The sequence below is a fragment of the Haemorhous mexicanus genome, chromosome 5, assembly GCF_027477595.1.
Source record: "Haemorhous mexicanus isolate bHaeMex1 chromosome 5, bHaeMex1.pri, whole genome shotgun sequence".
In the NCBI taxonomy this organism is placed as follows: domain Eukaryota; kingdom Metazoa; phylum Chordata; class Aves; order Passeriformes; family Fringillidae; genus Haemorhous; species Haemorhous mexicanus.
The window spans coordinates 10,207,876-10,352,054 of record NC_082345.1 but is presented as its reverse complement, the minus strand read 5'-3'; the positions used below and the strand labels follow the sequence as shown (position 1 = coordinate 10,352,054).

Genomic DNA, 144,179 nt, shown 5'->3' with positions numbered 1-144,179 from the left:
TTAATTTTATTTACTTACAATGTACCAGCTGTTACAGTGAGAGACCACGCCTAAAATTGTCATTGAGGCTGTGCTAATGTCCCATCAAGTAAACCATATAAATACAATTCTTGGTAGATAAAATGAATATGATTTTGTGTTTTCTAGCAGCTGAATCTTAAAAGATTATGAGGTTGTGCCAAAATTAGTGCTGTTACTCACACTGCTCAAAATCCAAACCAATTTGGATGTGCTGGGATAGCTGTTTGCTTGTTTGAATTCTCAGTGAAAGAGTAAAGGAAATTTTCCTGAAAGTATTTGCTACCAGTTGGTACCTCTGGAGAAATCAGAATCTCTGTAGGTGGAATAGAATCTTCCTGTTTTAAAAATCTGGGACTTCAGTTTGAAGAGAAATAGTTTATGATGGCTCTGAAGAAAATTCAATAATGATGAGTATTTTGGCCCTAAAATATTCATTCCTTGTCTCCTTCACCTTCTTGTCTTTCCACTCTTCAGAAGACTGTTCATTTTCAAAATTCTTCTGTATGAGATGGTGGCACAAATGCTGTCATTTTCATACAGGCTTTCTCATCTTTTCCATGGTGGTTGAGCTCACCTATGCACCAGCTCAAATGAGTGTGCACATTTTTGTTTCAAATATGCTATTTCCTTTTTTCTTTGTCATAAAAAGGAGGGGACTCTCACCAATACTTTTTTTTGCTAATCTTTTTTTTCAAAGCAGCAGATTTAAAGAAATTGCAAAGTATAGCATTAAGAAGTTTGTGTCCTTAAAAGTCCAGTGCAGTACTTTGTAAATGGATTGTGACATAATATTCCTGGTATGAATTTTCTTTACAACATAATCTAAGATTGTTGAGTTTAAAAATCCCCAACAGCAAAAATCACTTATAAACCTTTAGCTTGAGAAAATACTTTGTTAAAAAATGGTGTTCAGTGCAATTTCAGGTTATTTGGTTTGCTCCTACAATGTGTTCCAAGAACTTCAAATGGCTTTCTATGTGTGTGCCAATTCCATTCTCTTCTCACCTAAAGCCCTTCAAAATCTTTGAAGTGATTACAGTCCTGTACTTACCACAGAGTGGTTTCTGATTTGAAAAAGTCCTTGAAGATTGTCACAAGTGGCCCACATTTTAAATGGACTCCTTTGTCGAGTTAATGAAAACACTCCAGAAACAAAAGGAAAAGATGAAGTTCAAGGTTAAAAAATGGGCTAAATGAAACACAAATTAGAATGATTTTCAGGTGTGTCAAACAAACAAACAAAAAGACTTAGTTTACTGTTTTCATAAATTCCACTGTCATAGAGAAACAAGAATAATACAGACTACCAGCTGGAACATGTCTTCAGAAAGCATTACAACAAGAAAATTCAGGTGAATAAAGATTCCCAATGCCTGACAAGTTGTAAGAACTTGTCTAAAACTTGGTCCAAAGTTTTGTTGTCTGATAATCTGGAACCAATCTAATAAAAATAAATATATGAATTTTGTCTATGTTTTTTCCATCAGCTTTTCGTAGAAAAAGATCATACCTTTATCCTAAACTTCCTCCTGTTGCTGATAAGTCATCTTAGCAACTTTTGTTAAACAAATCCTTCTATAACATAGAAGGGGTTGGAAAGCAAATATGAATTTCTAAAATAATCAAGTCATTTGAGATGGTCATACTCTTCTGTCCTGAACTTCACCAAATTGCCAGAATCCTTGAGAGTGATTGCTAAAGTAGAGAGTACTTTCTCTTTTGCATGTGGAGAGCAGTCATGCTGAGGTCATTTTGACTGTACTCAGTGGTAGCTTCAGAATCTTAGCACTGAAACCTAATCCAGCCTCACTGCTGGAATGAAGAGTATTCATCTTCTTGCATGACATAAAAACATAATCCCTAGCTAGTACCCACTTGTCCCATTATACAGAATCAACACAGGTTGGAAAATACCTCTGAGGTTACTGAGTCTAACCTGTGAGTGAGCTCCACCAGGTCAACCAGACCATGGCACTCAGTTCAGGCTTTCCTTTAGCATTTCCAGGGATGGTGACTCCACCACCTCTCTGGGCAGTCCATTCCAATGTCTAACCACGCTTTCTGTGGGGAAATTTTTTCCTAACATCCAATTTAAATCTCCCCTGGCACAACTTGAAGCCATTTCCTCTTGTCCTATTGCTAAGAGGCCCCCACGTGGCTATAGCCTCCTTTCAGGTGGTTGTAGAGAGTGATAATGTCACCTCTGACCCTCCTCTTGTCCAGGCTAAACACCCTCATCTCCCTCAACTGCTCCTTATCAGACTTGTGCTCCAGACCCTTCCCCAGCTCTGCTGCCTTTCTCTGGACACATTCCAGCCCCTCAATATCTTCCTTGCAGTGAGGAGCCCAAACTCGCAGCAGCACTCGAGGTGTGGCCTCACCAGAGTCAAGAACAGGGGAACAGTCACTGCCCTGGTCCTGCTGGCCACCCAGCTGCTGATACAAGCCAGGATGCCACTGGCCTTCTTGGCCACCTGGGCACACACTGGCTCATTGTCAGCTGCTGCCAACCAGCACCACCAGGTTCTTTTCTTCTGGACATCTCTCCAGCCGCTGCTCTCCAGCCTGCAGCACTGCCTGGGGCTGTTGTGGCCAAAGCGTAGTGCTGAACCTCCTGCCACTCATCTTGGCCCATCAATCCAGCCTGTCCAGATCCCTCTGCAGAGCCTTCCTACCCTCCAGCAGATTGACATTCCCACTCCAGGAGAAAGGTTTGTTCTCAGAATCTTTGCTCAGTGTCCACTAAGCTTTGGCATTAGCTAAAACCCTCATGTGTTCATACCTGATAGTAGAGTTTTTGGGTGTCTCTGTTCACACACACTGTCTTGCCTCTTGGTACTGCCCAGCAACTGAAATCTTAGCCCACACTCAAATTATGTAAAGATTGAAGAACTAGATGTTTTCAATTGGCTGGACCAACAGAACCTGATCAAATACGTATCAACTGGTTGTATGGTAAACAAGAAAAAAATGGACATCAGAGAAGAAAAAATAGTAAAAAGAGGTGGCAAGATCATAGTACTGCTCTTTCAACAGAGCACTCACCTTCCGCAGAAGGGTTCTGCTTGAGGGGGTTTGAGCTCACATTCTCCCAGGAGTATGTTCATTCTGTGAGGGAAGGGCATTCTCTGGGGTGGGTGTTTGCACTTATGTAGGGAAAAGAGGGGAAAGGACTCTATGGTGAAGGTGTTCCATTTTCTACAAAACAAATGTTTTGTGTACATTATGTCTTTCATATATATAGATGTGCATGTAGATATGTATATAAATTCTGTAGATATTCTCACACTCATGCTCCCTCTCTCTGTCCCAGTGAACTTCCAAGTATTCCCTGTAAGGCTGAAGTGTTTCATCAGAAGAGACTTACAACACCTTGGAGATAGGGTACTCTTAAACTGTATCTACATTAGTAAATTAAACAGTTCCTAGGAACATTCCTGGGCATGGAACACAATTTCTCTCATAGGGTTAAGTCCTTTTAAAGAAATTAAACCAAATTCTCTCACATCTTAAGATATTGACTGCCATTAGGTACATTTTACTCTACCACAGTGTTAATTCAACAGATAAAAGAAACATTAACTCTGAAAAGTCATTTATGTAATCATGCCATTCATGAGGAAAGTACAGGTCTGTCACATCTTTGCATATTGCATACAAAAAAAGAAGAAATACAGTTCAAAGAGTATGTTCTTAAAATATGCTTCCTTTTTGAAAAGAGGGATTCTCTACTACAAATGGTGCAGCAGAAGATGAATTGCCTTACACACACAGCAGCAGCTCACACAAGTTATATTTCTCATGGGATTTCAGTTGTCTCATTTATGTTTCACAGGTCTCAATTAACTTTCAATTTGTCTCTCTTCCTGCTTTAGCGACACTGGAACTAAACCTCCGGAGAGTGGTGTCTTTGGTTTTATGAGTAATATTTCAGCACTTCTAGGTAGGTATAAGGTATTTGGGTTGACCAGAATGAAGAAATGAGAATTAGTGAAAAATGTCTGCTTTAATTACAGAAATGTATTCAGTATTCTGCAGAAAAAACTTCTCCACAGTCAAATGGCAGTATCAGGTAGATGTAAGTAATACCTGGAGAGTTGGGTCCTTAGGAGCAGTCAGTGCAGGCTCAGAGGCACTTGTGTTTCTTCAGAGCACCTCATCAGTGCAAAGTAGTCAGCACACTGGAAATAAAAGTGGGGCAAAGATGGCATAATTACTCTGCAAAAACTCTGCTGTAGGGAAACTTTAGGCTCTAAGATGCTGCAGTAAAGGGAAGAACCGTGTTGAAGCAACACCTGGTTTTCTCCACAATGTGCCTACTTCTCTACAAAATAACTGATGTGAATCAGGAAGTTTGGCATTTTCTATTATCTTTTAGAGGATGGAGGATCAAGAGCTGTGTATCTCTGGATGATGGCCCTAAGGCAAAGTAAATATATTTTACCTTTTATGAGAGCCTCACTCAGTCGCAATCTTGGAGTGCTTCATGTAACCTCACAGTGCCTGGGCAAAGTTACCTGATTTCTTTTTCCAACTGTAGATAAGCTGAAGCTGTGTTCTGGTTATGGAATTGTGGAATTCAGTCTAAGACTTATTATATCCTGAAGAACCATGATTTCCTAATTCAGTACAGGTGTTTGCCAGGAGTGAACTGCATATTAGGGCCAGACATGCAGTGACTCTACAAAAAGGAATTAATTCTTCAGACCATCCATCAGAAGGAGATGTAGTTCTGGCACAAGACTGCATCTCAGAGCAGAATAAGGCCTCCCACTTGCAGCTTATGGTCCTTATCTCCCTGTAACATCTGTTCCTAATGTGGAATGGCAATGCCTCTGTGCCCAAACACCCAGGAGAATGGGATTCAAATTAGTGCTTTTCTTGAACTGATGTGCATTTAGTTCTAGACAGCAATAATATGCAATTTTAAGACAAAGATAATGCTGAAGTTCCATCTGAAAGTTCATCTGAATTAACTTCTTCATTCCAGCAGAGTTAAAGATGGTGTTATTTATTGTATCATGTTTATAATTTTGTTCTGCATGTCATGCGTTACAGGAAAAGGTTGTTAAAATGTAATCATTATGTGATCATAGAACAAAACACTTTTTTTTTATTTTTCAGCTTCAATTACAATGTACATCAGATATTTATTAATAGAGAAGCAAAATGAATCATCTCACTTTGTTAGGTCTTCATGCAATATGTTTACATTATGTGTGGGACTGATGGGCTGCACTGGAATGGGCATAGTTGCAACTTTTCAGGTATGACCATAAATTTCATAACAAAAATGAAAATAAAATAAGATTGCTTTACCATTAAAAATTTCAACTAGATAACAGTGATTAACATTATCCCCATGTGGACCCTTGGAAAATGGGTAAGAATGCCTTTCTTGCTCTTGCCTTTTTTCAGCTGCTTTTCAGCTACAGACTTGTTTCCTCCCTATACTATAGAATTTTTGCTTGTGCAGTTATGCCATTAAGGAGCTTTCTGTGTCCTTGTCTTGTAACAGGTCTGTCCTATATGGATTTTTTTTCTGTAAATTTTTTTCTGTGAAAACTTGAATGTAAAAACTTTGCTATTTCAAGTTTAGTTTGCTTATAATCAGGTAGGGCAGAATAAGCCAGACTAACCAAAGCATCTGCATTTTTGGCTGAATGATGGCACACTCACCAGGAGAATTTTCTATAAAATGAACTAATCTTATCTGACAGATTAGAAAATTGAGCACAATATCAGCCTGTTAAACTTTTAAGCCTGTAGGAAATGGCATAACAACATGTTTTATCTTTTGATAGAGACATGTAGAACTACTGCTTACTTTGCCAGAAGTAAGTATCTCATTACAAACCAAAGTTCCCCCACTCAATGTCTGGAAGAAAATTCAATAGGGAGAAAAAATACTTAAACAAAAATATTCATTTCACCTTTTCTAGTGAGGAAGTGTATAATAAGGTAGATTCTGACACAAATATTAGGACAATTGAAAGCTTCAGCCTAGAATCAAGTTAAATTTAATTGGCAGGCGGCTGAAGATACTGCCTTAAAATCTGTGGAAACAGCTGCATTAATTCTTTTAAAGGATGGTCTACCTTGGAACATTTTGTTAAATACCATTGTGTTCATATAGTGACATGATGACATACTCAGAAATTGAAAATAAAGATTGTTGGGCCTTCAACTGCAGTACAATTTTACATGTAATGAAAATGGTATTTTCAGACAAAAAACCCATCTGCCTTAGGATGATAGCTTGCCCTTTTTAGCTTTGCATCTAGGCAGTGTGTGTGGATTGCAAACACCACAGGTACTGTAGTCTATTCTATTAATATTTTACTTTAAAATATCCCTGTTCTTATTGATAAGATTTATATGTGCCACAAAAAAAAATATTGGATGATGTCGGACTGAAATAGAAACCAAACTTGGCTTCAATATGGAAAAGACAAATAAGGAATGTGAAATAATTTGTGAGAGTCAGGGATGCAGAAGCTTTGATCCTAATGTTTCCAAAGGGATTCCTTGAGAGTTATAACACTGTTTCTTATCTAATCTCTGTTGTGTCTCATTGCCAGTCCATAAATTCTGTCCTCACTCAAGTTCTATTTCCTCTGCTTTGACCCTGCTTTCCATGTTAAGTGCAGTTCATAGAAAGGGTTCTGAGCATAATAAGGATCTAATCTAGCTAAGCATCTGATCTAGCAGATTTTCAATCATCCTTAATTGCCTAAGAAGCTGGAAATGGTGGCTTGCAAGCCTTCAATCTTTTCACTGTATATGTACAACTAGTGAACAGTACATTTTGATCCCTATTTGACAATAGAATAACTGAAACATGGAGAGGATGTGAGATTTGCTCAAGGTCAGGTGATGTTTCAAGTCAGGAGATCAAAGCAAAGCTGCAATTAGAAATTATTCTCTTAGTATTCAGCCTAGTTCCTCTAATCAGTATGAGAGATGCAGAAAATTTACATTCATGTGCACTACCTGCTAGTTTCTTCAGGTAACAGCAGCTAACCATTGTGCTGATTCCCTTTCCAGGAGCTGGCTGTTCCCAGTGTCCATGACATAGGAGCTTTGGTGGCCTTTGGCTCGGGTGTTGTATACATCACACTTCAGTCTATAATCTCCTACAAGTCGTGCCCACGATGGAACACTTACTTTGTGTGTCACATAAGGATGGCCATATCTGTCATATCATGCATTGCTTTCATTCCCAGTATCCTTTAAGGTGTATCCCATGTTTTTCCCTTTATGTGTTAATGGTTTTCCTTTTAAGTTAAATCATTGCTGATAAAAAATAAAAATGAGGTCACACTCTTTACTTAGGGCTCTCTAATGTGTATAATACAGCATGTTGAGACACCATCAACAGGATAAAGATGAGTTTTGGGAGCTTCTAAAAAGCTTTCTCTCTTATTTCAGTGGTATATTTAAAAACAATGTCCCAGTGTTTTTCACAGAATTATTCTCTGGTGAAGCTAGAGCAGCTTTCCAACTTCCTTCACTTGAAGGAGAGTAGGGAGGAAGGTTTGAAAAAGTGAGCCACTGCTTCTACAATGAACCAAACACACAGAACCTAAAAACAGGTGGCATAGAAGCCTAAGCAGATGATTTTGATCATGCTACTTGGTTCTTCACCTCAGTAGTCACCTCTCTTAAAGCCACCCTGCACAACTTCCTGGCTTTTCTTTTGGCATGCTATAATTAGTCATCTCACTGATTTTATTTGCCTTGGGTAATCTGCCAGTGTTGAAAAGTGATTGCAGCAGCTCATCACATGAGCCAGCCAGCTACAGCCTGCTTTTGGTTCCAGCAGCTGTGGAAGGGCTTTGGAAGAGGGACTCAGTCCCAAAAGGAAGTTGTACAAACAGATCAAGGCACTTATTGTGCATCACTGGAAACCAACATTGTTCCACTTCCAGCAGTACAGGACTCTGCTTCCATAGTTCTTGATCACAAATGGCACCTATGTTTGGAGTGTCTCCCTTGCTGTCTATACATTGAAAAAACCTACAGAAACCTTCATTTGTGCAGAAATGTGTTTTGATTGCTTTTACCACCTGCCTTGTAATAAAATGTTTCATTTACTTGTATTCTTAATACATTGATTTGATGTTTTGGCTGTTCAGGGTCTCCTGTGCTACAGAAGGGGAAGATGGTCTGTGGGTTTTTTTTTTTTTTTTTGTAAGCAGACATTTTCATTTTCACTCACTGATATTGTATAGTTTCCTTTACACTGTCTTTCCCAGTGATTGTGTTTGCTTCAAAAATTTCCATGACAAAAATTGATTGGACTCCAGGTGAAAAGGTAAATCTTACTAGGTAGCCAACTTACCTTGTGTGATATTATTTGGGGAATGCTGTTATATTTGTCTTAAAGCACTACAGACATGTCAGAGACTTCAAATAGCACATTATCATGAACAGATCTGTGCAATGCTGGTTTCCAGTCACTTCTTCATTAGAAAGATGTCTGCGGTGTGGGTAAGAAAATTTGTCATGGGTGATCAATCTTGAAAGAGTTACACTTTCATTTTGACCAAGAATTTGAGAGTTTCCCATAGAAAAAGACTACAAAAAATCTGGTAATTACTTATTCTACTTCCTTTTATAGTCAATTTTCTTGAAAATGAACTTTTCACATGAAACAAAAAGTGGATCAATTTAATTCTGTAGTTTTTGAGTTTTTTTACAAAATTGGTTTTCTCAGCTTTTTTATCTTTCTTTATTAAATAGTCTTTGATACTGTCATAAATATTTGGAACCTGATCTAAAACATCCTGAAGTTAATTTTAAGTATTTGAATTGATTTCAGTGTTTCCAGAATGACAACTAGGAAAACTAATTTTTCTTTTTGGGCAAATTTTGCTAAAAGGAGGTATTAAAAAAAAAAAAGGTTAAATAATTCAGAGAGTATATCCTACTTGAAGGGCTTAATAAGAGCACACTTGGCAGATGTACCACAACAAAACAGTGGCAAGGCAGCTGTGAGATAAATCTTTGGAAATCTGACAATCTTAGTAATATCTTTGGGGGTTTTGTGGGTTTTTATGTGATGCAAAGATGAAAAAATGGTTTTACTGAAACAGATGGCATATTTGGTGATGGCATGTTAAGAAACACTTTGCATTCTGTGTCATGTGACATAGGTTTTCAATGACAGTCCTAAAAACAAAAGTCTTGTCAGGAACTGTCATTGAGGGTAGCCCTCCATTTCAAAATATGGTAAATAAGGGTTTGCTCAGAATTACTGAGCTCAGTGGCTCTGAGTGAAAGCTTGGAACATGGGCACATCAGCAATCTTAACATAACAACTGAGTGTTTTCAGGTTTTTTTTACATTCAACCTTTGTTTTGATGCTGTGCTAATTGTATTTTTCTTCTACTGCCTTTGATGGTACCGCACAAGACTTAATGTAGCACATGCACCTTGATAAATTTATTCACCCTTTTGTAAAAACAAAATGTGAATTGACTTTTATACAACAGGGATGACAAGTCATAAATCTTATTTGTGGAATTTACAGAAGGAAATGTCTATATCATTTCACCCATATTTTATTTAGCTGTTTAATCTGAAAATGTGTTTTATATCTCATTCCATCAGGATTATACTTACCATTTTATGAGTGCAATCTGTGAATGGACAGTGGCCTTTGGTTTCATCTTCTTCTTTTTAACATTCATTAGAGATTTTCAGGTTGGTATCTACATATTTTAGCAGTGACTAAGTGCTATGAATTATATAACAATGCAATAGAAAATTACCATTCTTTACCTAGATAGATGCATCACAGCTATACAGAAACAAACGTTATCAGGCACAGAACTGATTTCTGTCCACATAATGAATATTCTCCCCCTCGATTATAATACATTAAATTCAGTTTTATAGTTCAATGTGTCTGTTCTTGAAAATCAAGACCAGTCAATTATTTACCACTCTTTTTGTAGAAAGAGGCCCTCTAAAGGTGACATAATAGCAAAATAAATGATGCAGCTAAAACTTAATTTCTTTCTGCCCTAAGGATTTTATATAATAATCCAAAGCATTTCAATCATTGATGTTTTACACCTTTTGCTATATGTTTCCTCAAATATGAATATGAAATATTCAGAATATGAAATAATTTTTGGAAAAATAGTGACACAAAAGCCTTCTGGTTTGGGAAGCTGGATTCTGAGTTAGCATATATTTTGCTAACCAATAGCAAACATTTCCATGTCTATTTAGTTTTGACTTAGTACTAAATAGAACATGGCTATAGGGCTTTTCCTTAATTAAAAACAAAAATTAAAAATTATTAAAATAAAATAAGCAAGGTTCAGCAGAAAAAAACACTTCTTTCAGAAAAAAAAAAAAATCCAAATTACACAACACATGATCTTATAAAGGTTTATAATTTCCTTCTTCTGATAGAATTATTGAAGAACCATTGCAAAATGTCTGTATCATTTAATCCATGATTTTTTGGGGGAGGAATTTATTGCCAGTCCATCACTCTCTGATATCTGTGTATATGATGGCATCTCTTTCATCAAAGGTCAGACTCTTCCCTTGGAGAAAGAGATTTTCAGGACAATGCAGTAATTCTCAGAATATTTATCAACAATCCTTAGTTAACAATTCTGCTTCAGATACATAAAAACTTCTACTAAATATAAATATTATGAAAATAAGAGAAAGTGATGAAATTAAACAAAATGGAATTGTGGCCATTTTAAATTACAGGCTATGAAATAGCATGGATCCAATGTTAGTGTTTGACAATAACAGAAAGATTTTTTAGATTTTAGTCTTCTTGCCATAACCAATGCTCAGAGAAAACTGAATAATTAATTCAGTAAAAAAGTCCTGCCACAGTCAAAAAAAAAAAAAAAGATTTTTTTCTAATTTCCCCCAGTATTTATTTCACTTTAACACTTTTTTCTTTTGTTTTGTTTCATCTCCTTGTACTTTATATCATAGAACTGTAAAATTAAATTATCTTAAGCTGATCTTGCTTTATTTTTCTCTTAGAGATTTTCTGTAAGGATATCAACAGAAATACATGAAGAATCCTGATAATGCAAGAACAATATTTTATCTCTATGGATATTCTAATTTTCTTTTTCTTAGGAAAAATGGCAGAGGCACAAGGATTGATGAGGTTGTACTAAGAACCCATGCCATTTACTCTGCACCAGCAACCACAAAAAGATTTTAAAAACTCAGAGCAAAGTTCCTCCTGCCTTTTTGCAATATTTTGTAGTTTTTATATGGTTTGGTATATTAAAAATACTGTAATAAAAGCAATATCTAGAAGCACCATAAAATCAGTCAAGGACTTGATCTCCTCAGCTCTTCCATTTTGAACATATCTGTACTTTTTAATTTGCTGTAGTGTGATCAGTAGCATTAGCATTTAAACTTGAGGAAGCACATTTTGCAAAGAGGGAAGTGTAAAGGCAATGGAAATCACTGGGACTGAATTCCTACTCTGTTAAGTTGCAAGGGCTGGAGAAGATGGTGAGAGCAAGAGTGGGCATCTTTGTTTGAAGAAATTTTAGTAGATGGCAACACTATGCTACATATTTCTGATACTGGGCACTGCAATGCAAATGCAAATCCTAAGAGAAATTTAAACTATATTGCTTGAAAAATGTTTTCTAATCATCACTGCAGTACATGTTGTAAAAATTCACCCCTTTTTCCCTTTTGTGCACTGATGGCCACAGGAAACAAAATAGGGAAGTGGGAATAGAAAGTAAATTTACATTTAGCATGATGTAATAAAGAGAACTCTTACTGCTATTTTGTTAATATAAAGCAGAATTTTCCAGCCTGTGTTTTAATCTACAATGGAGTGAAGAAGGTCTCAAAGTATTGGGAATGAATGGAAGATAAGAAGAGGCAGTAGTTTTCAGGTACTTAGAAGTAAATGTATTAGTATTATATACATAAAACTGAATTAAAAAAACAAACCTGGAGAGCATCTGTAATGAAGATATTTGCTGCTATAGACTTCCTTCTTTAATGAAAGACTTGGAAAAGAGCTAATTGAGAAGTCAGATGTTACAAGTATTTGCAGGTGAAAGGTTCTCTCGTGGGCTGGTTCACCACCTCCATTCAGTGCATTAATCACTTGGTTGTGAATTACATTCTCTGAAAATGACATTTTCCACACTATATCACAGTTTATGCAGAAATATTGATGATTTTCAGTTGCTAATATCCACTAACTAATGTGTGTTTGGAGAGTGATGTCTTAAAATTAGTCATCTGCTAATATTTCTTTTAATGTGTATTTTAAACTATTAAATTCAGCTGTTTCACAACTTAAAGAGTTGATGTTTTGTTTATAAGTTCTTCCAGATAAAAACAGTAAAGGTGTTTGTTCTTCACTGGAAGATTTGCTTTCCATAGTATTCAGGTTATCTTGCAAAGGTTTATAGCTACAACCGAGTTAAAAATCAAATCTAGTACTGACTAAAGGAAGGACCTTGTCTTGCTGATTTAGTATCCTGTAAGGGACACACATTCCTTCAAGTGAAGATCATAAAGGAAACGTGTATCAACCACAAAAAGTGACATCATGTTATTTTCAAGGCTCTGTTAAGACCATATTTCCTAGTGCATTGTGTATTGATTCTTTTATTACTTTTTATTCTTAGCTTTCATAAAGTATAAGAAGCAATTTGAAATTGAGAAGTTATTTGAAATGATAGCCAACCTTTACAGTGTTTACAATATCCTAAAGGGAAGAAAAAAAATTTCAGAGAAAGTGGCTGAATCAAGATCACCTTAGTCCCTGAAGTCAAGAGGTAAATTCAAGTACTGAATTAAATCCTTCCCATTTTCCTGAGCTTTATTGTGATACATTTTAATATGAGTTATATTCATGACCGAAAGAATGCACCAATAGTACACCTTTTATTAAATCTGTTAGGCCTAAGACCTCAACTTGCATTGACATGCAGATAGAGGCAATGTATTATTATTTTTTTATTTGTGCAGCGAACAACTGTTGAAAACACTTTGATTATTCTCTGGTTCCAAGCAGATTTTCAATCAACAGCTTAACTATTTTTTTCAGCTGAAATGTGGGTTGACAAGTTGCAAGCAATTGCCAAAATAATATTCTAGCAAGATATAATTTAGCTATGTCTGACTCTTGTTAAATACTGCCCTTTAATTTTTACAGGCAAGTGATCTCAAGAGGTTAGCACAGATAATGTCACAGCACATTTCTGTTGCTTTGCTATGGGTCCTTTTTTTCTATATTTTCATATTTCTTAGCAACAAGAAATAGCTTTTTTTTTTTGTTGGAAGCTAAGCTAGAAATATTTTCATCATCTACTCTGCATGATGTTCTCTATTTGTCAGCCCATCAAGAGTGATTGAGAAATTCCTTTTGCATAAACTCCAGTAAATCACATGATACTTGCTGTTATTTTTAGTGGTTGTGCTAAATCATTCTGCTGCTTCCAGAAGTGCAAAAGCTGATTTTTCTAGGTTGTGCAGCTTGATCTCCTGATCAAATACCACTGTTGTGGTCTCTGTCACAGTTCCAGATCATGTAAGGACGAAACTCTGCCAACTCAAAATACCTAAAAGCCCCTTTGTCTTAGGACACTGTTACTTGCTCTGCTTTGCCTTCCAGTGTGCACTAAGCTAGTGATGACCTTATCACTGGCTTTTCTCATAAGGCAAACTAAACTTTAATTTCTGGCCTGCTCAGTTTGCACACTGCCTTACCTGTGACAGCAACATATGTTTGACAGTAGTACAATAACCTTGATGACAAGGCATCAAGGTTATTGTACTACTGTCAAGGCATATTGTACTACATCAAGGCATTTCTTGCTCTTAATACTGGTAGCAAATCTTCCAAGCAGATTAGAGGGATTGTGGCAACACGTCAGTGAATTTTGGACATTCCAGCATTGAATGTCAATGGACATTGAATTTTGTAAAGAGGTTCAAGAGCTTGGTGTTTTAAACTCCTCTGTAAATACAGTCTTAGTCTCAATATTGACCACATTTTCACAAGCCTTCAGGCTTTAGAGCACCTGTTTGAAGGCTGCAGAGGGTGTCAAGTTGGTTCCTAGTGGTTTACAATGTCCACTGGAAATATTGTCTCTGGAAGAGGCTGGAAGAGCTGTTCTCCTCCAAGAAACAGTGAAAGGCAGCATGGTGCATGTATTTTAAGAAGGGATAATGTTTGTTTCCTTGGAAGATGAGTTAATGTCCATTTATTGGGGAGAAATGTGGGCAAGCAGCAATAGGCTTTAATATAAAAATTCTCTGTAGCTTTGAGTAAAACCTGTCAGAGCTGGGTCTGTCTTTCACTGCATCTGTGTGTGTGCTAGTGCCCACACAGTCACACCTGCAGTACTGGCAGTGGTCAGAGTCCTGCATGTTGCTGCAATAGACAGAAATAAAAATACATGCTGTATTTTATAAACCACCACAGTGATTTAATGAGCTTTGGCTATATCTTGGATTGGTAATGTAATTCAGAAAGAGCGTTTCTCCCATCTTAAGGAGAAAATAGGCAAGTCCTACATGTGGTATCTGTATTTTTCCCTGCACACAATAGATGGCACTAGCAGCCCACATGATTTGGGTTTATTTCCCACATTCAGGCAAGCAAGTGCAGTAGTGTTGTAGGTAGCTTTAGCTGATTTTAATAGTCCTCTGGAGGCCCAGTTAAATGAGTTTTGTATTGTGCCTTTGTGGAAAACAAGTAAGATCTAAGTTTCTTTGTCATCCCTTCCTGCCTTCATCTAAGTAAATATGTTTTGCTGCTGCCAGGTGTAGTCTCATAGCAACTTCAAATTAATTGTTCTAAGTCAAAGGAGCCACTTGCTGCAGTTATCACTGGCACAGGCTGACATCCAGCTCTCATTACTACACCACTTCTCCTGGGAAGCTTTTCCTACCCTATCACAAAGAAGGTACATTTCACTCAGTTGCTTCAGGAGACTTCTGTCAGTTTGCAGTAGGGCTTTAGAAAACAATACAGACCTTGTTTTCATGAGACAACAATCTAGAAAGAACAATTTCAAAATTGCAGCCAGTCTGCACCCAGAAAAAAATGCCTGGTTGTAAAAAAAATTCAAAGGTAGCTGCTGTGTCTATTTAAAAATGCACTTTGCATGTAAAATGTCTTTTCTCCAGTTATTTCCTTGCCTAACAAAACAGTTAGCATTGTCTTCTATGAAGTGTAGCAATAATGCAGGCTTTCAAACATTATCTTACCTGGAATGATAACAAGTTTAGCATTCACAGTCTTAAATAAACTAAGCTGAGCAGCATGGATGCTTCTCTAGAAACTCCCACCATATGTTATATGGATTTTTAAAAAAATATATCTAGAAAGTACTCTGACAAAGTGAGTGATTCATTATTGATAGACATCTTTAACAAAGTAGAACTTTCTTACTCCACAAGCACTCTCCCAACACACACTCATAAAACTCATTATAGGTACTTTTCAAAGAAGATTTCTCTGATGAACATTTAGACTTCCATCTTGAGACCTGCAGGAACATTCTCTGCAGCTCTGCTTCTATTAGAGATACCAGCAGCTGATGGATCTCCATGCAAAGAGGTGTCTTTCCTTCCTCTCACACTGCATCAGGTGGCTGAAACATATTAGATGGTTTGCAGGGAGGTTTTTCTTTTGGTTTGAATCATTCAAGAGGATTTTTTGATAATAAAATAATTTGTGGGGTTTTTTCCCTTTAAAAAATTACAAATAGAACTTTGTGCTCATTTGAAATTTCAACGGGATTACACATAAAATCTTGTCTACTACTTAGAAAGGATTTTGACATAGGTCTTGCTCTTCAGGCAAAAATGTAATGTTCAGAAGTTCCAACAGATGAAATATCCCTCTTTTCTTATCTATTAGCCTTTTAGATCTATTTAGCCTTTGATGATACAAATTCAAGGAAAAGTGATCTTGACTTTAACCAACTAAAATAAAATTAAAAGACTTCTACTGACTTTAAATGTTAGTATTTCTTCCTCTGCTGAGCAAATGCATATGTTGTTCACAGAGCCTGGGGATGTTTCCTGGGTAGATTCTGGTGTCAGCAGAATAATCTCAGGGATGAATTTGGAAAACAGGTTATCTCCCTGTAAGCAGTTTGAAGGAGCCATCAAGCTCCAAGACTCTGCTTGTTCTGCCTCTGCTCCTTAAACCCAGCTTGTTTTTCTACTGACGAAACACAAATGGAGAGTTCAAAGTGAAGTATTTAGACCTGAGTTCTCAGAACCAATATCACAAGTACAACAGGATATAGTTTTGATTAAGCCGCCAGTGACATTTAATTTGAAATTCAGTGCAACTATGTGAAGATGGCACTGTGACAAGATCTGAGACATCCCCAACTAGCTGTAAGTGTCAGAAGCAACTGAGGAAGCAGGATCCAAGCTTCAGCAAGCACTTGTTTTCTCAGGATTGTGGAAGCTTTCCACTGGCTTGGCTTCCTCTGGGTTTTGGGGGCACGGAGATGGCGCCATTTCTCATTTCTCCCTTTGTCCTCTGTCCTTCTGTGTTACCTAATACTCAATTCACACAAATTGTGTTGGCAAACAGCTCTCCCAGTATGTTAGTATTAGGATGTGGTTTCTGTGATTCTGTTCCAGAAATCATCTTTCTTCATGACAGTCAACAAATTAGCCTTACTTTCCTCCATTTTGTGGTCTCAATCTGGTGTCTGGGGAATTTGAACGTATGCAGGTAGTAAGTCATGGGTGCTCTCTGACCTGACTGCAGACCAAAATCAACTCTCAGCTGAGATCCTGCCTACAGCTGGCATGGCTGCTTAGCTTAAAAGTGTTTAAACCAAATATTTGGGGTAATTATAGTATTATAGCAGATTTGAAAGGGTGATTGCCAGTGCTGTCAAAGGGTGAAGCTGACATTTTTTCAGTACCCCTCCTTGCCAAGCAGCTTTAAAATTTGAAGGTTATTATTGTATTAGCATAGTTCTTTAGTCTTGAACTGAATTTAAAACATGCTTACTGTTTAGGATAGGCAATACAAAATCCTGATCGCTACTTTCCTGGAATTTCAACCAAAAGGAATGGTACAACATTATATAATCATGTTTTTTAAAAATCAACTTGCAGTTTTACATGGCATCTTGTGTCTGCTCGTGGCAGCCAGAACTGAGCGTTGCCATTGAAAACAGAGAGTCATGGCAGTATATTCACTCCAAAAATACCTTCTGGTTGCAAAAATATTTAACAATGTTAAGACTAAAAAAGAGTGAGAGGAAACTAAAGAAAGACAGGATTGGAAACTGTTCATTGCACTGTCAGATAAAAATTCACCGTGGAAAAATGCACAAACAGACAAACAAAAAACAATCTCTGGAGTAAAAATGCAATCCAGCAGATGACTGAGTCTTCTTGAGTGGGGTTGAAGGATGAAAGGGGGTCGACCCTCAAACCACCCAGTTGAATTCAGTGAGCAGAAAGCACTGGGCATCAGGCATTCAGCTCGGGACTGGGGACAGATAAGTCTCTCATGGATTTCTAGGAAGAGCAGAAACTGCCTTTGCGCGTAACTCTTTTGGAAAAGAGGTTTAGGAAAAACCAGAAGTCTCAGAAACCAAAATCCTCTCAATACCGTGGATGGGTTATTGAAACTATCCCATAAATCACAGTAGCAGTTAGGCAGCAAGGCAAAATGGGAATTAATGATTCTTTTCCTTCAAGGGCAGCTGGAGATGGGTCTTCATCTGGATTGTGTAACCATGCTGCAGAAGCAGCAGTTCCTGTGTGTGTGGGGCAGTTTTGTCAGTTACTCTCAAGGCACACAGACTCAGAAACAGGGCAAAAGTTTGGAAGCTGAGAGAAAGGGTAAGAAAGAGAGGAGTCCCTGCATAAGGAAAAAGGGGAAGGAAAAGGCAGGATTTTGTCTCAAAGTCTGTGGAACATGACACTTATCTTTGGCCTCAGTGGAAATAAAGGAACACAGAGAGACCTCCTTAGTCTTAACATTGTTAAATATTACTCCGTAAAGAATTACATTAAATGACATCAAATTACAAAGAGGAATCAGGAAGCACTTTTCTGCCATTTTCTGGACACTAAGGATCAATACTTTGATAGGTTTCTTGGGAGGCAAGTTATACTGAAACCACAGTCCCAGGACCTGGAGAAGAGGCTCCTGCTCACAGACTGCAACAGGAGGAGTTCCCTTTTCTGTGGATTTTCAGTGTAGAATTTGGAATAGCAGGAGGTTGCTCTTAATTGCAAAGGTCCCCACATAGCTTCTGGTGGGAAGACACCAGATTGTTTGGCAGTCCCACAGGGAACACAGGGGAGATTTTTGCCAGCAAAATCACAGACTAGAAGAGGAACAGAGTTTCTGTAATGAAACAGTGAGGGGTAAGCTACACAAGATGGTTGTGGTTATTTGCTTTTGTCCCCAGTGCCATGTAGAAGACTCTAAATAGGGTGTCACTGTGGGTGCAAGGAGGGTTTGCTTGAGTGAGATGGGTTCTCCATTCCCAGCAGCTAAGTGATGGCTGAAATACATCTCAAAGAAGCATGGAAAGACTGAAACCTAAATGAGGAGCCCCATGCTTGTCACTGAGATTAAAAAAAAAAAAGAAAACCAGTTTGGAAATTGGAAACTGGAAATACAACAGATGCAGATTTTCAAACCTCTGGTCAGTCTAATGGACAGGTACTGGTCTGGGGACACATAAAGGGAAGAGGACTAGGCTGATGCAACTGGAAGAGCCTCAAGCTAAATGATCACCACCAAATTAAGTAATGAAGTCTTAAAACATCTGTTGATGATCAGGACAGAGATTTCAGCAGAAAAGGGTGAAGATGGCTCTTCTTACCAGTGTTTATACTGGCCTGCATTAGGATCAATCAAATGTGCAGTGATACTTCACCCAACCAAGCCTATAGATTTAATGCTCATCTATGAATATTCCACACAGGAGACTGTTCTGTTGGTCTACTGCTAAACCACTGTTTAACAGAAAATATTGCTTATCTCAACCCACTCCCTAGCATATGTTTGTTGCTGCCCTTATAATTTCTTTTTGGGTTGTTGTGAATTTTCAGTATCATTTTCTTTAAACAAGAGAACACATTATTCAGAAAGTGCCAAACAACATCTTTATAATGATTATGAAATCTCCTACAGAGCGTTTTCTGTTAATTTTCATTGTGTTTTGAAGAAAATTCTTTTGAAGGCTTTTATAGGCTCTTGTCCAACATATCTGGGGAGTCTGTTTTTCAACATCTAGTTTTACTCTTTAACATTTATTTATGGCCACTTCAGTGCCTTTAACTTCCTAGGATTGTAAAATATTTTTTTAACCACCTTACTGACCTTAGATTTGCACAAATTTGGACAAAGGCCAGCTGATTCACTAGTAATTAAGGTATTACTTCGTTTACTGCTGGTGTTCTGCTTTGCAATGCTGTGTGTGAAGAGGCACACAGAGCTGGCTTTGTTTGGGCTGCCTACAGATACTCTTTGTGCAGGGTACAGGCAGGAAGCTATAGAGGCTGAAGTTCACAGCAGAGATTGCAAACAGGACATGAATTCCAGTGCAAGTTCCTTTCAGAAACTTAGTCATTTTTGTCACCTTTTTCCTCACTGTTTTTTTTTTTTCTTTTTACTTTGTTTTCATACCTGCTTATTTTTAAAGAATTCCAGTTGGTGTCATCTTTTTCCCCACCCCCTTAGCTGTGAGTGCTCATTAGGGCTGTAATGTAAGATTTAGAACAAACTGGAATGATTTAGGCTTCTGGTACTTCCTGGCTGCTTATAAAAGTCAAAGTAGCTGGGAACTGCTTCTATTAGTATTTACAGTGCTGGGAGCAACTGTTTTTATAATGGATCCTCTTAAACTTGAAATATAAATGGAAGTGTCTATTCCCTTGAGATCATGTCCTGTCTGCTGCTGCTTTTTATTCTACATACTATTAATTCTTCTGCTGGTGCAGTAAAAACTGGTTCTCCTTTGCCTTTTAACTCTGCCTATAACACACTGCTTTGTACACAGCTCACTATTTCTTCACATCTACTTCTACAAAGGGCCAGTGCTGTTTCAAATAGGGCAGGAATGGTTAAGCCCATCATTCTACTGCCCAGGTATCTTCAAGACAGTGTGTCCTTCTGCAGGTCATAGTGCAGCTGACATCTGGCATTCACATAGAAAGAGATGATTCTTTGGGTGAAATGTTCTCAAGCAGTAAATACTTTAAGGTAGATGGAAATTGGAAGAATATGAGGGGTGTCCTGCTAAGTAGGACATCTGTCTGTAGGATATTCTGAAAGAAGGCCCTAAGAAAGAAAATTATGAAGTGAGAAACTGTTTGTGCAAAGGATAAATTTTTCAAAAATTAGGTACTGTTATTAGTTCTGAATTAGCTCCTCTGATGTTACATCAAGCCTTATTAGCCTTCTTTTAGCAAAAAACTGAGGCTGTTGCTTAACTTTCTGGAACAAGACATGAATTCCTGAATTCCATTGTTTTTCAGAGGCTGTGGTTTGATTCCCAGAACCAAAATGAATCTGATTCTTGAGCTGGCATATACCCTTAAAGCATTCCTAGATCAGGGTTCTGAAAAGAGAGGCTTTGGTTTCAAAACCTCTTCCACATTAATGGGTTCCTTATGCATGATAATGGTGCAGCTATGAGAGATGGAGAACCAGAGTGAGCAGTTGCCCTTTTCGTGTTTGTTGGAGGGGAAGGAGTAGACACTGGGGGTCATGGGGGAGGAAACTTGGCCTAAGGAGGAAAACAAAATCTTCTAACCATGTTACATGGCATCTACCACATTAAGAAGGTTGTTTACAAGAAGACTCCTTCAACAACATCAAAATCTTGTGGAATCTTCCCATGCTGCTTGAATTTAAATCACATTCTGTTCCTGTCATGCTCATCTGCTCAATGCCTTCGAGGGAAATTTGCAGAAAAAGCCCTATTGCTTACTGGTTTTGGTTGACAGCATCTTGTGAGGCAGGTAATCAGTGGTTACCAACAGTACTTCTATCTACTGAGGGCTGGAGTACTCAGTGCACTCTTGTTACTGAGCTGGGCTGTGTCATTTCTGTTTTCTCTTCATCAGCACCTGTCAAGCAGTTGAATGCATCAAGAAAAATTTGGCTCCAGTTGTACAAATTTATATGGGCTTATCATTGCCCCTACATGTGTTTGAATGACTGGCCATGAGTTCTGTACTTGGCTGTGAAACACAAATAAACATGAACTTCTCCTGGAAAGAATAAACTACCTGTACTATACAATGACATAACAGTAAGGGTATCACAGAGATCAGCTTGTTTGGCACCATGTTCCTGAGCTATTCACCCTGACACACTGGGTTAATTAGCAAATTACAACTGGCACTTCATTTATCATTGTATCCAACCTCTTATCTAGAAATGGTGCTCCATGTACAGCAAGACCAATGACAAATATTCATGTATTCATTCAGCAAGAAGACCCAGAGCCAAAGTCAAAAAATGTTTTGTGTCCATTTACACTCTGCCAAAAACTACTGGCTTCCCTAAAGAGCTTGCTGATACCTTCATGGTAACAGTGTGGAAATGCCCAGCAAAGCTGGCAGGCCAAGGGTTTAGCATTCATAAGGCTGCAGGTGTGTAAGTCTGGGACAGATCTCTCTGTCACTCCAGCCTGCACACGTGACTCCTTATTTGACTTGGCTGTTGGAGCAGTGCCAAAACACATATCTTACCTCATGGGTGCCTAACAGAACCATGTAAATATGTGCTGGACCATGTATCCAGATTCAACAGTAAGGACTCCTGGATGGAAAATTTCAAAGCTATTCTTTTTGTGACTGATACTGCTCCATCAGATGTAATCTAATTAGTAGAAGCTTGTCTTGGTTTCATGAAATGAAATCTCCAAATGGCTCTTTTCTCCCTTTATAATTTTTTTTTTTAAAAAATCAGTCCTGTGTTTAAAATTATACTGGATGGAGGCAGAAAACTAGAGAACAGAGCCATAATCCAGTGTATGTCAGCCTTGATGGCATACCCAAACTCCACAGACCAACACTGTGATTTTATTAGATTGGGAAAATTCTTTTATCTGCTGGGATGAAAACTTCCAAGTTCCTGTCTTCTGAAGCTATTTGGGGCAGCAAGTCTTCAATATTCTTGCAGAAGAAGCCCTGGAAGGCTGCTAAGCAGGTGGGCTTCAAATCTTGCATTTTTTTAGGGGGCATCCTGAAAAGTAGAGCTGCCTTTTTCCTTTACCCAGCACTTAAGCTCTCTTGCAGTCTCAGAACAGGGTCATGAGGCACAGGTATCCTGGGCTTTTTGAGGAACAAGTGACATCAATCTGGGCAGAAAAGTCCATTAATTCTGAGTGAATACAACTAAACCCAAGAATTTTTCTGGAGACAGGCCAGCCAAATGAAGAAAATCAAACTATAAACTCTGTGAACTTTGTATGATGCTGAGATTTTTTTATTTATAACAAAATGGAGAAAAAAGAGGCAAGATCACCTATCTGGTAACATGAACTTCAAAGTGCAAAATAAATATAAAGCTAAGAATCAGTCAAGCCCAGGAATCCAAAACAAAGTTTGTTCAAAACGTGAGCAGAGGCACAGCTGTCACAATGCTGACTTAGCATTTTTCAGGTTTCAAAGAAAAGTCAAGCCCATCAATATTTCCATATCCAAGCAAATCCATACCTAGTCTTAGCTGCAGACACTGCTCTCATTCACCAGAGAAAAACACAGATTGTCAGTTGTCCTTAGAGATAACAAAACCCCAACAAAACCAAATCAACCAAACAACATGTGAATAATTGCACAGTGATATCATATTTCTACCTGCTAAATAGAAACCAAACTGGACTTAAAAGTTGTCATAATTTTAGTTAAGATTGGAAAAGTGATTCCCAAGGAAAGTTTGTGAACCACCAGTCATCACAGCAATCTTTATAAACACTGATAGTCCAGGCTCCTGACAAAATCTGCAGTTTGGCAATGATTCATTGCTTTATTTTTTAAATTATTACTGACTTGGAATATTTTTTTGTCTCAATTATTTTTTATAAGAACAAATTTTTTTTCTGCAGTCAGTTAAGTATTTCACTGAGTTTGATCCACAGCATGCACTTCAGGGATCACATTCTTTTGTCCTTGCTGCCTAATTGACTACTGCAAATTACCGGGAGGAAACTTCTAGAAATAAGACAGGTTTTTTCATAGGTGAGTAATGCTTTACCTGGAGAAAACAGGCTTTTTTTTGCACTGTGTATGTAATTTCTTTTAAAAATGGGTGAAAGTCTACAGAGTGTATTCCCAAAATGTTAATATGCTGGCAGATCAGCAAATACAAGAGTTGAGAAATGAGAATTTGAGCGATTCACTCCATTTAACTGGAAAGAGAATTTGCTCCCTGAGTCTGTTTGAAGATACAGGTCAGTGGGGTTATTTTCCACAGGCTTGCTGACACATGAAGGAGGACAGGTGTTTCCATGGCTGGCCAGGCTAACAGTGGCAGGAAGGATGGAACCACGCTACATTGACTTTATCTTAGCTCACCAAAACAAGGTTTCAGCTGCGGTTTTGAAGAAGCAGAAAACTTGAATGGCCAGTGGCAGCAGCAGCTAATGAGAAGCAGAGCAGAGAGCAGCCTGCTGTTAGATGGATGGAGGCAGGGAGGGATGGATGGATGGATGGATGGATGGATGGATGGATGGATGGATGGATGGATGGATGGATACATGGATGGATGGATACATGGATACATGGATATGTGGGGTTGTCTCCAGTGGAATCTCATAAAACTGTGGCTGGGACAGACACCTGTGGGCACCCAGCTGTCAGGAAGGTTCATGCCACTTGTAAAAGCTGAGCACAGGAAGGACGAAACCCCAAAAGAGGAGCCACTCTTGGGCACCATGAAAAAAAAGCCAGTCTTGCTCACTGCTGCCTTCATCATTACTTCAGTTCACCACTATGGCAGTCTTGGCATGGGAGGCTGTTACAGTGCAAGACTTGGCATTAATTCCCCTCTCAGCTCCCATTCTTGCCCCTTGTTGCTGTTTCCAGTGTCTTCCTGACAACACTTAGCTTAGTAAAGTAGCAGAACTGCTCTATAAATCTCAGGTACAGCTCTGCTGTCTGCAAGTTAGACCAAATGGCAGCTCAAAATCTGGCAATTCCTTGCAGCCTGCTTGCAGGAGGACTCCAACTTCTCCTGCCTTTGGTGGATTAAAATCAGTGGGAGGTAATTATTGTTATTTTTAGCAGAAGGCTAAAGTACAGGAACCATAAACTGGCTGGAAAAGTCTGAAATGTGGAAAATCTGAAATTATTCAAAGGCTTGTTTCCAGTCTCCAGTTATTGTCATAAAGCAGCAAAATCTGATTCTCTATCACTAAAGTTTCCTTACTGACTTGTCTGCCACATTTCTGCTGGCACCTCTCAGCACACGTGTCCTTGATCCAGCATTTGTATCTCTGATTCAAACAGTAACAAAGGAATGCAAGTATTTCAAATTTGAATTAGTTTGGATTGAATGTGAATTTTTTAATACTTTTGGACAGATTGCCCTCTAGAAGAAGCAACATAGAAACAAGGAGAAAAAAATAAAAAGAACACCCACCACCTTTTAAGTTCAGTTTTCTGCACTGAGGTGGTTGTCTATCTTCCATCCCACTCTCCCCAGCCACCCTGTGTATTCACTCTAGCATTTGTAGCACCACTTTGAGAGTAAGTTCCTTATGACTTTGCTTTGTGGAAAACTACATGCCAGCTTTAAACCTTCTACAGTAAGTTTTTATTTATGAGTCATTTGTACCAAAACCAGACGCTTTTGGAACTGAATGCTGCCCAGTTAGGACATTTAAAGAAAACAAAAATGAAAATTTAATATTATAACTTTTTAAAGTTCCTTATAAAGATCTGACAGCAGGAAAGCCCCTGCCTCACATGACATCTAGAATTTCATATTTTGTCATATACTCACCTAACTATATTAAAACTGCCAGACATGGTAATTTCTATTTAGGCAGCATATCTGCACTTCTGCAACAGCTCAGGCATTATTATTCTTGCTATTTTAAAACAGGTGATACCAAGAACATTTTTGGAGCAGTCACCCTTTGGCCACACATCCACACATGCTGGTGTAGGACAAAGGTCTGGTCAGCTGGAGCTCACACTTTCTGCTCTACCCTTGCTGCTGGGGACCTCAAAGAACTTTTATCCTGCTGGTCTGGGTTGCTCTCTCTCCTTCTCTCTTGCCATGATGGGTATATGACCAGAGCAAGAGATGGAAAGGATGAAAAAGTTCATACCTGCATCACACACTTTTTCCTCAAGCCTTTCTCCCCACATGACAAACCATCTTCTACGTAGATGAGAAAAAGAATGACCGCGAATATTGGCAGAACTTTGTCAGTCAGAAATGCCTTCCATGTGCAATCCAAGCCATCCTTTGGCAAGTACAAACCTTTTCTTTTACTGTAAGGGTGCTGGGGGGGGAAGTTAATAAGCAGATGTTGCAGATCTTAGGCTGGTGGTGTTAACAAAGGCTAGAAAGACTGGCAGCTTTTAAAATAGGGAAAATCACATTACATTAATGGCACAACACTTCCATCTCTGGCAGAGTTCTAGGCCAGGTTGGATGGGGCTCTCAGCAACCTGGTCTAGTGAAAGGTATCCCTGCCCACAGCAGGGCAGTGGAACTGGGTGATCTTAAAGATTCCTTGCAACACAAACCATTCTTTGATTCTATGATTTGCTATTTCCTATAAGCATGTTTTAAATACGAGACATGGGCTCTCTTGATCATTCAGTTCCTCTTTGGTAATAAGAAGCTTCTGGATTAAATGTGAATTATTCTAAAAAGCTACATATGTAGAACAAATATGAGTGTCTCTACTCCTATTTTTGAATTTAAGACAGGATTGGGATGAAAAAGAAACCCAAACCAACTCACAGTATAGCATAAAGAGAATAAAACACATAATATCTTCATGAAAGTGATATTAACACCTTTACACAAATATTTCTGACTGACCATAAAGATTTACTAAAGGGAATGTGACAAAAATACTCTAAAGGGAATATGACAAAAATAATTGCTTTAAAGTTTCATACATTTCAATTACACCTCCTTGCAAGTAGCTGTAAGTCTTTCAAACCCAGAAAACTGGTTAAAAAGTGGGGTTTTTCCAGAGCTTTTAATTAAATTTTTCCATCAAATCTTTGAAACTCACTGAACACAAAATAGCTGCGCAGACATAGATGAACATCTTCACAGTTGTGGAACTCAAGCTATTGCCCCCATAGTGCTCAGACAAATGATGCAGAGTCATGCTGACAGTCATTTTGATAGACTTCTTGTTTGTTTGTTGGTGTTTTGTTATAAGGGAAACACTAATTTCTCACATCTCTATGGTTCCACCTAACCAATTAGAGAAAACTTCCTACCATACAGGGCATATGTCACCACTTCTGTGTTTAATTAGTTGCTACTATCTCTTTTTCCTCATCAGGAATCCAAGTTACTAACCATGTCAGATGGAAAAGTACAAGTTTACTGACAGCTGCAACTGAGTTTTGCCTCTGAGGAAATGCAGTTCTAACACATTGCCTCAAATGCCTGCCTATATATTTGGAGATGGCCAAGATACACAATTTATACCATTCAGGCACTCTCCAGACATTCAAAGTGGAATAGAATTTTCTTTAATCCTAAATTTGCCCATTTTTCCACTTCACCAGCCAAAAAAATGTGTTTAGAGGATGCACTGTAGGTGCTTGTGGTAACTGGGTATATTTATCAGGGCATCAGATGTTGCACCTTTTTACTGCTCTGTCAGAAAAAATATTTCCTTTTATTACAACTGAAGCTTTCAGTTTTCTGTCAAGAAACCCCTCCAATATTCAGACAGCCTTTCAGGGTGTACTACTGGTGCCAGAAAATTAAGTTTTACCAGACCTTTTCCCAACATCTAGTTTATATGCATCACTGCCTATTTTTTATTAGGTGTTATTTGGTGTCTTTTCCACACTATCCCTCCTCACACAAGAAGAGTGAGTCAACCCTTTTCTCTCAGTCTCTGCTGCATATGCATATTACAGTTTCAAGCCAAAACTGGGCTTTGAGACCATTATGCATTTTTTCCCCTAAAAATGCAAGCTGGAAATTTTCAGTTTTAAAGCTACCTGTGCAACAGTATAATCTGAGATTCCTCTGCAAGTGCAGTGCCATTTGTGTTTTGATTTTGCAGATATGCTCTATATTCCCATCAGGAAGCTCCAATTTTGTTATCTTTCCTGGGTGGTGGTGCAGGGCAGCCATGACTTCCACGATTCTTGGACATGGCATTTTGATGCTTTTAACCTGAAGGGAGCTCAGCAGGAAATGTTGTACCAGAAATGGACAGGGAAATCCCTGCTGTGGGCTGCTGCACAGGTCCTGTCCCCCTCTCTCTCTTGCTGCTGTGGTGCCAGGCTGGGGGCTACCAGGGGCACCATTCCCACTGCACAAAGGGAAAAGTGGAGCTTACAAAGATTTTACTGAAGGTTGTCAAGTTCTGGTGGGGCTGGACCTCTCTGGGAGGAGAGATACAACTGAGGAGGCCAATCACCAGTCTTGAAATTCTTTAGGAAAACCCTCTGGTCTGATTTTCTAGCTTGGCTCCCTCCACACGACAAGCATGCTTGGTGGTCAATGTGCAGTGGCTTGGTGTTCTCTGGACTGGAATGTGAAGTGCAAAGTCAAGCTCACTCCAAACCTACCTCACCACTATGGATCTGGACTTTTGGCTCAACTTGGGCTCAGTGTCCAGACCTGCTCTCCTCCTGCATGGTCTGTGGGACTGTGCTGTGGTGCTGACCAGCTCTGCTCCTGCCTTGCCACCAGCCTCAGTTCCTGTCTTGCCCTCCCTCAGGGGAAGAGAACCTGCCCTTGGTGCTGCCTGGCAAGGGCTTTCCCTCTGATCTAAATGCGAGAACACTGAAACTTTCAAAAATTAGTATTTTAAAAATACAGGGGGAAAATTGATTTTCTTTTTTCCCCCTAACTTTCTCAAGAAAGAATTTTGAATCAGAAGTTTCAGAAACAAATCATCCCAAGGAGACCTGGTCTGGAATATTTCATCCCACTAATTAGAACATGGCAGATCTAAAAATTTGCATTAAGTGAGTCTGAAATTTTTATAAATACATTTCTGACCTTTTGCAGGAAATGGATGCAGGGGATGAGGAGAAGCATAGAAAGAGGGGACTAGGCAAGTCAGTGAGGCATCAAGAAGGAGCTGGAAGAAGCAAAAGGAGCAGGTCAGTCTTTCCTCTCCAGGGGCTCCAGTCATTCCTGGGAAAGAAAAAATAATTGAAAACTGAGTCAAGCTGCTGCAACCAGCTCAGATTCACCACCACAGTGTAAGAGCTGGCAGGAACTTCAAGGGGCATCTTGACTAGCTGTGCTCAGAGCTGACATACTTTTGGGAGTATGGATATAAGCTCCGGTTTAGAGACCTAAATATTATTCCTGCTATTGCCATGGGACTGTTTATGCAAATTAATGTCATGCTGAAAGGGTTTAGAAGGAATGAAAAACATGACAGCCTGTAAGACAAAACACTGGGGGTAGTAGAAATGAAAGGGTCAGACCCCTGAACTTTAGCCTTTATTTTTTCTCAGTGACTCATTTAACTATGGGGGAAAGGAAGCATTTGCTCGTGCTGTATTCTTTATCTTTTACTGAAAAAGCTTCTACATGTAAGACACAAAAACCACAGAGAAACACTGAAAAATAGTAGCACTGGTGTTTCTCATATTTGCAGTCAACTATAAAGTCAATTTGTAAATATGACATCTTGGGAGTAAAATGGAGCTGACAGTGGTTGAAGCAGCTGTTAACTTTCCCTCCTCATAGACTAGAGGACCAAGAACTGGCGATGTCCCTCCTTGAAAATCAAACATTTTCAAAAATACTGACTTTATTGGGTCTTGTTCAACAAAATTTTTTGTGATTTTTGTTGTTGCTTTGGTTTTTTCCCCCTGTTTCTTGCTTCCTTGTTTCACATGCAGCACAGACAATTTACAAAGAGAATTACAGGTGGCTTCTTGAGAATAATGATCCAGGAGAAGAAGAAAGGGACAGCAGCCCTAGGATGCTTTATATTTACAAATCCTAATCAAGAAGCTTCTGTTCCCTCTCATGCAACTTTACAAAGCTGTCTTGTCTTGAAAACAACCAAACCACAAAATTATTCTGCTACTGCTTTCCCAACACTGCCATGAAATAATTCAGATATTAAACACCCTAGTGCTTTTGGGTCTTGTTTTTTTCTTTTTACTTGTGTTTTGTTAAAGAACAATTTTTGTAAGGCTGACCTAACATATCTGTGATTTCTTCTGGGAATCTTTAATGGAGGAGAAAAGCTTTTATGTGGTTTTGCCTTCCCCATTTCTTCTTTCCTGATCTAGAACCATCTAATCTTGGCTTGTGCCTTAAGGCAAATAGACCAAAGCTGTAACTGCAGTGTGATGGTGTCAGTGATTTTACGGAAGGTTTCATCACCATGTACCCCCTTCTTCCCAAATCTTGAGTAAAAAAAACCACTGTAAACCAAAGGAAAAACCACTTCAGAACAAGGTGAGGAGAAGCCAGAAAATGGTTTGTGATGGCAGGAATTATGGAGAATTGTAATGTGTATTGCCATCACTCCCCGACTTAATGAAGTTCAACTGAGTATTGTTAAAGACCTTTGGGACAGGAACAAGAGATTTTCTGATCTCTGAAAACACCAAAGTTTACTGGGGATGGTTTCCATTAAAAAAAAATTACCAGCTGCTATAGTTAAAAACCAAACCTGCCATAATCTATTTTGTTAATTCTTTGTTTTTAAAGAAAAAGGAGTAGTCCTTGTAGACAAAAACCTCATGTAGGTCACTAAGGTTGCAAAAAATACTGTGTAAATGCTGTCATAAAACCAAAAAAAGCAAAATTATTCTGCCGTGAATAACATGCGGTTACCATTTGTTTACAATTTAGTCCAGCTATCAAAACAAGCTAAACATTTTGCTAAACAGTTCACAGTCATTTTACAAAGAACACAGATTAGGGGAGGTAAATGCAAAGTTTGCTCTGCTGGTGTCAGCAGAGCTTCTGAAGCTCTGGTCCCTTGTCGGAACCCAGGACATTCCTCTGACTGCCCTGGAGGGCTCAAGACCCTGGCAGGGGGCTCAGAGACTTTGGCACGGAGTCAAAGACACCTGTGCCCCGGATTTTAAGCCATAGAAACAATTACCAACTTTGTGTGAGGAGTTACAAGCCACAAGGGTTTGAGAAGAATAATACTGAATTTATCACAGGGTGAAAAAGTAGAATTTTGGGGTTTTTAGAATGAGGATTCAAGAGGCAAGATGGAGGAATCTGGGTGTGTCCAGTCTTTCTCCTTCTCCTTCTTGTCCTCCATCCTCTGCTGTGATGGTGGCACTTCTGGATTGGTTTAGGGTAGAGACAGACTGTCTAACATAGGTGATAGGTATTGGAAAATTATTGCAAATAAAGTACACGTAGTTTTTAGTATAAAAATATAACACCGCCCTGAGGGTGGTCAGTGTGCCTCAAACAGACCTCTGCAGGTCTGAAAAAGCATGTATTAGATAAGAGAAAATAAACAACCTCGACAACCAGAGCTGAGGAATCCCAACTTCTTTGAGTGTGGGGCTGTAAAAAGAGACTTTCCAACTCCTCGGGGTCATCTCAACACCAGAGACCTCGTCAGTCCCTGAGCCTGGGCATCAGACAAGGCACACAGGCTGATTGTGTTTGCTGCTCACTGCGCTGTCCACTGCGCAGCTGACCCCACTGCAGCCACCCCGGCATCTTAAAGGAAAAGAAAGAAGTGCAATGAATTAATTCCTTCTTCTTTTCATTTCATTCTCTACGAAAGAGAGGATTTAGAAAGAGGAGTGGGGTCTGGGGTTGGCAACACATCATTTTTCTTAGCACACAGATGACTTAAGACCAGCAATTGTAATTTGTCTGGAGGATAAACAGGGAAATGTTTTGCACGAAAGAGCTGTTGGAAGTGATGTGCAGAAGGGGAATGTCTGGTTGCCTGTGGAGGCTGAAGGGAGGCTTGCTTCAAAGCGAAGTTTCAAATATCATCTGTTTTCATTATAACACTATGTAACAAAACAAGCTTTAGTAAAATTTTCATACAAATGGGGGAGAATTTAATTGTTTTGCTTTTTTTCACTGTCATTTCTTCTCTGATTCAGAAAGATGTTTGAAGGAATTTTGTTTGCTTGTATCTTGAACATAAAGAATGTGCACTGCTCAGGAACAGATGAAGTGTTACAAATTGGAACTGAAAATATAAACATGTTGGGAAGTTAGGAGTGTGCATGTGAGAATGTGCATGTGTGGATGTGTTTTCTTTGTGACGTGGAAGAACTCATGTAATAAAAACATTCAAAATCTGACTATAAATATTCTGTCCATAATGAAGTTAAGCATCAATTAATGTTTTTTTCTCCCCAGTTCACTCTGTTTGCTTATGTAAGCTAGAGAGAAAAAGATCAAGCAAAACTAATAAGTGGAGACTGCCACTAAAGTGAACTTGCTGTGTAAATCTAAAATCAGAAATGCTGTTATCCTCTAGCTAAGCTGAGGTGCATTGAAGAAAGGAGATGAAATGCACTGGTGACAATTGCTTGCAACTGATAGATACAAAACCTGGAACAGATAAGCAAATGACTGCTGATCCTAAATTTCTCTTGTATGACAGGGCATTCCTCTCAGCAGATGATTCCTGTGTGATAAAAGAGTTTCCCACAGTGAAGATACCTGCTGGAAAATGGCCAAAGTATGGCATCCAAAATGGCATGGCTCAGCTGATTGTGTGACATTAATTGTGGTTCTAGCTGGACTGTGTGCCCAGTGTGTGAATGAAATGGTAGGTGAGCTGCCCAGCAGAGACATACTGAAAGCTAACACACACACAAAAACACACACACACACACACAAACTATAACCTCTTTTCAGAAAGGAAGCCCTTTCAGGGGAAGGTGGGGCTCACAGCTCCTGAAGTCAAGTTTTTGGGTCAGCAGAGCCCCATTGTGTGTCATCTGGCAAAGCCTGCTCCTGACAGCCTGTCCATTCATTACTTATCACACTGTCCCAGCAAAGGCATCTGACAAAAGAATCCAGTGTCAAATACTTGGGCAAGATTGAGCAATTCAGCCCCCAGGAGAGGTGAGATTAGCAACACAGGGAGCAGCAGCCAGCTGGGGCCTGCCAGGGTAGCTGTGCTTGGTGTTGCTGGTGGCTGAGGCTCGTTGCAATGCCGAAACATCCTGTGGAGAGTCACAGCATGTGATGGAGCGAAGGGATGGATGCCCAAGAGGGACAGGTCCTGGAAAAAACAGCTAGTGCATGGTGGGCTGCTATGTCTGATGATATTGACACATAACTGAAATGGAAAAAACCATCCCTAACAGCAGAAAGACAAGTTCAGTTATGCAACACACTCTGTTTATACGGCAGAAGGGAAGTTTGTACTCCCACCTGATTTCCTGAGGATTGCCTTACACAACACCAGCACAACATGGTCCACTTGTGAGCACAATATAAATAATTCCCAAAGAGAACTGTCCTATTGTTCCTGTCCTCTCTGCCAAGGCTTCAGTCACCACAAAAGCATGGCATCTCTCCTGATCCAAGCCGGTCACATTTTGAAATGTTTTCCGGTAACTGTGTACTTAGAGCAAGAAGTTCAGGGAAATGAACAGAATTTGACTTCCTAGGAAGCTTGAGCATGTGCCTGACTGGCTTTGGTTTCTGAGATGCAAGTTCACCTGTGCATTTCCTAGAGCAGGTCTACAGTGCACACAGCCTTATGCTCAGAAAACATGACAGGAGACCCTGGTAAAAAGGAAGCTCTGTTTACTGCACCTCGGGTTCTACCTGCTACTCAGACCTCACTGACGATGAATCAGTGTTGTGGTGTCCTGCTGATTGGCACATGGCTTGAATAAAGAAAATCCATGTGACCATCCTACAGTTGGGTTTAGGGCTGTAACCAGAGAGGGTTAAAGGCCCAGCCTCAGGGGAAAAGCATGAATGGGGTACTGGGTAACACCTCTTTGTGGCATGGACCACTTAGGGTATCAGAAGGCTTCAGCTAGGGATGCTTCAGCTCAAATGCTGTTACACCATCTCTCCTTTTAATTTGGTTATATCAAATCCATAAGAACCCCACTCTTTGGGATGCCTTCCTCTCGTCCCTACCCAAATGTGACTGAAACTAGCCAAAAGGTTCTGAAAGTTGAGGGAAACTAAGGACAGATGTGTAAAAAGTGATGGTTTTTCCACAGTAAATCAAGCTAAACACTTTTCACAATTAAAATATGCAGAAAGCATCACATTTTATCACATTTATTTTGAGCTCTTCCATTTTATCTTGTAAAATGGAAGATCTCAAAAGACAGCTTGGTTACAAATAGGGTAATAGGCCAGCTCAACAGTGATTGAAGAGCAAGGATTCCAGGAGGCTGAAAGAACAGCAACAAAGCCTCACATTTACAGCAGAAGAGGAAGCAAATACAAAAGCCAAATAAGAGGCAGGGAGAAGCTACAGTAACAAAAATACTACTAATAAACTCCCACCCATGATATTCTAACTGAATTCAGCTGTTTTGAAATTATCTTCTTGCCATATGCTTTTGTGTAGGCAGGCAAGCTTCTAACATCAGTTTCCTAAACCACAACAAACACATGATAAAGCATTATGAACCATTTTTCACCTAATCCATCTTTTACAAAAATACTGTCTGTCCCCTGAGGGAAAAGCAAATGATGAAACAGCTGAGAAAAAGACAACTCATTTTCTCTGTTCATTTCCCTCCCTACTTCTGATCTACTTTAAAAATAGGTGAACTGGGTCCAGAAGACCAAAGGATCGTCTCAGCATGCAGAATTGTTCTTTTTCAAAGAGTTGTTGGGTAGTAAAGAGAAATCAATACTTTGTGATGTTAATTGTGAATAGTTTGGCTCTCACTGAGGAAGGATTCCCCAGGTCCTGGATTGTGATATAGGAAGTCACACCAGGCTTATGCAATCTGCTGGGAGTATGGACCGAACACTAGAGATAGTTTGCTCAAAAGCAAAAAGGATCATCACAGTTCTTAGGAGAGCTATTATTTAAAACAGGCCTTGGAAGTTTATTTCCACTGTCCAATTCTTCACAGCAGTTTGGTTCACATGTACTTCTCACCACTACAAGTGACTTTAAGGATAAGGTTTACCAAACAGTTGATGGTAATCACCTATAAAAAGAACTGTTCATATAAATGTAAAAAATGACTCTCAGATCCCTTTGTTCTGCCTTGTATTTTCAAGACTTGGATACATTCTCCTTCCAGTGAAAGACGGGGCTAGCATTTTACTACAACTTCTGATTCTACAGACCAGGGCACAAGGCCATAATGAAAACCAGGAAGGGATTTCTGGTTCATATTCTAGAATATACAAGAGCTTGAGAGGCAAAGGGTGTACTACCCAAATCAGAGAATACTATTATTTACCATTTCATTCCTTCAGGGAGAGGGCACCAGAAGCAGAGAAAACCAACTGTCTGCAAAGTGAATGTTTATTCAGAATTTTCCATTCCACCCATTAACCTGAAAATGGGAAATTTAATGAATGAGAAAATAATCCATTAGTTTAAGGTCAAGACACAGACCTAACTTTTTTTTTTTTTTAAGCAAATAAAACAGAGTACTTTGTGCTGCATCTGTCCTCGCCCAATGACATGCATTTTAATTCAAACTATTCAGACTTGTTTCTTCAGAAGGTGACCTATCCAATGCTAAGCTTGTTTTTGTCACTCATTTTTTATATGGCATGAGGAATATTACTTTAATTTTCTGCTTCGTTACCCTGACAATGAACAAGCCCATGGAACTCCCTTAAAAAAATATTGTATTAGCAAAGTTAGTGAGTCAAACACTAGGCAGGAATATCCACAGCTTCCCAAATTAATGAAATTATTTTTGGAAACAGCAACAAACTTGCAGTTTCATACTGAACATCAATCTCTGCTTGTGGCTGGAGCGAAGTCTTGGTGGCAGGAAAAGGGACTGCAGGAACACTGTGGTGCTCCTCACATCTTCCCTTAAGGCACTCAGTACTGACCTGTAGCACAGACAGAACTGCACAATTAGGCAAGCCACGGGCCCCCAGTTAATGTGACAGCTCCTGTCTGGCCTGTGCTTTGCAAAGTGCCCTGAATGGAGACACCATCACATCAGGAGAGTAACACTTTGGACACCAGTGCAGGCATTTCAGACAGCAGGATGCCAAACTTTCAGAAGAATAAGAAAATACATGTCCCGTCTGCAGACAAACCCACTGTAAGACAATTAGCTCTGTTTGGCTTTTCAGAGAGAACACTGGATCTCCAGACAGATTGAGCCCATGATGAATTCAAGTTTCTTGCTATGTATGGAAAGCAAGACTGACCTGATCACACACAGCTCAAAGTGCTGATCTTAGTGATACTCTCTTTTTCCAAGTAGAGGCTATAGTTTGTTATTTTTTTTTTTTTCACAGAATGTCAAACTATACACTTACTCACTGGTGTAAATAACACACACTGGAAAGAAAAACAAGAGAGAGGAAGAGACTCAGCTTGGAAAAAGAACCACCAATTTTCATTTCAAATGTAGCTGAACAGAAGACTTGAGAGGGAACAGATTAATGATTACAACTGCTAAATCAGGACTTCACTATAAAGTTATCATGTCCAGATGTTGTTTTTGCCTTTGACAGGTTCTGAGGTTTTAGTTAAAAAAATACAGACATGCATCTAGTCTGAGGGCATCTACATGCATTTAAAATGCCTGTAATACCATTAAGAAACTGACCTTTATGTATTCTGCACTCTCATTCACAAGCAAAATGAGGAATATGGTGATGGGGTTAAAAATCTTTGTTTAAACAAAGAACATGTAGTTTACTAGTAGTACATAATCGGTATTAACAGATGCATTCAGTGGTTATTCCAGCAACACTTTGCAGTAGTTTTTATGCCTACAAATTTTAATAGTGCCCCAGATGATGAGTTCAAATCCATGCAAAATTTGTGTGTATTAGATGTGTACTACTGACACTTCTTAATGTATACCGTATCTTTTAAAAGTTCATTGCTGTGGGAAGCTTTTAAAAACAAAAGTCTCTTAAAAATTGACTTTTTCCCTTGAAAGTATCACATATATCTGATTACTGTGCTGCCAAGCTGAAATACTCCCTCCATCTTCCATTCCAAAACAGATGGCAAATAACGAGCACCTTGGAATATTCTCCGCTTACAGTATTTAGCTTGCGGTTAAGGACTTTCCAGCTTTCTGGGTTAACACCACATCTCTAGAAAACTGCTGCAGATCAAGGAGCACCAGCACAGCTGACAGAATTCAGCCACAAACCAACCTTCCCATACTTAATAGCTCCTCGTTTCAGCTGAAACATCTCAGACTGAATTTGGATTAAGAGCAAAGCGATGTATTTAGGAGCAGAAGAGCCTAAAGCAGTCAGGGGTTCCAAAGGCAGTGGAAGCACTATGGCTGCTGAGACACTGAATGTAAAAAGGGATGGTCTCATCTTTTTTCCCCCCAGTTCCTCACAATTCAGACATTTAGATTTAGTTACCACTCAACTGGGAGAGAAGATAATGTGGCAAGATTTTTCTTAATGTTTCTGCAAGTTTACCAACGTTGCGGTACTCCACAGTAAACGTCTACCCTGAAAAGATCATCCAAATCCTAAGCAGTTAAATTCACAATTCCTATTAATGAAACTGTTATTCTGTGACATACGTAATTACTGATTAATTATCCCTTATTTTAACAAGTGTCTGTAGGCCAGACGCTTTCTTTTTCATTCCACATAAAAGCATATCTGCAGTGGCGTAAAAGACAATTGATGTTAGGGTTTTTTTCAAACTAAAATTATTTTACAGAAATAAAAAGTTTCTTCAGAATATTAAACAACTGAAGCTATACCTTCTTTAATGTCTTTTGTTAACCTTGCTTGTTTCTTTAGAAAAATAATAAACTACTATGTCTCAATTCAACTCTTTTAAATCATGCTACTTCCTTACATGGGTCCATGTCAGTTCAAAGGTATCAAACATATAATACACAATACATTTCAGCCTTCCTTGAATTTCTTCTTCTCAGAACAGTGGCTATGGGATATTCAGTTCTCCTGTAGTCAGAGTGCCACCATGGGTTAACTTTAACTCCAAACCCCAACTTCCAAAACTCTCCCCTTAGTCTAGCAGGTTGATACAACTTCAGCAAAGTTCTGAAGAAAAAATGAATTGCAGAGGCTCTGGAAGAATTTTCAGTTTTGTTTAGAACAAAATATAGGAATAAAATGAAACCATAACTTTGGTTTACAAAGTATAGCTTTTATTTTACAGACTGCTTAAATGAGTTTTCAAATATAGATTTTAAAAAGTCATGAGTGTTTCAATATATACATTTGAAATACTTATTGCTAATATGTTAATATTTTTTGTGTTTTACCAAGTGTTACCTATTAAGAACATTTTTAAGTGTTCAATAGTAATTAACCCATCATTGAAATACCATCTCTCAACATTCTCTAGTGCATATATGCTTTTGTAGGGATTCAGGCAGGCATTACTCTGATTTACAGGTTATGGAGATCATAAATATGTCTGCTAGGCTGAAATGGGAGCCATGCTTAAGTTACAGGGGGAAAAAAAGCAGGTAACTTACTGAAGTGGCACAAATAACTAAGAGAGAAGTATTGATTCAGTCATAAAGGCTAACAAAGTTATACACTTGGAACTTCAGTTTTAGTCTTCTCTTGGTCACAGCAAGAATGTGAAATACCAGAAAGTTAATGACTGCATGGCACACAGCATTCTGGTATAATCTCAACAATCTGGGGAATTCAAACGGATTACAAAGGATTTCATGTGGAACAAACTGTATTAAAGAAGATTCTTTAATGAAATACAATTTTTGAGTCACGGAATACATCAAGTAATTCTGAGGGGAATCTTCAGGGCACATCAGGCATTTCTTTATATTGTTCCTCAATGAGTGCCTCAAGATGTGCCAAGGTAGTTTTATCCTTATACAACCTGAATTTTAGTTTCTTTACTGAAATTATCAGCAAAGGCACCAACTTGGAGGTGATTTCTCATCCTAAGCAAACTGTTCAGCCACAGCTTCTCTGAAGTAAGACTAATGAAGTCAGAAAATTGTTTCAACTGACCCACACAGCAGAATCTCACAAGTAGTGAGATTCCATTAATGATCTCCCAGTCCCTTGCTCTTTTCAAACCAACCTTGCCACGTCTGTACCTTTCTACAACACCGCAACCTGAACTTGATAAATCAACCCTTCAAGAGTAGGAGTTCCTTTAATAGCTTCATACAGACTCTAATGTGGTACTGAATAGCAGCATATGCTTTGAAAATAGATTCATAACGGGTTTTAATATATTTTTCACTTGTATTTTAGTTCTTCTCAAATCTGAGTATCACTGATTTGCAATCACCATAAGAAAGCTGACTTATATGTAATTCTTGTTGCATCACTGCAAACAAAGGATATTGCCAAAAAGGTACAGTTAATCAATGAAGCACTTTCATTTTCCAAAGTTAATTTACCTTTAAGTTATGAGGAAGAAAGAAGGCAACGTAGGTTAAATGTGTTACACAGAAAATCCAACAATGACCAGAATGCAGTTTGAGAGACATGGAGGTTTAGAGGTGTGGAATTCTTAGAGCCCTACGAAGTAATTTCAGCAGAACCAGAAATGAATCTGATATGATGCAGCATAAAAACTGCAAAGATCTCATGATTCATTTTCACGGGGGAAGGGCTCAGGTTGAAACATGCTGCCTGTTCAAACTTTCCAGAACAGAACACCGAGGATATTAGTTCTTAAAAACGCCATCAGACAAACCATGTCATCCGTGTGATCCACGCAAAACCAGTCTGCCAAAGCTCCAAACACATGAGCACTTAACAAAGGTTTCCAAAAGCTGGAATCAGTCTCTTCAGTCACTGAATGAAGATTCACTATCAGAACTGTCTTCTGCTTTGCCATCATCTCCCCAGGCAGGCACAGGGGCATCTGGGGTCCTGCAGGCAACAAAAACATTCTGTGCTGTAAATCCAGCTGAGAGCACAAGCAGCTCAGCACGTAACACCACTGTCCTTGCATGACAACTGCAGGCACTCTATTGCCACAGCATTTAACACATTAACTGTTTATGGTTCACAAACTCACACCTTTGTGGTATTGCTTCACCTACAACTGGAAGGCAAACACTAGAAACTGTAACTCACTGGACATCAAAACTCTGTAGACACCAGTGTGAAGGCAGGCCTTTGATGCCATCAGAAATGATGACAGATCGTTAAGAAGTGGCAAACACTTGTAGAAAGAGTTGAAAGCAGGCAATAATGATTAATTCAATTTTTTTTCAATCTTCAGAGGTTGTTGGGCTGAAAGGAACATTCTGTACACCATTGGGCAGTGTAAATAGTACATGAAAAAAATAAGACAGGAAATGAACAATATTGTATCCAACTAAAACTGCAGGGATAATTTAGTGAAGCAAAAAAGAATTACTCAGAGTGGAATTTGGCTAGAACATTGGGTTAAATTTGACATGCAAGAGCAGCCATGGGATTTTTGTTGACTACAAATGATCAGACCTCTTGTATTTAGTTTTACAGAGAATATTTAGGATGGATCTTAACACTGTGGCAAAATGTTTGCTTGGGGAATCTACTGGAAATGAAGGTGAGAGAAGCAAGCCATCTAAAGACTAACTAATATTACTGCCTGAAGATGCTGGCTCTCTGTGGACTCTTCCTCTTAAGTACGTAATGAATTTGACATACAAGCAATACAGAGCCTGATAAAGGCTGAAAGTGAGGTAGAAAATACAAACATAATTATACTTGGGGGAAAATGACATTCAGAGAACCTCACTTCCTGTATGACAGTTAACATCTCTTGGATAAAATATTGCATTTTAAACTAAGCTGACAGTTGTATTAATCATCCTGTTCTTATTTATCTTGGGAGTACAGAATTTCTTTTCCAACATTAGTTCTGTTTAGTATAATTTCTCTGTTGGGAATCCCTTAGGTAACTTTAAAGTGTTCCTAAACATTTTTGGTGCAAAGACGAGAAGTGTGTGAAAGAACTGCAGAAGAGCCCTCTCCCTCCACCCTGCACACCTCTAAAACAAATGAAGAAAGCATTTGCTTTCTCATGCAAATACCACTTCACAATATTATTCCTTGTTGCCATGGTAATGACAAAACACAAGAGCTGTGCAAAGACATGATCTGCAGAGATGAGTGCAAAACCTCTCATTTATCAAGAAGAGGAAGATGATGCTGAATTCATGAGAGCAGGACAAACTCTTCTGGAACTGAAGACAGGCAAGAGAGGAAGGATAAGAAACAAAAGTTAAAGGTAGCTAAATTGGGAGCTTGATAGAACAGGCAGTTACAAAACACTGTAAAAAGCTGAGGAAGGAGCATTAACAGAGGTGGAAAAGCCAAGAGGAGAGTGTAGGAACAATACTGTATCATCAGAATCAGCACTCCTACAGCCACAAATAACCCATGCTCAGTCAATGGCAAGCAGCTGGGGGAGTCTGCATTAAGGGACAGAGCACACAGCCATGTGTACATTTTCCTCATTTTCTCTGGGACTGAGTGAGCAGACCTTAGGAAGCTGAAGACCCAAGAAAGGCAGTGTGAATGGCAAGACACATATGAAAGAAGAAGCCTATAGTATCATGAGAAGCAAGAAAATTGAAAAGTCATCCCTGATACCTTAACATGCTCCACATCATGCACCCTGCCAAATAATTAGCTTTCTTTAACCAGTTTTCAAACCAATAACACTTTAAAGAAAATCTGAATAAGCATTACTGTTGCACAGATCTTTGAAGATGGATTTTGAGATCTAACCCCAAAAATATTCTGTGAACCTCAATCCACAGTAATAACATTTCTGTCTCAATGCAAAATAGGCAATCAAAAAGCAAACACTTTTTAAAAAATAGCTTTTGAAATTTTAACCTATTATTGTTTTGTTTTATCTACTATAAAAATCCCCCCAAGCATGAAGAAATAGCAGCATTTATAGAAAGGTATGGACTTGAAAGCACAGCAAAAAGTACAATACATTTAACACACATATAGAAAACCCACGTTTGCTAAACCTACCTCCAACTTGCACAAGGTCTTTTTTTATTTCTCATTTAATCAGTAAAGAAAACAACAGAGGAATAACTACTTTAGGCTTATCTAGACCAGGAAGTAACTGGGAGCTAAAGTGACTCATCATATGATGATACTTCAGGTTTATTTTATTTAACAAGTAGCTAGTTTTAAATAAGCCTTTACAAAATGTAAAAGGACTTCATTGGAAATTAAAAATTGACTTTTTAATACCCTGACAGTTTCTGAAAAGAATGTAAAAATACCTCAAACATTTTGGTGTCTATAATGTAAGAATGAAAGTTAATACTTTAATCACTTTAACAAATTCTGTGAAATTATACAGTAGAACTAAATTAAATGTCAACTGTAAAGTAAGTCTGAAATTAACGTTTATGGCCAGACAAGAAGCTTTGAAAGTTACTATCTATTCTTAGGAGAGTATTCTTCACATCAGATTAACTCAATCAACAGCCAAAATTCTGAACTGCTGACTTCAATTTATCTGTCAATTTTGAAGTCTAGGTGTACACTACATCTACTGAGGGAATCTGGAAACAACTATGTTGTTCCTCAAGCATTCAACAAAATAAGACTGAGTTTGTTCTTACTACTCCACAATAATGACATTTTCTTATTGGAGTGTTGAAAGCAAGTATCTGGGAAAAACCTCACAGTCTACACAGGGCACTGAAAATGGCTACTGACCTTTTATTCGAGCCCTCATTGCTAAATGCACATTGCCAGATGCTAGCTTGCCACTGCTATAGCTCAGAACACCTTGAACAACCTTTTCTAAGCACATGTTTTTCCAAGTTTTTTAAACACAAAGTTGCACTGCAGCCCTACTGGGAGCCACAAATTACTTACTCGAGAAGATCTGGATTTAGCCCCTCGGAAATCATTTTGTTTCGTATTGCCATTACAGGAACACCCTGTGTAGCAGGAGGAAGAATAATATAAAACTACTGGACACAAACAGGCGAGTTAAATAACACAGGTACTTTTAAACCACACTTTCATATAAATTTATGCATGTCACTTGTCAAACAACAGCATGGAACATTAATCTCAGTTCCCATCAATATGAACCTAGAAGCAAAAAATGATTGAGATTAAAGGCCTTTTAATCCATCTTGTATTTATGGCAAAACATCTAGAGAAAGTTGCAAGGAGAGAATCAAGACTGGATAGATATACTTGCAATCTGTGCACACAAAATGATGAAGCTGATGTTCTCTGTATGGGTAAGAACGTGGAGAAAGCACAAAGTAGCACAAAGACAGCAGAGAAGTTGTGCTAGGAAAGACTTGGGCATGCTGAAGGAATACCCAAGAGAAGGAGAAAACCAGGGAAGTGCATCTGCTACCACTCCAGAAGGATCTCATAAGGCAGTGCTAAAAGCTGGAGAAGTCTATAAAGCATGGAGAAAAAGGCATTTGAACATGAGAACAGAAGCACAATTTAAAAGTGAATTCTCTGAATGCAACTGCTTGTGCAGTCAGACTTTAATCTCCTGTGACTTGTGGACAGATTTCAGCCAAATATGTACATGTTAAAAAAATTCCTTCCCTTCACTGCAAGTCCTTCCACAGCTTCTGCACTTCATTTTATTCATCAACACCTAAACATCCTCTCATCTTGGATCATATATCCAAGACCCACGTCCTCTCATGAGATACATTCCAACAAACTGCTCCTATGTTTCCACTATAGTTGCTCAAAGGCAACTTGTTGCTTTGCCATCTCCTGCTGGAAAACATCAGAAATACCATCTGGATCACTCCATGCCAATATATGATATGAGAAAAAACCCCAAACCAAACGAGGATACAATTTCTGATTTGAAAGGGACAAAGTTACTGGTGATCTACGAAATTCTAAATGAAAAGTGGTGTAGGACTAGTATCTTTTCTCCAAAAGCAAGTAAAATAGTGGCAAAATAAAGGGCAGGCATGACTAATGTTCCAGAGAAAGATGTGATTCTAGTGACAGCTCCAAGGTAAGAATCACAATCAAGGCTTGTGCACGAGCACTGTGGAACAGCACACGCACAGGTACACAGGTGCAGCAACCTATCAGGCATGTCAAAAAAGGCCACTCAAGTATTGCTGCAATGTAATACCTTGAAATAAAAGAGTATCTCAGTACTTCACAACTAATGTGCATTGCAAAGGTGAATATTTTGAATATTTATTTGAGCATTTCACGACAGTTTAAAAATTCAGTTATTCTAGTATAGATTTGGACACGAGGGATTGTGTGTCTACACATCATCTTGTACTAATGCTCTTCCCCTGCATCACTGCTCTTAGGGTACTTTTCCCCACCTCAGAAGTCATTGATGAGCTGTTTACGCATCAATTCAAACCAGGTGAAAACAGAATTGAGTCAAATCAGGCAAGGCAGAATTCATATTTGATTTCAATCAAAGGGAATTTGGTATAGGACTGCTAAGAATGGGTTGTTCTTATGTTCACACTTGGTGTAAGTTTTATTCCAACACTGTGTGCATTAATATCTGTGAGAAAAAAATCCTCCCAGTACCCTTATATACCACAGATTGACAAAAACTAATCTGAAGTTTAATCAAAATGCTCTTTTAGACTTCTTATCTGAAGAAAAACAATTAAGATTGTACCTATATCTGTTTATAATACAACCAGGGCATTACAATTACTTTACCTTTCATGCTTCCTAAATTTTAATCTGCAAATATGGTACTGCTTTTGTGTGATTTCTTGGAATATTGTTGTAAATTTTAAAAAGTAAGAATCCAGTATCCTCAATTGCACTTCACCAAAATGAGTTTGTCACAATTTCATGGAAGAGCTACTTTTAGTTTAGAATGGTGCTCTTTTATACCACAAACATTGTGAGTAATAAATAAATTATCAGTTCAAACAAATCTTCAGCTAGAAACTTAATTTGGGCAAATAAACAACACTAACTGAAATACTTGACCAGACAAGGAGACAAGTTTGGCAAATACAAAAACACACATTAATTTGTAGTATGTTAGTTTGACTTTCCTACCACACTGTTTACAACTGGCAGAGGAGTCATCAGGAACTGCCAGTACACAGGAGAAATGTGGAAAGTGAGATCTCACTCCTCTAGCAGTCACCAAAAAAAAAAAAAAAAAAAAAAAAAATTCAAAGTAATTAGACCATCCACCACTTTCAAATCCACTTTGAAGTCTGGCATTAAATCAATACAGTAACATAGTGTTCTACTCTCTGCTACTATCCCACTGCTAGGTTTTCCAAATGATTTGTAATGAGCTACCCATAAAGTTCCAATTTGTGATTCAAGTGAAAAATAAGGTTTGGAACACCATTCAAGGGATAAAGCAGACCAATTGTAATAATTTCTCAGAAGACTGAGTGAAACCATGAAGTTAGTTTTAATATAAGCAACAGTTTATTAATACTATGACATAGTCATACTTTCCAGAATTATAATATGTATTTTAGAGGAAAATTTCCACTGACAAATTGAAAATAAATTGAAATAAACTCGTTGTTTCCAATCTAATTTTTAAGTTTGTGGATGTGAAATGACCTCTTAAAAATATCACAAATAGTCTCCTGTTCACCTTCTCATGCCTTCATTAGATTTCACACGTTAATATTGAGATTACAATCATTTATTTCCTATTTACCTGTAGCACAGACCACAGATAAAGACGTAAACAAAACCTGCACCATGAATTACAGGAAACCGGAGTGGAACCAGACAGTGAAGCAATCCTTGTATCTCTATTTTGGTCCTTACAGAAATATCAAGTGCTCCTGTTCTGGACTATACTTGCAAAGCTGTATTTTGTACCCTACAGTAAAATCAGGCTGTAATCAGTCTGTATGCAGGGAATGACTCCAGTTTGCCAGGACAACTCCACTTTCAGTGGCATCTTCTGTGCCTCTGGCTAGTATCACTTTGCATTTACACATTTCACACCTTCAGTTCACAAGTCTACCAGCAGAATTTTGTAGAAAGATCTTGCCAGAAGCTGTCTGAGGGAATATATTACATTAATTCATTTATTAGAGAAGATGTGCTAGAATATTATGATGTTATCCTACCTTAAAGATTACTGTTGCAATATATGTTTTCAGACATTTAAGGTTTACTTACAGCTGCGTGGTACATTCCAACAAAAAATAACATGCTAGCCAAAAAATGACATGAGAACTGACTTACCACTTGTACCATTTTGAGGTATCTGGCATATCTCGGATCCTTGGCCACAGTTGTGACATTTTCTGTTACTACCTCTGTTTTCTGTGACCCTTCTTCTTGTGTATTGTTCTGCTGTATGTGAAGAACAAACCCTTTGATGGTTAGGTGCACACACCACAGCCATGGAGAGATTCCAAACAATGAAACTGGGTATTTCAGGGTAAAGTGCAACTCTTCTTCATCAAGATTATTCTCACCCACACTCACAAAATTAGAGGTTTCCTAGATGTATGAAATCACAAATCCAGCTCTTTTGTTGTTCACTGTTACAAGAGTGTCTTTCTACTTTCAGATACAATTTAAAGTTATTGAACAACACATAAAAAACCAAAAAGGCCCTAATAACCCTGTTAAGTTGCATTTAATAAATATCACAGTGTTAAATGTAAATGGTCTTTTTATAAAAAATATTTATAAGAAGTATATCTATAAATCTCCCCCAGTAGTCCAATGCCTTTTTTCCTCAAAGTATTTGATTCCCTGACAAAGGTTTCATACATATCATGTAACTTCTAAACTATACTTTTGAGTATAAATCATTACTCAAAGGCTAATTTAATGAAATCAAAGATTCCTTGAAAATATTCAATTTAAATGAAATGAAAAATGACAAGAAGTTCTAGTACTTTTAAAAGAACACAGAAAACTGTATTTTTTTCTACAAAACTGACCACCTGAAAGTGTGGAAATATATGAACTTTATATACTTAAATATACTTTATATACTTCCATATCTGAGAGGAGGAACATTTTAAAGAAAATGAACTTGTGGGGAATCATTCTCTAACACGGCTGGAACATGCTGTCCAGTGTCTCCCCTGCTGCTGCCTGCAAGTCAGAGTTACAATCTTTGACAGGCAGGCAAAAGCAGCAGAGTGCTCCAGCTACTGCTTTTCCACAGCAACTTCCACCAAATAAGAGAATGAGCAGAGATCAGAATTGAGGGTTCCATCAGAAGAAACTGTAAGGGGAAACCGGGAAAAGAGCTCCATCTACAAATGGGCCTGAAAGCCTCACTTAGTTAAGTGGTGATCATGGGACTCAAATGTCTGGGTTAAAAACCAACTAACCACACAAATTAAATTCCCAAAAATGACAAAAAGTTAGTTGCAGGGGTAGTATTTTAATGCTGATTGCTAGTAATAAATTGGCCTTTACTGTATGTGGAGGATAATCTACAGAAAACCTTCAATATAAGAAACTCTTTAGAATTAAGCATGCTAGAAATTCCAATTTGAGCTAAAAGTTCACATTCTGAAGAAAGGAGAAAAGAGTTGCAATGATGTGATTTGAATTGTTTTCTTCCTTCATGACATTTCCAGCACCCTGATGTAATTCATGTCTTAGTGTGATTGAAGAAAAGAAGGAGAAATTTAGCATTAGGTTTGCGTTAGTTCTAATTATTTAAGTCACATAGTTAATAAAGGGTACAGCCTTTTTTGTTTTAAGTCACTTTTTAAAACAGTGCCAGTAGAGAAAAGCCTAGTCTTAGACTTTTATAGTTGATTGCTCACTTCCAATAGAATTGCTTCTTCTATCTACTGCAAATGACATTAAAAACTTGACCTGGAGAGCTCCATTCCTTCAAGGTATGCTGCATTACTTACTCCAGGCTGAGGTGATCCACCTGTCTGTTGATCTGTAGCAGTCTGTGCCACGGGACCATTTGTAACACTGTTCACATTTGCACTGGACACTTCAAATTTGACATCTTCTAGGCCAGGAATTGAGGATAACTGAATGCAAAAACCATCATCAAATAAGCAATGAGCACTTCATAAGACTGACTACATGTACAGCATGCTGCTTACCACTTATTATCCAGGTAGGTTGTAGGTTTTACATCAGTAAAATTGCAACTTTCTGCCCTGAGTTTTGGTATTTTGATTGGGGAAAAAAAAAAATCTTTCTATCCAGCTGCCTTCTACAATAAAAACTTTCACTGTTAACACAGGGCTGCAGAGCAGAAAAGGCTTCCACACCTTCCCAGCATTTTGCTACTGCATTTATCAATTACACCATGCAATCTCTGCTACTTCCCCTACAGTGAAAGAAATCATGGCAAGAACAGCTATATCACCTAACAGATGGGAGACTGGTTACAAATTTTTCGATTTTCTACATCTTTCACTTTTTTTAAGGAAATGATGTGAATGGATATTAAACACACCACAAATCTATTTAAAGGAAATTCTATTTAACATGATTATGAAGAATTCTGCAAAAATCATCAATTCAGATAATTCCTAAATATTTTGAAATAAATAAGAGTTAGTAAGCTCTGTTTGTATTATTACAATATTTTTTCCCCACAAAGATCTTAATGAATGCCTTCAAAATATCCCACCCTTGCTCCCAGAAAAGCCAAGTGAAATTGCCTCGATCATTATTGAAGAAGAACTTGTTAATATAGTGGGTGATTGATTGACTTTGGGATCTTGTTGGGTTTTTTTCCTAGTAAATGATATACTATATTTCCTATCTAGGACCACAGATTATTTCTTTTTGTCGTTTCAGCTAAAGAAGATAAATCAAACTTATTTACAGTAGCTTAGATCCAGTCCAGGTCACATTTCAATATCAAAAGGACTTACAAGGCTTCTCTCTAGTTACTTTTATCAGCTGAAGTCCTTACAGTCCAGTAACATACAAAGATACTTTTGTTTTACAAAGGGGGAAAGAATTTCCTTATTAGCGTTTGTATGGCAAAAAGTGTTCCTATCCTGTTCCACATGCTTAACAAACTCAAATTTTCCACTAGGTACTGCTCTTTCCTTTCTTCTGTATCAACTACATATTCAATGTTACACAGTAGAAGTAGTAAGGCATTAACTAGGGAAGAGAGTTAAAGAGAGAATTTTTGATATCAGGATTTTATATTAGCACCTTCAAATCATTATGAAAACTTATTTGCTCAAGTCAGACTCTAAAAAGGAAGCTAGTTCACACAATCTAGAAGGCTGTCACTGTTAGAAGATGAAGTCTATATCCATACAAACCTTTGCATCCAGAATATTGAGTGTGGTTTCAATTTGTTGGATACGGAGAGAGAGTGCTGACAATTTCTACAACAGAAAACAATGAGGATGTGAAAACACTCCCCTGTGCACTTGGACATATAAAAGAGTTTGCAGCTACTTAAAAAAAAAAATCACTTTTTTTAGCTTCTTCCTGCTGAAGGCAGAATACAGCATAAATGAGATTATCATGTTATGAAATGAATGAAGCAATGACAATGCTTTTTAGAACAGTAGCTACAGTGGTACAAATTTTAAACAATTTTACTCTGCAGTTGGTTTTCCCATATAATGACAGAAATGAAGACAGACTATTTACCAAAGGAAGCCAAAGTAAATAGGGTATTACTTTGGGCAACTGGAGAATAATGGTAGACACATTGTACTCTCCCAGTTACTGAAAGATCTTTCTTCAAAGCTTTTTCCAAATGTGGAACATGAAAAGAGATGATGTGTGTGTATGTAACTGAGAACATACAAAGAGAAAATCTGATAATTAATACAGCAGGTGATTCAAAGTCCTATACAGTCAAAACCCCAATTAATCAGAACTAACCAGACACTTTATAAGCTCCAGGTGCACCTCAATCAAATTTTGACTTTTTTTTTAAAAAATACAACTTAAGTTTTTCTAAATTACTCCATAAGAACTGCCAGTCTTTTAACTAATCACTACCATACTCCACCAGACCTGTCCAAGTGAAGTTGGCTGGAGTGCTGGCTGGCAGATACGTACCATTCTGACAGCTTTCTGGCACCTTGGCAAGATTCTGCCTGGCTCTGAAGCAGAACTTTAACACCCTAAGAAAATGGCAGTACTGCCAATATGCTAGAAAAAGTAGGAGACTGACAGGAGTTAGTCTTTTTGGATAGAGCACTGACTTGTTTACAGATGGTCCTTTGTTCACGAAGAGCAGTCAGTTCCTATTGGAAGGAACTATGTGTCCTACATTTAACTGGATAAGGGGGAGGAAAGATGTACAAAAGACAATTATGCAATTTTATGGGTCTATTTGACTAGACAAGAGCCAAGAAATTTAGAGTTAAGGATGGTGTCAGCCCTGATTTTGAGTTTCTTGGCTTCTGTTGACTTACACAGCGACCTTTCACACTAAAAACACTTCTGTACTTCATGAATATGAAAAAAACTTCTCAAGGAGTATATAATGCAACTATTTAGTCTCTTGATTAACAGCACATTTTGGTTAACTAATAACTGTTTTATTAGGCAGACTTCACAGTGCTGCTGTGTGCTCAAGGTGGCTTTAAATATAGGGGTTTTGATTTCCACAGGGCTCGTGGAAGAGGGAATACTGATACCAGGTGACAACAGACTCTTGGACAAATGACAACAGCATCATCAGGTGGTTCCACTGTCCCACCTATCAAGTTACAAAAAGTTTAAAAACCTAGGAAAAGTGACTTTTTTTCCTCTGAAGCTTCATATATTCATGTAATAGCCAAATCTTATATTTGTCACGCGTTTGGCTCTAAACTTCACCAACAAATAACAGAATTTCTCAGATTACATGTCTTAGTCTAATTGGATTTGACTGCTGCCCTGGCTCAGCTGGATAGAGCTGTATAGCATTCTTTGTTGAATAAACTAATGAAAAAGTATAAAAAACCTCTAAAGACAAAAAGGTTACCCTCAAAGCCACATTAGAAAACACCCTTTTTACAAGGAGGACTCTTGTCCTGTTCAGTGGACAATTCTAATCTTGTTGGTCTGGTGTATTTTCACTTACTCTAAAGTCATCACATAAACTTACTAATCCTAAATATTTTTATTTTTCTCTCTTTTTGCAGGAAGCTGAAGTGAAAGGCTTCATGTTCTATACTTATCACTTGCCAAAAATGAACTTTTTGCAACATCAAAACTTTTAACATTCAGCACTTAGCGTATGACTCTCTTAAATTAAAGGTGATAAAATCTGAAAGTAAGTTTTGATGGACCACAAGAACATGGCATCCTTCTTTCATAACAACATAAGAGCCAGAGATGAAACTGCTCAGAATAAATTCCCTGTATCAAAAAGTTCAAAGACTGTTCCAAATGCAAAAGTTCAAGAAAACAGGACGGAGTGTGGTACAATCAGGAGCTTGTGTGGATCCCTTGGGGAAAAATTCTGTCTTAAGCACTTACTAAAGAGAAACCTTCAACAGAAAGCAGACTACAGTTTTGGTTTAAGCTACCAGTATTACTACATCAAAAATGTTTAAATGAATGGTTCCCATTTCTTGAATTTCCTTTAATTGTATCAAGGGCCAGCTGGGAAAATAATAAACATACCTCCTCACAAACAGTAGAAAAGCGGTTGAGAAACTGCACTGTGTGAACCACAAACTGGTTTAGAAATGCTACAGTTCTTTTCTGCTGAATAGCAGGAACCTGCATTAAAAAAGGTAAGAAAATTAGGTTACACATCAATGTCAAGTTTCATATTTGGACTGAAATATCTGTTAAAAATGCACATTTTTTAGAAGAAATTATTTGGAAATCGGTCTTAAGTGTGCCTGCTATGAATGCATACATACACAAACCATTTTCTAATACACATATGCATTCATACAAATCCTTTGCCACCAAAAACCTACTAACACGACAGCTGAGAATTTACAGGACACATAGATAATGCAACAAGACCCAAGACATGAAGGACTGTTATCTTAAAGAAAACATCTTTAGATGAAATTGAGAATAGTCCTGAAAATCAGAGGGAAAAACAAACTTGGCCAGCCATACTAATACTCAGATACAACTAATGCCACAATCAAAACTGAAGTGTAGTGATGTTGCCATCTAAGTATTCAGTGGCTGCCCTACTGGTTCTCATTTGCAAGTCCAGACTACTCTAAAACGACCAAAAGTTATCCTCCAAATCAGTTTTGATGCTCACATACTTACTTTTCAGACTAAAATGCAGAATCTTATGTTTGCCAAAAAGAATGGTGGTCATAATGCAACACAGCGTTGGGATTTTTATTTAAACCATTACAGAAGCCTGGATTCAGGAATTTGCACGCAAAAGTTTATGTATAAAATTTTAGTGCCTCGGGGTTAATAACCTCGGACAATTGCCTTAAATCTTAACTTTCGCAAAGGAAATTAGCCAATGAAATTGTCATTGATTTAAGTGGAAGATTTACAAGGCACGTTATTGGCAGCCAAGGTTCTGCTGCACTTTTTTGGTGAATACAGTGACAATTCAGTCATGGGCATCTTAAAACATCCTTTTTGTGAGACTTTTGTTGCTACTATCTCGAGCCTTCAGCCTGTGCACTGTACAACAGCATCTGCTGAAGTTCAATCCCGTGGTTCCAAAATTTGCCAAGCAATGCTTATGACCTTAGCAAAAATCTGTGGGGCGGCACAGAGCATGGAAGAATCACTTGGGTGAATTGGAACTGTCCCGTCTTTACGCTCTCTATTGGGAAAACTAAGTTTAAGAAGAAAGTTTCTGCAACATTTAAAGAAGTTAATACATAGGATTAATATACAGGAGGCACAGGATCTGCCTCCCAGATCGATGTTAAAAACAGCTTAGTCTTTAAATACAGTTATCGCAGAACTTGCAGGAAAACAGCTGGAGACACAGGTAAGGACCAGAGCCCGCTCGTTCCCGCGTGCGAGGGCGGCACCGTCACCGCGCAGGGAGCTCCCCTCGGCCGCTGCCGCCGGCCCGGGCCGGCAGCCGGGGGGACGCGGGGCTCGCCCAGCACCAGGGCCAGCGCAGCCGGGGAGGAGGAGCGGCAGACCCGGAGCGTCGGGCGAGCGCAGCTCGTACCTTGGTGAGGTCAATGCCGGAGCCCACGATGGGCAGCCCGTCCTCGTCCATGCTGGCGGGCCGGGCCGGGCCGGGCCGCGCTGCCCCGCTCCGCAGCTCGGCCGCGCTCCGCGGCCTCGGCCCGGAAACAAACCCCGAGCGCTGCGGGGCGGGGCGCGCCCGCTGCCCGCGCTTCCTCCTGGGAAACGCAGTCCTGGAACGCAGCCCTCACGGCCGGCTGTGCCCCGCGGCTAAACCACGAGCATAAACCCCGGGGATAAACCCCGAGCTTCTGGGCTGCCTTCTTTGGCAGCTGCTACGCGATGCAAGTGGCAGCAGCCGCTGAGGGGCCCGGCCATGCCGGTGGGGGTCGCACTGACACCCAGCTCTCCGCAGGCCTCAGGACAGGGCCCTGCATGGTGGTGGTTGGGAAGTGTCGTCCCCTGAGGTCAAACGTCAAAGAAATAATGAGAAAAGTCAGCGAAGGAACTGTTCCTGCGCTCATACGCTTAATTTGAGTGGGGATGTGGGGAGTCAAGGAGCACTGGATGGCTCTGGGTTCTCCTGGAAAAGACAAATTTGGGCTGATCTGGAGTCCTTGTTTACAGCAGTAAATCCAAAGAGACTGTAGTGGATTTCCATATTTAGTGGAAATTCTCCATGGTTACATCTAAATACTGCTGCATTTAATGAACCCTCCTAAATTCAGGGCAGTTAAGAAACCATCATAGTCTGAGGCTGTCAGGTGGAAACTTCTCTTGTGATGAGATGAATAAAGATGCAGTAATTACTACAATACTTTGAAGACTAGATCCCAAATGTACTATGCAAACTTTGGTTTAAAATTTACCAAAATTCTCAGTTTACTTCCAAATCATCACAATTTTCCAAAACATTCTAGAAATTCATATACAGAATCAATGGTAGCTGTACACAGAGCACTTGGTTCTGTTATTCCAGTTGCCATAAAATTCTCAATTATTTACTGAAACAGCTTTTTTTGGCTTTATTACTTTCACAATGTATTTATTACTAACCTGCTGTCATATGCACATCATTATTACTCTCTTACTAAGACAGTATAGCAAAGTTTTTTTGTCCATGCTAATTGAATTATTGAACATCTGATTCATACTCTGCTTTGGAGCACTGACATGATGTTGGCTCAATTTCTCACCTCTCCCAAAGGATGAGCAGCAGACTAACCTACAAGTGGGTTTAGCTTTCAATCCCTAGCTTACAAGAGTTGTGTAAATTTGTGTTGGGCAACAGAGCTGTTTATTTAGCTTGGGTTATTTTGAGTTATTTGTTTACTCAAATATTATAATTATAATTTGTTTATAATGTTTGAGTTATTTGTTTATAATTACCTTAAAATTCCAGCTAAATATATTCAAGAAGAATTAATCTTCTTTATCATTAAGTGTCTATAATACATTTTTTCCTGGCAATGGCACTGAAAATTAATGCAAATGCATAGCCAGATCTTATTTGAATGTCTTGGTCTGTAAAGCTGGATAAGAAATCTCCCAAGATTATGCTATTTTATGAACTTTCTGGTACTTCCTGCTTTTAATTTGCCCAAAAATACTGCATAGAAAAGTGCAACACAGCACTTTTTCCTCCTAGCTGGAGTTAGGAAATGCAGGGTATGAAAAGTGAAAAACAGAAGGGAGGAAATGATCCAGATTTTCCAAAACCTCTTAAAAAAGTTTAAATTGAACTAACTTGTTCAGCTGTAAATATAAATGCCTGAACTTCCAAGGAGAGGATTTATAAAAAAATAATTGAGTGATAACATCCAGATTTATAGTGTGCACGATTTGAAAATGTATTTTTTACCCGCACCCATGCTGGATGATAAATGTCAGACTGAGGAATAAGTACTGTACAGTATGTAACTGCTGGCACTTTATACCCTATGCTTGTGTCCATATATATGCTGTCATTTAAAGGCCCTGTTCTGTAGCTCCACCTTCCAGTGAAGGAAAAGAGATTAAAGAGTGTTTAAGTGTTACCAAAATGAAGTTTGGTTGAACATTAGTGTTTTGAAGATGTCAGCTTTCCAGATGCTGAGGCTAGCTTGGAGTGGAAAAGCTGTTTGTACAGAAAACTGATCAGAGCTCCATCTTCATCATTGGTAAAAAATACCTGACTTGTGACTAGGGTACACAGAAAAGGCAAAAACAAAGGTTTCAAAGCATTGAAACTGATCTGCTCCATATATTGCACAGAATCAGAGCTTCAGGTCAACTGCAAAACAAAACTGCACAAGCTGAGAAAAACTGGCAAGTGCTACTGAAGCTTACAATGTTCATATGCATCTTGTGTGCTTATATACTGTTACAGATCCCGGGACACCACATTCAGGTTAGAATTAGCCCAGAACTCAAATAGCTATACAACTGAGAGACAAGTTAAACAGAAACAAAAAGCTGATCCAAAAAAATTTCCAGACATGGTGTCACCTAATCCTCCACAAGGGGCATTAGTTGTTTTTAATAAGGTGGTCCAATGAACAGCTGAAAAGATGAGTGTGGATTAGCATTTGCTTGATTTCCCATGGAGTCTTCTAAATCCATGTTTGCAAAGGGTATTCTAGTAAAATTTTCTGTATGAAACTGATATTGCTCAATGATTTTTCTCTATGCTAAATTTAAGCAATGTCCCCTCTAATCTCAATAATCTCAGTGTGCCAGAATTTGTACAATTCTTGCAAACAGTTCCGAGAATTATCAACCCTTCACAGTTAAATAGACTGAGAAATACAAATGTTAGGTATTATATAGGTTTCTTAAAAAAAAAAAAAAAAAAGAAAGAAAATGGAAACTAAATGATAAATGTTTTGGTTCTCTGAAAATGATTCGTCAAGTTTCAGTTTTCCAAGTACTGTGCTGAGGCAACATGAGAGGATTAACTATTTTTTTTCTGTACAAAAGAGCATGGAGAACATGCTAAAAACTTTAGCTATTCTCTTATTTATTTATTTGTATTTATTTAAATATCCATATTACTTCTTTCCAGTATAAAATGAAGAGCCTTGAACTTGGCAAGATCATGCCTGGGTAAAGTTTTAAGTAGTCCTTAAAAACAGAGTATGAAAAGCAAACATCCTGGTTTCTGAATTAACTACAGAACAAAAGAATTTCTGTTCTTTGCCCTCTTGGGGCTTAAGCAATTCTAAAGCAAAAAAGTCTCACTCAAGAGTACACCTGCACATTCCCTTGCATATTGCCCTTGTCTGCATGGGTCCTGAGTATAGTGGATATGTTCTACATAGGCAGGAGCTGTGTGAAGTTTGCTCTGAGGACAGAAAACCCATGTCTCCTTCTGTTCCACTACACACCAAAAGGAGAACAGGGCCTCAGGCCAATTCTTCCTCCCAGAGTCACAAAGATTTTTAGCTACAAGTGAATGAAACCTCCCCTTAAGGCTGCAGTCTCTGGTCAGACAATGGATACAAGATAAACACAGCACTATTACATTGAAACAACTGCTTATTTTACAGTTTAGGCATGCACCAGTCCACTGGAACTTATAAGGAACGTCATATTTGTTTTAGGTAAATTTTGGTGCCAGCTGGAAAGCAAAAGTTCCCAAGTATAAAAGATTATGAGATATATAATATGGTCATAGGTTTCAAAAGGTGACTGTAATTTCACTTATTGATGTCCTACTTCTGAACTGGTTTTATGTGTCACACATAAATAGGAACAAACAAACGAATATTTTAAAATCTAACTACAGCTAATAAAGAGGGATAAGAAGCTGTTACACTAGTGAAACATCCTGACATCACTTCACTTGCAAAAGTATGCAAAAAAGATACTTAAGACAGGAGTTATCTCTGTCTTCTTCTTTTACTTCTGCTCTGGGTTTTGTATGGGAATGATAGGAAAAATGTTTCTAGAAAGCAGAATGCCTTTGATTTTCTTGTAAATACTGGAAGTAAAAGGCTGTAAGCAGAAAAAACTCACTATGCTGTTTGACAGGCCTAAAGTAAATCCCTCCGTCCTCTTTAGAGAAATAAAACTGCTTCAAATTATCATTCCGATTTTACCATTAGCTTCTTCACTGGTACTGGTAACTAGTTTATTCAAAAATATCCAGGAACAACATTTAATCACAGTACACCACTGCACTTTTGTTCTTATAAGGTAGTCATGGTTGGCAAAGTTAACATTGAGAGGTGTTCTTTCTGTAGGTACTCTGCACAATATCAGCTATTTGAGCTCTATTAACTGAGTGAGACTGACGTGCTGGGACACAAAATCTCTTTAAAAGCTCCTGAAAAAAATTCATTTCACACCAAATGACATGTTTAAAAAGTATATTTTATTCTAATAGAAATAACCAAGATTATGATAACCAATTTTTCAAAACCTCTTGCACTTACAAGCTAAAAATCATACAGAAGTGATTTATATCTTGCTTTCTTCTTTCTTCTGTTGTCCAAGTGAAAACCATCACAAACAGTAAATTTCTTTTTACTAGAAAAAAAGGCATTATGCTGTCAAGCTTCATATTGAAGGCAAATGCTTATTTTACATTTCAGTAACCCAGAAGAAAATTTTATGGTCTCCTCCAACTGCACATAATGGAAGAGTTCTGTGCCATGTCAAACCAGATCCTACAGCTGCAGTTCCAGTAAGAATGGGCTGTAAAAAACAAAGAGAGAGAGAGAGAAAAATATCAATACAACTTCCCTTATAAATGATTTCTAAACTGCAGATACCAAGTTGCATAGACAAATAAACACCACAGATTAAATTTTCCTTAAAAAATATAGTTAAAATACAACAGAAATTCTACTGAAAAATGTGATTCTCTGCTACATAGTTCCAGTAGCTGCTTACTACATTTAAGTAACATACAGCAAAGTATTCCATAATAACAAATAGTTTCAACTCTTTACATTAGCATAAACACTATTAATATAAAGGCATGATATCAAATTTAGAAACCTTTTAAAAAGAAATTACTTCTGTTATTTCAATGTATTCATAACTAGTATGTAGGCATTAAAAATATATACTGACTCCAGAAAAAAAGATTTCCTATGTTTTACATTTTTATGAATGATTTAAAATATAATTAGTTAAAACCAGAAAAATATACCACAAGGTGTTTTTAGCCTCCTAAGAACTAGAAATATTGCCAGATCAATTAAATACCAGGTTAAAGGTATTTTTCTTCCCCTTAGTACTGATATGGGAAACCAAACTAAAACATATAGATCAAGTAGCTTCTAAAATAGCAGTTTAAGTATGCACCAATTTTTTTTTCCTTAGCATGAATGCCACAAACCAAAATAAAATGAAATGGGTACACCAAGCAGCAGTTCTGAACAGTTTGGGCTAGATTTTAATTTTAGCTTTTAAGTAACGTGAGTCTGATCTGAGAAGAACAAATGCAACTCCAGTCAAAAATTTACCTGGGGGTGTCCTAAATGATGAACCAGCAATTGAGTAGTTGTCTTTCCTGGATATCCAGTGGTTGCAAACAGATTTTCATTCACTCGGGACCACCTATGAATAAAATGAATCCATCCATGAATAAAATGAATGTTCTTTCCAAATACCCCTGTCATAGCAGCAGAAGTGCACACAAAGTGGACTTCTCTCCCTTGGGACTAACTGTGAAGATGTCATGTATTCTACTAACAGCAGAGAAACGGATTTAGTGAATTAGCCTGTAAATGATTCCCTACCCACAGCCCCCTATGCACAGTGCTGTAAAACAAACAAAAAAAAGTACCACATGAATGCTACTCATATATACTAAATGTGGGTCATTCAAAAATTTCACAAAGTTTATACACCCAGTCCCCCTAAAAATTACTTAAGTGAGATATAACCAGGTTACTAAACTCACAACTGTTTGTATAGATATAGACTTAAACAGATAAACCCTATAAAATCAAGACAACATTTATACCTGAATAATCTGGCTCGGTCAACATGGACAGGTCTCTTATCCTGTGGATAACTAAAAAAGACATTCAGGGTAAAAAACTGTTCTGTAAACAACTATAGCTCATACTGTAAGTACTAAAATTACAGTGGACACATTGTCTACTCTCTGTAAGCATCTGAGGCAAAACCAGAGCATTCCTGCAGCTTTAATCTCAATTTGGAGTAGGAAAACTGAAGTAGTTGTCCAGTTCATTATGGATCAATAGGTATCTGCTTATGACATGGAATGAAATTTTAAAAACACAGAGAGTGAGAGGCAAACAGTAGTGAGATGGACAAAAATGGACAAAAAGCCAGACAGTGTTACATTTTTTACACAAAATATTGATAAAGATGAATCAAAGAATACCAGGGAGTGGTTTGTATCAATATCATAGTTCCTGATGATTGTTCATTTATTTAGCTTATTCATTGGGTCTACAAAGATGAGTAAGGGGCTGGAGCATCTTTTACAAGGAAAGGCTGGAGGAGCTGTGTCTGTTCAGCCGCGAGAAGAGATGACTGAGAAGGGACCTCATCAAGGTCCATCAGTATCTGGAGCGGGGGGTCAAAGGGATGGAGCCAGGCTCTGCTCCGTGCTGCAAGCAATTGGATGAGAGGCAGTGGGCACAAACTGAGGCACAGGAAGTTCCTACACATGAGGAAGAACTTCTTTACTCTGCAAGTGACCAGGCACTGGAACAGGTTGCCCAGAAAGGGTATGGAGTCTCCCTCACTGAAGATATTCACAACCCTGTGCCTTGTGCTCTAGGATGACCATGCTTGAGCAGGGAGGTCGGACCAGCTGACACACTGTGGTTCCTTCCAACCTGACCCATTTGTGATTCTGTGACAGCCATGCTTTATTAGCCAAGTAGTACCTGCATTTCCTCAAGAAGAGAATAAAGACACCTATACTATGGGCATAAAAATACCTGGAGCGAGTGATATCCCAGATCAGCCAATCACTTCCAGCAACCGCTCCAATTTTAAAAGTATTTTTTAAACACCAGTCTGCTGACATCAGTGGTGTTTGTTCACACTCCAGGGAGAGAATGGCCTGCTGTGTAATCAGGTCATAGAATCGTATTGTCCCATTCTTCTCTGCCACCATCAGCTGTTAAAAAAAATTCATAGAATGTGGTAAACTTAGCATATAATGGAAATTACATTTTTTCTACCCTATAGAAAACCTAGAATACATTCAAACAAATATTAATAATACTAAATGAAGTACAGTTCTTCACTTCATACCAGAAAACTTTCCCTTGGACACTCTGTAACCAATAAATAAAAACCACTTTATACTACTGCTACACTGTTACACATAGTGATTACATTATTTTATTTCTACATGTCTATAGCTATCTACGTGTATAATTTTGGTGGTTAGAAACACCAGTTCACAACCACCAAAGCACTGTGCTTTCACACAAAAAAAAGTTATTATTTTAACATTCAGCAGCTTCTGTTCTGAGCATAAAGAATCAACTGACACACAGTGCTGTAAAAAAGAAAGGGTTATCAAGCACTGGAACAGAGCTGCCCAGGGAAGTGGTGGAGTCACCATCCCTGGAGGTGTTCAAGAAATGACTGTATATGGCACTTAGTGCTATGGTTTATTTGATATGATGGTGTTCAATCAAAGGTTGGACTCGAGGATGTTAGAGGTCTTTTCAAACCGAAATGATTCTATCATTCTAAGCAAAGTATTAATTAGTGTGGCTGTAGAATCTATAGAACCACTCTTACTGATTTTATATGACATCTCTTAATTCATCCTATAATAATTTGCAATATATTTTATCTAAACTTTTTCCATTACAGCAGTACACTCAAGCAGTTGTTTTTTAAGTATTGTAAAAAGAGCCTCCTGATTAAATTATAGACTCATAGAAGGATTGGGTTGGAAGGGAAATTAAAAATCCTCTAGTTCCAATCCTCTGCCATGGACAGGGACACTCACTACTAGGCCAGATCGCTCAGGGCTCCATCCAACCTGCTCTTGAACACTTTGGGCAACCCATTCCAATGCCCAGATGATGACATGAGATTCTTCTTAATGAGGAGAAATAGTTTTCAGATAGTCATGAACAATTAATTAAGAAAGGCAAAGAAGCATAAAAAAATACTCCAGTAATACCAGTTTGTTTGGAAAAACAGAACTGTCACCAAAACATGCTTTCCTGCAAACTAAAGGTCATGGTGCAGTAAGCATTTTGACCTGCAATAAGCTTTTCAGCAAGAACTAAATCTAGCAAGTTTTACGAGCGTTTGGAATGGGCTTTTCTTTAAAAAGAAAAAAAAAAAACAACCAAAAAACCCCCGTGCCTGTCTCTTATAATAATCAAAGAAATACATGCTAATAATATCTAAGACTGGCATACTATTGCAGTATTTTTGGGAAAATCTATTAATTTTGTTGTGCTAACAAAGTCGCTCAGTAGCAAACAGCAGCTAACCCATTAAACTCTGAAGCCACCTGAATCAACAGTTTTCTAGTTAACAGTTTCCTTTCTTAGTAAGAACGGATATTGATATTGGTGGAAAGTGTGATGAGATTAGAGATCCTCCTTCCCTACTGCTGTGTAAATATTTTGGTATCTTATTTGACTGCTTTTCTCTGTTTTAAGTATGTGTTTTTGTGGCAACCCGAACAACCATTTGTAGCTGCTTAAGGCAGTTATTGATAGGCACAATAGGAATAATAAATCCAAGACTGCAGGGACTAGACCATTAATGAAACTGGATATTTGGGTAATTACCAGCTGATTAATCCTCCTCAGTACAATAACGAGATAAGTATGAAATCACAGTCTATTAATTTGATTTTTAAGAACATATTCCATACACTTTAAGCAAGAACAACAACAAAAATGTCTCTTGTTAACTTCAAACAGATACTTTTCAAAGCTTGGCATGTTCTATAAAGGGTTTGTATTATTGGTGAACTGTGTTACCATGACTGAGAAAACTCGAGCTCTTCTCTGGTAACTCAGTTAATAAGCAATCAGCAGAATAGTTATCAACAACTGATGTACCTAATCAAGGACTATTTCTGATGGGAGGAGTAAGGGACTGAGGGTAAAATGACAAGAATGGCAATGAGAATTCATTCACAGTCCCTTCACATTAGCAGATCCAACCAATATCCAGTTACAGTGTAAACTAGGTCCTCAAACTTTAAAGTCACTACAACATCAAAGGTGCACTTTAGGTGTGTCCCCCCTCCTGTTATTTTAAAGGTGGTGAGGGAGAACACCACAACCTTAAAAGCCTCTTCAGGATGCCAGCAAACACTCATTCCAGAAGAACGTAAAACAAAATGGGCCTTCTCATTTCCTTCCAAATCCCAGACCCTGGGGAGAAAAGAAAGAAAGACAAAAAAGTAAAGTACTAAACTATTGCCATTTGACTGCAAATACATTAACTTTCAGTGCCTCAATATGTTCACAGAGGAAGTGACCAAATGAAATAGTGTTCATGCTGTATCATTTGAAGAAGTCATTGAAAATGGCCAGTGCTGCAGATAATGTATTCTAACACTGATGAGCAAGGCAGAGCCTCTATTTAACTATTCAAATGATTAGACATTTTAAGTTATCTAGACATTAAATTTCAGTGAGATGTTCCCATATTTTCATAAGTCAACACTACAGCCTTTGTACTACTATACCATAAATAGAAGTGAGGCAGTACAAAGCACGAAAGTCAGTGTTGGCCCAGTTGATACAAGGAACTTGAAAGGAGGTACCAAACAACTTAAATCACCCATGTTGCCTTGTAAAGGGCAAGACCCTAAATTAAAGTATTTTGGCTGCCTAATATAAGAGTTTCCAGTATTTCCTGGTAAGACAAAATTGAGTAATGGAAATATAAGAAACCAGAATTTAAGCTAAGGCAAACAGAAGGATCTATGGCAGAGGTAACACTAACCAAGAAAGGGTCTTGGAGAGCTTTCAACAGGTAAATTGCATGTGCCAATTTTACCTTTTCCTTTGGAAACACCTACAGTACATATCTGGCAACTATTAAAAAATTAAATAATCAACAGTATGCGGTCACTATGGATGGACAGGAAAGTGTAATGCTGAAACACCAAAACTAGGTTAGGTGATGGGTGAGTTTTCTTTGGATGTGTTCTGTAAGAGTGGTAATGAGCCGTGGAGCTACTTTATTTCTAAAATGCAACAAAACCAAAACTGAGACTATTTTACCTCACAGCCACTGCTCAACTCCCTCTTTTCCTACAAAATCAATAGCTCAGTTGTAGGACAAAGATATCACAGTTGTGAACATCAGTCTGAACCACAAGGCTACATGTTATTTATATACATTTGGACACTGAAACATACACATATATCCTTCCTCTCTGACATGCAAAACTTGAGAAACAGCCAATTTTTAAAGTAGTGTTCTGCCCAGTCTTTTGAACTAGATGAGTGGCTACGTACTATTATTGTTTATTCTAGAGGATTTTTGCTGACTTCCTCCAGACTTTTTCAGTTTATATCTCACCAGGGTGCTTAGAGCCTTATATTTAAGAGATTTAAAAGAACTCTTAACCAATACATCATAAGTCTAGACAAAATATATGGGAATAAAGTAAATATATTTAATGAACAATGTTGTTTTCTTATGCCAAACCACAACAGATCAAATATTTGTTCTCCCCGTAGAAAACACAGGGTCTCTAATCTTGAAGAATCAGTGTGCTTACTAAAAAAAGTCAAAACAAAAACCTGACAAGTGTTTAAAAAATGAAATATCTACTTGATTAGGTAATTTAGAAACATACAATACTTTCTTCTACTGCCAAAAATTTTGCCTTGTAGATTTGTCCAAGTCAAATCAACACTCCCCATGTGTATTTACTGTGCAGGGAGAAAATTATGATAAAAGAGAAGATGGTGAATCATTTTGGCAAAAAGAATGTGCCATTATGTTTCCTTCCCTGAAGTGAGTGATGTTAATAGGTGTTGAGACGGAAATTTATGCTTTTTACCTCCATAACTTTGTTATTTATAAAGTTACCAAATTCGTATTTTTTACTTTGTAAGAATGGCAGGACTGTTAGTAACAAACAGTATAGGGAGGAGAATGGCAAAAAGCCTCTTTTAAATTTTATTTATTGATACCAAAGATAATATTTTTAGTTTTGGGGAAGAAAACCCCAAAATCCCCAAAACACAAACCAGGCAATACGTATCAAGATAGATCCTTGTGTGAATGCATCCTGTCTATACAATTACATATGTGTTCAATTAACTCTTTTCAGTATTTCTTTGCGAAAAACCCAAGTAAAAAACTTGCAAACCCCCAAAAATTTAGCCAAACTGATTTTCAATTCCTAAATTACTCAGTAATCATAACCAAATCAGCTGCAGATGCTGCCTCCCCATTTTTGTTCAGATTCCTATCAAGTAAATCAATCCAAAAAGACTGAGGATTTTGTCTCCCATTCAAAGCTCTTGCAACTTTACTAATACTACCATGATTTTATACCAAACTAAAATAACTGTATGTTTCTCTCCAAACATCCTTATCTTTTTAACCCTGCAATGTGTCACTCTCTTGGTTCTTCTCTTCCAACCAACTATCATGGCATAGACTTGTCACTGAGCTTGTGGCTTTTTTTCCTGATATTTAAAAAAAAAATCCACAAAAAATTTATTGGAGAAAAGTTTGAATAAACACAGTTGAAATAAGTGCCCAAGTTTGATTAAGGTATAGTCTCAAAATTAACATCTAATCTTCTCCGTAAAATACTTTTTTTAAGTAACTAAGAACTGAGAAATTATTTACTGCAATACTCAGAAAACTTAAACTAACTCAAATACAGATAGTTGCAAATGCTGTTAAAGAAAATTCTTGAGATACTAGTACCTTTCTCTTGTCACTCAAATCCTGTAACTAACAAACAAATAAAAACTGCAGTTATCTCATAGCTTGAAGATCTAACTTTAATACATTTCTTAATATCTCCATCAGACATATTCCATGTGCGAGTAAAATTCTATCACTCTTGAAAAGCCTAGAGAACTACAGAGAAGAGCAAGATTCCTGTTGCTGAGATCACACAAAGGTGAAGTTGTTCCTCACTGAGCACAAGGAGTGAGATCTCAGAAAAGAAACATGAAAGTGCAGAGATAAGGAAATACTGCAAAGAATACAACCAAGACTGGCTTTCTCTAAGGTCTTCTGCCAACTCCATATGGATTTGGCTATCACAGATCTGGAGGGTACCAGGCAGGACATGAAAGGCTGAAGTGGAACTGTAGAGATTCCTCTGTCTGGTCAGAACAAGAGAAAAGTGTAATATTTAACTTTTTATCAAGTCTTTTCCCAGAGGAAATGTACAAATATTCCTTTAGAAAGCTGACCCATGTTCACCATTTTCTTTTGGCGATCAAAGGAAATGTCACTGTTTCTAAAGAATTAGTGATTAGAGTATTTCAGATCTTGGCATTAAAAAAACATGTTATCTCTAGCTTCTTGTAATATCTACTTGGATATGCAATCAATAGATTGATATATTTCTCTCTGCTGACTGTGGGCTGCAATTATACCCTGTAGTGTTGGTAGAGGCAGGAGATGCAGTGCAGTATCTCCACTTCACTAATACACATTTCAGGCCATGCACACTAACAAGTAAGTCCAAGAAATATACATTTCTACTACTACTACTGAAATATATTTAAAGTTATCTAATGCAAAACCAGAGACCATGCAGCATTTTTGGAAAAAAAGGTGACACTTCAGTCCTGTCCTTTCAACCAGAGCAAAAAATGGCTGTTAAGAGCTATCAGCTTATTATTCCCAGTGTGGATATAACACTAAATGCTTCTGTGGTATGACTGCTACTGAGAAACTCAACTACCAATTCTGCTGATGGCTTTCTAAAATATAAAACTTCTGAACAAACCTAATGCAATGATTTCTATTTAAAAACAATTTATAGGCTAGACTACATTCTAGGGCTATGTTACTCTTAACATAAGCCATAATGTGTCACAAAGGAAATTACTCCATCATCTTCATATTTTGAAGACTTCATGACGAAAAGTTTATTAAGATCACACTGAAATACTGTTCCAAACATTTGCTCCAGAAAGCTTTTGCTTGTTTTTTTTTAAGCTGACAGGAGACCAGTTAATTCTTGCACTGTCCAAAACCAGTAGGTTAATGCATCATGGCTGTACAATGTAACAGAATTGTGTTAGACTACATACAGGGATGCATACAAGTGTGCAAATTCAAAGACTGGGCTCTGAAAACAATTCAAGACTTCTTTATTTTCATAAATTATAATGCAAAACTAGCTTGATAAAATGTAACCAGCATACATCAGAAAGAAGAAGTATTTTGGCATGACACCTTTTATAAAAATTTTGACAGAAATCCATACTTGACTGCACTAGGAATGGGAAGATGCAAACAGAACATGGTTTTGGAGGTAGAAATAAGTGGTAATGACCACTTTTCAACATAGCCAAAAACTGAAATATTTATTGAATAATCAAGGTAAGATTCAAGTGCAACATGTGCTGGCAATACATTAAAGAAAACAAGAACAAAAAAACCCCCAAAAAACCAAAAACCCAGGAGTTACCATTAGCTTTCCTTCATATTGTCTAGAGAAAAATCTACACAAAATACCTAGGGCATGAGAGTACCATGTACAGATAAACCCCCTTAAAATCAGATGAAACACTACAAAGCATTCTAAAACTATAGTTAATTTAGCTTTCAGTGACATCAAGCCTTGCCCCCTAATCCCTGGTTAGAGAACAAAACTAATCCTCTCATGATCTGGCATTTATTCTACAAGCAACAGAGAAGGCTGAACTTCAGAGTGACTGATGAATTCACAAAGTCCTCTATGAAGTGATGTGAGCCATGGCTTAAGGAAATGAACAGAACTCAGAAAGGAATGAAAAAGCAAGTACAGTCACAGATAACGTGGAAGATACTTCAACTATACTTTCTTTTGCACTCAAAAAGAGAGGAGGAGGATGTAGTTTAAGAAATGGTTAAAAGAAAAAGAGAGTGAGGGAGAGAAACGGATGAATGAGTCTTTTGCAGCTTTTCAAAATACAAGCCATTCCAGCACTCGATGACCAGAAGAAATTGCCATGCTAGTATTTTTAAGGTCTGACACTGTCAGACCTTTCCGTTCCACCTGAGGAAGGAGTATGAGGTGATTACCAATTCGATTGAATTAACCTTTTGATAGTCAAGAGGTTCATTTTTAGCATGGATATGAGATTAGTGGGTTTTGATAGGATGGTATTTTGCATTAAGTCATTCCAGAAACACCAGGTCTTTAACCACCAATAGTGGAGGGTTTCAGTTGAACTTGTGGTGTTTTCCAAACATTTCCCACAATTTTTTTGCTTTGTTAAGTATCAGAACAAAATAATTTGTACATCTGAATCTGTGCAGACTCCAGGACTGTGTTTCATTTTTCATAATGAAAATGCCAGTAGTAATTTTTTTTTTTGAGTGGTGCACAGGGAGTTGCACACACACACACATCTCATTAACAAAGTGGGATGCACACATTCCTACACTTGATGCAAATGTTCAAAGTGTATACTGCCTTACCATTTCAAGGAATTAAATGAAATATTCCTTAAAGCTACCATAACACAGATGACCACTGCAATTATTTTTAGTGCAGTTCTACTTCACAGCTGCAAAAAAGTTTTGAGTTGTGAGATCAAGGCAAATAAAGACCATGTGTAAGAAACAAGAATTCCTGAGTGACACAGCAGCAACTTAAAGGTAAGAATTTTGGATATCCAACTTACACTGTCTGTCCTCCAGCCAAAACGACTGAACTCCACTCTGAGATGTCACAGTTGCACCAGCTTGTGGCAAGACTATTTAGTGGATGAAAACTGAAAATCTCCCTTCCCTAGATGAACTTAAACCTTAACTTTCTCTTGACTGAAAACCAGGGAAGACCTAACCATGCTTGTATATAGTCAGTACATACTGAAAAGTTGTTTTAAGACTTTATTAAGACTTAAAAGTGGAACTCAAGACTTGTACTAATTGTTCTAGTACTTTATTCCACAGGCATTAGCAGATTTTGTATCCTAAGAACAATTTCAGGAGAGAAATTCAGTACAGACAGAAGAATTATTCCTCTTCTTACATTACTAGTGAAGCAAATTACAGAGTAAGTAAAGAATGATTTTGGTAAGTCCCAAGGAATGCATTTTCCATTAGTTTTGAAAGTGTAACCTTTAAATTCAATAGAAAAACTCTTCATGCCCCACATGCATGAATGGAAAAAATAAGAACTCAAGTAGCCAAAAAAAATTCTACTTATTTCCCATGGCTTTTAACCAAAGATTTTATGGTTTATGGCATAAAATGTCTTTCACAGGTACTAAGCTGCAATCTTGTTAGTATATATTAATTATATACATTTTATTTCCCTTTAAATTAGTATCAATTAGATAGACAACTGTTTTTAAAACAGTTTTCTTTCATCCAAGGAAAGCTGATCATTTCATAAAAAAACCAGGAAAAGGCCACAGAATCTAACAGTTTTTTACTGAATAAGCCAAATATAAGTTTAGATTTAACAAAGAAATCAAGGATAGGAAATAAATCAGAAGAAGATACAGCTAAGTCATACATTTCTACTAGTCATTCCTAATGATTTTGTTGGAAATACTGACTAGACATCTATGGAAAAGCTGCCAACTAATCAGAGTAAAGAAAGTCAAAGATGGTGCTTTCCCAACTCTCTTGCTGCCCAACTGCAATGACCTGAAAAGCCTACATAGCCCTCCTGCTCTCTCCAACTGCACTGGAGGGGTAAGAGGAGCAGCTTAACAGATTCTTGCACACTACTAGAGGATGGGTGACCTTTTGACAAGGACCAACTCCTGCATCAAAAACCTTTACCCAGCAGGCTTCAAAGCATTCAACCATGCTTCTCTTCTACTTCCAGCAATAAGAATCCAAACAGCTGGGTTTGAAGCAGCTGTAATCATGGTATTTTGAGCTACCAGTTCCACTGTATTAGGATGGTGCTGTCTTCAGGCTATGTCATCCCACCCCCTGGTAAGGCTAATACATTTGGGTAGATGGACAAGTTCACATACTGACTTTCACTGACTTTAAACTTGACCCACCTGATGACAGAATACATAGAGAAGGTCTGTAGAATTCAGCACTGAGCTGTACATGTCTGCTCTCCTATTCTCATTTTATTCTTGTCCCAGAAGGGGGAAAATAGGGTATGCAAATCCAAGACAAAAATTTTCTTTATTTTGAATCTAGTTGATTCAAAATATTGCTTTGAAAAAAGACAACCCACAAGTCACAACAAAAAGCCAGTCCACAACCCAAATTAACAAGAATAGTCCATTTCTTATCTTGTTAGTGGACTAGTCTTTTTAGAGGGCCATGAAGGTGCACTAAAAATAAAATATAAATGCTTATTTAAGTGGACATATAAAACATTCACAGATAGAAAAAGTCCAATACTAGTTTTTCAATAGTGTTTTGAACAAAATGCATACCTGCAGGTGTGATCATCACTTACACTTGCAATTTCTTGTCCTTCGTTGGGAGCAAAGACCAGATCATTAATGTAATCTGAGTGGCCATCAAATGTCTGCCAAGCAGAAAAGAGAAATACTTTTACCTTAGAGCTGACTGTTCCACCAATATATTTAACAGACCTGCTAATGGAAAGATGTGTGTTAAGATAAAACAATAATTTTAATAGAAGGTAAAAAAAGTTTTTATCAGTGACTGGATTTCTTTAAAGTATCTAATTCATGTGTAGATTCATACTGCAGGTGAAAAGATCCCTCCCACTACTACTTGCAGTTAGCACAGAGGTCAGTTTGATGCTTTTGCTTGACAGAGCAAAATCACACTAAAGCTTTTTATCATTTTTTCAACCACTGAATTTAGAAGGTAGAAGATAGTAAATCTCAGAAAGGAAGAGGAGAATGATCAGGCAATGAATGCATGATCTACCTACATTACAGAACACTGATTACTGGTAAGTCACTCTGATCTCTGAATCTCTCATTAAATACACCTATGGTCTTTTTGAAAGAAATCTCACAAAATTTTAAGTCAGGCAAATTTCCATGTGTAGATGTATCTGTTACTGTTCCACCCTCTTCTATTCAGTCTCTTAAGGCACAGCTGCTTTTGTTTTGCCCAGCAAGGTATCATAAAAATGAGATAAAAATATCCTCTCAATAACAGCATGAGACTGAGAGATTGCAGAGGTAAACAAGGTCGAATGAAAACAAGTTCCACAGTTTTCTCAAAGAAAAACACATCACCTTTAAGTGTAGCTATTCTGAGGAACAAACGCAGAACAGATAAAAAAAAGAAAATCTCAAGCACGCATAATAACTAAATCCTCCTCTCTAAAAGTTTTAAGAATGCCTCATCAATTCAATACAGAAACATTTTCAGCAGCCAACTTATTTTTTTCCAATACTTTTTTCCATTATTTTATTAAAGCCTAATGGATTATACTAGAACTAATAGGCCCTAAGATGATGCTAAACTATTTAGACAGAATGCCAAGTCTTTTGACAATTTTCAGCATTCTGAATTCAAATATCCTGCCTCATTTTACTTCTACAGTTCTGATGAAATATGCTTTTTATTAAGCAAAATTTGAAACAGGACAAGGAAGCCGTAATTCATTTCCAAATGAAAACCTCAAAAGAAGAAAAAGGTTTCACGAAGATCCATCAGTCATATTTTACCTTTTGTTTTTTTGTTCTGGGCTTGATCCAACCCATAAATTTTGGATTAGTTGTGTCGACAGAGTAATGGAAAACTCAAGTGTGCTTCAAGTTCCTTGTTGATAATTACATCAAGACAGTCTTTCCATGGGGAAAACAGAGTAAGGTTACTCTGTCTATCCCTCCAGAAGCAACACGTACTAATTGTTTACTATAGGAGACAAAATGTTCAGAGATTACATCCTGAACGTAGTCACATACTTCCTTCAGCTTTGTTTCCATAGTCTGGACCTCTCCTGAAGATCCCATGTGTCAAGTTTGCACTGTATAATAGATCAAAATTTTCCACATGTTCATCATAAGTTCAACCTCAGGTTTATGAAATAGGTTTTCTGAGGTATCAGTTCACTGTTAATAAGAAACCACTGTATCAAACGTTATTGAAAGCCAGATCAGCATAGCTAACCCAGAATTTGTGAACATGTGGGATTTTGCATGTGCTTTAAATCACAGTTAGGTGTTACTTTTCTTGACAAGAAATCTCGAGTATAATGATTGTCCAGATTTAAGAAATTAATTGATTGCCAGGAAGGGTTTTCCACACTTTATATAAAAAAAACCCAGAAGACAGTCTCAAAGACAACTTTTACTGACATAAACACAGTAGCCCACATTCTTTCTTTTTGTTAATGAGTTCCTCACCAATAGGTAAAAGTATGCTTAGCTGTTTTCTGATTATTTTTAACATTAGACCAAGCCTGACCCCTATAAAATACAGTATGTATTTTTACTTTTTCTTCAGCCAGAGTACATCCTTAATAAAGTTCTTGGACAGCTAATTTCAGTGGTGGAGCTGGCATAAACAAAGCTAATAGCTTTACTGTTAAATTCAAGCCAACACTTCTCATTTGTATTGCATATGCACCAAATAATCATAGAATCATTAAGGTTGGAAAAGACCTCTGAGATCACTGAGTCCAAACACAAATTCAACACTGCCAGGTCCATCCCTAAGCACCACATCTACAAGGTGAACACAGAGATCACACTGCTTCCCTGGGCAGCCTGTTCCAATGCTAGATCACCCTTTCACAGAAGAATTTTTTCCTAATATCCAATCTGAACCTCCTCTGGCACAACTTGGGACCATTTCCTCTTGTCCTACACTTGTTGGCTGGGAGACTTGTAGGCTGACCCCCACCTGGCTACAGCCTCCTTTCAGGTGGTTGTAGAGATTGTAAGCTCCCTCCCAAGCCTTCTTTTCTGCAGGATGAACAACCCCAGTTCCCTCAGCTGGACTTTCCCTCATAGGACTTTTGCTCCCGACCCCTCACCAGCTCCACTGCCTTCTCTGCACATGCTCCAGCACCTCAATGTCTTCTTTGTCCTGAGTGGCACAAAACTGAAGAGAGGATTCAAGGTGTCAAGTACGGAGGGATAAACACTTCCTTCCTCCTTCTGACCACTCTATTTCTTGTGGCCTTATTAATCCAAAATAAATTTAAAAGCTAGAAGTTAGATGTTGAATTTAGCTCACTAGAGTCTGTATGACCAAATTTAGCCCATTGTTTCATTATTTCAACTAATTATCAATCCATTAGCTAATATTAAAGACACTTTACATTCTGCTAAGTTAAAAGATTTCATTCACAGCTTAACATTAAAGCTTCTTGTCTGAAATTCACAAAACTGCAGATATTACACAAATAGATAACTTTAATATGGAATGACAGAGGTCAACTCACAAGGAGAGCATAAAGAACTTTTAGAACTAATTTGTCAGAAATCCCACCAAGCTGACTAACTATGCCAGTCATTCCACTGCTCAGTAGCAAAATCATGTATGACTAACACTAAAAGAAGGAAATTAAAAATATGTGCATGTATGAAGCAACACAAAAAGCATTTTCTTTCAAGACATTTAGTAGCATCCATCTTTATTTCTTAAACCCTACCTTTACTCATTCTATTATCAGTATGGCCACATAACTGACATCCACAATTCACTTAATTTGACAAATGAGTATGAGTACAACAAATCTCATTGTCTTACTAATAAAAATTAACACACCAAAAATAAAAGTCTATTTTTTCTCCTTTATACCCAATAAGCCACTCTCATCAAAAGAAGCAATATTATATTCTAAAGCAGTAAAAGCCAAGGAATACGCTCTCCCAATCTTTTTTTTTTTTTGTTGTTTTTTTAATAATTAGCTTTGCTTATTGTTAGCTAAGACCTCACCAAAAATCTTTATACTGGATAGCACAAACATCTAATTAACAGTAGTACCTGGACTGGGACATTGTTTCAAAGGAAGAATTTTGAAGAAAATCAGAAGATCATGTAGGTGATAATTACAGTTATTCCCACTTTAAAGACAGAAAGGTATTTACAATACAATTATTATCCCAAGAGATGATGGACCTAAGATCTGCCACAAGTGGAGCACAAGGATAGTTAAAGATCAGACTTCACTAAAAACTAAATAATCTTTTAAAATTCACATTAGCTGCCCTTACCTTAAATTCATTCTTGTCCTGCAGGTCTGAAGTAAAGAGCCTTAATTTCCTATCAGAAGCTGCAGTACAAAACCTACTCTCAACAGACAAAAAAAAAGGCTTGTCAGTCAATCAACATTGCAATAGTTGCCTTTTAATCAGTTTTTCTTCATCTTAAAAATGCAAAGAAAAAAACAGATTTTGCAAAAGTTGCATTTTAATCAGTTTTTCTTCATCTTAAAAATGCAAAGAAAAAAACAGATTTTGAAAAAAACCCAGAAGCATCTATCTTAACTTTTCTGCTTTGGCCACAAGCAGAATTGTAACTGGAGCTTATCTGCAAAATAGTGTGCATCAAGTGCCAAGAATACTTATTCAGATATTTTTACAAAGCTAAATCTGGATCAATTACCAATTATCTGAAATATCTATCATAAATGTTGCTGGAACTTTTCTTGGAAGTTAAGTGGTAAGGCACAAAAAACAACCCTTGTTATGAGTGTTTTAAAATACTGAAATATAAAATTCAGAAACCAATTTTTCTTTAACATATTTTAACATAAAAGCCACATTTTAACTGTATGAAAATTGGGCAGTAAGCAACAATGGTAATTTTGAAGAATCAAACAAACTACTGAGTACATTTTAATTCAGAAATTTACAGTTAATAGCTAACTATCTTTCTACATTTTCTAGATTTACACCTTAGAGGCTCTCACAAATAGTATCTAACCTACACTGAAACACAGCACATATGCAAATCAGTGCAAATAGCTTTATAAAGGGGGCCATACAAATGATCTCACATTTACTAAAGCTCTTAAAAGAAAGAGATGCATGAAGAAAGAAACTATGTCTGGGGTCCATAAAAATAATGAAAAGGATATTATTTACAGCTTGTTCAGTAGGGAGAGGGTCAAGGGGGACAACAAGGAGGACAAAAACCAAGCAAATGAACAACAAAAAAAAAGACTATAAGAATAAATGCTCTCCTGAAGAATTCAGAGATTCATCAGTGATTTCTAAGGAGGTAGATTTCACTCATAAGCTTTGAACAGTCCAATATTAAGGACTTAGGGAAAACAGGTAAGAGACAAGGATTCACTGTAGTTTTTTATTGTTAAGTACCTTATCTGGGGAGGTATAGCATCAAGTCTGGTTTCAGGACTCCATGCTATGGCATCAACTCTGATTCCATGGTGAAATGTTCTTAGTGTCTTATATTGCATGCCTTCCACTTCTGCATCCTCCTCCTATAGAAATATTGCAGTTAGCTGATTCAGAACAAGGTCTCGGTGACTTCTAACAAATCAGATTGCTACAAAATGAAAGGGCTTTCAAAATTACACATATTGGGATCTTTTTAGATCATAACACCTTCAAAGTGAAAACCTGGAACATACAGAAAGCATTAAATTGAAATATTTAAGTACTTAGAAATACATTAAAGTATGAGTAAATTATGACTGATTGCAGCCTCCAGCCAGAGGCCAGTGAAGAGCAGAAAAATCAGAACTGAGCTATGAAGATGTTGAGCTCATTCCCTGTACAAGCAGCATCTTCACTGATACAACTAAGGCCACTTAAAACAACATGGCAATTTAGCACACACTGCAGTGAGAAGAACAAAAGCAAACATGTAATTTAATCTGTCTTCTCTCTGAATTGTTTTTACACCATGGAAAAAATGCTGTGACTTCCAGAGCATTGCACTTCAAAAAGCAGGAGATAAAAAGGTGCCCTCTGTCATCTAATCCTAAATACAAGCTTGCTTGTTCTTACCACTGGTCAGGACACCAGAGAGCAGGAAAAATGAAACAAGAGTTGGGATTATGGACTCTGTCAGTAAGCTGACCTCTAAAAAGCTTTTAAAAGTTTTTTTTTAAAAGTTTTCAGAACATCCAATGAAGCACCTCAAAGGATATTCTTACACAATTTTCTCTATGTGACAATTCTGCTTTAACATAAAGAACCTCTCTGTACACCCTCTACATAATGTAGAGGCCAAGCAGAACCCAGCTGAGGATGCATGAAATTACCCACAGTTTTTCAATGCTTCTCAACAGGAAGAAAGAATAACATTTTCCTCTCCTACTCTGAAATACTCATTGACTCCACATGTGGAAGGGAAGGGAGGATATGAAAATTATAGAAAAAACACCTTGTGTCAGTGGTTGTCAAAATTTTAATTACTTCCTTTTCAAGGCCTACACCAGAAATAAGGTAGTGAGCAACACAAATGTCAGTATGTTTTTGTGGTTAGCACTAGGTGCTCTTCAGAAAATTTCCAACAGTAAGACCATGGTGAATAACAATAATATTAAAAATATCAGCTACACTATTAATCATAGTAGACAAATTACAAAAATAATAATGTTAAATAAAGAGAAAGATGAAGGAAAAAAGCTTAGAAATTCCAAGCAATTGTCTTCAATTGATTGTCAAGCATCTAGGCAAAAAAACCCATCTAATGAAAAACATTTAATCCAGTATAAAAATATACAGTACTCAGTATTTTTCATTTTAAAATTTTTCACAATATAACTGTAAGTAACTTGAAGGTAAGAAATGTTCCTGTTTCCAACAGTCTGTGAGGGAGATCCAGTAAAAACAATTGTGAGAAAAAAAAATTAGGTAAGTATTTCTACAGTTCATCCCTAAAAAGAAATACCTACAAAACTAGCACAGATATATCAGTGTGTATTTTACATATAGATATATTTATATTTTCCTGAAAAACAAGCATCCTAGACTTGTTAGTGTAATAAACAAGTAAAATTGTCCCTTGTTTACCACAGGGAGAGGAGGAACAGGAAAGTGACCAGAGTCTTCCTGCAGTAGAGGTGCTGGCAAAGTCAGTTTCAGGGCATCTAACAAAAACAACTAACCTGAAATCTGCAAGTCCCAACAACCACGTAATTGTTGCCACCATAAGCAATGAGGGAACATGAATCTCCACTGTCAAATGGATTGAATTTTACCACGTGCACATAATCCTCACAATCCACAGTGTAAGAAGTGTTTCTAGTAGAATCTTGCTTCATTTTCAGTGAACTAAGTCAAGGTATCACGGAACCGATGTCTTCTCCAGGATGAAAATCCACATTCCTACACAAAAATTTTAAAAAGCACAGATGACTCACTGAATGAATAAAAAACGTAAAGTATTTGTGGCAGAGCAAATAAAAATTCCCTACAACATGTTCAAGAACACAAAAGTTGCACTTAAGCTTATTAGATATAGCCTGTTCGTTTCGTCATTCAAAATATTTATTACACTAACATACATTCAAAACTGTCTCTTACAGACTTCAGCAATAACTGCAGACCTTGTGCTGCCCTTGGCAACCCAACACCAATACAAAAAACCAAGTAACTGCACACACTCTAGAAGAGTAACACACAGCATTTTAGCATTTTCAACCAAAGGAGAAGAAACAGTATGTCGCTACCTTCAAATTCTCTTTACTTGTCTACCTCTTTACAGAGTGTGAGTCTAAAAACTGAGTTAACCAAGGTTGCAAAGCTGTAAATGAAAATACTGTCATGCATTCAACCAGTTTTCATGAAAACCAGGTTTCTGTGCTAGAACACAAGAGTTCAAGATACACAATTGATTTCAGAATCAATTCCTTTTAGTCCCAGTACAGATTTGACATTAGTTTATGTCTTTTTGGGAAATCAGACCTTTGACTACACACCACGTGGAAAACCAGCTTGAAATCTCAGACCTTTGACAGATTTTGGTGTGTAAATGATCAGAAGGTCTCAGCATCCAAGACTGAATGCTTTGCTTGGGAGCCAGCCAGGTCTGACAGAGGCATCACTCAAACACAGAGAAGGTCTCCATAGTTGTGTGTTTGTGTATTAATTCATACAATAGTCCACTATATTACTGTAAATACTTCTTTAGCCATTTATCTTGCATAGCTTTGCTCCTAAAGCCAAATGCAAGTTTTAATTCTATCAAAAGTTTTCTTCCTCCAAGGCTTCCCATGAACACAAGCCATTATAGGATCATAGAATGTTAAAGGGTTGGAATTTAAGATCATGTAGTCCCAAACCCTGCTGCCATGGGCAGGGATATCTTCAAATAGACAAGGCTGTCAATGCTTCATCCAACCTGGCCTTGAACACTGCCAGGACTGGGACATTCACATCCTCCTCGGGCAACCTGTTCCAGGGGCTAACCGTTCTCACTGTAAAGATTTTCTTCCTCTCATGTAACTAAAGTTTTCCCTCTCTCAGTTTGTCCTACCACTACAGTTCCAAAGTCCCTCTCACGCTCTCCTGCAGTGCCACTTGAGATGCTGGAAGGTGCTATGAGATCTCCACTCCAACTCCTCTTCTCCAGGCTGAACAACTCCACCTTCCTCAGCCTGAATTATCGGCCACTAGACCAGCTTGAAAACACCAAGAGTATTATTACCTTCGTTTCTTTAGGAAGCACGATTAGGGCAAAAGCACCGCGTGGATGCGCCTTACCTCCCCCCATTCATGTCCATCCTTTGCCCTCCTACTCCCTCCTTTTCCCTTCGGGGCCCAGCGGCTGCTCCCCAGCCAGGCTGCCCGAGTTCCCCCGGGCCGGGGGTGCCCCAACCCCGCTTCACACGCACCTCCGCGTCCCCGGCTCCCGTTCCCGCACGGCCCCGCCGTTCCCCAACAGCGCCCGCCCCGGGCGGCGGCAGCGGCGCGGCTGCTTCCGGGGCAGCGGCCCCGCGCCCATTGGGCCGCGCGGCGGATTTGAACGCGGCCGCCGCGCCCCAGCCCGGCCCGGCCCCGCCGCAGCGGCAACGCTGAGGGCACCACGGCGCTGAGGGCACCACGGCGCTGAGGGCACGGCTGCGGGGCCTGGGGCGGCCCAGCCGGACCGCTCGGCTGCAATGGTAATGCCAAAGCCAAATCCGGCTTCTGGGTGTTAGGGGCGGCTCCGCAGGGGTTTTGGCTTGTTCGGCCTTTTTCGCTGGGATCGACGGGTACGGTCCCTCGGAAAGCTCGCAGGGTGGGGAGAAAGGAAAGCCTTCGGAGAGGTTTTACTCTGCCCCACGCTGACTTGCAGCCCACCTGTTTCATCCTCTGTGACCCCCATGTCATGGTCGCATTGTCAGGGGGGTTGACCCCTTCAAACGTTTGGAGAAGCTGCTGTTGCAGTCGTGCTTGTTTCCCGATGTCTCCTGTCCTCCCTGCCCCTTGGCCACGCTTCCTCATTTTGTTACAGCCGTGCCAATAACCAAAAGACAAACGCGCTGTGGGCTCTGCCTCAGCTGTATGGGAAAAGGTCAAAGGTTGAGTTTTGTCTTCTGGAAGTAAATGGGATGGGTATTGCTCCTGTACTGTCGCTGTAGTGTGAACTGTGTTTCAGAAAATAACAAGTTTAAAGGCAAACTTCTGCTACATTGTCATGTACCTTGTCTTGACAAGTGTAAGAAGGTGAGAGAGACCAAACCATGAAGTAGTCCAATTATTGCTAGAGAAAAATTAAAAAGCCCCAAATTAAAAAAAAAAAAAAAAAAAAAAAAAGGGAAAAGCCTGTATTGGTAACAAAAGTGTTTAGAGTTGTCTGTGTTAGTAACTCTTAGAATTCTTAAATCTCTTTTTTTCCAGGTTTAAAACATCCTCGTAGACCCTCATCTGTATGTATAGCGAATGCAGAAAGTACTGAAGACACTCTGAGGCTGCTTTTGAAGACAAAGACTCATATTTGTGATAACATTCCTTTATGTTGGCATAATATACAAGGAAAGTAAGGGCTTCATGAAGGCGTGACATGCATAAGCACTTTTAACCCCTTAACTTCATAGTTGCTCTGTCACAGTGAGGCAAGTCTGGTTTAGTTGGAAGAGATTATTCTGGGAACTTGGTCTTTAAGAAGATACAACAGGGTTTGCACTGCTTGTAGGGAGGTGAAGACCTGCATATCCCTCTGGCATAATTATATTTGTTTTTCACTTGATTATATCTGTCTTCTAGTCTGGACAATGGTTACTTCCCAGCAAAAGATTTTACACTTGGTCAAGTGTTTCAGAAGACAATGGCCTTTATTTTCCAACTCTGAAAGGACTACTGTATGTGGAGCAGACTGCATGTTGATGGCATTACAACTGTCCATGGCTGAAGTCAATAAACAGGTTAGCATTCTTTTCAGTATGTTCTTGGTACTTGGTACACCTCAGACTTGGTTCCCTGGCTGCACTTAGTGCTTAGGCACCAACTTGAAATGACTTTTTTTTGTTGTTTCCTTGCTGTATGTTAAAACAAGGTGTGTCTGAGGGCCGGATGCAGCGAGGCAAGAAAATTAATATGGTTAAGTGCACTGTTGAAGCAGGGCTTAGAAAAAGGATCTGCAAGACAGATGGGAGGATGGAAGTGCTTTATGTGTATATTTGAGCTCCAAACAGAAATACACAAACTAGTGTATTTCTGCTGACCACGTCACTTCTGTTTATTTCCATCTTTTATTTCTGTAGCGCTGTAGATCAGCGTGGGAGAGCTATGGCATTTGGGGTGCATTTTTTTTCTGAGTGCTCCAAAAATATTTTTATTTTATGTGAAGAAGATGATTACAAAACTGATTTGGTATGGTTTGTGTGAGTTGCACTTGCCACAGTATGTCCTTGGCTGCTGCTTTTCCTGACACTTGTCAGGTGAAGACCTATATGTACCTGTAAGTTGTGAGTGTGTGTACCCAGTACCAGTAGGAATTTTGTGGCTTTCTCTGTGTGTGTACATGAAGTGTCAAATGGTGAAGAGAAGGTGTAGCCCTAAAGTGTCTCTGAAAGAAGCATTATGGCTTGTCAGAGCTAGAGGATGTCTGAAACATACTAGAAACAGTTGCAATATACAATCAGGCCTTTGCCTGTGTCTCATCTAAGGAGAACTATTGCAAAACTTGTTTTAATAAACTAAAGATACCTTTTTAGGTTAATTAACCTAATTATTGATGGAAACAATACTGTTTTTGGAAGACTTACTCTAGTGTTGCATGGTAAGTCAAGCTCATAGCACAAAGCTTTAGTGTAAGAAAACCAAAACAAACGTTCCAAATCAGCAAACATACCAGAAATAAGAGAACCACATCAATGTGAAATCCCTAAGCCAATAAAAAACCCAAACAAACAGAAAACCTGTTCAGTTTGTGCATCAGAAAAAGTTTTGAAGTCTGAAATGTGCAGACTGGGGATATCTCTTGTCTAAACATTAAGTATAAAACTGGATAAGTCATCCCCCATTGTTAGAAACATTTCAGTAAGGACACTAGAATGCCAAGATACTACACTTGTACTTGTTGGAATGTAATATATTCCAGCCAGGAGCCTGGTGTCCTCACAATACCTGTGTAGGTTTAAATGAGGAAATCAGTGTGCATCAAAATTAACTCTTGGAAAACTGGTAAAAGACATTAATGCAAAACTACATATGGAGGTGATAGCTGTTTGTCATTTTTGTTGTTATTCTCAAGGGAAAACTGCAAGCATTTTCCAAAGCCACCTCTGGAAACTAAAATGTGTTATTCTACTGTATGCCAAAGCTTACAGACATGAAAAGGTTATGGTTCGTTGCTCCCTGCTTTCCTTACAATAAGTTTTTTTCTTCCACTAGAAGTAATTAGTTTATTCTACTTCATCCTTTTTTTTCCTCTTCCAGAAAATATTCCTCTCTTCCAGAAATATCTTTTCTTTCAGAGATGCTCTAACAAAAATTATAGGAGTTATTTTCAACTAATTTAATTTTGAAATGTTTAGCTTCTCCTTCAGATCTGAGGAAAGAACAACTTTTCAAAACCCTGATATGTTTTTTCTGGTTATACTAGTTGGTCTAATAGGACACACCTTGGCTTGCATATGTGGATTAAAATTATTTTAGCATTTGCATGTTCTGCCTCTGAAGCACAATTTCTTTAGATGGTATCCATTTTGAAGTTCACAATCTTAAAACAAAATCTGTCTGGTTTATTTTGTCCAGCATTGAAACTTCAAACTAAGATGCAGAGTATTACAGTTGTAGGCATGTCCCTTGTTAGGTTTCTGATTTAAATACAATAATTTTGAATTGTTAGCACCTGTAAAATGGAAATCTATTTTAGTAAAGTCAATTGCTGCAATAAAAATAATTTCATTAGCAGGCTATTGAGTGGCTGTATTGAGAAAAACCCAACACATCCGACCTATCACAAACAACCAAAATACACTTCTCTTCCTTTAGGAGCCTGGACCATTTTAATGGATTTGGTGTTTTAACTGGCACCTGTATTCGCAGTGGAAATGAAAATTATAAAGCTTTTAGGAGAACTCTAGGGACATTTAAAAGCTTTATAATTTATTTCATAAATTTCACCAGAAAAAGTGTAGGAAAAAGTGTGATAAACCCTGATCAAACAGCAGGGATGAAAGAAAAAAAAAAAATCTATGCTCTGAATCCCTCTGAAAATACTTTGGTTTGCCCAGTTGCAGCCATGTGGCATAAAGATAAATGGCATAAGGTCTGTTATGGAAGCAAATACCTTTCACCTAGATTGATTAGTATAGATTGAAAATCTAGGAACATTTTCAAGAAGAACCTTCCTCAAGGTCTGAAATAGTCCACACAGTTTTCAAGATGAAGTTCAGCTGAGAGTAATTGTTTTAAGTTGACTGTTTGTACCTGAGGATCAGCAGGGGCTGAAGATGAGTTATTAGGTTAAATATTTATCTGTCATTTTTAGACTATGGCGGTTTAGCTAGTGGGATGGGAAAATGGAATGTATAAAACAATTTTTTTTCCAGAATCTGTGAGCTTAAGTTGTCAGACTTAAATGTGTTGTAAATCTCTTCTAGAATGAGAACTTAGATACTGGAGGAAAAACTGCTTCATTGTTGATTTTAGGAATATATCTTCCCTTTTGAAATTTGTGTTTGTACCTTTCAGATTTTGCACAAAAGCAGTTGTGGTATGTGGTTTAGTTCTGTTCTGCGCTTCCATGAGTGCATTTTGCATGCTGACTGAAGAATATTCGTGTTCTGTTTGGTGTCTTGTATTTCTTCAAATGATTTCCCCAATTATCCTGTTTCCATGTTGGCAAATGAAGAAAAATGTGGAGTTTTACAGTGTTACTCCCTTAAACTGTTCTATTTGTCTCCCTTTTGACAATGATATACTCTTGACTAACTTTGTAGCAATTTTATGTGATATGTTGCTTGTAATATGTTGTGATGATGCTGCTAAGAGAAGTTGTCTTGGCCATTCTTCAGCATGATTAATTATTCACAGAATCACAGAAGGGTTGAAGTTGGAAGGGAGCTCTGGAGGTCATCTTATCCAGCCTCCCTCAAGTAGGGCACCGGTCCAGGTGTCTTTAAAACTGTCTCTGAGGATGGAGACTCCATAACCATCCTGGACAACCTGTGCCAGTACTCAGACTAAAAAGGTGGTTCCTGTTGTTCAGAGGGAACCTTCTCTGTGTGTTTCAGTTTGTGCCCATTGCCTCTGCTCCTACCACTGGGCACCTTAGCAAATCTCCTGGCTCCATCCTCTTTGCCCTTCCCTTCAGATATTGGTATGTATTGAGGAGATATTCCCTGAGACCTCTTTTGTCCAGACTAAACAGCCACAGCTTTCTCAGCCTTTCCTCGTGTGTGCTCCTGTCCCTTAATGATGTCTGTGAACTTTGTTGGACTTCTCTCCAGTGTGTCTCTGTGCCTCCCTCATACTGAGAGCCCAGAACTGGACACAGTACTTAAATTTGGTCTCAGCAGTGCTGAGTAGCCTTCTTTACAAAGGACAGGCTCTTCTTTAGGAAAGAATTTGAAGTAATAAATATTTCCATAGATTTTTGTTTTTTTAGAGGAAATGGTATATTGAGCCTGTTCTACGGCCTTTCCCATACTCTGTGTAATCAAATCCTATCTGTAAGTTACTTTCATGTATTTTTGTTTTGCTTAACAATTGAGGTTGTTTTAACTGTATTAAAACTCTTGCTGATGATGCATCTTTCCTAGCTTATCAATAGGACTTTTTCTTCCCCCTCCCACCCCTCTCTCTGTAGTATTACAGGTGTCTGTTTTGAGGAGTAAAAGAAGAAGCAAGGATGTGTGGAGTTTTGTTTTGGTTAGTTTTTTTTTTTGTTTGTTTCTAACCAGCAGGGTTCTAAATTTTCAGTCTTTTGTTTTTATTGCCACTATAATTGATAGGGTTGGCCTTTGAAAGTGCTGGTTTGTTGTTTGGGTGAGTACAGTTTTTGCTTTGCCTATTCTGTGATTTTGCTGTTGCAACTACTGTTCCACTGTCCCATATGTGCAATAGCTCTAGTAATCTTTAAACAGAGCATCTACTCTCTTAGGCCCTGGTACTTTGTCCCTCAACACTCCCCGTCACCCACCAAAGAAAAAAAGTGTTCAGTGCCCATGCCATTGTAATTTTATTTATTATTATTTTATAATATTGCCATTTCTCTAAGCTTGGGCTATTGTCCTGTAACTTTACTGATTCTGCACTTTGCAACCTCATGACTGTCTGATGTCTAAGTGCTTGTGTTCACATGACCCACTTTCTCAGTCTGTGCACAGTACTATCAGCATGATGTAGAACTTGTTAAAAATGCTGCTTTTTCCTACCCTAATGTGCTTTATGTACCTCAGTTTGGCAACTCTTCTGTGTGAGAGTGTAGGGAAACAGGGAAGGCTGAGCAGAACTAGAGGTGACAAGAGTGCAGAATTGCCCAGTGTCTTGGTTTGGAAAGACAGGTGTCTGCTAAGGAAGGCTGGAGCCTCCCCTGAACTGGAAACTGTAAACCCCCTCCAAATCGTTATAAATTTGAAATTAAGGGGGGGCTCTCAGGCAAAGATATGGGAGCAGGAATAACAGTTCTTTTATTAGGGAAGAAAATAAAATAAGCAATGCAGTAATACAAAACAACCCTGACAGAGTCAGAACACAACCTGACACCATGTTGGTCAGGGTGTTGGTAGCAGTCCAATTGCAATTGTGGCTGCAGTCCTCCTGGAGTGTCAGGTGTGGTTCTGTTGGAGCAGGGATCCTGTAGAAGGGTGGAGTCTTCCTCTGAAGATCCAGTGGAAGAGGTAGCTGTTCTTCTGGGAAATCCAGTGGAAATGCTGTTCTGGTGTTCCAGAATCTCCAGATTATATCCAGGTAGGAATGCTTGGCTCCTCCCTCTGGGTGGGGCATCTCACAGTGGGATGCTGTAATTCTTATCAGCCATGCAGTGACATTCAATAGCCTGCTATCAGCAGATGACTCCCAAGAGAGAGGATTGGTGGTGGAAGAGATAAGGAAAACTGCCCACTTAACAGAAGACAACTGCCATACCTCTAACACATGGTAGATGGAATACATATTGCTTGGCAATCTAGGACATCCAACTGAAGGACAAAGCCCGAAAACAATGCTGCAGTCTGGGAGTGTGCCTGGAAAGAACAGACCCAACACAGAGCGTTGGTGCTTAAGCGCAGCAGTCTTTTACACACATATTCCTAAAAGAGTTGGTGAGCCTTTGTTTGGGGAAGGTGGAAGTCAAAATTTTGATGCTGAAATGCACAGCTTTCTGTTTTTTTGAAAAAATTTGCTGTCAAAATAGATATTAATTTGCTATGTAGTTAGCACTAGAAAATGTACAATACCTTCAAAATAGTAAAAAATGGTGTCTTTAAGCATGAAATGCTGCTACTGGGTTTCAGACATTCTAAAACCAGAGTCCCCAGGTAACTTAATATGATGTATTACCAGGAAGTGAAGGTACTTTATAATACTGTATTGGTTCTATTCCTATGAAATGAAATACTTGATCTGCCTATAATAGAATGAAAACATGGGACTTTTTGAACTTCCTTAAGCTATTAGCCAGTTGACAAATGCTTACTGCAAAACACCACAGTATTTTTAAAATTAATTTTAAAACCAGAGACTTGACAAAATGACTGTGTAAGTAATGAAATATGCCATCACAGTAAATGCTTGATCACAAAGGTTAATATCTGGAATGCAATATTTGGATTTAAAATATTTTTGCAGCACTAACATAAACTTTGCTAATCTCTGCAGGCCCTTGATCTGGTGAGGAAAGGTTTTGATTTATTAGATACCTTATGAAGTTGTACTTTAACTTGGTACTCCAGAAGGATTTTGATTCAAAAGAAAGTGAGAAAACAACATTTTTTCCCCGTCTACTGCTGCTTTGATCTGTTTAAATTGAGTTATAATATGATTATATGTTTAATTTTTTGAGGGGCTGAAATGAAAATCAGGTGTTTTTCAGAAAACACATGCAGTTTTAACATTCTGGTGATATGTGGAATAATATGTAAGTTCATAGTGCTGATTTGTCATAACCTATGCACAAATAAGAAGGCAGAAAAGTGCTCTGAAGCTAATATGTGTGAGTGTTCTTTTGTTTTCTCTTCTTGTTCTTTGCCTAGGCAACATCAAAATAGTTGACTTTCAGGATTTTGGAATTGTGTATTTAACGAGGTCTATTGAGAAAGTTGTGCTAAACGTGTTAGAACCCAAAGGAGGCATATAATAATTTGGGCTGGAACAACATAAATTTTTAGAATTTCTTGTGTTTTCTTATTTCATGTGTTCTGTTGCTGATGGTATTTATAAGTAATTATTTTGCTTATGTGGAAAAGTGAAATAGAGTTAAATCTTTGCTGTTTAGGAGCTATCTGCCACTACGGACAGGCAAAGCAAGGCTTGTTACTTGGTCACAGGGCATTTATCTCACCTTACATGGTTAAAACCACCTTTTTTTGCTGCCACATATTGGGGAGTGCTTTAGATACCAGAAGTGTGGACAAAAGTTTACCAGCAGGAGCTGGGAACTGGTATTCAGTTTAAAGAGCAGGGTGTGGACAAAAATGAGGAGGACAGGTTGTGAAAGAAAAGGTGGTAAGAGCAAGTGATTGGAGGAGATGGCAGAGGGGCACATGGAACAACATCTGATAATTTTCACTAAAAGAGTGTAGTCTATACTGCATGGTTAATGTTAATTACAGTAGTAGTAACAGAGGGATGTGCATGGCTTTCATGTATTTATTAGAAATGTGTTGCAGCACTGTTAGTGTTATGATAAAGTATAACTGTAATAGCAAAGAAAGAAAACCTTCTTTTTTAAAATTGACATATGTTTTCCCAGTTTACTGCTTGAAACAAAGTAAGGGAGCCATATTTACTCCCTTTGGGAAGTAAATGCCTGCCATGCTGAAAGGCATTTCTGCAAATAAAGAACTTTGTGCAAAAAGTAGTTCTGCAACATTCACTGTATTTTCTCATGAGTGAAGTTTAATATGTATGCCTGGTAGTTTAAAGATCAGGAACAAATACTGACAGAACATAACAAAATTCAGCTGTCAATGCAAAGCTATAAGTAAGACTTTGTTTCTGAACAATTTAAATTATAATAATTTTCAAATTTATGTTTGTTGTTTATATATTTGCAGCTTGCTTTAAATTTGTTTTCAAAACTATGCTGAATATGCAACTTTTTTTTTCCTTTTTTTTGGTTCTGTTAGCACCACGGAGACTTCACAGTATCACTTAGTGATGTGTTGGAAATGTGGAACTATTTGTTACACGACAAACTGGGATTCTATGAAAACATGAAAGAACCTGAAAATTATGCTGATGTGAAAAAAGCCTATCATGCCTTCTTAGCAAGAAGCAATATGTTAGATTTAATAGACATATATCAGAAGTGCTGTAGTCTTGGACTTTTAGCTGAAGATGAAAGCATAAACCCTGTAAGTATTATGTTTGTTTAACCTCTTCTGTTGTTTTGACATATTTCTGGTTCCAGTTATGGATTTATGACACTTCTAATTATACACAGGAGCTCTGGATTATTCACAACTTTGGGGAAGCCTTAGAGTTTAAATTCCCAAGTTTTGTAAAGGGATTTTAAATTCACTCAAAAATTATTTGTTTTTTGTCCTGCTGGATAGTAAGGTCCCACAACTCTTCTATGAATAAATGACTCCTTGCCATAAATTGGAATGAGAAAGAAACGGTAGAGATTTGATAAAACTGGAACAAAGCTTAGTAATTAACATGTCGTGGAGTTTTGGTTGTATATTGATGTGCAGCCAAAATATTTTTAATGATTACTGTTTTGAAAATACCATGCTCTTTAAACAAAACTTCTGTATAATATATGTATTTGCATGTTAGGGTTTTTTTTAAAAGTTCCAGTTCAGCTACTCAGTTACAGCTCTGTTGTAGTTTATTGCAGGTCTTTTGTTTATCTGGGAGTTTAAATGTGTTTTTCTTTTCCTCCTGCTTTTCATGGGGAAGATAGAGAACTTAGATGGGTTAATGAGCTCTTCCTGAACTCAGCATAATGTATTAATGTTCTCCAAAATGTAAGCAGGGCATTTTAGTGCAAGTGTAGAACATAACTGTTTGAGATAATTTCTAAGTTAATTTTAATCTTGCACTTCATTTCTCTACTAGAACAGTTGTACTTCAAAAGACTAAAACTAAAAGTAGACTGTAAGGGCTATGGTAACCTCAAACACTAGCAAAGTGACAGATAGGTTTACACCAGGTTTTAAACCCATGTTTCCTTTCTAGTCATCTTCATGTTTATGTTTATTATGATCTTTTTATTAAAGGTTCAGCTGTTGGAATTTATTTCTGGTGTAATGAATGAACAAGAAAATAATGGTTCTGTTCTTTCTACTCCTACACAAATCAACAGACAGGGCCAGGAGCATGTGAAGGTAAAAATTATTTTTGTCCCTTGTAATGTTCTCTATCTATTGAAAAGATGAAATATTTCATAGTTTTATTTTGCCATGATTGCTATTCAAATGTGGCTGGGTTGAAAAAAATCAACCTGCATATCCAAACTCTGTATCACTTGAGTATATTATAGGTGTGTATGGGGCTATATGCTGAAATTTATATTCTGGAGGGCAGTCCAGCATGACAGGCACTTGATGTAGAACAAATTTTTCTACAAATACACCATCACTCCAACATTGTTTTGACTGCACACTAAATAACTGAAGTACTCTCCTTTGATTTCATTTTATTAGCTTGTAGTCCCTTACATATGGAAGAAATCTGAATAGCCACTGTAGTGGTAGCTGGAGGAAAGCAAACAAAGTTTGGCTATCCCAATAGAGGACTTGAGGACTCTTTCCCTTTACCCTTTCAAACCATCAAAATAAGAATCTCTGGGTACTTTCTAGCATTAGCATTAGAAACTTTCTGGCATTCTAGCAGTGTTTGAAATACTGGAGCTTTAGTCATTTCCAAACTTGCCTTTCTCATAATAAATGGCAATTTCAAAGCAATCTTTGGGTATAACTCAAAATATTTCTGGACAAGAAAATATTTTCTGAACTGAGGTTCTCCTCTAAACAGCACTTCTACCACTTACACAGTGGCTTTCTTACTGCTTTGACTTGTGCAGTAAAAATATTCTTTGCTTTTTTCCTCCTCTGAGGACTGTCTTTGCATACTGTCACATGGACATGTAGTTTTGTAACTATATTTTGTTGTATATGTACTGTGGTATGAGAAGATATTCCATAGCAGGTATAAATTTTCTTGTTATGTGTTCTTCTTTTAATGGCCTCTTTTTTTGATTTTTTTTCTTTGCTTGCAAAAGAACTGCAAATTCTTCTGTTCTGGGGCTGTTGTTCTCACAGGGTCTCAAACAGCACTGCAATGTTATATATTGATTATGTGGGTGGGGCTGGATCACAATTTATGTCCAAACTCAGTCAGTGGAGTTTCTTTGGTTGAAATTCCCTGGAAGCCAAAAGAAAAAATTACTGAATCTGTGGCAGAGCTGGCAAGTAGGTTAAAATCTTGGTATTTTTGAAGTTAATGACAAACTCTTGCGTGGTTTAACGGTGCTAGTATTTGCTTTGAGATAGAAAACGGATCTCTGTGGGGAGGTTTCTAAACAGAAGTTTATAACTAATTTTAATAACCCTCAAACACCTTGTGACCATTCAATTATCATGTATGCAATTCTAACTTATCACGTTTGTTTTCATCAAGACTTCGAGAATCCTCATGCATAAAGTAGCATTTTGAAATGATTCAAGGTGAATTCTTACTCTTCCAAAAACTACATCAGTACATGTCTAATTAACTTTAAAATAAAATGAAACATTGTTTACAGCTGCAGGATCAATTTGTGTGATGTTTTCTCATGCAGGTGACAATCATGGCAAAGAAGTCTGTCTGTTCATATTTAAGCCTTTTGGTGAATTCTAAGGATGATCTGGCATTGGCTCATATTCTAAATGTTCCTGACAGAGGACTTGGTAGAGAAGCCTTCACTAACCTGAAACATGCCTCACAGGAGAGAAAAATGTCCATTTTTCTGGTATGTGTGTCAAATTACTCTTCCTGGAAGTCAGAGCCAATAAATTAGATCTCTAAACAGAGAATATGGCTTTAATCTAATATGCAACACTGATGTTTGCAAGCTGAGTCAAGTACCACCATAAACAGGATTTTAAAGCTAAAGAGACAATAGATTCTGTGGGGAGAAATGGTTTCTTGTTTAGTCCTGGATCCTCGAGGTAGACAGAAAAAATAGCTTCTGTGTGTGTCTCAGGAGTTCTAAAATGGGATCTTGCAGTAGTTGTCAGCACAGAATCATCTCAAAAATAGTTGAAACAAGGTAAATAAGAATTCTTTCTCCAAAGAACCACTGTAGTCTTGTACTCAAAATAGTGATTAAATTTTGCATGCAGTGTGACCTCAGTGCAGACAATAGCAGTCTGAGTTAAAAACAGTATGGATATGTAGTCACTGAAGCAGCTGCATTCTCAAATTTTTATGGTTGAATGGATATGGAAAAGTTGTGAAATCTCAGTGGCAGTTTTAATTATTTTAGCTCCTGATGCTCTGTTAACATTGCATAAAAAACTGTATGCGTTTGGACTGGATTTACCAGGTCTTCTTCACAGTTGCCAGAGGGGAAACTTCTTTGCTGTGTAAAGAAGTCATCTTTTCCAGCATCTGTGTCTTGTAGAAATCCTGAAAACGAGAGTATTTTCCACTGGGAAGGCAAGGTCCTATGAATTGTGTACTCAATCCATAGGAAATCTTTAACACAAAGACAGGAATACTGGCAGGTTTACTTTCTGTGCTAGAGTAATTCCAGTTTTTCTCTTTCCAGTCCTAAGAGCGTTATGATTTAGCTCTGTACTCTGAAATTAAAATTTGTGTGTAGAATTAACATTACTGCATCTGTGTTAAGTGCATTGGATTGTTATCCTTACTTTCACCTTCCTGGACAACTGCCGGGGGTTTTGTTCTTACTGTTGCCTTAAGATTTTGGGGTTGTACTCTAAGGTATGCCTTTGGCACATCTTTATCTTACTGCATATAAAAATATATGGACACTTTCAGAATGACAGAAGTCTTAGCTGTCATTATTTCTGATAAGATTTGAATATACATTATTTGCATCTCTGAAAATTGTTATTAACTGAAGTCAGTGTTTACATGCTTATGTTAAAATTGTCCTTGGGTCATAGAGAGTCCTCTGAATATAAGAGCAGTTTTTGTGAGGCCAGCAGGAGCATTTGAACAGCCACAACAACAAAAGTGTTTTGTTTGATTTAATAAGCTTTTTGTCCTAAGCTTTCAAAAGGCTGATGTAAATATCAAATTAGTTTGGGTTATTTTTACTTTGGCTTGTGGGTTTTTTTAAAATACTATTATTCTATTTAGTTATTGATCTTGCAAATATTGAGATGTACAGAGCTTGCAATTAGGAGCTGTTTGATTTCAGGGAGGGTGTTTCTGCTATCAGTCAGCTTTTACACAATTTGCAGACCTGTAGGAAAGGCTCATTTCAATGTATGTATAGTCCATGTCTGTCTATAGTTTGATATTTCTGGCTATTTCTCCTAATAGATGGCAACATCTTTTATCCGGACCATAGAACTTGGAGGAAGAGACTCTGCATCTTCTTTGTATGATCCTTTAAGAGCCCATGTAAAAGGGCTTTCCAACTTTGTTAATTTTATTGACAAGCTGCAAGAAATTGTTGGTGAAATCTTAAATACAAGGTAATAGATTTTTGTCTGGGTGAGCCCCTCCTTTTCTTGTGCTTGAATAAAAAGAGCAAAAGAAAAATAATGTACTTATTAAAGAATTCAGAGTAAATTTTTAAAAATTAAACCTTATTTGAAAATATAATTTGAAAAACAATTGGGGTAAACTTATGAATTTTTGTGGCTTTTTTGTTTTGTATTGAATTTTTATCATATCTATGTATGTATGGTGGTTTGGTTACTTCCCTAGTTGTAAATGAAGTTACAAAGATTTCCAGCTTGTGAGTCTGGTAAGTACATAAACTGATATGTTCTTTACTTCTTGCTCCATAATTCCTTCCTTTTGGCCATTTCATTCTGTTTACCCTTATGTAAAGGAGTCTTTATTGCTGCTAACAAATGACAGTGTTAGTTATTTAGCTCTTTCTTTCATTTTAGCTATATAAATGAAGCATAAGAATTATTTCTTAGGGAGCCTCTGGCGGAGTTGCTGATTTTGATTGTGTTTGAAGAACTGAAGTTAGTCTTTTGGGCAGGCTTATAAATTTGTGATTAATTAGAGAAGTGTAAATGTAACACAGGGGTTTGAATTGGTAAGTACTGGCATTATTACAGAGAGAAGAGCTATTTTCTTAAGTTTCATAGAAAATAATTTTGTCATTTATAATTAGTAATTTTTCCATACAAAACTTTGGCAAATCAGCTATAATGGTTCTGTCCTTGATACTGAAGAGTCTTTTTTTTTTTTTTTGTTTGAATTGCATCTAATCCTCACAGTGGAAGACAAAATGCTATAAGTAAGCATTATTTAAGTTAATGTTCAGTTTCCATTGAAGCTGGAAGTGGGAAGTATTTCTGAAGTTGTTTTGCAGTTTTGTCTTACTTTTTTGTTCTGCTTTTATTCTTTCATTTCAACATCCTGGATGCCAGAGACATACTGTCTGTGCTGGTGATTAAAGAAAACTATTTGCTCAACATATAGTATATGCTATTTTTCCTTTGGTTAAAACATATCTGGCACTGTATATTGATAAAAAAATGAGAAATGGAAAAATATGTATACACATGAACTTTTTAGGATGAAAAGATATCAAGTGAATACAGTTCAGAAAAGTGTAGCATAAAATGCTGTATCTTGTTAATTATTCCTCTGTTTAAAAGAGAATGTTTAAATGTGAGAAAAATTGGAGTAGGATAGTTGCTGGGAGTTATCAGCTTCTCACTGCGTGAATTCTCTAGAGCTTGGAAATGCTTTTTAACATTCAGATATTTATTGTGTAGCTTTCCCTGCAGCACCTGCTGTGCCATTTTTTGTGAGGTATAAATCTTGTTAGTGTCAGATTCTGTGCATTAAATTGGCTGTACGAATGTAAGTATTGCTGTTGGTCTTGCTGACCAGGAGTGGAAGGTGGCTGTGCTGTATTGTTTGTAGCACCTCTTGAGCTACACATGGCCTTTATACCCTCGCAATGTAAAACGTTTTTCATCTGTGTATCTATAGATGTTTTCAAGTGTTTGGTATGTCACGTGGATGAGAACTGTCTGTATGTCCTGCCTGTCATGTGCCAGTTGTTGAGAGTTCCAGAGGATGCAGTTCTGTGCAAAAAATTTTCTCTGCTTCTGTTACTGCTGCAAGTAAAGACCAGATTAGGGGAAAAGGCAGCAATGCAGCACAATCCTGGGTTACTTAATCTATAGAAGCCTGCTGAGAAATCCAAGAGCAAACTAGACAACCTGTCTGCAGCATTGCTCTTTCCCTGATGCAGAGATTAGCCAACCTGCATAAACCAGGTTTCTGTATTGGCTATGCCACAGAAAAAATGCTGTATTTTTTACTTAATGATTAGAAATCGGTTATTTTGCTTTAATTTTGTTGCAGTGGACATCTTATGAAACTTGTAATTGCACAAAATACAAAGTAGCCAAATAAATGGTGGGTCACTGTGGGATGCATGTTGAAAAGAGGATTTCTTCATCTGCCCGATTCCTTTGCTTTGGGAATCTAGAAACCAATTTGAAGGTCTTGGATTGTGGTGGGAAGTGTTTAAGAATATTTTGAACTTAGGAGATGTTGTGCAACCAAGTATCTGCTAACCTGTGGAGAGTAACAAAAATGTGTTTCTCATCTCCCCATCATTCAGCTAAGAAAGTGAACAGTAGATGAAATGAACGAAGGGAAATCTGTCAAACAGAGTGGAAGTTTAATGAAACTATGATGTTTTGGTTCAAATATGGCACTCCTGATAGCAGGAGAAATGGAAAGACAAAATGAAATTTGGTAGTTTCAAGGTGTAATCACTGAAGACAATATGCCTACAGATCTTTGGCATGTTGGAACTGTTTCCCTCTCCTCATTCTCTAGAGGTCTAATATTAGAAGACATCACTAATCTTTCAAGAATCAGTAGCATGAATATTCATTAGCATTTGGGGGTGCTGTAAAACTAAATGTAATGCTAAAACAATTTATGGATTTGTCCATATAAGACTTGGATGATGTTAATACAGTAAATGGAGAACTTGGATATTCTACTTTTTTACACCTGCTTCTTGACAAGGAGAATATCAATGTTGTATTTATCAGCAAAGTGGATGATTATTATACACCTAAAGATCTGAAAACCCTTTCCTGCTGGTATAAATGAAAAGCTGCACTTCTAATCCATCATTCTGGAAACCCTTTTCTTTTAGGCCAGAAGAACTCCTGAAATGACTTTTCCCAAGTTTGTTTAAAAAGTGTGACTTAAAATTGGAGGACAGGAGCTCATTTGTCACGTTGGTTACTGTGCTTGATGGTTAGTACAGGGGAATGTGTGTATATGTACATACACATTAAAAATCCTCGCTAATTTTGTGGAGTAGCAAAGTTGGGAGGTTGGCAGCATGTTTTCCCCTCAGCTGGGCGCTGCCCTCGGCGCAGGCAGCGGCCGCTGGGTGTCACCATCGCCCAGCGCACACCGGAGCCGGGTTGCCCTCGCCGTGTCCCGCTCGCTCCGGAGCGGCTCCGTATCGCGGGCCCCTGCAGCCTCCGCAGCCTGCTGGAGCATCACACAGCTCGCCTCCTCCGCGTGGATTTGTGCTCTCTGCTTCCCCTCGACAGGGAAAATGCTGTTTCTTATATGCTTCCTTTGGGAAGGTGATTGCATCTCGAGGCGCGGTGGGTATTTGGGGAGAGAAAGCACATTGGACTCTATGTAGGCTTGTGCTGAGTGAGTTAATTGGAGTGTGTTCACACAGCCCTGGAGGTTTGTGGTCTAAAATTGCTGGAAAGTTGTGCAAACATATGCAAAACATTGTATATAGGATTGCTTAAACTTAGGATTATAGAATAATTCAGGTTGGAAGGAACATCAGAAAGTTTTTGGTCCAACATCCCGCTCAAAGCATGGTCAATTATGGAGTCAGCTCAGGTTAATCAGGGCTTTATCCAGACAAGTTTTGTACAGTTTCTATCCTTGGAGTTTTTTAATCTCCGTCTTGGCAGCCCATTTCAACTGCTTTTGTCCTCACGATGAGAAGTTGTGGGATTTTTTCCTTATATTGAGTTGGGACCTCTCTTGTTTCAGCTTATGCCTATTGTCTTTTTTCGTTGTCTGTCAACATGAGTCTGGCTCCATCTTCTTGCTTGCCACCCCGTAGGTATTGGAAAGCTGTTAGTAAATCCCCTGAAGCCTTCTCTTCTGCAGCCTGAACAAGCTGTTCCCAAAGCTGCTTCTCACAGGGCATGTCTGCCTGACCAGCTTGGCAGCCCTCTGCTGAACTTGCTCCAGTTTATCAGTGTCTTTCCTGGACTGGGGGCCCAAAACTGGACACAGTATTCTATATTTGGTCCAACGAGTGCTGATTAGAGAGGGATAATCACATTCCTCAGACTACTGGCTACGCTACTGTTGATGCAGCCAAGGATACTGTAGGCCTTCTTTGCTGCCAAGGCATGCTCCTGGCTTGAAGCTTGCTTGCTGAACATGCACCAAGGTTTTTTACACAGAGCTGCTCCCCAGCCTGTATCATTGCAAGGGGTTATTCCTTTCCAAGACTTTGCATGTCTTGTTGAATTTCATATGGTTCCTGTCCGCCCATTCTTCTTGTCTGTTTAGTTATCTTTGTGTGGCAGCTCTGCCCTCGAGAGCATTGACTGTTCCATCCGATTTGGTGTCATCTGCAAACTTGATGAGCATGTAATTTTAGAGAGTCACTGCCAAAGATAATAGGAAAAAAACAAGTTTCAGTGTAGGTCCCTATGTTACTCCATTGCTACATGTTTGCTACCTTCAGAGCATGATGATCCAACCAGTTGTTAACTCTTCTAATTGTCCATCCATCCAGACTGTAACATCAGTACTCCTATGTTGAGAGTATTCTCTGACAGTATTGATAAGCCTTGCTACAGTCAAGGGAAATGGCACCCACCATTCTCCCCTGGTGTGCAAATCCAGTCATTTTGTTAAAGGGAAAAACAGATTGGTCAGGCATAATTTACATTTGATAACTGCATACTTATAGTTACTAGCTACCATAATCCTTCATATGCCCAGATATGTGTTCTTAGAAGACTTTGCATTATTTTCTTGAGGAACAAAGTGAGTCTGATGAACTTGTGGTCCCCCAAACTGTCCTCATGGGTTTTTTTAGGTTTTTTTTGTTTTGCTTTTTGTTTTTCAATTATTTGCTTTTCTCTATTTGTCAGGGACCTCACCTGGTCACCCTGACTTTTCAAAGGTGATATCAAGTTGTCTTATGAGGGCATTTGCCAGTTCTATTAAAGCTCTTGGATATAATCCAATCCATTTGGTTCAAGGTTTTTGAACATACTCAGTACTGTCAAGTGAAGCCTGATTTGATCTTTATCCACTGCTGGCAACTCTTTTCTAAAAAATTTCTCTAATCAGTGTTGGTAAAGACTGAGGCAAAGAAGGCACAGAGTACTTCTGTTTTATCTGAGCCCACACTGTTGTAAAATCTGCCTTTCAGCAAAGGTCCCTCATTTTCTTTGTTCAGCAGGTGAAGCTCCTTTAACATTTCTTGCTGAGCTTTGGTTTTCCTGATAACATCCCTAAATGCCCAGGTGATGTTTCTAGATCATTGTAATCTGTCCCTTCACCATTCTTTGTGAAGCCCTTTTGCATTCAAGCTCTGTCATCAGTTCACTGTTTAGCCAAGCTGGTCTGCTGATATTTCTGCATATTTTCCTAAGTGTTGTGATGGAATGGTCCTGTGCTCATAATATTATTATAGTATAATATAATTTATGTTATTATAATTAATAACAGCTTGCCTTTGCCTTTTAGAACTTTCTCACAGGGAATTCAATGGCTGCTCATCAAGACTTATTCTAAGAAGAATACTTGTTTACTTTTATAGCAACTTTTTCACCAGACTTGGGTAGCAAAGCTTGGGATGGAGAGTATGAAGAGTCACTCTAATTTCTTCCAATGAACTGAATGAGAAATTTTAGCCAATACAGCAAAAGTAGCAGTAGCAAATGGAAAAATACTCTGCAACATGTTTCTTTTTTTGCTATGTTTTTGTTATGGATATAATAATCTGTGAAGCTCCAAAGGCTCTAAGGAAGAGTCTTCACTTAATTTTGATATCTGTTGGAAAATTAGATTAATAATCATACATGCATTGCTGGAGGTGGAATTTTTGAGTACTCTGAGTTCTCTGATATAGTTTTTTCCTTTACAGATATGTTTGAAATCTAGGTAAGTTTACTGGTATGATTTTATTGTTGAAATTTTGAAATCTAAATGAACAGGAACTGCTAATTTTTTAAAAATTTATGCTTATAAGAAATAAGCCTTTAGATTTTCTTTAAAAGCACATTTACTGCTCTGTTAGAAACATTTGTGTAGTATTTCTTCCTAGACACATTTTGTCTCATTCTTCTACCGAGGTAGATTGGGCTCTAGTTGACATCTTGCTGCCTTGTTTAGAGAATGGAATTACTGCTGCTCTCTTTCTATAGCTCTAAATTAAAAAATTGGGTAACTGAGCAATTGTTGTCAAGTTCTAAAGCTTCTTTTAAATCCATAAGAAGGAAAAAAGGCTGTGATCTCCTCCCACCCTGTGATTACTGGGTGTTTGTGATTTCTTTTAAGACACTTGCTCCCACTATCTAAGTCAGATTGCTATATAGTTGTCATCTATTTTTTATGTCTGTTGAAGTTGAAATGAATGAATGACAATGTTGACCTTAATATAATAGAATTTTGACATATTCTTTTCTGTTCTTGGAATAGACTTCAGGACTCTGTTCTGCTTTTTATCAGGTTTTGAATATTGTCCATATCCTCAACATTTCTTTCCCTTGTTTTAGCTATTTTAGTCTTTTCCAAAAAAGATGTATTTTCAGAAAATAAATAAAAGTGCTTCTGCATCATAACTTTTCACACCAAGGCCTGAGTTCTGAAGAAAGAGCTCTTGCCCATGTAATTTAGATTTTTGGTAAGCAGAGGAGCTTGTTGATATGACAATCTCAGTGAGAACAAAATAGACAAGGTGTGCTAATTACTTCTACATAAGAAAAGATGGTTTGATAAGGAAAATGAGATAGAAAAAAGTAAGATTGGGACTCAGATGATCTAAGGCAAAAAGGGTTCAAGGGGGTACAAGATCTATTTTTAGTAGAAGAAACCAGTGACAGAAGATCAGATTTGCTAGTGCCTGGGTAACAAGTGGAGTTTTTACATTGCGCTATTTTTTTAAAAACTCTTTAGAAGCCCTGGTGCAAATAATGCATTTCTAACATATGATTCATTTTATATATATGTAGACATTTATTTTTCTCTAGCTATATGAGACAGGTGAATTCTGCTTGAGTTGTCTACTGTTTTAGTGCTCAAAAAGCTGAAGAAGGTAAGCTACTCCTGTCAGTTGGTCAAAAATAGTTGTGAATTTTCATGCTGATGGTCATATTTGGACTTGACTGGATCCATTCATTTGATGATTGCCACTGTACTACTGACTTCAGGAATCTGTGTTTAAACATTGGATGGTGGAAGGTGATTGTTTCTAAAGTGTTTGGGTTTTTCTTCCATTTGTAATTAAACTGATGAATTTCATTTGGTTATTTCTATCACAGAAAAAGAATTTGGTTTTCTGGTTGAGTTTTCTTTCAGTTCATACCTTTTGAACAAAGAAATGCTGCATCTGACTGAACAGAATCATATTACTAGCTTTTTAAAAATTGCTCTTTTACTGCCGCAGCCATAGTGGCAATTGATTACTACATTTGGTGACTGGATAAGAGTCCTTCAGTTTAGACTATGGATGTGTTACTGAAACACTTTATCCTGCAGTAGCTCGTATCAGTAGCCTGTGATCTGAATGGAACGCCACAGAAAACCTTTTAGCAGGAGCACTGACTAGAAGGGATAAGGTCTTTCCAGTTGCCTTAGACAAATGGCAGTGCTTTGTTTAATCTATCAAGTTCATTCTTGAATTCAACTAGTTTTTTTGCTTCTCTTTCAGAATTAAAAAGAACGAAAGTTCTTTTTCTGCTGTAAAAATTATCTTAAGAGATGCCCATGTAATTCTCTATTTTAAATAAACCTTTATGGTCCTTCAAACTGTTAGAAGCTGCAAAGTGGATAACAGTTTCCAGCTTTATTTTATTCCTATAAATATTTTTTAAGTTCATTCAAATTCAACTGATTTTCTGGGTAATACAAATCTATGAAAGAGGAATATCAGAGCAAACTGAAATAGGGTGTCATCTTTGTAAAATAAACAAAACCCCAAACACCCCAGGTGCCTTTTTACCACATTTTCTTTTTATCATCATGCTTTCAGTTAATCTTTTTGAACCTCACTAGAAATGGATCTAATAACTAGATCCAGCATTTTATATTTATGTCTATATGAATATATATTTACACAAATATATATATATATGCCTAATGACACAACACAACTTATGTTCTGGTGTAAAATGGCATAAGCTGTGGCAGGGCATTTCAATGCTAATCCACACACATTGAATCAGCATTTTATATCTTGGCCTGTTGATATAAATCCTACTTGAAGTATAAATAAACTTTTCCTTGCTCCAGTTAGTACTCTGTATATCTGACAGGAGATTGGAGCTCTTTCCTGGAAAAGAAGGAATATGGGGAGAAGAAGAGATTAAATGAACTTTATTTCTACTAGCTAATATCTTTAGATGGCATTGGGAAATAGAGACAAAAAAATAAACATAGAAGATATTTTTGTGAAAGGTTTGTTATTTTTTCCCATTGAAAATCTATGAATCTATAATTGAGTTACATGCAGAGCAAAGCATTTAAATTAAGGGCATGCTTATGTTAATTAACTATGCTAGTGTCCAGTACTAGTTGTATAATAATACTTTTTCTTCCAGCATACATATGAGTATATATGTTAAATGTGTGGAAATGATAAGTTTTTTTGCTTATTTACAAATAAGTTCAACATATCTGTAGGCAGAAATAACTGAACCTGGTTTTCACCTGAACCTGGAATTTTAGTCAATCCCTTCACCTGCTTATTTGTCTTGAAGTTCTAGATTTAGTTCTCATTAAATACAATACTTTTCTCATTTGAGGATATGCTTATGGAAAATATAAGTTTAGGATTGAGGAAAACAGATCAGTCTGGCAAGAATCGTCAGGAGACTTGGCTGCGGTTCCTATATGAATCTCTGACACAGAGCTCTTCTTCAACATTTCTCTCCCCTTACTTCTTGACAACTTGCGGTGGATTTTTTTTCCCTCCCTTTCAACTTTTCATTCTTGTGTGGTTAGATTGAATTGTGGGGTTTGGAGAAGTGGTACAATAGATTTTTTTTTTAAACTGTCGTTTCTAAGATCTGGATGGGTCTTGACCTGTCTACAGCGAGACTGGACATGGTGATTTTTCTACTGGCCAAGTGTATACACTGTGCTTAAATTTCTTCAAAGCATAAGTTTTTCTGTTTAATGAAGGCTGAAAAGCTAATGTGAATTGTATAATCTTGAGTCTGTAAAAGCTGAAGTTAAGAATTGTGTGGAAATACTTGTTTTTTTCCTGTTTAAAAAAAACCCCCAACAGCAATTCACACCCAAAGTTTCATGTTAATGTCAGGTTTTTCAAGTTATTTAAAGGAGTCTTTTTCAGCCAGAATAAGACAAACAGTAAGGTCTCTGGTCCAGTTCCCTCCATGTATTTTAAGTGGAAACAATATAAACAAACTATTTTTCCTTTGACTCAATTCCTATTCTTATCTAGTTCTGCACAATTATTTTGTATTTTATATGAATGTAGACATGCAGAGTTTCATTTGATGAAGGTTCTCCCAACTGGAATTCTAAAATTTATCTTCAGAATCTAATGTGTACAAAATGCATCTTTATTTGCAGTTGCAAGGTCTCCTTTTAGGGCAAGCTGGCAGGAGCATGAAGGAAACCAGTAAGGATGGAGGAAGCTGAAAACTGAGTCATGTCACTGTTGGCTATATGACCTGGAGTAATGAAGCCATTGCTTTTGGGTATTGGCAGAACTGTCATTTGCAGCATCATAAATGTACTAATGTACATAAATGTACTAAAAATTCTACTGTAGGTGCCAATAACACTCAGGTTGCTGCATTTCTGATTTGATGTGAACTGCAAACCTCATTTAGGAAAAAAAAGCAGCTTTTGGGAAGAGATAATTATTATATAGGAGAGCTGACTGGTTCTTGTAATGCTTTATTTTCTTTGCCCAAGACAAAGCAGTGGTAGAACATACATACTGTTTTGTTTAGGTACTGGAAAAAAATTAAGCTTTTAACTCAAGGAGCTTATTCTCTTTTTCACAAAATCTTAATTAAAGTAGTCAGACACATGTGCTGAAGAAAGAGATTAATGGAGTGTGCCTTTGTGGCTAATAGGGAAGTTCATGTGGTCTAATTACTATCTATTTAAATAAAACTGAAAGAAGATTGGGATTTTGAAGCACCTTCACACAGCACAAAAGACTGAAATCTAATGGGGTATTAAACAGGAACGCATGTTTGAGTGAAAAATTTTGTTTATACTTAACAGTTTGAGCAAAACTGTACGTACAGGTTTAGAGAAAATACTTTTCTTTGAATCTCTAAGGAGACATTAGTTTTGTATTGCAGCTCAGAGTATTATTAAATGCTGAATTCATTACCTTATAATTACTTTTTTTTAGCAAACTATTGTGTTGGACAATAAGTCTATGCTGCTGTTTGATTTGAAAGATCAAAGCTGTTCTCTCTGATGAGCAGGGAAGGCTGACTATGTTCAGCATTAATAGGTGTACTCAAGTGTTGCCAAGATTAATGTGGAGATGACCCTGTGCCTATTTTCAGAATCGCAGGGGGGCGAATTCTGTCAACAGTGAAGATGCATTTGATAAAAGGCCGAAGCAATGGGGATCCTTTCTGCCAGGCAGTAGAGGAAGCTGTAAAAGACTTGGATTTGAAGATTAAAAATATTATCGATTCACAACAGGAAACCTCGACTGCTAGCACTACTGGAGTCAGTCCAGCACGGGTAATGGGACTTCTTTTGTTCTTTTTACTGTTTAGCTTTATAAGAAAGCAAAAGTCTTTTGCCTGTTTTGTTTCTTTTACATTTTTAAAGGATTATCTATAGAGTATAATCTTTTCCCGAACTGTATAAAAGTAGTAATTTCCTTTACGCTGTGATTTTAAACTTGTTGAAAGACTTATACTTGAGGATTACACTGTGGATATCAAAGAACTGATTTACATAAACTAAATTTCTTACCTTAAAATTGCAAATAAAATACTCTTCAAAGCTTAATTTGGTTGTGCAATTATTAAAAATGTAGATACTTAGAAGTGTCAGATTTGCCATTAATTTCAAAGCAGTAAATCTATAACAAATTTCCAAACAAAAGAACCTCATGAAAGTAGAATTAAGATTTGAGAACATGTATCAGTAATTTTTTATTAAAATACGCAGGTTTTATTAGCACAGCATCAAGTATTTCAAAGGGTAAGGCCTTCAAAGTAAGGTTAAATATGTAAGAAATCTAAAGCATGGTAAAATGTGGAGTAGGAAGGGAATTAAAGCCCCAAACAATCATGCGTAAGCTTTTCTCTTTTAGTGTTTCAAGACACTAATGAAACTATTAATGACTTTGTTTTCATAGAAGGAATCAGGATATTTAAAGTTCTGTAAGTCAGGTGTTGAGGGCATAATACAAGATTTCTATTTGTGGTTCATGTACTGTGAATCCACTCAGGCTTAGATTATGATCTTTTTGTGATGAAAAAATCAACCAACTTTAATTATTTTACATCATTGATGTATGAGCTATCTAATGTCATTTGTTTTTCTAGCAAATTAAAAAAAATTATAGACACCTTCAATGTGTTTAGAATTGTTAGGATGCTTTGTTTTTGAAGTCATTGGATTTATGCCATGGTAGCAAAAGATTTTTAACAAATTTTAATCAAACCTTCAGTATCCTTTTTCTTTAAGACAGGTAAAACCAGCCAGACCCTACTGGCTAGTTAAGCTGGTTTAAATGTGTGTTTCCACTGAGTATGTTGGATATATATTTCATCCTCATTTTTCTGCTTGCTATGAATATTTGTTCAGTGTATTGCTGTGTTTCCCTTTCATGTTCTTCTATTTGTTTCTCTTTCCCATCTGAGAAAATTATAGCTATCATCAGTTCTGTCTTTACTTAGCTACTTGTGTTACCAGCAAAATTTAAAAAAATCATGTAGATCATTATAAGCCAAGTAAAAGCATTTTATTAAAACTTAATTATTCAGAGAAATTCACCATTGTTTTTCCAAAATATTTGTTTCTTACTGTTCTCCAGAAGTTCATAGTCTGATGACTCTGTAGAAATGTTTAGCAGTACCCTTGTTGAGGCAGAAGATGCCAAAGATGGTTGTGGGGAGGACCTACAGTGGCGAAGTTCACAAAGGGCTGTATCCCATGGGAGGTATTCCACATGAAGAAGAGGAAGAGTGTAAGGAAGAAGCAGCAGAAGGTGTTAGGAACTGGCTGCAATCCTTATTCCCCATCCCCCTGTGCCATTTGAGGGAAGGAGGTAGAAAAGTTGGGAGTGAAGTTGAGTCTGAGAAGAAGAAAGGGATCCCATTATGGTTAAATGTCAATAAATTAGATTAATTTCATACTGTCAAATCTCTTTTGCCTATGATTTGTAAGTGAACAATCTGTCCTTATCTTACTCCCATCACCTTTTTCAAGATTTTTTTCACTTCCTATTCTGTTTAGGAGGAAGGATAGAGCAGCTTGGTGAGCACCTGGCAGCTAACCAGGGTCAACCAGCACAGTCCTTTGTGGGGCCTGAGGAATTAGAGATAAGGACAGTAGTTGAGAGAGGTAATGGGCAAATGTGGACTGAACATTGGTAGAGAACAGACTAAGTGTGGGGAAACTTCTTCTTTTGTAATTGTGGAGGGATGAGGGGCAGAATGTGTGTAAATTGTTTGCCTTTGTCAGCTTTATATTTGTTATTTTGATGTGGGGAATTCTTTTTGTTGATGTAAGTGAAGTCTGTGAAGGTTGTAATTAATTTCTATTTTAACAATTATCCTTAAGCATATGATTCATAGAGCTGAGGAGTGGAAAAAGGAGCTTAGGCAAATGCTAAGATAGTGATACCAAATGGCATATTTTAGTGGAACTTGGTATGGAGGAACCACTTGGTGTGAATGTTACTAAACATATAGAGGGGAAGGTTGCCTTTTGTAATGAAAAGAAAAAGCAAAATTTAAAAAGTTCAGTAAGTTTTCCAAATTAATTCAAGCTCTATTAGAAATTAGAGCATCTGTATTGTTCTATTAAGATCTCAGGACAGCAAAGATTAATGATTTGTTCTGATTCTTACATAGAGCTTTGGGGTTTTGTTTTGATGTCACTTAATAAGAAAGCTCCCTGATGCTATAATTTTTCAGATAAAAATTATTTGTATTCAGTATAAGTTTTGGTTTGATAGGCTGTTAGGCTTTTTTTCCTATGCAAGAGATTAAATAATTTCTTTGAGTGCAAATTAAAAATGTGATCTTAAGTGTAGAGGTGAAAATTATGCCTCCACTAGCTCCTGGTAAAACTGCTTCCTCATAAAATGTACCTGAAAAGTGTAACTTTGTTAGAAAAATATTTGCATTTCTCCTGGCAGTGGCAGTTTTCTTCCATCATTCCTCAGTTTTCCTGCAAATACCTGGTTGATAAGAATCTAGAGTTCCAGGAGAAGTTACTTTATGCAGCAGGAAGCACTATTTTGTGTTGAAGCCTGCATGAGTGATTAATAGAAATCATGATTTATTTCTTCCTAAAAGAATTATTACTGGGAATGGAATCTGGCTGTAACTATTTTATTTTAAAAAATAATGATTCATGATTAGGCTTATTTATAAGCACGATTTCTTTTGTCTTGCTAAGATGTTTTTGTCGTCTTACCTTGAATTCTTATTTTGCCTTGGACTTTTGTCCATGGTTAGTACAGAGAGCGAACTTCTGGTGGTGTAGTACTTGAGATTTCTGAAAATTATTTCTGAAGTTTTTTTCTTTGTGTATCATCAGTCAAGATGATGCCAAGTTTGTACTTCTTTCATTAAGACAAATTCACAATGGCACACATGACATTTAATAAAAATCTATGTTATGGTGATGTAATGACTGAATAGGTTCAGAATAAATGTTGAGGAAATTAAATGGTACTGAAATAGGCCAATTCTGTAAAGCCAAGTAACAACCATTTCTGTAATTGCTATTTCTAGCTATTGATTATAACTTATAGTAGCTGACTGACATGTGTTGCTATGGTTTCTTGAAAGCTACATACACTAATTGATGTAATCAAATAGAGAGAAAAATAGAATTTGATCTTTTCAAGACTGTGTTTAAAAGCAGTTAGCTGATTAGATAAATGTAGTTCATTGCTTGTCTTGCCCTTCAGAATAAAGTCAGAGTATTCAGTGTTTCTGTGTATTAGAAGAGCCTATAGTTTTTAAATAACTACCACTGTGCATTAAGCCCTACATTTCTCTGTGGAATTCCTAGTACCTTTAAAGAAAAATATAGCAACTTTCAAGATATTTTAAGTCCCACAGTGGCTATGGATTTCTCCATCTGTACTGCTGACTGTTGCATTGAGCACTTCCAGATGCGCATTGGTTTTTTTCTTTAAAGAATTCTTTATTCTTGTGGAAAATCATGGGGAATTCACCCATTCAACAGGAAATTGTGCCACGTACCTCTGTTGTCAAATCTTGATGGAAATCTCACTTTTAACCAACTACTATAGCAGATTGTTAGTCAGAGTGGTTGGACTTCACCAGAATGTGTTTGTTGTACCAGAAAGTAGAAGGTTCATTTCTGCTGCACAGTTTCCACATAGATTTATATATTTTTCTGTGTGACTTGCTCATCAGTGTATACATGTAGCTGTCAGTGATCTAAACTCCACTAACTACTTGAGATAAGAAAAATTTTCCCATGGAGAAATTCTGCATGAATTCCCCTTACTGCAAAAGGGAAGGAGGGCATTCTGACACCTTGTGCTGATGTAGGTTGATTTTGGAGGTGAGCCATTGGTCTGGCTTGCTGAACTTTGCTGTTTTATGTTCCTTTTTTATTTACTTTCAGCCAAAATTGCATTCCATAAATCATGGCACTGCATATTGTGGCAGAGATACTGTAAAGGTCTTGCTAGTTCTTCTGGATGAAGAAGCTGTCAGTCCTCCTACCCAGAACAAAGCAGATCTATTGTGCGATAATGAAAGCTTAAATTTGTGTGGCATCACCTCTGTTTTGACACTCTTCAGGTGAGTATTAGGAGGTTGCTTTTGTTGTGTTACTTTGTGCTTTTTTTAAGGATCTGAGTCTAACAAAGCATTGATGTTACTTACGCAAAGCAAATAATCAATGTACAGTCTGCTGTGGGATTAGGTGTAAAGGGAAAGCAATTTTAGGACAGCTCCGAGTTTTCAAAAGTTTTCTAAGTCTTCATTTGTATTTTTTGTATTTTCAAGATGCTTTTGTAACATGGATTTTTTGATTTAGTAAATTTCTGGGCTGCACAAACTCTGTGAAGGACACTCAAACACCCATTTCTGTGGGCACTGACAAGGGAACTCACCTATCCATGCACTGAAGAGGCATTGACGATTGATTTGGTCACAAGTCCTGAGGGATCATCAGTTGTTGAAAAAACAGGATGCTGAGAATTTGGTTGCAAAGAGAATTGGTTGCAAAGAATTATTGATTACAAAGGATTCATCAACCAGCACAATAGTGTAGACAGTAACATGATGAAGCTATTTTGAAGCTATGTTTTTTGGCAATTAAAATAGCCATAGAACAGACATTTTGCACCACAGACAACTAGAAAGAATTTTATTTATGAAAAATTGGATAAAATGAGCTAAATAAATAATGAATTATTATTGAAGAACATGTCCTCATATGCACATTGATCTGTCATGGCCTTAAGCAGGGAATTACTTACAAATGCATAGATCAGTTCTTATTTCAAGACCAAAAAATTTCCCTTTATATGCCTCATTAATTTTTTTCATTATAGGCATCAAATTTTTTCCTTGATGTATGTAACTACTTACATAATGGCATGTAAGAGAATGGAAACATTTTGTGTGAAATATGTGGAAAACTATATTGAATGTCAACCAGATGCTATTCAGGAGGGTGTAAATAGAATGGTGGCTTAGAAGACGATCACTACCATTACTAATAATACTACTAATAATAATACTGTGTCTGCAGAGCTACAATATTGGAAACACACTGGAAAATGAGTACCAGAAATTGGAACTGTAGGTTTGGTTTCTTTGTGCTCTCTTCAGTTGTCACAGTACATGTGGTTCCATAGGAATGTAGAAAATAAGTTAAAGCTCGGGGAGTAAAGGTATTTGCCTTCCTGTTTCTGAGGAACTTGGTTCGGCAACAGTTTTTATTAATGAATTGCTTTTACATGTTCTAAATACTTATCTCTTTTTAATATAGATCTCCTGCACGATCCAGTGGCTCTTCTCCAAAACCTCTTAGACAACGTATTCTGAAATCTATGGATGAAAAAGTAATTAAGGTACTCTGTAGGAATTCCTATGCAAATATAGAGGCATTGTAATAATAGTGATAAAATAATACTAGCAGTGTTAGAATTCAGCCAGGTATCTGAGATTTTCATCCCAAAGCTAAAGAAATGTAATTGTGATTAACCTGTGGAAATTGGCCCAACTAGAGCAGCATTGTAACATGAATGGAAATATCTAAAACTCCAGAAGAGAGAGGCTTTAAACTTAAGAGTACTTCCTAATGAAGATTTCTTAGTGAAGGTGTACTGAATTAATCTCTCATCATTTACCTATCTGTGTATTTCAGGACCATAGAAATAAACCAAGTTATCTGAAAACAGAGATAAAACTGAATACGGGCACCTCATTTTAGTTCTGATAAAATAGATATTGAAAAAGTGTAATAGTGATAGTTTCATTGCTTTTTTCTTCTGATGCTTTTTATTTGTACCAATCTGAGGACATTTCTTTAACATTGCTTTCTGAACAATAAAATAAAGATGCTAATGTTTGCTTTTGTAGATGAAATGGAACTTTACAAGAGCACATTGGTCTTGTGAGAGGCTCTATTCGAAAGAACAATGTTTCTGAAAATTGCCGTCTTTCAGTGCACTGCATTTTACATTATTTTTTTTCTTAAAATTGGCAAACTTGAATGTTGGGACTATGGATGGAGGCAGAGTGTCTTCTGCAGTATTTCAACAAAAAGCTAATAATAGTGGTGGCATAATATTTTTTACAGACTTAGTCCTGACAATATGTAAAAACACAAATCTAATTATCATGTTAGGAAGAGGTGTTCTAAGCCATCAGAACTGGTTCTAGAACAGCACAATGGAAAATATCTTTCATTGGACATTAGATAAACTTGAACAATAGTGCGTGTCTAAGAAGTAGAAAGACATCAAAATGAAAAGCACTGTCAGTATTTTCAGCATGCATTTTAAATATGCTCCAACTTCATACTGAGTCCTTTTTTGTGTATTGGGTCAATGACAAGCATTTTGGATACATGAACTAATTAGGGTGAAATTTAGTTTAAAACTTATAGGCAAATTATGAAAAATTGATAAAGGATCTTCTTTATTTTATGTAAACAACATTTAAATTGCAGCTTTACTCATGAAATAGCAAAAATGTGTCATGATGTTTGCATAAAATACTGAAATACATCATTCTCTTATCTTTATGAAACCTTTGTAATTGGATACATGAACAGTTGTGTTCAAAGTGCAAAAATTATTATCTAAAAGTAATTACCTGTGACATTTGAGACATTTGCTGGTTTGGCATGTTTTTGACAGAAACAAGCGAAAATATGAGTCAACTAGAATGGTTGTTGCTGAACAACTAATGACTTTTATAACTAACACTCAGTTCTCTGCCATTCATTTTTGATTTCCTCCTTTTCACATAAAATCCTACTTCTTTCTTAAAATGTTGATCTTTCATTTTATTTTTGGGCTTTTTTTCTCTCTACCTCTCTAACAATTTCTACAGTTTCTTTTGCATGTTTCTACTCCTCCATATTCTAACTCCGTATCTTTCTTTCTGTACCTTCTTTGTGGCTGCATACATCTACAAACAAAACTTCAGCTATCAGCAATTCCCAGACTGAGTGACCTAAGTGTCTCTTTTGTCAAAACTGGTATCTTCTGTTAGTTCTACACTATCCTGTGGATGCCCAGCTCTTGATCTTGAGGTGGTAGGTCTGTCTTTCCTGGTGTATTTCTCTAACACTGAAGAAGGTATTGTACATGTTTTATTTTCACTCTGTGGCATTTCTGGAATATTTTTCTCTATCTCCATGTCTATTCAAGTGTAATTTACTAGGTGTTTTTTTTACTTTTTCATGTGCTACTGTGTGTTTTTCTTGGACTTGATAGTTGCAGCTTTAGCCTACATTCCTTCACTGAGATTGCTGTTTAAAAGATTGTTATCCAAGTGATTAGACACTAGATGCCATCTTACTGTTTGCATCTCAGTCTGTTCCTTTAAATTGTGGTACGTATAAACTGCTTGGTTTAGCTGTCTGAATCCATTGATTTGATTTGCTGCTTTGCTTTGTCCTTGCTTATATTCAGCCTGCAGTACTAGTCTTTGTTGTTCATTTGTTAATTTTCAGCTGAACCCTTTTAGCTTTTACACTGTTTCTTATAGCTGAAGGGATTTCCTATAGATATCTGCAGAACTCATTATATTCCTTTCAAACCTTTTGCAGTACCTTTAAATCAACTTCTCCCCACATCTTAGTAGTGCTTTTTGTTGAGATAGATGCCCATTATAGTGACTAATTTCATTTCCTTTCACTTGAATCCATATATTTGTCTAGGATTAGAAATAAATTTTGCTCTGTCCTTACTGTACAGCACATAGCACAAAGAATTCCTTCTCCATAGCTATAGATCTCAAGTGCTATAGTAATGTTTACTACCTTCTTACACTGAGTGTCAGTCTCCATTATTATTCCATGCAAACATATTGAAATGTGTACAGGTTGCTTGTAAAATTCAGTTACAAATTTTGTTATGCATAGTGTACTCAAATTGCAATTGATTCTGGAGATACCAGATATTTATTTTTTTGAATAAGGGAGTAGCAATATGATGTTTCTTCTCAATATCTGTGATCCTTCAGAGAAGTTTCTTTTGCCATATGTGTAATGGTAACTTTAGTTCCAAAAGACTGCCCTAAGTGCCTTTTTACCATGCTGCCTCTGATAGGTGTTAGGTGGTTAGTCTACAGTATAAGTTAAGGATGTCTCATTAGGACTTATCCCATAAAAGTTACCTTTTCCATGATATTTGAGAAAGGAAGAAAAACACAGTAGTGGTGATTAGTTTGGTTGTATGCCAAGTCCCTATATCTAAATGAAGAAATTTAGGAAAATTTAGAAAGAAAAAAGAGAAACACCTTAATTAAAAATAAAATTTTAAAGAAGCAAGAGATAAAAAGTTGTTTTGCCCTCTTTCCTTAAGAGGATTTGAGTTTTCAACTTCTGTGGAATTATGTGGAGGAATGCAGATTGATAATATTTAGACCTAGGGCACATCATCACTATGTGTTTTAGTATCTAAAAATAAGGACAGTGGATAAAATAAACAGGTAGCTATGAACTGGAATTGGTGTTCAGAAATAAAATAAATCTTGTGGATGTTTCCATTGTGCCAAAACAAATTCCTGGCAACAGTGAATGACAAAGAAATATTTTTTGTCTTTCAATCCTCATTAAATACTGGAAGAAACACAGAAATATCACCTAACTATATTGGCATTTGTTTGGAAGCAAAGCTGTTGCTCTTATTGCTTGATGAGAAAGAAGTCTGGGGAACAAGCATGTTGCATTGTTTCATTTCCTCTAGCAGAATTAGGTAAGAATAAGAATATGAAACTTGGTTTTTCCTTTGGGAGCCAATTTAGTTTCTAGTTTATCTGTTGTTTAAGTGAAGTGTCTGCTGGTGAATAGTATTTTGTAGAAGGAGACTTTAATTCAGAAAGGTCTGTGGAACATGTTTTGAGTTATGTCTCTTGTCAGCTGTCCTTGTTATGTCACTTGTCTGCTTTATTGAAATACATAAGAAGCTTAATTGGACAGGAGAGAGTTGTTTTATCTGAAAAGAGTTCATCCAGCCTTATGACTGCTTTTTTGAATCATATTTCTGTTTATGTGAAATGCTAGAAACCCTGTTGTTGACTAGTTATTTTGTAGATTTCGATGGGTTATTAAAGCTCTGCTTAGTGGTGTGAGAGGGGAATGAACAGGCTGTTACAATAACCTGCTTTGTTTAGGCTGAGGAGGAACTTAGGACAACAAAAATGCTGCATTAGATTTTTCATCTTTGTTCTGCACTGCAAAATATTGAGACTTTCAAATTGTAGGTGAAATCCTGTTCCTGAACTAATGGGATTGAGTGGAGCTGAGAACTTCAGAACTGAGAACTGAAGAATCAAAGTTATTAGGGTATAAGCATGCAATATATGAGAGTGTAACAGATCTTTTTTTGTAAAGTTAAGATTGTTTTGGCCTTTTGATATATTGTTTTAGAAATCCTGCTGCATTGTTAGCAGACTTACCCTGAAACAGCTGCAAGGACTTTCAGTAGTTTGGTGTGGTTTTTTTCTTAATGTAACTGGAGACAACCTTTCCTATATGAGGCACTATTTCCCTCCAGTTGGGAACATAGCTGCAGATCTAGTTTTAAGAAGAATTTGTGGCTTAAGAACTCTAACAAATCTTGGCATGCTTGAAGTTCATTGTAATTTTACTGTGTATAGAAATCCTTCCAAGAAAAAAGCAAAAATCTTGGTCTGCCTTTCTCATGTGACTTTTTCATGTCTCTATAAAATGACTTAATATCTAGCTTCATGCACTGCTGTTATTTTTCATAGCTTAGTTCCCTAAATGCTGTTACTTGAGAGAATTGTTTTGCCTATTTATGATTCCAGTACAAATAAACTGTGACTTGGAAAACTATTAACAGGAAGTTATCAAGAGTTTTCTTGTATGCCCACTGTAATTGTGAACAGAAGAGTCATAGTAATAGAGAAAACAATCTTCTTCAGGTAGTAGTCTCATCTGTTGTTGCAAGAAATGTTTATTTCCTAAGTGCAATATAATTATGAAGAACACCAAATTGATTGGTAGTTTAGTAGAGGAGAGAAGTGAAGAGAATGAAAAGGTTATATATTCAGCACAAAATCTGAGGAAAGACTTGGTTGATAAACCACATTTGTGTAGAAAATACCATTTTTATTTCTACAAGACCCCTAAACGACTTTGTTTAGTATCCATAGCTGTGAGTTTTGTTTGAAAGCCAATAATGAAGTGATTTGGGGTTTATGTTCTCAAAACAGTAGCAGGTTATTTTGGGATAGCAAAAGGCTGGTACAATATTGTGCTATAAAAAAAAATTTCATTGTTTCAGTACAATGACAGCTTGCTACTACCTGAGGTATCCAGGATATTTTTTAATAACATGCCTTGGTTTGGCAAAGATATAATTTATTATTTTGTTACTTGTCCCTTTGTACTCCTTTCCCTTTTTCAACTTCCTTTTTCAACTTACCTTGAATATATTTTTTTTCTCAAAGGCCAAGGGTAAGGATGGAGAAAATAAATTTTCTTTTTATCTCTTTTTCCCTTCCAAGTAGTATTCTAGTTGTTTGGCTAGAAAATAAAAACATGTGTTTGTTGTTACTGATGTAGGTTTTCAAATTCTATTATGCCATTCCAGTGCATAAAAACCAAATCTCAACATTCTTAGTGACTAAATATTGGCAGTACTGTCTGTATGCAGATGCTGGAAGGAGATCTGGAACAGATTATAATCTAACTTTTAGAAATAAATAGAGCATGCACCATTAATATTTCACATAAAAGCAAATGTTTTATATGGGCATCTTGGACAACTGAAACATTTCTCTAGATACAGATGTCAAGGTGGGATAATGTACTGCTTTATCTGCTTATTAGGACTTCTAATTGACCTACCTGTGCTGAAACAGTTGTAAATTCTATCCTACTTTCTCCCAGCTGAAGAGTGGTAACAGTGAGCCTTTTTTTCTGAAATGCAGCAGAACTTTCCTTTGTATGGGGATGAGAGCAAGATCTGACTTGCTTGTGAAGAGGAGAAGGAATAGTAAGGCTGAGTTCATTGTGTGCCATTTGTGTGCAGCTACTCAGTTAGCAAACTGATCTCCCAACATTTTTTCTCTCCCAGAGCTGTGGGTCATTGGAGTGGTGCTCTTAATGCAGTGAATTTTAGGGAATTTAATATAAAAGAACTCTAAGGGCTTTTTTTCTATGAGCTTTTTCAAGCTGTTGACAGATTTCATTGTGTGCTTCAAGTAAATTTTAGGTTGATCTTTCTTCTTAAAAACATTCCAGTGAAGCTCTACTGTCTAATTCAGTGCTAGACTTGGGCTCCTTTGTGCTGCCTTCAGGCTGTTAAAATGTGCTTATTGCTGCTTCAGCCAATGTAATGCTGTATAGAACTGTGGTACAGTTCTTTATATTAATGAATATATGTTCCTAGACTAGTTGAAAAGTTTGACTGCTTCATCAAGTTGTCTTACACTATATATACAACCTCTAGATTAGTTCTAGCATCCACAGTCTGATTTGGTAGAGCTTTGTGTCCTGTTTGCAAATGCCTGACTGGTATGTGATGCAATAGACATATTTCAAGCTTCAGTGAAGTTGAATCACAGATGGGTTTATGTTGTGAGTTTTTCAGTGTTTGAGCTTGACTTCTGCCTGTTGACTCCACATATTCTATCCCTGCAAACTGAATTAGTGAAGTGAAAGATGGGAGTGGTAAAAGAAACACTGTTGTTTATAAAAAAATAAGTGCATTTATTGTTAGTTATAGGATGGTAACTATCAGGCTTTCTTGCTCAAATGTTCTTCATGCTGTATTTATTATAGATTCATCAGCTTTGAAAAATTGTAGCTTATTTGCCTCTTGCAATATGAATGTGATAGAAAGCTGTTCAAGTTGCATAATTTTTGATGTGTGTCATTTACTGAACAATAATTGAGACTTGAGGAATTTTTAAAGGATTAAGATGAAGTTTTTCAGAAACATATCAAGTACTGGAAAGTATTTTTCAATAATATTAAAGTAACCTGGAAAGGAAAAGCAAGCCCTGTATCTCCTTAATATTGTAATTGTACAATATGATGTTCACTAAATTTAAATTGGACAGCTGCTCTATCCTTCAAAACACTTTCTGAAAAGAATTTGATGACATCTACATCTTCCTCACAAGAGGAAGAGGAGGTGCAGACTCTGATCTCTACTCTCAAGTGGCCAGTAATAGGACAGAAGGGAATGGCATGAAGCTTTTTGAGGGGTTTAGGTTGGGTATTGTGAAAAAGATGTTCACCTTAATGTTGATTGGGCACTGGAGCAGGCTTCCCAGGGTAATGGTTGCTCTACCAAGCCTGACAGAATTCAAGAAGTGTTTGGAAAATGCTCTCTGGCACATGGTGTGATTCTTGGGGTGTCTTGTGCAGGGCCAGGAGTTGGACTTGATGGTCTTTGTGGGTCCCTTCCAACTCAGCATATTCTATAATTCTACTTACAGTCCATGACCTGAGGCATAATCTTGAAGCATACAAACCTTGTAAATGTCTATGTATGTAGTCTTATTTTGTGGTAAATATTTCAAAGTACAAAGTAGATTAACACTAGAAAGAGATTTGAGTTTTTGAGAGTCAGGCTTGCTAGTTTGCCCTGTTAAATCTCCCTTTTTTTCCCAGTCTGTTATCTGGGCCAAGTAAATTGCAGTTTGGGAGTGATAGACAACAGGGAAGACTTGTTATTTTTGACTCTTGAAGGGAATACTGAGGATTAGGGTAAAACTATGTATGTCCAGGCAGATTGAACCAGAAAGAACAACTGTGTTTCTGTAAATGAATGAGGTATTTTTTTCTCAAATACTCAGAGTATTCACTTGGCCAACAGCAGTACCATGAAGAGACATCTAGGTTGTGTCTCAGTGATAAGCTCAAGTCTGTTACCCTATATGTAGGAAAGCAGGATCTGATCAAAGTGGCATCAATTGTGAATTTTGTAGATGATGTCCTCTGTGAAAGGATGTTCCTGGGAACATTATTCTATTTCCTTCTGTCTAAATCTGAGAATTTAAGTTAGAAGAAAAGTATATCTCTAAGGGTCAAATCTGAACTGCAAGGTTTAATCTTGCTTGTGCTAAGAAGAAAAGTAGACTTGCATAATGCAAACCTTTTAATCAGAAAAGTGTCTGTAAACCTCTTATTCAACAAATCATTCCTGCTATCTATTTGTGTAGTAATACTTATTTTCTAACAGTGTTTATTCCTTGTTCTTTTCTCTGATTTTACTGAAGCACCTGTTCAGCTCAAATCGATTTAAATTTGCCTGTGCTGTTGAGATGGAATTATTAGCTAAAAATCCAGTTGTATTGTACTTATCTGTTCTGTGCTACATCTTTCAATATAATTCATATAATCCAGTGCACTTTCAAATGGAAGTGAGGGCAGAATCTGTCTTGCAGAACCTATACCATTTATGGTCAATTGTACAGAAAGTACAACGCTTGACCTGAAAGTCTCAGCTGATGTGAAGCTGTAACTTGAGAATAAGCTGAGGAAATTTTACCTGTGGCTTGAGCTAAATAGGTATGTTTTGTCAAATGAGGACTTAGACATTGGCATTCAATGGTGAAGTGGCTTTGTTTTGTGAATAAACGGGAAGTCTGAAATAGTACTTGATATTTTCATATAGAAGTATAGGTGATGAGCTGCAGAAGTATGAAAATTGACCCTAGTAGCTGCAACACCTACTCGAAACAGTGGAGTCTGTTAGAACACAGGGCTAACTTAAGGCAGAAAACTTTCATTTGAAGCTCTAAGAGTTAATGTGTACCTTTCTGAAAGAGCTGAAAAAAAATATTTTGGAATTATTTTAGTATTTTTAATAGAATAATAAATTATTAGTCTTAAAAGCCCTTATGCTTTGTAAATTAATATCTTTAATTTTTAATTTTTTAATCTTTAATATCTCTAATTTTTCTTTTAGTGTGAGCATATCCATTTTTCTGGTATTGTATGTGAAAGGAATGGGAAGACTCAGTATTATACAAGTCTTGCTGGTGTTGTCTTTCACTTTTTTAAATTATAGAAGCTAATAGCAGATTGTTATTTGCAGATGAAACAATCTTCAATTAAATCCCAGTTTGCCTGTACATATAAAAATGATTTGAGTGAGATGAGTGGTCAGCATTCCCATGCAATTCCAGCCTGCAAACATCCTGTACCAAAGCAACATTTAAAAGCTGGAAAGCCCACAGGTAAGCTGTGGTAGGATTGAATAAATAAATGCAATGGGTAATACTTTAAATGCTATCCAAAAAGCTTTTTGAGTATAACTCAAATGCTTTCAAGAAAAGGAACAAAAATGTCTCATTGTTCTCAATGTCTCATATGCCAGTTAAATCTTTTTGCAATAAAATTGTAGTGCCAATGCTTTGAAAATATAAATGTTTGAAAAGTGTGTTGATGCTGTCTTGCAGTAAAAAAGTGATATATGTTACATATATGACATATTTGTTCTTATTCTACAAAAGTAAGCCAAGTGCATTTTATATTTTTGCCATTAAAAGGAGGGAAAATTTGTTTTACTGCACTACAAGCTATATAATATATAAAATTTCTATGCCCTTTAACCCTCTCTTCCAATATCTTAAAGTTATAAATCCACTTCCCTAAGTTAGTCCTTACATGTTCTTGAGCAATGTAATTTTAAATTGGCAATGCACTTATGAACACATAGCAAATTTAATAGCAAAGCATAGCTTTGTTTTATTGGTAATACATTATTTTTGATTAAAAAAAATAGCATGGCAGTTCTTATAGAAAAAAGATGTATGTTCCCAGGTAACTTTTTATTTCTTCACATATGTTTTTGATATTCTTACATGACAGAAGGTCCAAATTCATGTCTTGATGTACCAGGGCTTGGAACTATTTCTGAAAGTGTTCACCAGACTAGAAGTTATACAGAAACGGGAAAGCTGAGTTGTCAGCCAAGGAACAAGAACTCTGAGAATGAACAGATGGATTTGAATAATGACAAAATAATCTGTGACAAGGAAAGTGAACCATCTTTGCAAAAAAATACTAAAAGACTTAAGACTTCAAGCAGCTCTAAGAAGGAATTGGACAGCAAAATCGGTGGAAAAAGAAAGCAGACTAAAACTGCAAGTAAGAATAAGTTGATTGCTGGTCAGGCAAAATTGACTCGCTTTTTTCAACTCTAAGTTTTTGTTTTCACATGCATGGTATGTTGACAGTTGTAAAATTTTGCAAGAAAACAGGTGAAAATTGTGAACTACTTCCTTTCATATGTAAATAATTGAAAGTAGCTTGTGTATTATGGTAGACAATTACAAGTCTGGATTATGCTGAAGTATTTTATTTTTTAATGACAGTACATTGTTAATAATTACACTGTTATTTTTGATAATGAATTATGTATCCCTCTACAATGCAGTGGGAAATTATTTTTGGATGTGTATGTAAAGTTACACGAACACTCAGTAACTTCAAATTACATTAAATTCAGAATAAAATGTTTAATCTTCAGAGAAGGTGGTGGAGATAAGTAGTTTTCACACTTGCCAACAAGGTCGGTAGACTCTTCCCAGCATACACCTGAGGACTACAGGAGAAAAAAAGAGCTTGAAAGTTTAAATCATCAAAGAACCAGAATTCTTATGGCTTCTGGAAATATTAATTTAACAAATGCTCCCTCCCCCATGCAACAAATCATAAGTCGTGTCGTGGAGTCTCTAAATGAACCTTTACCAAATTGCTATTTTGACATTACAGTGTACTTTACCAGAATGAAATAATTTCCTGTGTAAAAGTAAAATATATTTACTGTCAAAATCTCTTCTTCCTATAGGAAATTTAGCTGAATTTTCTTCATCTGTGGTCTCTCTTTCCTGTATTGACTCAATATTTTGAATTTCAGTGTCAGCTGGAAAAGCCATGGCTCCCTTCAGTGCAGGATAAGGTAGTTGCTTTCTACCTAAGTTGATTGGCATAATATGATTGAAGAAATCATGTCTGGAACTTCTGTCCTGTTTTGAGGGAAGACAAGAGGTTTATCTTTAAATAAAGTCAGTTGTATCACATTTTGTTCCTTATATTCCAACAGAGCAGTTATTTTATGTTTCAAAATCATACCTTAATAGTAATGACCTGTATTGCATCTTTGGCCAAGATGGTTTAATGGACATAATTAAATAATGAGTCTTGTGTTTGGCAAAGTTAAAAACCTGTTGCTGCATATAGGGACATCATTGAATATAAATACAGGTTTCTTCTTACCACACTCCCCCCTCCCCCACCCCAATCCTCCAAATTTTGGCTACTGTTTGTGAAAATCAGATTTAATTCAACTCTCCAAGTTACACATTTAGAATCTTGGCACTAGAAATATAGAGTTGAATTTTTTTCTTGACTATGTTATGTTAAACTGGTATTTTTATATATTTACCTGGTTATTGATTTAAATTCTTGTACTTGTTTTCTGAAGGGATAGAAAGGAATTTCAATTTTACAATTAAGCCAAAATTTAAAACTGAACTCACCAAAAACTTCATGTTTCCAGCATTCTTATCATTGAAAACACTGCTGTCTTCAGTCTTGTAGTACTTCAGCAAAGGTATAGCTCCTCTGTTCATACTTTTATCTCCATTTTGTAGAGTTTTTCCTAGATTTAATGCAGCTAGCAACATATCTTCATCTTCTACCTCTTGCAGAGACTTTGAAACTGAGACTAGAAAACCTTGAGAAAAAAGAGAGAGAAGGGAGAGAATTAGGATATATGATGAGATGCACATTTTTTAATTGTCTAGCACTTGCATAGAGGTTTGGCACTTCTCAAATTCTAAGAAATATTTTCCAGTGGTAAATAATTATGTTTTCCATTTCTGGAATGGCACCCTTTATATATTTTACAGGTTGAATGGAAACTACTTCAGTAGCTGATGAGTTCATGCTTTTAAAATGACTCATATCAAGGAGTAACCTTTTCTATAATCCTTCTAATCCCACCTGTTTAGAACTAAAACATTTCTTTGTCATACCTAATTTGTTTCTTTGTATGTTTTTAGAACAGATTAGTTCCTTTTGGTGGATCAATATAGCAAAGTTCGCAGAAAAAGTGATGTCCATTTGTGTTGTTTATAAAGCCTTAGCTCTGGTTAAGGCAATTTTAAGAAGAGGAACTAATCTACAAAAGTAAGATGGATTGTTTGTGATGCATCATAGTTTTGAAACTGGATTCATGAAAGAGCTGAAATTCTGGAAATTTGATAATGGCTTAGACTGCTACCATGTTAAAGCTGAAATACTTACTTTGTATTTTGATGTCTATTATGTCAGGTTGCATTATACAGAGCTAATGGCTAAAAATATTTATTAGTACCTAATTAACTATGTTTGTGTTTTCTTACTGAAAGTGGACCTTTCTCTGCTACAAATATAACATAGTGAAATATGCTTGCAAAGAATGTAGAAAGAAAAGTAAACTTCAGTTTTTCCTTTAAAAGGTCTTTGAAATGTATCTATTACCATGTGGAAGGAAATATAAAAGTTTCTGCATACTACTGTTGCACTGTTGTTGTGTGGGGCTGGTTTTTGTTGTTGTTGTTGGCTGTTTTTGTTTGGTTTGGGGTTTTCTGCCTTATCTGGAAAGCAAATAGGGCCAGCTGAAATTTAGCTAATCTCTTGATGTCAGTGATAGAAACCACACATTCATTGGCCATGTGCCTCTGAGCTGGTGCTTCTTGTTTTATCCTTTAGCTTAGTGCAGGGAACCATGCTGCTATTCAAGGCAAAGCACTAGGAAATTGGCCACTGTTCCCTGCTAAACTTCCTGGAAAAGCACCTGCCTTGCCGAAGTTACTTCTTGGTAAGATATTTCATGGGAAAATATGTCGTGCTGGACTAAGTAGATTTTGACTAAGAAACATGTTTGGTATACCATCATTTCTCCAAATTAGAAGTTCATTTAATCCTTTCTGGGCAAAGCATTTCTCACAAACAGAATTGTTGCTTCTCATTGTTTTCATTTCCTTGCTGTAGAGCCTGTATTTGCCCTTGGGTAATTGAAATGTTTTCTTTCCTTTGACTTTAACTGTCTGGCTACAGAGGAGACAAATTTCAGAGTTGATTGTGCGTGGTTTAATACTTATCATCCAATAATTATTTTTCCCCTCACGTTAAGTATTTATACAGTTTTGTTCAATTAATAAAGCAAAAGCCATGTATGGTCTCTTGCAGGTACTTTTCATTTAGCTCAGTCTTGACAGAACAGGAGTGCTTTGGAGCTGTGCTGGCAGCAAGCTGTTCTTTTTCCTATGTTGGTCTATCAGTTAAGAGATGGAAAACACACTATCAACCCAGTAACTGGGTAGGTGGCAGGAGCTTCTGCTCCTCTGAAGCTCTGGCACCCACAGGTGTGCAGCATCTCACACAGGGCTCACTTTCTTGTGCTTCTGTCCTTTAATACAAAGCACAGCTCCAAGGAGTACAGCTGACCTGGATAATTCAGTTTGTCTGTCTACAGCATCTGGCTGGTTTTTTACTGTGAGACACAGGCTGATGTCTGTGAAGGAATATGTTTGTCAGGGCAAACTTATGCAACTTGCCACAGGATCTTCTACTGCTTCCTGAAGTAGTTGTTAATTTGTAAGATTTGTGGAAGGTGATTGTAAGTGATAATGAGTAGAAACTTCTAACTAGGCTTCTTAGAAATCCAGAGCACATGTCTGTAAATCCACTGACTCTGAACAGGCAGAAAACATTTGTACACCTGCAGATACCCAATGTGTGTGTTGTGTACAGTTTTTCATAATGCCTTGGGGAATCCTAGCACTCTGACACCTCCAGTTTTATTTCTTCCTCCTGTAACTTTGAATTTTAGTAAAGATATAAAATGTTTAATACATCACTGTCTATGTTTTACCACTACTTGGACTTAATAATACTATTTATAATTTTTTTAACCCAGTAGTGCTTTCAGAACAATAAAAATTTGTTTGAGAAATTCTTCTTACTTTTACTTTATTACAACAAAATATGAACTCTTAACATCAGAAATCTCATGTGGTATATGTAAGTAAATAAAATCTAGGTGGTAACATGCGTGGACTTTCTGTACTCATTTTGAATTCTAGGAATGGGTAACAAAACAATGGCAATAGTTTCATTTGGTGTTGTAACTACTGTAATTGCTGTGTACAAGTGCTTGAACCTAATTCCTTGTGTTAACTGAAGAATAAATCAAGCAGGTATGTGTTGTATAAAGTCAATTATTTTCTATTATCAGGATTGAAAAACTTCACAGTGCAAGAGAAACTATTTAAGTAACCTTAATAAATCATTTTAGTCAGTCTTAAAATAGCACAAAACCAATTGGTCAATGTTAATTTTGCCCAGTGGCTTACTACTTCTGGTTTTAAAAGGTGGTTGGGATTGTTTGCTTGTTTTATTTTTAGTTTGGATCTTGTACTTTTATCCTAACAGCTGTATTTTAGTCTGATTTTTTTTGTGTATTGTTCTATTTAAATACCTCAGTGTTTTAGCTCCAAACCCTTCCCACCAAACCAAACAAGCAGGTGTTATAGTGGACATTCTCTGCTAAAAATGGACAGAGTGTATCAGCAGCTCACAGGGCAGATAAGAGGTAATTAGCACACTTCATTATTGACTGTAGGAAATTAAGACTCTTGCCTAGCACTGTTTTGTTGTTCCTCCTGCTGAATTGGGAGTCACCTGGAATCACAGTGGCACAATGTTGCAAATAAGAGATCAGCTCTGGACTTGTGCAGGAGCACAGCTCTAACTATTTGGAGAATCTAAAAGTAATTTTCTGTAAATGTGTCAGGAGAATGTACAAGAAAAGGGTGGGGGTGAAACCCCATAAACTAAATAATTTGGTGGGGGTGAAACCCTATAAACTAAATAATTTTTACCAAATTTCTGCCCAAGATCCAGGGTATCCATTTCAGTCCTCTGTTGAATTATAATCTGCGTATTTGTAGAATGAAATGTTAGATTTGTTTGTGTTACAAATTAATTTCACAGTTGGGAAGACTTTAAAAATATTTTCTGCTGTTTGTTTTGAAAGGCATTTCAGAATTTCATTTGAAGCAAGTATATAAAAATGTGAATATTTCTTAAGGAATTGTACAGCAGCAGCAGAGAACAATTTATGCATAGTTTCTTCTAACAAAGTCAGTGATAAGCATATTGGTCACTGTGTCTGTCTTTTTTTAGAATTATTTCTATTATGTAAAATGGTCTGTTCTTGTAGGAAAGATTTGCCAATACACCATGTTTAGAATTAACTGAGTCACTGTTTAAGAACAAATTAGCCCCCCCCCCCCAAAAAAAAAATCCCTGCCTCCCAACAACTCAATTTCTTCTTCTGAAGGACTTTTGCAAAGCAGTCCATATATAAATCTGTTAAGGATGCCCAATTAATCAATGAAGTGGAAAGAGGAAAAGAGGGAGATTGCTCAAGCCATAGTAGCTTCATAATTAAGGAAAAAACAGTGGTGATAGTGAAATACTTTGTTTTCATGTAAAAATCTGCATTTCTGAGAGAAATTACTGTGGACAAGGCATACTCAATTATTCTGTAACCAACCAACAGCAGGAACTTCCTTATGAGAACAATAAAGAGGATAAAAAAGACTGGGCCCCTTTGCTTTGCAGGCAGATGAGAGGATTTCAGCCAAGAAAAAAAATACAGGAAAAAGCAGGAGGTGCAACTGCAATTTTGAGCTTCATTTGAGCACAGGATGTCTGTGAGAGGCTTTGAAGCTGGCTATCCAGTGCAAGCCTGCTAAAATTCCTGCGATTTCTACTCTTCACCATTTCTGTTCATATGGTTTTGATAGTGCTGAGTGGAGTAATTTATTTTGCATAGCTAACATGAAGGCAGGAAAGCTTTTTTAGGAATATTGATTCTTGACAGGTCTTTACCAACTTTACAGGAACCACGGGTGGATTAAGTCCCCTAAAGGGCAGTGAATGCTCTTGCTGGTACACAGTGATGGTAAAACTGACCACAGCTGGCATTTGAGAGGAGCAGAGCAGAGTTTTTCTCTTTGCTATTATCTGAAAGCGGTCTGGGTAAAGTAAATGAATGTTGCTATCAATATTGTTCCTATTATCCATGAATCCTGTTGATGATGTAGCTGTGTCCTACACATATCAGTCCAGGTTCTCTTACTGAGCTTGATCCTCTGAGTCAGTTTGTGTGATAAGATGCAGCTCTTGAGTAGATAGAAGAATGAATACGACTCTGCTCAATTTCTTTTTAGCAGAGCAATTGTTCAGTAAATTGGCACTTCATCAGAATCAAAATTATTTACTGTTTTTCACCTGGAGTTTTTTACCAAAAATGTCAATTTTTTTTGTTTAGGTTTGGGGATTTTTTTGGTTTTTTTTATTTTTATTTTTTCATTTCAGTCTCTTTTAAAAACAATTGTATTTTCATCTGAATTGTTTCTACTGGTGCTTTTTTCTTATGTCAGAGTATAAACATAAGTTGTTTGGAATTTTGGTAATTATGGAACAATAATGCTGCATTATGAGTCCATGAAATATTTTTACACTTTTTTTGGATGTCAGGTACATTTTTGAGATATGCTATTTTGTGAGATGTTCCTTAAATAAACACAGAAGTCAGAGGTGTTTACACACAGAAATCCTCTAGTATAGTTTTCACATGGTAAGCTGAGCCACATACCTAAGGTGTGGGTCTGGGTTCTTCCTCGTGAATTCTGGAAAAAGAATCAGTTATCTTTTAATTCTGTTATTGTGAAGTAAAATTTTAAACCTACAAGGACCCACCAGGTATTCTCTCTCTGTTTTGCCATACCAGTCTGTGATTTTAGCTCTTCTACTGTTTACTCTAGCAACAAGGGGTTGGAACCAGATAATCTTTGATGTCCTTTCCAAACCATTCTGTGATGCTGCTCCTGCCATTCATATGGTATTTGCACAATGGTGTAGAGAATGGTACAGTATGTGTGTTCTTTTAATTGTTGCAATGCTTGTGGTTGTTATCCAAGGACTAGGAGTCACGTTATGATTTAATGACTCTTGTATCCTTGAACGTATTTTCTTTATTATCTCTGCTAGCAGTCTAACCAAATTGTACCTGCTTCTGTTATATCAATTCCAGTCATGTCTTTTTCATCCCAAGTATGTGAACTTTGTGTATGATTGAAACATCTGTCTCACAGACTCTGAGGAAGAGGAATTGCAGGCTATTAATCATACAGCTTCTACTGTGTATTACCTTTGTCTGCAGAAGAGACTGTGCTACCATTGATACTCAAAAGTACAGCCAGATACTTGTGAAAGCTCTCAAGAGCTCCTGCACAGAATGGCAGTCACACTGGAGATTCTGATGGAAGCTGTCCAGGAGAAATCAACTAAGTTTCTGGACATACCACGTCCCTCTATGCCAGCATGCCTGGTAATTCCCATAAATGAGGACCCTTTGGAGTCAGCCAAATTACTCTGGCAGATGTCTGCTTCTTTAGTGCTGACAATCCAGATGGGTGGATTGTTGTTATCCAGTGCTTTCTGCAGGCTCTGAACAAGTCTATGTACACTGGCGCCAGGACTGCTGGCTGTGGCAGCAGTCCACTGGACAGACGAGCATCAAGGTCTACAAAGAACAATGCCACAAGGTAAAGAATTACACCAGATGTTATTTAATTAGAAGCAAAACCCACCTGCTTTAAATTATCTTATTCTAGCTATGATCTGGTGCTGTTTTAATCAGAGATGTCTTTTATGGAAGATAACACTACTGTCAGTGAAATATCAATCATCATTTGCATTGATATAAGATCATGAAAGGTTTACCTTAGCCAGAGTTTTGTATTTTACAAGACTCGGTTATTTCCAAGCAAAAAATCAAAATGGTTAGACTAGGAAATCCCTATGTTTAGCACTTGTTTTACATGCCCCATATTTTGAATATTAAGTGTCATTTTCCCAAAGATAATCAACAAGAACTACCTTCTTTGATAAATGTAGTGCTGCAATGACCGTTTCCAACATTGACTTCAACTTGGTCGTTCATTTAGTAGCCAGGTTTTGGTTAGAAGTATTATTTGCAGCTGAAGTTATTCTGTCTCACTGTTTCGGAGGATGCTGTTTGCCATTCATTGTTGCATCCATATTGACTCACATTCAAAGAATAATCATTTGCTGACAGCATGTCTGATCCTCTGAAATATTATCAGCACACTTCCCATATCATACTCTGTTTTCATTTCTGCTGGCGCTGCCTGCTGTGGACAGAATTGAGTGATTTTTAAGTGAGCAAGGGTTCCTGCCCTTTATGCTCTGCTTTACCAGTATGAGGCAGCTGAGTGCTTATGATGCTTATGATCATCTATGCAAGATGATGATTTTTATAAATGGAAGTGTTACATGTATGCAAAGAATAGAACTAATGAGGATTAAAGCTTCAGCCAGGAGACTTCTTGCTACTTTGCATGGATCCTTCTGGTGCTATTGTTATTTGCCAGTGTTGTTGTACTTAGGGTCTGAATGTTCCTTGCCATGTATTGAAGACTTGTTTACAGTATCACACTGGAAACCAGCTAGCCCTTCAAAATAATGGGACTATTGAGGGAAAAAACACATCCCACCACTGTCTTAACTATGTAGGGATATATTATGTAGTTACACTCTTGAAATCTCATGTGTGTGTTTGAGAAATGTTTTTCTTGACCAAAAAAAGAGGCAGAGATTACAATTTATGCATTGCTTACCCACACCAAAGTAAAAATATGTATAAACTTGAGCTACTAATAATTTCATAAATTTTGTGCATAAATATTGGTGTTTATTGAATCTTCAGCTCTTAGCTATTTTTCTGAACTGCTAAGACTTGATTCAGTTGGATTACAATTTCTAAGATATTACTTGTATGCAGTCACAATCAAGTTTGGTGACCACTACCTGTTGGTTCAGAGTTGCCATCGATAATGGCAAATATTAATTTTAATTTTTAATTTTATTCTTTACGTGTTAGGCAATTTTTGGCAAGCAACAATCAGGTTTTAAGATTGGATTTTATGTAAAATTATACATTTCTTCCTACTGGAAGGACAACAGAGCAAGTTACACTCATTCCAGGGGACATCTGGAGTGCAGGATGATGACTTGACAGAGGCTGACTTAAGGCCTGATGAGGCAAAGCACTCTAATGGACTTGGTGCCAAAAATTAGGAACTGGGTATGAAGATTGTCTTAGTTTTGTCTGCAGTGACCATAAAATGATGGTATTCAGGACCCTGGAAGAAAAGAACAGGGCAAATAAGATCACAACTTCGAATTTCAGAGGAATAAACTTTGCTCTGGTTAGTGTTCTGCTTGGGACAAACCGATGTGATAGTCTGGGTGAGAAGAGGGATCCAGAATTGCTGAATTCACTTTTACACCACAGGGGAATATGTTTGTTAAATTTAGATTTTCCTAAACATTAGTATGTCATTAGTTTAACTTTCATTTATATCTCGTGTTTCAGCAGATATCTATTTAACCTGCATTGTCTACCTGATTTATTACTTCATCTAGCAAATAATCGATACTATTCAACAGAAACACTTCAGGGTGTAAAAGTGAGTAGAAACAAGTTTAATAACATTATCTGTAAGTGATCAAAATGAAGTGGTTTTCTTTCTGATCTTTTGTAGTGAAAATGATTCTAGTTCATTTAATGAATGTCTGAGTTTAACATTTAGCATAAGTATTTTTAACCTGAAGTGATAAACTTGTACTTTGTCTTGCAAGTAAAAAAATCTGTCTTGCAATATCACCACTTTCTGCACAAACAGTTTTAACCATTTACAACTTCTCAGTATTTATATTTGTGGGTTCTAATTAATACATATTTATCATGTTTATTTTTAAATGTAATTGCATTAACATACTTTACTATATTTAATAAAGCCATAGAACATTCCAGAAAATGTAACACGAGACTTTTGACTGTGGAAACATATTTGTTAGTGGGACATGCAGTGCCACATATTTAGCCATATATTAATTGATGGAAAGTGGTGAGGAGTGTTTTTAAAATTTATTTTATATTTAATGAGTGTGCAAAAAGTTTGTATTCATTACATTCTGTAGAGTTGTTGAGCACGAATAGAAACAAATTGAAGAAAATAAAGAGAATTTAATTAATGTGGTATAGTTCTATGCTTCTGGGCAATTTTGTATGAAGAATATGCCATAATTGACTTCTGAATCTGACTTTATTTCTGATTTATGTATAATATGTAATATTGTCTCTAAACTGAATATTTTTGTTCTAAAATTCATGGGGTAATATGTTAAAAACTTTGTGTTAAGATATGAAAATGTCCAGGTTAGATGCCAAGCTGTTTTATTTACCTCCTCCTTGCATATATAAGTTGAAAGAGGAAAAAAGGTTTCTAAGCATATTATTGTGATACTTTGATAGTAAGCTGCTGCTCAAGCACAATTACATATTAGTCCTTTTCTGGCACTCTCCTTGTACTGTTATTTCTGATTACATAATCTCTTGAGTATTTTTGTAGATGAAGTCACAGATAATCCAAAAAACCAACAGTGTTTTTATGTTAGGAAAATGTGTCAGTTGCAATCATCTAGATTTTTTCCTGTTGTCGAATTTTCTTTCATAAACGGGCAAACATTTCTAGAATGGTAAGGAAATTGTTTATCATCAGCATCCTAAAATGGGTACAAAAGCTAAACAGTTACATATGACATTGATTATATTGAATAAGATAATCCCTGCAGTATTTTCCACATGATGATTATGCAAAATCATGCTTCCGATGATTTAATTGCAGTTCTTTACATAATTTTTCATTAGAAATAATCATGCTCCACATTTTGCTAGGTATTGTCATTAACTTTACATATTTTTGTGAGAGCTGTAGTGCCTAATGAAAAATTGGTTTTAATTATCAGGAGAAGCTGAGTAACATTTCCTTTCAATTTTAAACACTAACTTCTTTCTTCTTATAATAATTTAGAGATGAAGCTTGTCAAATCAGTTTGCGTTTTGCCAACCAGAAGAGATGACTGAAGTTAAACTTACAATTAGACCTAGACATATACCTGTTCTAGGAAACAGGAGAATTTGACCATCAGGTATTGAACTAGAATAGTAAAAAGGTAGAGAAATAGTAGGGACTATTAATGTTAAAAGTAATTGTGAATTTTAGTTTAAAATACAAATATAAGAAATTTATGTGGATGGTGTTACTTCATGGTTTACTTTGAAAAGCATGATAAACGTTGTATTAAGTCTGCAAATGAATATGCAGTGTTTTGTAACCTCTGTGTCTGTGCCAAGATTTACAATCATTTGCAAACATAGGGGGTCTCTGTCATGTAGAAATTTCATGTGTTGGAGGCTGAGGTCTTAGGGTCTCACAAATGTCAAATCCATGACATACTTAAGTGGGGTCATAGAATGCATTCCCTATATACATCTGCCATAGAACAACTGTTTTAAGAATTAAAAGGTCTGAATGCATCTTTCTTCCGTTCTTTGGTCAAAGAGCTGACAGAATATTTAGTAGTAGGCCAAAAGACCTCATAGGTAGAAAATTAATATAAATCCAAAATACTTCTCATACTGACCAGGAATAGTCTTTTATTAAAGTAGAACCATCTGTGTACAATACATCTATGTATTAAAAAACATAATAACATTAGTGTTCTTTGAGTATTCTGTGACTGAAAAATGAGTCTCATTGAGATTTTTTGCCCTGACATTTCTAGCTTAGCCAGACAATGAAATATCTCATCTTGCATGTTAAAATGTTGCAGACTTAATAAACAAATTTTGTTGGCATGTGATGGAATAGAGCTCAGGCTAGAGTCAGAGTGTTTGGGGGGAAATTCACATGGAGAAGTGTCATGTAGTTTATGAAATTAATAACAATTATTGGAATCCCCAAAGGTTGAGCACATTTGTGTTGACAATGGGTGCCCAAAGGTAGATAAGATAATGCAGTCAAAGGTCAGTAATCAGTTTTGTTATATTGCAACTCCTGTGAGTGTCTGAAAAAGCTGGGTCTTGGAGACAGCTGGCTGCTTTTCTAAAAGACAAGATACCAGGTAAATGTTTAAGTGTTGAGTGTAATTGTGAGCACTCTAGTTTGTAGGAAGGGGTTATGTTCACTACTCTGGGCACAAGAACACATGTCCTTGTGGGCTTCGAAAGCGAAGGCTTAGAAGATCAGTTCTGGCAGCTGTTGCTGAGTGAAAGCATCGAGTTAGGAGCTGGTAAGGTTAGTTTGTGACTTAGAGAAGCTTGTAGACCTTGCTGATGAGGAAAGGCTATAGTGTGAAGTAAATGTAGCTTTTTCCCTTTCAAGCTGATCATATGCAATGTCCTATTTGAAGAAGAGTGCTTATATATTTTTTTTTGTTTGAATGAGTGGTTCTTTTCATTACTGCTAATTTTTTGCTGTTCATCTCTAAGTCCTTTCTTGATGGGACCCTTGCATGCTGAGCAAACAGAACCCCTCTGTACTTACTGATGGTATTTTGTGCCTGCATATCTGAAGTTTTTTTTGCAGGTGCAAAGAGGACCATGGCTTCTTTCTTCTTCACCTTTGCAAAAATTGTCCTCCTCCTTAATTTTTATGTGATCTTTTCTTATGAACCCTTGTTTTTTTATCAACAGCTTGCTTTTAAATGGTGTACCATTCTAATATTTCTGGTTAGTCTGTAAATTAAAATCAAGGCTGCTGGAAATGCATCTTCTTTAATGATATTTTGTTTGCAGAATGTAGGAAAGAGATGCACTTTCCAAATTGACATTAAGTTGAAAATGCAAGTCTGGAAGTTCATGAAAGTGAACTCAGGAAATTCATGGCCCTGTGCTTTTGGGAATAAGTGATATATCAGGCTTTCTTTGATAGATAAGTCAAAGTTTAATCGGAGGTCCATATAAACACCTATCGTAAATGACTTACTTTCTGTTCCTGTAGATTTTCCAGCTAGGAAGGAGATTTCATTTGCAAATCAATTTCAGCACCTAGGATAAAAGTAAATACAGAAATATTTTTTTTCTCTATTTTGCCATATAAAGCTTGGATCAGCATGAAGCATGTCACATAGTTTATCAAGAGGTGCTTGATATTCACAAAACTAATGAGAAATCAACCCTCTGCAGTCTGTGCAGTCCCTGTATTTGTCTGATGAAGTGTCCCAATGGCTGCACTAAAGCAAGAAGCTGAACTGCACATTAACTGCCTGACAATCCTCTTTTAGCAGGACTGGCTGCATATTTGCCCACTGGAAAATGTATCCTGTAAACAGAAGAAATACCTGCAAAGGCAATTGGGTGCATGCACAACATTTTTAAGAGTGTGACTGCAGCCCAGTATTTGATTTTTTTGTATATAAGCAAAACTCCTTGGAGTGAAGAGAGGCTATATTTTAAAATTTTAACTGTAATAACTAGAACTCTGCTGTTTTTTCATTTGCCATAGGTAGGTATGCAAGAGGTATTACATTTGATTTTGTTTCTGGCATACAGCATACAAAATTATATTTCCAGATGTTACGAACCATTCTTTCACTTCTACAGCCTAGTCTTTCTTAATGTCTATTGTCATTTTTTTCATTAGTGTAACATGTTCCACTGCTTGTGTATTGTTTATTCCTAGAATTGGGATGTTCTCTTCAATACAGCATTCTTGTTTTTGCAGTCTTAGTTTCCTGATAATTTCTGGCAGTTTTGTTTGGGTTTTTTTTCTCTGTATGTGCAATAAAGCTTAGAAATTCTCTGTGTAATTTCTGTATCTGTTCTAGTAATTTGTCATTATTCTACTATATTTCAATTTCACTTTCAAAAATGTTAAAATGGGGGTGAGATAGTTTTAGGCTACTGAAGAAACACTGGGTTTTATAGTTGTCCATATATACAATACCTATTTTTAAGTTAAAGGAAAACAGGTTACAAATACTAAGACAGTTTTAAAATTATTGATTAAAATAGATTAAAAAAGGATAGGGGGGATAATTTTGAAAAGAAGAAACACTAGGGAATTATAGAATGCATTTTATTCTTTTGAAATTCATTTGTCTACCACATATCTGAAGTCCTTAAAATATTATGAGTTGGGTGAATTATGCGTTCTAAACTGATAAGACAATGAGTAATTCAGTAGTAGGAGTTTAAACTATGAGTGGAAAAGTTTAAAAGAGGAGCTGTGCCTGTATTTAGCTAGTAAGAGAAGCTTTGAGGTAAATAATGTAATTTAATTCTTTTATTCTTTACTTCCCTGATGTGTACAGTAGCTTGGGTGAGGTAAATAAGGTAACTGGATTTTGTGTAATTTACTCATGAGGTTCATTTGTCACTTTGAGAAGTGAAATGTGTTAGGTAAGCACTAAGAAAAAATCAAAATCAGGTCTGTCTGAAGCATTCACAGATATACAATTATCGCTTTTTGAACTAGAACACTTGCTATAGTGTGATCTTTCATGTAAAATACATACAAACACAGCCATAAAAATAATTTTTGTTAAGAATTTTTTTCTGTATTTGTGCTAAGTGCTTCTGAAAGTGAGAAACTACAGTAGCAGAAACGCTATTTATGAAAGGGGTGACAAAGAACTGCTGCAAATGAGATGGTAAATAATCACATTTGCTTCATCCTGTTTAGAGAATAAAAAGTGAAGTGGATTTATAACAACAAAGCATTTAACCCCACTTCTAACTTACTCCTGTCAACAGTAGAGCCAGTGATTAACTCTGGTAACTCCTGCCATTTGCAGCAGTGGTGCTATGTTAACACACTCCATGTTAGAAGGATTACACTGTTTTATTGCCATCAAGGTCCCTAAAAATGTTTTTTAATGTCAGTTTATATCTATCTGCTCATCAACTGCTCTTTTGTAGCTGGGACAGGTAGTATACTACAGTGGTATTGCCAGCAACATTATAACAGGCTTTTCCTCTTTCAGTTTAATAATTTCATATGTAATCAGGGAAATTTAGTAGAATGATGGTGAATAGTAGTTCTTGTCAGTGTTCTTTAATTTTACCTGCAAAAGAAAAAAATTGCATTAATGTAATACTGTCTAACACTGATATGAAAAAAACCACTATTATTTAGCAGAAGGCTGGGGAACAAGTACTTCTCTCTGGCACCCACCATCCTGTTCAGTTCTTAGGTTTATATCTGTCTGGCTCCAAAAACTGATGAGAAGAGAGCACATTTGCACTGCATATTTTACATGTGCCTCCCTAGACCGAAGTAATTTATTCACCTGTAGATTATTCACTGAGAAATGTACTTGTGGTTTAACATTGTATCTAAATAGAAACTGAATCCATTGCCTAACCTTGTCTGATCTGAAAATAATGGGGAAAAGGCAGAAGATTAGCGGGATGCTAGTCTTTTGCCTGTGGCCTAAGGGTGAGGTGATCCGCATGCTGTTTAGTTTTGTTGGAATATCTTTTATTTTTCACTGATTGAAAATAGTATCCCCGATCAGAGTTCTTGTTTTAGCTGTCAGCAGAAGGTCTCATGTTCTTGTTTTTCCTTGCCATGTAGCCTGGAGCAAAAATCCAATGTAATGTCACCCATGGGCTGCCCTTTAATGCTCTCGATTGCCTCCATGCATTCCAAATGTTCTGTCACATAAAGGACATCTCTGCTGCATCATCTTTCATGGCTTGTCCTTTGTAAAGAGCCTATTTCCATCTGTTTCACTACTGTGGATGTATGAGCCATCATACCATGTCTCCATGAGCATTGCAATATCAAGGTCCTGCAACTGCACACAGATCTCTTAATTCCTCCTGTTTATTCCCAATTCAACAGGTATCAGGTATTCTGGCTGATTTCCCAGAAATTGTTGCTCACAATAAGGCAAATACTCTAAAATGGTTGAGTCTTAAAAGTAATAGAAATCTGTTTAGAAAGGGAAAGCATTTGTTGTGTTCTACTGATACCCATTCAAGTATATAAAAGGTATGTTGACTCTGTGAAGCAGTGTGCCTTATGAAAGAATGCTAATGCTCTTTTCCAAAGATTATATCATACCTATTCAGTATGACAATAGCCTTAGGCATGAGATAAAACTTTGAGTGCCATTAGCTTAAACTATTGTGCAAAGATGTTTATGGCGCTGCTGGAAATACTGCATTGAATTGCACTTGTTTCCTAAGTTTGTGTTGGGCTAAAAGAAGTCATTAGCAATTTGCATTTTGAGAGCATTTTTGGTACAATATGGTGGTGTGAGTCACCAGAAGCTTAGTGGCATAAAGAATTGCTGCCTGAAGGCAAAAATAATAATAGTTGGCCTAGAGTACTGCCTCTCATTTAGCATATTATAGTCATTGCCTTTTTATGGGTTGTTTTTTCCAAATATGAATTTAGTGCTGGTAAAAGGTACTGAGTCAGTTCTGAAACTTTTCCTCTGTCCTTGAACAGACACAGCACAGGCAGCAGAACTGTGACCTTCCCCCCACAGTTCAGTCCTATGCCTTGAGTATGGCTTTAGGTTGGTGATAAATGCACATCTGCTTCTGGGCTGGGTTACAAGTCAAAGTTGTCATGTGTTCCCATAGTAAATAGGATCAAGTGATGCCTCTGCTTCTGCTGTGTCAGAGTCCACTTTTCCATTTTCTGTTGCTTTATGGGCTAAATGGACTGCTATGATCATGGAGGCAATATTGGCAGGTGGTTCAATAAAGTTAGTCCTCAGTTAACCCTGAGTTCCTTTATGTGGCAAGGTACCATTTTAAGGAGACTGGGCATACCTCCATTTCTGACTGACTGTTTGCTTTTTTAGGCAGCCTTGACTGGGAATGTGAGAAGTGTAACCTCGGCTTTCTGATATACACAGGTCTTTCCCTAAAATTCACTATTCATTATACAATTTTTCACATGAGATTATTTAAAAGAAAGCAGGCATTAATTTGGAAGTGAAGAAGTGAAAGACTGTGATTTCATTTATAGGGAGCAAAAAAAAAAAAAAAAAAAAATTAGGGTCCATCCCGTGGAAATATAGTTTTTGTAAATTGAGTAAGTTACAATACTTTGGCCAAATAAAGATAAAAATTCTTTGTGCTGAGTTGTAAGTTTTGATTATCCTACACTGAAATTGATGCAACAGCCCCATATATTATGATTTTTTTTCTAGATGGGGAATATTCAATATAAATATGTTACTTATATATTTAAAATACTTGTATATACTTATATAAAATATTTATATTATATATAATATATATATATATATAATCAGTAAAAATAGATGTGAGCCTGATTTAGCATAATCAGTATAAATAGATGTGAACCTGATTTAGCAGCTGATAGTTCAGGATCTTGAATCTAGATAAAGTTGCATCTAGAGTTTTGTTTACTGAAGGCTGTTACATATGAATATATTTCAGATTCATGTCTTGTGAAAAACTGAAAGGATATCCTCCACACTGATTTTAACCTCTCAGTTCTTTCTATGCTAAACTTCATAAACTCTTAGTCTACCCAGTGTTTATAACACTATCATGATTAGTTCTTTTTTTTTTCCAAGAGACTTCTTGTGCTTGCAGTCATATAGAACATGAAATAAGGAATATGCCAGCCTTTTTACCTTAGCCTAGGCGCTTAAAACACAAGAAGTTATACTATTCTAACATCTCTTTTAACATGCTTATGTGCTGATTTATTTTAAAAACTATTTTAATTTGTTAAATAGGAAAAAAAATGTGATCTAACCCCCAAAAACACAACCTTTACTACATCAGCCTGAATCAGTGTAGCTTGGTTAGGCCAGAGCTGCTTAAATCTAAATTTAGACTGGATCAAAACTGGGCTCCAAGTCTTGTTTAAAAGTGCTCAAGTATAGTCCAAAAATATGTCTTTGGAACTTGAGTAAACTCACAATACTTGGAAGCATAAATAATTACTCCTACTGAAGTTACTATGACTTTTAAATATATTATTTTTACAAGAAAGGATATGAACGTTTCTGTAGCTACTTGCTGCTGCTATGTACTGGTGAGTTTGGATGACTCTCAAAAATCTAGAAAGTTACTAGAAGTCTAAGAAAGAAAAAAGCATTCTTAAAATACTGAGTTTTTCAGATGAAGAGCTGCTGAAACAGAAAACCCACACTAGTTTTTTTTTGTAGTTTCTAAGTGTGACTTGTGACTGTGAGACTACTTGATTTCGGTGCTGAAACTAATTTTCTTCCTGGACTGGTTTTTTTGCTTCTTATCACTTAAGCTTGTTATTTGTCATGGTAGCATTTTGATAGCAAAAAAGATTAGCATTTTATTTATTTATTGATGATGAAGAAATTATTTAGTATGGTAATTGAAAGTATTTTCTTCCCTCCTTTTTTTGTTGAGATCTAAACTCTTCTCCTATTTAACAACAAAGAGCTAGTCAGAAGAGCTGACATTTGCACTGAGTGTGGCTATTTTGTACTTAGTAGAATAATATATTTGTTTTCTTGCAGTAATGTGGATTTCAGTGTGATGGAAAAACACTGAAAAAGATTGTAGGGGAAGGATTGTCTGAGATTTTGAATTTTTTGTGCCAGAGACATTAATATCTCTTTTCCAGATGAATGCATAGTTATGACAAATAATAAATAATATATTTAGCCATATTTTGTGCCAAAATAATTCAAATAACTCTAGTTAGAATGTAGACCCAACTACTAGATTTAGTTTCTTGCATTATTTCATAATTCTGACTCATTACATCCTCCTTTTTTAAATCTTGGATGCAGGCATTAGAGGTCTGTCTTGTCTGCCCATAATAACCTTTGCTAAGCAAACGTTTTAAAATTTAAAGAATCGATTGCAGCAGTAAACAATTCCAGGTACAGTAAGAATTAATCTTTTGTGTGTGTGTGTGTGTATATATATATATATGTATGTATGTAAAAAGAGTGAAATTTTGTTATTGAAATCTTGACTTTTATGAAAATGTACTAAGGAACTTGCAGTTGGGGAAGTAATTTAAAGAATTTAAAAACCGACCATAATAAGGAAAAAAAAACTACTTTTGGAAGTTTCTTTTAGGGTTGCTGTGTGTGACTGTCAGAGCAGTTCTTTGTTTCTGCTGAGAGCCACCTGCCTCTACTGCCTGGTCTGGTTTTGAATGGTAGTGTGGGAATTTGGGTCCCCAGGCAGGAGGCAGGACCTGCAGTTATAATACATGTAAGAAAGAATTCTATGGAAATGCCGATTAATAATGGAAAGCAGGTAGAGGGTTTGAAAAACAGAGTTCATTTTTTTTTAATCAGCCTATTTTCCTTTTAGATTTTAGGAAGCAACTTCCCCCTGTGAACAGCTAAGTCAGTAAGAAGGAGCCTGTGCTTTGGAACCTTTCAGCTGGTGGGTGTATGTAGCTACCAAGGTGGAATTTTCCTGAGAGAAGCAAAATCATTTAAGGTCACTGAAGTTTATTGCATCTCATATACAATCAGCAAATGGAAAAAAAAAAGTTTGTCAGGAAAAGAGGATTATAAGGTCAAGTGACCCCCTTAAAGAGTATCTAGAACAGTGTGACAGCCAAGTACAGTCCTTGCTACTAAGAGGCAGAAAAAAGTTAAAAGACTTTAAATCAAGCCTCAGATTCTGCCTACATCTGTCAAGGTCTTTATAAACTCTGGCAGCACCTTTGGCCTTGGTGATAATGGAAAAATAGCTGCAGAACCACCAAAACTGATCTAATTTTTTGGCCTATCCAAAACCAGGCACAGACAGCACAGAGAGCTGATGTTTCTTTCAGGGATAAAGAGTAGAGTTTCTCCCCAAAGGTTCTCCCTGATCTTTACCTGTTGTCAGAGTCAGTGAATTAAGTCTTAAGAGATTGAAACTGCCCCAGCTGTGACATAACTCTGCTCAACAAGGTTGAGGAGTTCTTTTCTTGATTTGGCATTCAACTACTACAATAACTGCGTCTTGGACTCCAATAAGCTATAAAAAGACAACCTGTCAGGTTTGTCACTAATCTTAATTTTTTTTTTTTTGACAGAAAATGTTGCTCTTCCCTTCTTATCAGATTCCTCTTGAATAGGTTAGACCCAGTGAGGATGTTGCTCAGTCTTGCAGCTGATTCCATCAGGTTTGTGCAATATCAACTGCATTAACTATACAGTCAGAAATGAAAAATTCCAATTGTAGTTTGTATTAGGGTTCCAGGAGCCCAAGAGATAGGCAGATAAATTCTTTACGTGCCCTTTGGTGACATAATTTTGTTCTTGGTATTTGAATTTGTGTGAAGTGTCCACTTATTCCCACTTTTTGCCCTCCCCTTTTGTTATTAAATGTGTTTCTTTGTAGTTTAGCCAATGGTCCTTGATTGTTCAGAAATGGTATAAACTTTGTCATGGTCTCTCACCACGGAAAGTTAATTTCTCTTCTATAAAACGATTTACCTACTCACTCAATTCCAAAACTTAATTTTCCTTTTTACAGATTATAAGATCTGTGTTTGTTAACAAAACTCACCATTCCCAGTTTGTTATATATTTCTTCAGAGAACTGTCACTTAGGTAGTAACCCTTCACATGTTTATCTTTGTTGTACAAATTTAATAAATTTTGAAAGGCTTCACAAAAGAGTTAGTGTAAATAATGTTTTTTAAATTATGTTAAGTGTTATTGTCAGTCTTAGTATTTCCAAGTGCCTTAAATTTGACAAAGAGATTAAATTACTTGGTTCTCCTAAGGTGGCTAACATCTTGTATTTCCTCTAAGGTTTTAGGATGACTTCATTCTTCACCATGTCAAATTATGTTTTTAGTCTGGGCCAACAAACAGTCTGTAAGAACACTTTTTTCTTTACTGAAAAAATGAAATATTGTGTAATTAATTCTTGATTGGTATTTATTACCTGAATTTTTATTTTCCTGGCTTTTTTGGTTTGGTGGTTTGTTTTTTGGTTTTTTGGTTTTTGGTTTTTTTTTTTTTTTTTTTTTTTTTTTTTTTTTTTAATTTGTTTTTTTGATGTTGGCATTTTCTGGGCAGCAGAAAACCTCCAGTTTTCAATCAAATGTCCTTGTACATTTTAATGTTTTAAGAGAAATTAATATCTTTTAGGACAAGAAAGTAAGTAAGATTTGTAGATGTCAGTAGAAATTAATCTCAAGCAAAAGTTAAGGAAAATAATATAACTTTAGTAAATTAACTTAAATTTAAGAAATCTGTACTTGGATGTTGTCAATTTCCATGTCCTACTAGCTAACTGAAAGCTTTATATAATTTGCACTAACACTGGAGTCTCAGCTCATATTGTTTGGCCCTTAGCTGGATTTCTAATTTCTTTTCAATTTTAGTCAGAAACCCTGTTGGCTTTTTAAGAGATTTGCAATCTGTAGCAGTCATATTGTACAGAACAAGAGGAAGAGTCTGTGCTTGGTCTTCTGTTTAACAGGAAGGCTGTCTTCAACAGAAGTGCTCCACTGCTATTGCTTTTGCAACATATCATTACAATCAGTATCATTTGTTCCATGCTTTTTCAGCATCTGTGAAGCAGCAGCTGGTTACTGCTTTCTTCATCACCAAAGTGCTTTCAAGGACATTGGACTAGAAACTTCCAGGAGAATTTTATTAATTTGCAAACACGGGAATATGAGTATTGCGATGTTGGTTTTAAATGTAGGTCAAGTAAGATGTTAAAAACTATTGGGAAAGGCTCATCCACAGTGGGAATCTGTATGTCAATCCAAATATGAAGCATCCCCTTGGAAGCAAAGGAATATTCTTCTTGTTATTTTGATGATTCTCCGTTATTTTGATAGTTTTAGTTTTCTTCTTTATAATTACCTTTTATTTTGCTAGGGATACCAGAAATAATACTAGTTCCTTTAAATCTTTGTGTTGACATAAAATGTCAACATTTGATACACTTCACTCTGGGGATTTAGATGGATCTAGCACAAGTAAATGTTCTTTAAAGAGACATCTTGGCACATTTTAGCCACCTATAATTCTTCTGCAATATTGAACACCTACAAATTGTGCTTAATTGATAGCAACCCATCTACATTTCTGTGAAGTTTGACGAAAAACCCAAAAAGATGTGGATGTTCCCATTTAGAAGGCATCATGCTGTTGGCATTTCCTTTGCTTATTTGTTCTTATGTTAGAGTGGAATTCCATTTTTATGTCAAAGCTATCAAGATATGTATCATGAAGAGGCAGTTGCTGTCTTAGCTAATCAGAAATCTCTTTTTAATAATAATCCACCATAAACTTGGGAAAGTTCAGATACAGAATGGTCAAAAGTTAATGCTTCAAAAAGCTAAGAAACTGTAATAGAGACCTTATGGGACAGAGAAATGGTAGATTACTTCAATGCTCTGTCATATTCTTCATTTAGCTAAGGCAAACCCTTTGCAGATAGTGTTGAATAACACCATCAAATGTAGTAAAATTGCTGTATCTTATATACTGTAAGATGACATCTCTGTGCAACTTGTTGGACCTAGAAATTATTTTTAATTCTTGCTTTCATAGTTCTCTTAGAATGAGTGAGGCTGGTCATTTTGGAAAGAAGCACAGCAAGCTTTTTTTGTTCTATGCCCTGTCTTTCAGTAAAGGTCAGTGAGGGACAAGAAATGTGACTTCAAATGAAACAGATCAGCAAAATTCTTTTCATGGAGCTTACATAGAGTAACAAGTGCTAAATGTTTAGGTTTTCTGCTCTAGTTCAGGTTCTTTCCTACTTGGAGGCATCTCACTCTGGTCAAGCATCTCAGAATCCCATCCTGCAGAAATGTGTGTAAGGCTTTGAGTTTCTTTCTTGCAAAATTTTATACAAATGAAAACAGCAAAAAAGTCATTAGTAGCACACTTTTCCACCCATTGAAGTATGATTTAAAAGAATAATAATTTCATACAAATAGCAGAATATAAAAATAAGTAATAAAACACCTTACTCTGAAATATATCAGGGTATCAATCAAGTACTCAGGATGAGGGATACAGTATCCTTGCTGTTTTTCCAGATTGAGTTGAAAGTGAAGAGACATGAATTCCATTTAGATGTTAAGAAGAACGTCACTGTGAGAGTGGTGAGGCACTGGAAGAGGTTGTCCAGAGAAGCTGTGGATGTCCCATGTCTGTAGGGGTTCAAGGTCAGGTTGGATTGGCCCCTGATCTACCTAGTTTAGTGGAAGGTATCCCTGCCTTTGGATGGGAACTAGATCACTTTAAGGCCCCTTCCAACCCAAACCATTCTAGGATTAGCTATGGAAATAGAGGGGGTTTTTTTTTCCTGTCTTATTTTTTGGTCCCATCTGCTCTTAATAACTTTTAGGTAACATTTTCATTTATCAAATACAGCTTCAATTCAAAACCCACTTAAGTTAATAGTTAAAATCCTAAAATCCCTTTTTGCTCCCCTTTTCCCATTCCCTATGTGTTTATGAGCTTAGTGATTGTGGGAAATGTTATGATATCCATATAAAATTTTCATTAACTGTATGATACTACAGGTTTTGTCTTGCACCAATCATATTGAGCCAAAATCTATGATTTATGATCAGTAAATTTCTTGACTATAGTGAGATTTTTGCTTAGTTTAAGACCTTCAGAATTTAGACTGTAGTTTTCTCTGTACTAAAAGAACTTGATCATGTTTTCATGAAATAAATCTAGTATTTTTTTCTATTGGTTTCTCCCTTCCAGGATCTCATTTCCTCTAAGACATTTGGCATGTAAAATTGGCTGACAGGAATGTTGCCTGGTGCATGAGCCCTGGAATGTTAGCACTCTAAAGCTCAGTGCCATATCATGAGTGTGTTTTTCATAATGTTGGGAAGGATAAGTTTCCAGTTTATTCTTGTGCACAGACTCAGGAATTTTCTTTTGACAGTGCCTTCACCAGTTGTTATATGTGGGAGCTAAGCCTGTAGCTGGTATTGTACAGAGAGCCACTATGTGTTCAATTAACTAGTCTCAAAACAAGACATCAAAGCTGAAAAGCTTGATTTCTCTCTGAATTGAATGTCATGAATGCATGCACAAGCATTTTAGATTTTTTTTTCCCCAACTTGTTTTTTTACTTATCTGTTACAAGGTTGATGGACTGTAAAAATATTTGCTTTACAAGAACAGTCATGCTCTATGTCTTTCTAGTAAAACAAACAGAACCAAACACAGTCAACCCAAAATCATTCTTTGGCTCCACTAATACAAGGGGTTTCAACTGATCATACTTTATTTTGGACGGGGCTTTTGGGAGGGCTTATAGCTGAATTACTGTTAGTTTTTTAATGTAAGAAATGTATAATTGAATTATTCTGAGCTGCTGTCATCTACTGCACATAACATATGAGTGGTATTATTCCATTAGTCAGAATTGCATCACATTTGAGCTGTCATATACTCAGCTATACTGAAGTCAGGGAGCTGCAGCTTCTCTCCAAACCTTCTTAAGGCTCTATGTCTGTCACTTCAAACCATCAGGTGAGTGCCAAATTTAACTAAGCTCAACTAAGCTCATTGAATATACTGAGGCTAAAATTGCTGCTAGAAGTTTTAGAGAAGTAAAGCTAAGGAGCAAACAGGGGTGGTGGGAGCTAGAAGAGGAATAAAAAGGCAGGGCTGAAAGCAAGGAAGCAAAAAAGACTTTGTTAAAATCAAGGATTAGAGAACCCAAATGTACACTGCATAATTTCCTTAGAGATAGCCTGGTCAGTCATCCCTGGCAAATGTTCCTTATGCTTCAGTTTCTCACTCTGTTTTCTCCCTGGTGTCACTGCTCCTCTTTCTTGCTCAGAGCAGGCTGAAACTTTCTCATTTTTAGGTTTCCACTCAGCATATTTGATTTTCCTTTGCCATTTGATTTTCCTTAATTCTGTATTATATAAAAATTTTCTCTTTTGGCTGCTTTACATCTGTGGAATTCCAAGGGGAGAAATCAGATTCTTTTTTTTTTCTAGTAAATAACAGTATAACAGTGAAATACCCTATTAACTGCCCTACTAACTGTAAATATTTTCACACTGGCACTGTAATAAATGTGTGTAAATTCCTAGGATTTCCATTGCTAGTGAGGTAGGGAACTTGCCTTGGTTTTTGTGTTATTGAAAGATAAGTCACCAAAACCATGCATTTTTTTAAGAAAAAAATTTATTTTAGGGAGCAAAAAATTTTGCAGGATGTGCACAGCCCTGAGTCTATGCTGAGAATTTGCTCCAGAGACAGAACCTAAAATAATATAACCATAGAAAAGGTATTGCATGAATCTGAAATCTATGCCTCCTTCAAATTTCAGCTATTGGTCTTGCATAAAGGAAAAATAGTTTCTTGTTTTTCAGATGTAAAATAAACCTTTCTGTTACATACATTTACAGTTTAGAGGAACATTTAAAAAAAATTTATAGGTAGATTATTTCTAATTTCCAGTAAATTATGTTGCATAATGCTGGATTTCAAAATTTACACCAGAAGATCTCAACATTTTCCTTGAAGAATTAAAAAGAAATGTGCATAATCTTGAATTTTGAGCTCAAGTTTATGCATATCTGTAATATTTTGCTAAGTGTTTAATAATTCATCTGTGCTGTATAGATTCATTGATATCACTTTCTTGTCAGACAATTCAGTTAATGGAAGGCAACAGTCTTTTTATGTGTTTCATTTACTCTGCCATCTTTTTCCAAGACTGAAAGAACCCAAGCTTTTGATGTTTTCTTGTATGTCATGTTTCCTAGACCAGTGGTTATTTTTGCATCCCTTTGGTACTTTCCATTCAAGACCATTTATGAACTTTGATGCAGAAACTGAGTACAGCATTCCAGTGGAAGCCTTAATACTTCTGAAGTTCCTGTATTTTCTTTCCATCTTCTATTCTTCCTCCCCTATTTTGAATGTGCATTTTACTATTAATTGGCTCCATTGGAAATGAAATAAATAGTTAAGTAGATTTAGTTTGCTAAAGGTGAAGAATACTTCTCCTTGCTTAATGAAATTTATGTGCAAAATATAACAGCCTTCTTCATTTTTTTTCTCTACTGTGGTGTTTTTGTATTAGGATGTGACATTTATCTCTAGGGGATTGTAATTTTGAATCTATAGCATGATGTTACATGAGTGATAAGGTGTTCTAAATTGCTGTATGAGAAGCCTTGTTATGATTTCTCAGTCCTAGATTTTGTGCTAATAGGGAGATGAAGCATTGTAATTTAAAATAGCTCCTCATATCTTTGGCAGGATAAATTTGACACTTACAGTGGACATTTTCCTCCACTGCCTAAGAGCCAGGCCTGAAAACTAGAGTTTTCAAGAGTTACACATAGTTGTTCTTTTGCACTCATTTGCCACAGTGGAGAAAGAAATTTCTTGAAAATTCCTCTCACTTTTTTCTATAGTGAATCAAGCAGATGCTAAGCTAAAGTTGGAAGCTAAAGTTAGCAGAAACCAGAAATCACTTGCTCAGTGTTTCATGATGGCTAAAATTCTATGGAAATAGGTGCATGTATTTGTTTATATAGATAACCACATTTAGATGTTTTTTCCTAAAGCTGCAACTGGATCAGCTGGCATTCTTTTTCCAAATTTCTGCCCTGGATGAACTCTTCTGCATCCTCTAGAACAATGAAATGAGGAGTTTGAAAGAAGTGTTTACTCCTCAAAATGCTGCTTTGCTAATACATAAAAGTCACACTTGATCTTCTGTAGCAAAAGATTTTTTACAAGGACAAGTTTAAATTCTTGAAATGTTCCATAGCATATTTTTCAAGTTAATTTCTTAGTTATAAGTTCAATTTCTTAGTTATAAATTTGATCTTCTTCAGATCTTGAATCTAAGGTGAGATGAATGGCCTTAAAATGAAAGAGAATGGATTTAGATTTGATTTTAGGAAGAAGTTCTTTCCTGTGAGGGTGGTGAGGCACTGGTACAGGTTGCCCAAAGAAGCTGTGGGTATGCCCTGTCCTTGAAAGTGTTCAAGGCCAGACTGGATGGGGCTTTGAGGATCCTGATGTAATGGAAGGTGTCCCTGCCTATGGCAGGGTGCTTAGGACTAAATGATTTATAAAGTCCCTTCCAAACCAAAGCATTTCATGATTCTGTGAATGTTTCTCTTCTATCAATAATGATATGCTTCCATACTCTTACTGCTTTCTTCTTGACCCAGTATGGAAACAGAGATGTCTTTAATAGGCCTTTAAAATTAGCAAAATCTTGGTCCTCTTCTGAGCAGAGAGGATGACAAATAATTATGTGAATTTAGTGTATTGACTTTTCTGTATTCAAAACCTGCCCAAATCTCATTTGATTAAGCATTAAAACACTCTGTGAATGTCATTAGGAATGTTAATGAATATTCACATTTTAATTGCTTCCATTTGGTTTTGAGAAGTCCTTTTTGAATTGCCCGTTAATCTTTCCTCTTATATGAGTAAAGTTTTATTCTCCAGAGACTGAAGGAATTGTATTCATTATATGATTTTATTTAAGAATTCTCTTTTTTAATTGAAGTTGAAAACTAATTAGCTGGTAAATTAGAGTGTACTTGTTACAGCTAGCTTGTCTAAAGATCTTGCTTCCCTTGAGATTCTTAAATCTTACTGGCCAGATGGTGGTCAGAAGAGGGGTCTCTGCTAGCAATTCAAAAAGTATTGGTTTATTTTCTTGGACTATCTCAGGTTTTTTGTCCCTTTTGAAGTTTTTGCCATTTTGACAGCACAGTCTCTTGTTGTGGAGCCCTACTGACAAAGAAGGGGTTGAGAAACATGTAGCCATTGCTGATTTCTCCTAACTCAATATCACTTGATTACTTTCATGATTTAAGTTCCTGTTTTGATCCCATCTAGGCATAGATCTCTCAAGTGATTATTAGAGAGAGACAAAAATCCCCTTACCAATTCTCTTGGCAGCTGAATGACTGTCTATGTTTTTTTTTAGGTTACCAATGAGACTCTGTTTTGACAGAAGAATAATAAAAATAAACCTGTTATTGATAGGTATATAGTTCAGATTGCAGTTG

The 144,179-nt window shown here is 37.0% G+C and overlaps 5 protein-coding genes across 11 annotated transcripts in view; 2 read left to right on the top strand and 3 right to left on the bottom strand.

The window, feature by feature from the left end:
• The window catches only part of DRAM1 (DNA damage regulated autophagy modulator 1), a 39,510-nt gene extending 2,362 nt beyond the window's left edge, over window positions 1-37,148 (top strand). The window contains exons 2-7 of one of the 2 annotated variants that reach the window (XM_059845852.1): window positions 3,897-3,964; window positions 5,146-5,288; window positions 7,069-7,246; window positions 8,280-8,338; window positions 9,637-9,729; window positions 35,630-37,148. In XM_059845852.1, coding sequence (XP_059701835.1) covers window positions 3,897-3,964; window positions 5,146-5,288; window positions 7,069-7,246; window positions 8,280-8,338; window positions 9,637-9,729; window positions 35,630-35,662 — 574 coding nt within the window. In that variant the 3' untranslated portion in view covers window positions 35,663-37,148. Of the gene's footprint in view, window positions 1-3,896; window positions 3,965-5,145; window positions 5,289-7,068; window positions 7,247-8,279; window positions 8,339-9,636; window positions 9,730-11,049; window positions 12,354-35,629 lie in introns of those variants that run through there. The other variant, XM_059845851.1, reaches the window with a different exon arrangement.
• Window positions 37,149-37,466: 318 nt separating this feature from the next.
• On the bottom strand, window positions 37,467-52,489 carry WASHC3 (WASH complex subunit 3). Of its 2 annotated transcripts, none has more exons than XM_059845853.1 (7): window positions 52,356-52,489; window positions 50,861-50,959; window positions 48,550-48,615; window positions 47,158-47,286; window positions 45,512-45,622; window positions 42,179-42,243; window positions 37,467-39,202 (listed from the first exon to the last, which is right to left on the bottom strand). In XM_059845853.1, the coding sequence occupies exons 1-7, from the start codon at window positions 52,404-52,406 to the stop codon at window positions 39,118-39,120; spliced, it is 606 nt and encodes a 201-aa protein (XP_059701836.1). In that variant the 5' UTR covers window positions 52,407-52,489; the 3' UTR covers window positions 37,467-39,117. The 2 variants fall into 2 exon arrangements, with proteins under 2 accessions (XP_059701836.1, XP_059701837.1); XM_059845854.1 differs by having other exon boundaries at window positions 45,512-45,619.
• Window positions 52,490-56,647: 4,158 nt separating this feature from the next.
• On the bottom strand, window positions 56,648-77,699 carry NUP37 (nucleoporin 37). 4 transcript variants are annotated; one of them, XM_059845840.1, is made up of 11 exons: window positions 77,145-77,196; window positions 76,787-76,931; window positions 75,417-75,636; window positions 73,657-73,781; window positions 72,550-72,622; window positions 68,833-68,927; window positions 61,557-61,647; window positions 59,224-59,405; window positions 58,272-58,322; window positions 57,769-57,862; window positions 56,648-56,992 (listed from the first exon to the last, which is right to left on the bottom strand). In XM_059845840.1, exons 3-11 carry the CDS (start codon window positions 75,570-75,572, stop codon window positions 56,879-56,881), a joined length of 981 nt encoding a protein of 326 aa, XP_059701823.1. In that variant the 5' UTR covers window positions 75,573-75,636; window positions 76,787-76,931; window positions 77,145-77,196; the 3' UTR covers window positions 56,648-56,878. The 4 variants fall into 4 exon arrangements, with proteins under 4 accessions (XP_059701823.1, XP_059701824.1, XP_059701821.1 ...); XM_059845841.1 differs by lacking the exons at window positions 76,787-76,931; window positions 77,145-77,196 and adding an exon at window positions 77,593-77,699; XM_059845838.1 differs by lacking the exon at window positions 76,787-76,931 and having other exon boundaries at window positions 77,145-77,239.
• Window positions 77,294-117,281, top strand: PARPBP (PARP1 binding protein). Of its 2 annotated transcripts, XM_059845836.1 has the most exons (12): window positions 77,294-77,414; window positions 78,133-78,271; window positions 78,499-78,656; window positions 86,031-86,258; window positions 87,129-87,236; window positions 88,691-88,861; window positions 90,406-90,560; window positions 100,863-101,046; window positions 105,151-105,329; window positions 106,528-106,609; window positions 115,292-115,433; window positions 116,068-117,281. In XM_059845836.1, the coding sequence occupies exons 3-12, from the start codon at window positions 78,507-78,509 to the stop codon at window positions 116,400-116,402; spliced, it is 1,734 nt and encodes a 577-aa protein (XP_059701819.1). In that variant the 5' UTR covers window positions 77,294-77,414; window positions 78,133-78,271; window positions 78,499-78,506; the 3' UTR covers window positions 116,403-117,281. The 2 variants fall into 2 exon arrangements, with proteins under 2 accessions (XP_059701819.1, XP_059701820.1); XM_059845837.1 differs by having other exon boundaries at window positions 78,133-78,656; window positions 116,098-117,281.
• Window positions 116,754-117,992, bottom strand: PMCH (pro-melanin concentrating hormone). The gene is made up of 3 exons (XM_059847802.1): window positions 117,741-117,992; window positions 117,026-117,227; window positions 116,754-116,803 (listed from the first exon to the last, which is right to left on the bottom strand). The coding sequence occupies exons 1-3, from the start codon at window positions 117,990-117,992 to the stop codon at window positions 116,754-116,756; spliced, it is 504 nt and encodes a 167-aa protein (XP_059703785.1).
• Window positions 117,993-144,179: the final 26,187 nt, after the last annotated feature.

Excerpts from the sequence above, each read along its gene's own strand:
- PMCH (XM_059847802.1), bottom strand. The coding sequence starts at position 117,992 with ATGTGCATCTCATCATATATCCTAATTCTCTCCCTTCTCTCTCTTTTT. Across the intron at positions 117,228-117,740 it reads CTGGAAACATGAAGTTTTTG|GACAGAAGTTCCAGACATGA; the intron begins GTGAGTTCAGTT and ends CCCTCAAAACAG. Across the intron at positions 116,804-117,025 it reads AGGAAGAAGAGATTTTGACA|TCCTCAGGTGTATGCTGGGA; the intron begins GTAAATATATTT and ends TTTCTCCTGTAG.
- WASHC3 (XM_059845853.1), bottom strand. The coding sequence starts at position 52,406 with ATGGACGAGGACGGGCTGCCCATCGTGGGCTCCGGCATTGACCTCACC. Across the intron at positions 47,287-48,549 it reads TCAATATTCTGGATGCAAAG|TTATCCTCAATTCCTGGCCT; the intron begins GTTTGTATGGAT and ends TTTTGCATTCAG. Across the intron at positions 42,244-45,511 it reads ACCTCAAAATGGTACAAGTG|GGTGTTCCTGTAATGGCAAT; the intron begins GTAAGTCAGTTC and ends CCTGCTACACAG.
- NUP37 (XM_059845841.1), bottom strand. The coding sequence starts at position 75,572 with ATGAAGCAAGATTCTACTAGAAACACTTCTTACACTGTGGATTGTGAG. Across the intron at positions 72,623-73,656 it reads GCTATACCTCCCCAGATAAG|GTTTTGTACTGCAGCTTCTG; the intron begins GTACTTAACAAT and ends TGTTGAGAGTAG. Across the intron at positions 61,648-68,832 it reads AGTGATGATCACACCTGCAG|GGTCTGGGATTTGGAAGGAA; the intron begins GTATGCATTTTG and ends TTTTCTCCCCAG.
- PARPBP (XM_059845836.1), top strand. The coding sequence starts at position 78,507 with ATGGTTACTTCCCAGCAAAAGATTTTACACTTGGTCAAGTGTTTCAGA. Across the intron at positions 86,259-87,128 it reads AAGATGAAAGCATAAACCCT|GTTCAGCTGTTGGAATTTAT; the intron begins GTAAGTATTATG and ends TTTTTATTAAAG. Across the intron at positions 106,610-115,291 it reads TGGATGAAAAAGTAATTAAG|ATGAAACAATCTTCAATTAA; the intron begins GTACTCTGTAGG and ends TGTTATTTGCAG.